Genomic DNA, 144,179 nt, shown 5'->3' with positions numbered 1-144,179 from the left:
ACCATGTCATCATCAGCTGTCACGATCCCTATACTCCAAGCTCATCCTTGCATGAGGTGAGCTTGTTTAGATACATCACCCTTTTCACACTTGATCTTTCGAAGTTTGTCCTTCAGTGCCATCTTCCTCTGATCATTGCGATTCTGATATAGATCTTTCAATGTTTTCCACATTGAAAACGATGTCTCCTTCCCATGGAGACTCGAGACTATATGATCTCGAACTCCCTCCAGAAGGATTCTCCTTGCTCTAGCCACACATCTATTCCATTCATCCAACTCAGCAGCACCAGTCGGCTTGAGGACTTCTTGATCAATGAAATCCTTTAGACCGTTATCCTCTAGTACTGCTTCCATGCAACCCTTCTAGGCTATATAATTCGAACTACCATCAAGGGCATATTCAACTCTCAAACCATTGAACGCCATAGGTGAAATAGAGATGTGATAAGAACTCGATTTCTATATTCAGGAATCACAAACTTCAACTTCTCTCTTCTTGTATATTGTTTTTCCTTGATCACATGTGCTCTGCTACCATGTAGAAATTCCCACTGTAGATCACTTGGTAATGCAATGTACTAAAGCAAAACACTTGATCTACTTCTACAAACAATTTACGGGAAGCTTAATCAAACATAAGCAACATCAGTAAGAACACATATAACTAATAAGAAGGAATCAATCACACATAACACAGAAGAATTTACACGGGGAAAGCCTCAGCCTAAAACCCCAACTTTGTATTATCATACAACAGGAAATATAGCCAGTATTACAAAAATAATCAGCTCAAAAGCTATCATGCTCTCTCTGCAATACCTCTGCTACTCATAGACAGTCAAAGGCCTCTATCTAACCTCTGGTCTGCCCTCCAAGCCTCATATTTATTTGCACAACTTTGATTTGGGTCCAGTGCAGCCACTTGTGTGAACTGGGCTCTTCACACACTCACTAACCTCTAATCCAACTACGCAGTCCTGAAGGAGATAAATCCTCATGATGGATGAGCTTCCTTTATAGGAAAATTATTCATCCAACTGATAGTACACCGCCCCTTCTCTAATCTCAACGGGGTCTCTATCTGAACTGACATGCATGAGTTATCCATGAGTGAATACTCAGTTATCTGAAATACAGTAGTTACATGCATGCAAGTATTAACTAACTAAACTCTCATTAATTTAAACAAATTGTTTAAATAAATCTAACTGGACTTGACTCTGTTAACTGAGCCAACTAATTACAACTCAAATTAGAACTCATCCTTATCTCTTTAACTGATGGACAAAATCTTCAATTAATAGATAAATTGTTGCATGTCCTCACATAGACTTCAAGTTTGTTTTTCCTTAACTAATTAACTCAGGATGAATTAATTAATTAACTTACAAACTGTTGTTAATATCAAATTCGAATTTTACTTCCTATTTTTAGTCCAGGGACTGGCTAAAATAGGAATCCATCCTAAACTGCTAAAAATATAATGTTATTTTTAGCACTTCCATTTTTCATTCCCTGTTGCCAAATCCAGCACTGCTACTCAAACTGATATTTTTAGCAATACTATTTTTAGCATTTCTTGTTGCCATTTTCAACAGATGGTGGTAGGACAGTTATGAGAAAGGTAACAGGAAAGATAAAGTAAATGGACTTGAGGTATCAAATGTCTTGGCTGTGTTGGTAACTGTTGTTCTCAATGTTTTGCTTGTGTTGTATAGATAAAGGGATTTCTCTTAACCTTGATCTTATGAACGTTGGAAATTGTGTTATGATTATGACTATGTTAATGATTATATGTGTGTGTGTTTGTGCTTCATTTTCTGACAGGGTCATTAGGGATCATGATTGTTTTATGATAATGGTTATATGTATATATGTATGTCATTGTCTGGCAAGGTCGTCAGGGATCATTCTTGTGGAGGAATGATTGATTATGCAGGTGAATGGCATGAAGAGGTTCCTGCTTTTATGAGGAATCAAGTGGGTAGAGTAGCCTTGACAAATATATGAGGTTAGTATTATGTGGATATGGTTTTATATTTTGTTTACAAATATGCTTATGTTTATGTTATAGACAGAATAACTTGAGGGATACATCAGTAAAATGAAAGCAGTGTGATCTACGGCATGTCGAGACAAGCATGGATAATGGAAAGAGCCACAGAACTGGGACTTGGGTTATGAATGCACGCAGTAAGGTGTGGGAAAGACACTAGAGGCAAGGTTTCTTGGTGGAGACAGTGTGGTCTTTGAATGTAAAGTGTTATTGTTGTGTACGTGTTGTACATGTGGTTCTGTGTTATGTGTATTGTGTAGTTGTCTTATTGTGACATATGTGTTTGTTGTATTGTACTGTGTGTATGTATATGAGTTGTGTCGTACACTGGGTGTGGGTGTATGTGTGGTGTTGTACACCGAATGTAGGTGTATGTGTTTTGTTGTACGTTGTGTATGTGTATGCATTGTACAATGTGATATGACAGGAATATATGAGACTCTCTGGGCCCTTGTTGCTAATATTAAGGGTAGAGGCAGTTTATTCTATGGATGTCCTTGTTGCTGATATTGAGGGAGGAGGTGGTATAGTCTTTGGGTTCCCTTGTTTCTTTGAAGAAAATGCCCTAGGTGCTTGTCAAGTTTGGAAATTGATCTAGTGTGTGTACGTGATTGCAGAGAAGAGAAGGCATTGGATGTTTCTTGTGTTTGGAAATTGATCCAGTGCATGTATGTGATTGAAGAGAAGAGAAGGAACTATATGCTTTCTGGGTTTGGAAACCAATTTAGTGTGTGTATAGAAAGGACAAAGAACAAAGCAGAAGTAAAGAACCATTTGAAAGATAAGTATGATGGTAGCATGTGATCTATGATTCTGATTTATGATGGTTGCATGTGATTGATAATTCTGATTTATGATGGTTGTGTTTTGAGCCAACTGGATTTGTTATGTTTATACAAGATTATTTGATCAAAGAGCTAGTTTGACTTGTTGTGACAAGAAGTAAATAGAATTGCAAATGTACCTTATTGATGGGCCACCAGTGAGATATGATTTGAATCTATTCCAATTCTTTTTTATTCTAATCGTAATTATGTGCTTGGTACAAGAAAGCGGGGAAATGCCCAGTTTGGTTGGTTGAAACTGACTGGAGGAATTAGCAGCAGCAGCAATATGAATTGGAATAAGCAACAATATGATGGTAAAGAACTTCAGGAGCAGGGCCTTTGTTGGACACTAGTACCCAATAGTGTCCATTGGTTTCCATGAGCATGATATGACCAGTATGATGGTTTTGAGGTAGGGATATGCCTTGGATTTTGGACCTTCCGATGCAAGGAAACCTTGCTAGGGGATGGATCGCATGAGGGATTGTGGAGTAGAGAAGGGGATGTCGACGAACTTGGAAGATGAGTGATTGCACAGAAGATGGTGGTCAGATTACTCGAGGGACTATATAGCAGAGAAGGCAAGGTCAGGGAATAAATGTGTATTGGTCATTAGCATTTCCAGATGGAATCAGAAACACATTGGGAGTGTGCCATGGAACAATGAGCCAGTACCTATTCACTAAGGGAACAGGTAGCGCAAGGATCATAGTGTTGGACATTGGATGCAGGTTTGACTTTGGTAGTGGATTTTGAACTTCCTGGGAATGAGGTGAAAACTGGTATTAGTTTGAGGGTGGAGGTGTGAGCCTCTAGATTCCCTTATTACTAATATAGGAATTGTGTCCTTTTATTTTTTGGTTAAAGCAACTATGCATATGTATATATGTGTATTTTATTGTGAATATTATATCGAGCTAGATTTATAAAGATCCCTAGATAGTATGATTATTTGTTGGTCGAAGCAAATTTCCATGAGTATATATGTATTTGTTATTGTAAATATCATAATGAGTTGTATTACAAAGATCTAATAGATGGTATGATTGTCATGTTTTCAGCAGTGGTCATTGTAAATATTGTAATAAGTTGGGTTATAAAGCTCCATAGGCAATATGTCTTGTTTTCAGCAGTTTGTTGGTCATAGATGTCATAGAACAATGAGGATGGTGTTCCCCCAAGGGGGAGGTGTTTGTAACAGGCCCAAGTTTATTTTTCATGTAAAAAATGTAATATAAAGGTCATGGGACATGTATTCCAAGATGAATGTTGGAAAAAGCACTATAGTGGGTATCCATTAGAGGAAATTTTATTCTAAAGTTCCCATGAAATTTTCACATAATTTCCATATCATAATATGTAAACCAATCAAAATCCTTTAAATTAAAAAAAAAAAAAAACAAAAACAAAAAACAAAAAAAAAAACAGACATTTAAATATTTTGAAGGGAAAAGAAGAAAAAATACTTTTTTTAAATGTATTTTTCGCTTATCTCCTTATAGGTTTACTCAAATTTCAAATGTAGACACTTGTTGCATGACAAATTAAATTTTACATCCAACGAGTACCCATCATGCATAATTTTGAGAAGACCCTCATTGATAAAAATTGAAGATACATTAAATAAATGTGTTCAACACGCTTTTTAAATGTATCTTCATTTTTTGTCAATGTGGGTCTTCTCAAAAGTATGCATGATGGGTGCTCGTTGGATGTGAAATTTAATTCTGCATCCAACGAGTGCCTACACTTGAAATTTGAATAAACCTATAAGGAGATAAACCAAAAAAAATAAACAAAAAACAACAACTTCTTTTACCTCCAAAATTCATAACTCTTATTTTATTATTTTAACTATTATTTTACTATTTTTCCCTAGGAGGCCACTTTTAAGCTGAAATTTCCTCTAATGAATTTTGCTTTAATTTTGCTTTATTGATGGCTAAGGAATTGGCAAAGGCAAAAAGGCATTAATTGACATTTATTTATGAGAAATAAAGGAGAATAGGAAAAAATGAAGGTGAAGAGACATAGATTTTCATACAAGAAAAATTAGAGGAAAAATGAAGGAAAATGAAGAAAATAGAGACATCAATGATAAAAATGCCCCTGAGAAACAGTGGATAGTTTATGTCCATCTTTGGAGCAGGTGTAGCAAATGAAAGAGAACAAGTAAGGGAAGGAAAAGCAAGGAAAGCAAGGAGAAGGTTGGATCAATAGCTTCAACAGGAAAATTTTGCAGGTAGCAGGTTGCATGTGTGATTACCCAGTTGAGGTGTGAATGCATGGTACATGGATTTTTTTATTTGGTTAATTTGTTATCATTGGCATGGGTTTTGTCAATTTTGACAATGGTTCAACCTTACCGTTCCATTTCCTAGATAGTCATGGTGTGATGGGGTTCCCATTTCCTAGATAGTCATGGTGTGATGGGATTCATTCTTGGTTGAGCTTTGGATTGCAAAAAGGTTTTGGAACTGGGTGAGGTGGTCTCAAGAAAATTCCCAATGGTTGGGGATCGAGATTTTTTTCTCAAGGAGTCCCTCAAAATTTGGGTGGAGACAAGAAAATTCCTCAAGGTATGGTGAAGAAATTCTGAAGCATCCAAGCTTAGTTTGGTTTTCTAATCTCGGGGCCAGTTTAGGTGAGATCACGGTAGGTTGAGGGTGGAAATTTTTTAACCTCTAGATTCCTGGGTTGATTATGTCTTGGTTTATCCCATGAGATCCCACATCCATGCTTAGAATATGGCACGAGGTTGATTGGCTGAAAGAAATATTTGGTTCAACTAAATCTATGATCAGTTGGTACGTGGAAGTCCCTGACTTGGTTGGCTTTTGCATATGTTGATAAGAGTTATTTTCCTATTGTGATTTATGAGAAATTGCACTTGTTATTATGTTGAATTGAAGGTTGTTCTTTCATGGTTAATATTATGGTTATATGTTGGTTATTGGAATGATTTAAGATATGGTCTAGTGATGGCCCTTTTTATGCTTTAACAAGTTAATGAATTTTGATGATTGCATTGGCTAAAAAGTGTTGTTGCAGCTACTTGAGAGGGAATTATACATTCTCAATGATTCTCAGCTAAAGTACAGACATTTACACTCAAATATGCATTCATGACCTGTAGCCGACATGTTTACCATGTGTTTGATGAAATTTCTAGTGTGTTCTACGCAGTGTACGTAAAGATTTTGATTCAATTTTGAATGTTTAGTGGTTTCATCATGTTAAATATTATTCTAGAAAGTTACAGGAAGTTTTGGGTAGTGGTCTGGAGGCTAGCTTAGAAAAGTGGCTCATATCTCAAGACCACGGGCTCTGAACTGAGGAATTTAGGTCATAACCACTGGAAGCTAGGATTATGAGTGTAGTTGGAGCTTCATAACCGCCTGCATGCCCTGTTGTGGGTGTGGTTGGGGTTTTAGTCAGTGAAAAATAAGTTCCAACTCAGGATCTGGTCATCAAGGGTTGTGGACCGAATTATTAGTGATCTAGTGCTCTTGAGGGGTATCAGTAAGTTATTGATTTGTAGGCCCCACTTCCATAACTAGAAATTGGAGTTCAGGTCATGTCATAGTGGCACTCTACTTCATATTTATCCAGGGGCTTGTGAAAGAGGGTAAATGTGGGAGGGGCATGTTACATTTAGTAATTAACTGAAAGTGGTTGTCTAGGCTTGGTGACCAAATAATGACGGTGACATTCACAAGAACTAACAAAAGAAAACAAGTTGGCTCATGATGAGGCCTCTTGTCTTTCAACCTTATGGCCAAAAGCCATTATTCTGACTTGATGGCCAGTAGGGATAATTTCACTTTTGTTAGGCCTATGATCATAGTAGTTTGGCTCATAATGAGACCTCCTATCTCTCAATTAATCTTTTGTTGCTAAAACGAACTTTGATTTAATATTAACCCTTAAAGGATTATTCAATAGATGGGTAGGCAAAGCTTCTCGTTAAGTGCAAGGATGTCATGAAAAGTTTATCTTTTCAACTTCATATTAACAACGTTGTTAAAAGTAATCTATTTTTCAAAACACAAATTCTTCTTCTATCATAGTGGGCTAAGATAATTTTTATAATTGAGACCAAATATGAAGATATCCTTGAAAAAAAGAACTATTTATTGATATCAAACTAAAAGAATCAATTCAACAGTTAACACATGTATTAATAAATCATTTGATAAAGTTTCTCTTTAAAAGTTGTTTATAGGCAAATTTTGTTGTGGAATAAAACTAAAAAAATAGTAAAAAAGGAATCCAAACCAAGGAAAAAGCATACTCCAATAAATAAAAAGAGCAAACTCAATCATACCAAATCTGATAAAGCATCACAAAAAATATGTACAAAAGTCTCCCAAAGGAGATAATGCAAAGTATCGTTTGAGAAGTTGCCCATTGATTGGGAGTGACACAAGTTGACCTTCCAAACTCTGCAGTCAAAATGTGTTATGTTTGATATTTTATGTAACATTGAAGGGCCCCAACCATAACTTTAGAAACTTGGTGTGTTCCCATTTGTCCTCATGGGCCTTATCACATTTTAGAATCAGATCACCAACTTCAAAATTTATGTTAGATGAAAACTTGTTACCAAACCATCGTTTTACCAAATGTTGATGTTGATTTAACTTGGTTTTAGCTTTTTGTCTCTCTTCTTCTAATTTTAACAAAGCACTAATTCTATTTTCCATAACTAATGACTTAATTTCTTAGACACTCTAAGACAGTTATAAAGAAGAGAAAAATATGTGATGGGGTAATATGGCTTCTCTGCCATAAACGAGGAAAAAGGGTGAGTTGCCAATAGCAACTTTCGATGCCCATAATGCATTAAATAACATAATATGCCAATTTATATGATTTTATGAAAATGTTCTTTTAAGTATTTTCAATAGATTCTTGTTTAAAGATTCAACAAGGCCATTTCCTTGCGAATAATAGTTTTTTTGAATATTTAACCTTGATTCTTTTTCCAAACCACTTTTACATTCTTTTGGAAAGTGTATAAATATTATTTTTGGAAGCAAAGACCTCACCCATTTTTTACATATGTTACCCAGCGGAAATCCCTAGTCATCCTTAGTTGAAGCACAATTCTCATACACCATCTTCTCAATATTTATATGATGCTATGTACCAAGGTCCCTTCTAACCATAACATCATATTGCAACCAACCCATTTTACCCAGTCAAAACAATCATCTACATCTCCCATGGACTTCCTCGTGACTCTAGGGGATTACCTTGTTAACAACCTTGTTTTGGTAGCTTCCACTTTCATACGTGCTCCACCCTTGGGAAGTTCGTAGTATCTATATCATAGTGTTGGCCTTGGCTATCATGTCCTTCTCAAAATCACATGATTCTTGTAACAACCCTGGTCAAAAATTCCATGTAATAAAAGTTAACAAAGGCAAAATAATAACCACGGTTCATGGGACACTTATTCCAAATTGAATGTTGGGCAAAACCATAGTGATGGGGATCATTTTTTATTGATTAATGGCCAAGGAAATTGGCAAAGGCAATGGAAAAAGCTTTGGAAAGGAAAAATGGAAATTTTTCACACATTTATTTATGAAAATAATGGAAATTAGGAGAAAGTAGAGGTGAAAGGTCATAGGTTGCATGTGAGGAGGAAAATGAAAGAAAATAATGGGAAATGAAGAAAATAGAGGGCTCATTAATAAAAAGGCTTTTGAGGATCAGTTCATAGACTTTTTTCAGTTCATTTTTGGAGTTCTCTCTCTATTATCTCTCTCTCATAATCTTGGAAGAGTGTGGCATACTTGGAGTTTTGGAGCAAGAAGGCAAAGGAAGAGAAGGAAAGCACAAGAGGACATCAGGATCAGCGGCTACAGCAGGTTTTGCTTGCAAGTACCGAGTTGTATGTATGTTTTCCTCACTAGTTTTGGCATGCATAGCATATGCATGTGGTTTATTGGTCATGATTTGTCATTGGCATGGAGGATTTCCAATATTGACAGTGGATTTTCCTAGTGTTAATTTTAGGTATGTTTTATGCTTAGAGAAAATTTACTTCAATTTTCCATATTAGCTCAATATCAATTCCAGATTAGCAATCACATTTAGCATGATAGTAAAATGCAGATAGAACATAAATATAAATTGCAGAAAACAAGCAAAGACAAGAGGACAGAAGATGTGGCGCCAACCAAGGACAAACCCCAATGTGGGGAAACCCTTGATCAATTCTTCTTATGTTCTTCAATAGTTCAGTAGAGACAGAGATAGTACATATACATCAGAGTCAAAATCATTTTGACTTGAAAAAATAAGAGCAGAGATCTTCACTAAGAAGATAACACATGAGGTAGTTGATCTGAACTCCGGTGAAGGCATATTGTTTCAACTGATTCTCCAAGGTGATTCCATCACCATGTTGCACCAATCATTGTGTTGCACCTCATCATCATGTTGCACCTGTCACTGTGCTACACCCAATCACTGAGCTACTCTCATCACTATGTTGCTCCCACTAAGCAATACCTCATCATCATGTTGTACCCATCATGTTTGTCTTCATCATCATTATGTTGCATCCTTAATGTTGCACTATGTTGTACCCTTCATTGCACTATGTTGCACTCATCATACACTCAATGCATACTGCAATATTGTTGGCATTATGAGACAGGTTTGGCACTATGACATAGGTGTTGTCCTTGATGGCAACTCACTCAGATGGCAGATCACAGTTCAAGCTCTTAGAATGAAAGAAAAAGATATATACGCAGGTTCCTCTTAACCAAGCCCCGTATACACATGGGATAATCGATCAAAAATCGCGTATGCGTATGCACGCACTTCCATGCACATAAAAGCGTGTATATGTGGGAAAACTTATTTTTAGTCCATGGTATTTGGTCCTTGGTATTTGGACCTATGCTTTTGGACCTTGGTATTGTGTCCGAAGTGTTGAACCCAGGTATTGGGTCCCTCGTATTGGTTCTAAATGGTTTTGGACCATGGTATTGAGTAAGGCCTAAGACTATAAAAGGGGAAGGAGATCATTAGGCAAAGGTATTAACTTAAGCATTGAATATCTTATGAAGAGAAAGATCTAGAATACTGGTTATTGGGTTATGGTGCATAGCTGGATCTGAATCAAGGAGGAACCTGAGCACAAAGAGAATGATAAGTTCTATTGATGGATCTTAAGGCTTGAAGAGAAGTATCTTTGTGTGATTTTGATCTGTTACATTTGACGCATGACTTGATCTAGAAATCTGATAATCTGGGTATAACTAATGTCTGAATAATTGAAAAGGGTAAATTATCTTTTATAGATCTGTACGCAGGTTCGGCATATCGAAGGCGTGTATGCACGCTGGTTAGGTAATACAAAACATCATAAACGCAGGCTGGACTTAATACAGAAGCGTATGCACGCAAGTTCTGCATATTGAAGTAGCATACATCTCATGAAATATGTTTTAGCTACTTCTGTTTATTACTGTAGTTTTCTGGGTTTAGGACAGGTGTATGGTTACCATTATTGTATTATGGTTACAGTATTCAGAGAAGTGATTGTTTGATTCAGTTTTGGTTTGTACAAAAAGGATTAGTTGATGCAGATATACTTGATGTTTGATTGATGTTATGGATCCAGTCTGAAAATTTATGAAACGTGGTCCCTGGAAGAAAAGAGAAGGTTGTAGCCTTCTGTAGGTCAACACCTACGTACTAGTACCTCAGCTAGTACAAGAGCTAAGGGGGTTGTAGCTCCTTTCCAGGAGAAACTGGAGAACGAGAGAAGGTTGTAGCCTTCCGCAGGTAGCGGTCTGCGTACTGGTATAAGACTGCACCAGTACAGAAACATTGTAAAAATAAGTTTCTAATTAAAAGAAAATAGAGACAAATTGTAGCAGGTGGTTTTCACCCACATTGGGTTTCCACCTTATATCTTGTGTTCTTATGTGTGACTACCTGTTCTATTTTACTAGTCCTGGTTACTCTTTATATGGTTTGATGCACAGATTAATGATCAACATCTGAAGAATAATTTGAATTTCAAGTCTGATGGTTATACGCTAGTTTCCTTGACTGTAGTTGTGTACATGCGCGGCTTTTACTAACTAAAGTAGCGTATACATATCTGATTGCAAAATGAAAAATAATTGACCTGATAATACTGATTCACCCCCCCCCCCCCCCTCTCAGTGTTACTTCCAACAATTGGTATCAGAGCAGGTCCTTCAGAAGAAGCTTTATCGCTTGAAGGAAGATCTTTCATCATGAGCAACTACGAAAAAGAGGCATCGATCAGGCCACCAATTTTTTATGGGAGCAACTTCATCTATTGGAATGTAAGAATCACGGCCTATCTTCAATCGCTTGGTACAGATGTTTGGGATATCGTGGGAACAAGATACAAATGTCCATCAGCAACTCCTACAGATATGGCTGGTAAGAAGCAGTATGAAACAAATACAAAGGTTGTCAATACTCTATTAGGGAGTTTATCTCAATCAGAATTCGTCAAGGTTATGCAGCTCACAACCGCAAAATAATTATGGGACAAGAATGTTCTGAGCTATGAAGGAGATGATCAGGTAAAACGGGCAAAACTTCAAACTCTCAGAATTCAATATGAAAATCTCAAAATGCACAATGATGAAAGTGTGGCTAACTATTTCTTACGTATAGATGATATTGTTAATTGTATGAAAAAGTTGGGTGAAGAAATAAAAAAAGTTACTTTGGTTGAAAGGGTTCTAAGATCTTTGTCTTCTAAGTTTGAATCAAAAGTTTTTGCCATATAAGAAAAGCAGAATCTACAGAGAATTACCATGTCACAGCTGCACGGAATCCTAACTGCTTTCGAAATGAGAAAAGGGGGACCATCAAACAAGAGAGAATCCGCATTCAAAGCCTCGGGAAAAGGAGATTACAATGAGTCAGGACATATGTCAGAAGGAGAGGAAGAATCAAACTTTGTCAAGAACCTTCAATGGGGTTCTGGAAGATTCAGAAGTAAGCTACCTTTCAAATGTTTTGCTTGTGGAAGAGTCGGTCACTATGCTACCAAGTGTCCTCATAAAGATAAGCTTGACAAAGGTAAGGAACCAGTTAGATGGAACAGAAAACAGAATGTAAATAAGAAGAGCTATTATACACATGAAGACAGTGATGGATTTTCAAATAGTGATGAAGATGAACAATGTAATGATTATATAATTTTGATGGCTTTTGAAGATGATGATTTCTTGGATGCTATAGATGAAGAAGGTATTTATGAAGAAATTTCTAAACTTAAAATTTGTTTAGAAGAAAAAATATGATTATAGATACTTTGACATTCCAACTTGCTAAAAGGGAAAAACACAATGAAAAGTTAGAATGTGAAATTGTGGGACTTCGAAAAGATATTGAGAAATCACAAGCTCTTAATCTTTGATTTGCTAGAGGATCTGAAACTTTAGATGAGATTATCAAAGTGCAACGTTCTCCTCTAATAAAGACAGGTCTTGGATATACTGAAGAAGCGTCTCAAGCACAGAGGCCATCCACCTCCAAAAGTTATCTTGATGTAGCAAGGAGAAGTGAACAGGTTGACAATCGACAACAAAAGCATAATGCAGATCACCAGGTAAATCAGGGACAATTTACTTCAAGAATGAACAAAGATCACCAAGTAAATCGAGGGCAATCTACTTCAAGGATGAACAGAAGTTACAACCAACCAATCATTCTCAATTTGCCTAAAGAATGGATTTCATTGGAAACTACAATCATTTGGTCGGTAGGTTTGATAATCGCAGGAATTTCTTCATGGACAATGTTTCTCTTGTCATAAATTTGGACACAAAGCTGCTCAATGTGTTGCCTACAAGACCATCATGACTAGAGAAGCTCAAAAACAAAGGAGTATGACTGGGATCATGAAAAGGACCTACAATAACTTTTCTGCTCTTGAGAATGAAATAGAATGTTCTATTTGTAACAACTTTGGTCATGAAGATTCTGAATGCAGGAGTAGGTTTAGGCAAACAACTCAGAAGGAGCAAGCTCCATTGAGTCCCAAAACATGGAGAAAGAAAGAACCGCAACCAGAAAGATGTGGGATAGCCTTATATGCAGAAGGACAAGAAAATTAGTGGTACATCGACAATGGATGCTTGAAACATATGACAAGTGATAAAGAAAAACTTCAGTCATATAGTGCCTTAGAAAAGGAAAGGAAGGTCTCATTTGGAAATGACACCCCTGCACTCATAAAAGGTAAAGGTTCTGTTCTTTTGAAAGAAAAGGTCAAAGCTGGAAATGTTATGTATGTTGATGGCTTAAAGCATAATCTACTGAGTGTTAGTCAAATGTGTGATCAAGGAAATGAGGTAATATTTCGATCAAATAGATGTATTGTTCGTGAGCTTGATACAGGAGAAACAGTGATCAAAGGCATAAGAACTCCAAATAATTTATACATACTCAAGGGAGGACAACAACAATGCTATCTAAGCAAGAATGATGAACACTGGTTATGGCACAGAAGATTGGGGCATCTAAGCTTTTCTCAGATAAGGAAAGCATGCAAATATCAGGCGGTTCATGATCTCCCTAACTTCAGAATTCCAGAAAATACAATATGAAAATCATGTCAGTTTGGTAAGAAAACCAGGACTAATTTCCCTGAGAAGGAAGGATCAGCAAAAAGGCCACTTGAACTTGTCCATACTGATGTATGTGGTCCATCTAGGAAAAGGTCACCTCGAGGAGAAGAATACTTTATATTGTTCATTGACGACTTTTCCAGGATGTGTTGGATAGGACTTCTGAAGCATAAAGATGAAGCTTTCGAAAAGTTCAAAGCATTCAAAGCCTTGGTTGAAAATGAATCAAATTGCAGAATCAAATGCCTCAGGTCTGATCGAGGAGGGAAATTTACCTCGGATGAATTTTTCAATTTTTGTGAAGAACATGGAATAAGAAGGTAATTCTCTACTGCAAGCACTCCTCAACAAAATGGAGTAGTGGAAAGGATGAACAGAACGGTTCAACAAATGGCTCGTGCTATGCTTGATGAGTCTAGAACTCCCACAACCTTCTAGGGTGAAGCTGTGTTTGTTGCAGTTACTATTCTCAACAAGACAAATGTCCGGGTAAACAGCACTCAAACTCCTCATGAACTTTGGTATGGTAAGACTCCCACGGTAAAATACTTCAAAATTTTTGGAAGCAAATGTTACATCAAAAGGACTGATGAAAACCTTGGCAAGTTTGAACCTAGAGCAGATGAAGGCATTCTCCTTGGTTACTCTCCCCACAGCAAAGGATATAAGTGTTACAATAAAAGACTTGGAAAAATTGTTGAAAGTATTGATGTAGTGGTTGATGAAGAAGGAAACATTCCTAGGCAAGTAAAATCCGAAGATTTCAAAGATGATGAGGATTATCCTTCAACATCAAATCAGACTGATGATGAAGAGGAAACCCATGAGGCACTAGAAGAACAGATAAGGATAGAAGAAAATACTCCATCCAGGTATGTTCATAAGAATCATCCAGAAGCTCAAATTTTGGGGCAGAAAGAGGCAGGTGTACAAACAAGAAGAACTATTTCAGAAGCTTCAAGCTATCTATCATTGCTCTCCTCCACTGAACCACAAAATGTAAGTGAAGCATGCAAAGATGAATGCTGGGTCAAGGCCATGAATGAAGAACTCGAGCAGATTGAAAATAATAACACTTGGGAGTTGGTTCCTAGACCAAACGATAAGAATGTCATAGGGACAAAATGGATATTCAAAAACAAGCTGAATGAAAATGAAGATGTTACTAGAAACAAGGCCAGACTTGCTTGTAAAGGGTATGCTCAACAAGAAGGTATAGACTTTGAAGAAAATTGCGCGCCAGTTGCTAGACTTGAGGCCATAAGAATGTTCCTTGCTCTTTCTAGCTTTCAGAAGTTCAAAGTATTTCAAATGGACGTGAAATCTGCCTTTCTGAATGGAGACTTGGATAAAGAAGTGTATATTGAGCAACCAGATGGGTTTATCCTTGGAAATGATCCAAAACTTGTATGCAGACTCAAAAAGGCTCTCTATGGCCTTAAACCGGCTCCAAGGGCTTGGTATTATCGTTTGGATAAGTACCTCCATCAGCAAGGTTTTACAAAAGGATCAACGGATAGCAATCTATATATAAAAATTGACAATGATAAGTTGCTAATACTTCTTGTGTATGTTGATGATATCATCTTTAGTAGCAATGAAGAAGACATGAGTCAACACTTTGCCTTGGTGATGCAAAAATAATTTGAAATTTCCCTGCTTGGTGAGCTCACATATTTTCTTCATTTACAAGTCCAACAAAACAAAGACAGTATTTTTCTATCACAAACCAAGTATCTCAAGCAGATCTTGAAGAAATATGGGATGGAGGATTCGATACCAGTATGTACCCCTATGGTAACAGGATGCAGCCTCAGCACAAATGATGAATCAGCAGCAGTACATCAACCAACCTATAGATCCATGATTGGTAGTCTGCTCTATCTAACAGGTACCCGAACAGACATTATGCATGCAGTGGGAATAGTTGGAAGGTTTCAGGAAAATCCAAAAGAAACTCGTCTTCAGGCAGTTAAGAGAATTTTCAAGTATCTTCAAGGAACTCAAAACTATGGCTTATGGTATCCTAGAGGTACAAATCTCACACTTCATACATATACAGATGCAAATTGGGCAGGAAGCGTGGATGACAGAAAAAGCACTAGTGGTGGTGCATTCTTTATGGGTTCTAGATTAGTATCTTGGTTCAACAAGAAAAAAGTTCAATTGCATTATCTACAGCTGAAGCAGAATATGTGGTTGTTGCATCTTGCTGCACTCAACTCCTTTGGATGATGCAAACATTGCAAGACATTCAAATCACTTGTACCCCACCTATCTCCTTTTTTTGTGATAATACAAGTGCAATCAGTATTTCAAAGAATCCAGTCATGCATTCGAAGACCAAGCACATACCTATCATTTTCTCGAGGAACAAGTGCTTGAACAAAAGGTCAAATTGGAGTATGTCCCCTCCAAAGAACAAGTTGCTAATATACTCACCAAACCACTGCCCAGGGAGACATTTGAATACCTCAGACAAAAGTTGGGAGTAGTTGATGCATCATCTTGCTATTGAAACTTGCCTGTTTCAGAGAATAGTGGTCATACGCGAGTTTCATGTGGAGAATCTACATACATACGGCGGTTTCTATGGAGTCAGTTGCATATATGTTGGTTTGAAGACAAACGGTGGGCCAGCTCAGGATGAAAAGAGTCTGTTATGGGTCTAACAAAGACCATCTGGCACTGATTCAGGGGGAGCATATATACTACATTGTTGGCATTACCTTAGAAGCTCTTGATTCAAGTACACAATTGTTTGTGGTTTCAGGTGGAACAGGTGCAGAGGGAGAACATGGTTGCTAGTCTGAATGATGATTGACAGATGCTGCTGATGATAGTTGTTGATATTTCGTCTCTATGTCATGTATTTCTTTTCTTATTAAGGTCATGTAATGGCCTATTTTGGTTTCTCCACTATGCCTGGGATGGATGATGTAATGTTCTTGTGTAAACTTTTGGTGTATCCACACTTGGTTGGGTGGATGAGTCAATATTGGTATATCCCCACTTGGTTGGGAGATGGATGTATGTATGAGTATTTGGTGATAGGAAAGTCATTCATGATGTATAGAGTCATGTTCTTTCATGTATAACATCATTTTGCAGACCTTGCCTACAATGAGGGGGAGCATGGACAGCACAGCAAAGCAGAGAATTCAGCATGTACTCAGGGGGAGCATAACCCTTTGCCCTTGATGACAAAGGGGGAGAATGACTTTGAGTGACTTGGGGTTTCCATCAAGTCCAAAGGGGGAGATTGTTGGCATTATGACACAGGTTTGGCACTATGACACAGGTGTTGTCCTTGATGGCAACTCACTCAGATGGCAGATCACAGTTTAGGCTCTCAGAATGAAAGAAAAAGATATATACACAAGTTCCTCTTAACCAAGCCGCATATACATGTGGGATCATCGATCAAAAAGCGCGTATGCGTATGCACGCACTTTCATGCATGTAGGTCCTTGGTATTTGGACCTTAGTATTGCGTCTGAAGTGTTGAACCCAGGTATTGGGTCCCTAGTATTGGTTCTAAAGGGTTTTGGATCCATGGTATTGAGTAAGGCCTAAGACTATAAAAGGGGAAGGAGATCATTAGGCAAAGGTATTAACTTAAGCATTGAATATCTTATGAAGAGCAAGATCTAGAATACTGGTCATTGGGTTATGGTGCATAGCTGAATCTGAATCAAGGAGGAATCTGAGCGCAAGGAGAAGGATAAGTTCTATTGATGGATCTTAAGGCTTGAAGAGAAGTACCTTTGTGTGATTTTGATCTGTTATATTTGGCGCATGACTTGATCTATAAATCTGATAATCTGGGTATAATTGATGTCTAAATAATTGAAAAGGGTAAATTATCTTTTATAGATCTGTACGCAGATTCGGCATATCAAAGGCACGTATGCACGTTGGTTAGGTAATACAAAATAGCGTATACGCAGGTTGGACTTAATACAGAAGTGTATGCATGCAGGTTCTGCATATTGAAGTAGCGTACATCTCATGAAATACGTTTTAGCTACTTTTGTTTATTACTGCAGTGTTTTGGGTTCAGGACAGGTGTCTGCTTACCGTTATTGTATTCTGGTTATAGTATTCAGAGAAGTGATTGTTTGATTCAGTTGTGGTTTGTACAAAACGGATTGGTTGATGCAGATATACTTGATGTTTGATTGATGTTATGGATCCAGTCTGAAAATTTATGAAATGTGGTCCCTGGAAGAAAAGAGAAGGTTGTAGTCTTCTGTAGGTCAGCACCTATGTACTAGTACCTCAGCTAGTACAAGAGCTATGGGGGTTGTAGCTCCCTTCCAGGAGAAGCTGGAGAATGAGAGAAGGTTGTAGGCTTCTGCAGGTAGCAGCCTGCGTACTGGTATAAGACTGCACCAGTACAGAAACATTGTAAAAAGAAGTTTCTAATTAAAAGAAGATAGAGATCAATTGCAGCAGGTGGTTTTCACCCACATTGGGTTTCCACCTTATATCTTGTGTTCTTATGTGTGACTGACTGTTCTATTTTACTGTTCTTGGTTACTCTTTATATGGTTTGATGCACAGATTAATGATCAACATCTAAAGAATAATTTGAATTTCAAGTCTGATGGTGATACACTAGTTTCCTCAATTGTAGTTGCGTACATACGCGGCTTTTACTAACTAAAGTAGCGTATACATATCTAATTGCGAAATGAAAAATAATTGACCTAATAATACTGATTCACCCCCCCCCTCAATGTTATTTCCAACAAATACATCATCATCATGTTGTTGCAATACATACTTGCTGCTGCACTACTCACATCATGTTGTTGCACCCATCATCATGTTGTTGCAATACATCATGTTGTTGTTAGACATCCATGTTGTTGTAATACTTATGCTACACTTTAACATACTTCATCCAATTTGCTGCAAATGCATACCAAACTTAGTTGCTTGTTATGGCTTGCAGCCTAGCAGAGCATCTAGGCTATAGTTACACACTTCTTCAACAGGACTTCATGACACAGTGATTAGGGTACTTAATGATAAGTTCAAACTTGGAGATAGAGGACCTTCTTCATGCTTAAGGTTGTCTCTTATGACAGCATTAGGCTTCTTCATATTTAGGCAGCGTAGAGCTTCTCTAGGACAGCAACCAACTGCTTATGAACATCCTCCTTAAAACAGCGTGTAAGTGCTACCTCTAACAATCCTCCACAAATGTGGATTGAGGTCTTTAATGACAGTGTATTAAAGACACCTTATTACATTGAATAAGGGCTAATGGTTGTGCTTTGATCTTGTAGAGAACAGCAAATAGGGCAACTCCCTTTACCCTTGCGTTTAGATGTTTGATGGCTTCCTTATCATAGCGTAATACATATCCATATTGCCTGTGGCCAAATCTCCTCATTGTTCTTCCAGCGAAGAGAATCCTTCTCCTATGGTATCCATTATGACAATGTATGATGACCCTTGAAGATTGCGGATTAGAAGTTGCTCCCTTCATGACATGTGGCTAGGGTATTAGGGACAGCATATTAGGACCTTCTACCTTCAGCTGTGTGAATGCCTCTTTTACTGCGGCTAGGGCTCCTTCTATGGCTCCTTAGATAGCGTTGAAGCTCCCTTAGACTAGAGACCCTTTTCTTGGCTGCGTTGAGGGCTTACACTTCACTGCCTTTCTTGACTACGGCTAGGGCATGTCCAAGACTCCTCCTTTAGGATTTCATAGAAGGCATATCCTTTAGACGGCATCTAGGGCTAGGGAAAACCTTCTAAGGCAGCGTATACTCTTAGGATCTCTCCTCCCACCAAAACCTAAAGACAAGTGGAGAGGAAGAGATCACAAGAGGTGTGTACCAAATGACTTGTAAGCCACCTCTTTTTATAGTAAAACGTTGAGGATATATGGGGGCAATTTGGTTGTTGGCCGACCTTGACGAATTGTCGCATAACACAAATAAATTAATACCTCCATGAATACATGTCCGAATCGGATATTTAGATCAATCCTACACCTCTCGACGAGAGTAATCCAAGAAAAATATCAGTTGCCATAAATAAGAAGACCCGCATGGAGTTTGGCCCTAGTTGTCAATTTTAACACCTAGCCTTGCCATTTCTTAGATAGTCATGGTGTTGTGGGTTCATTTCTTTGTTTTTCTGGTGGGTTCTCATGTTTTCTTTAGCTTGGGTTGAGTTACTAGTTCCTGGAGCCTTGGTTGGACAAACGATATGGAACCCTGTAACAGCTTGGGTTGAGTTACTAGTTATGGAGCCTTGGTTAGAGAAACACTCCGGAGCCCTTGGTGGAGCCCTTGGGTTGAGTAACTAGTGCTAGAGCCTTAGTTGGACAAACGCTATGGAGCCCTGTATAATTTGTGGGTTGAGTTACTAGTCCTGGAAGCCTTGGTTGGAACAAACGCTCTGGAGCCCTAGAAGGCTTGTATAGAGACCAATCTGGTGATGGTTTTGTGATGTCCAGCCGTGAGGTGGAATCACTGTTTGATGGGTTGAGGTGGCGTTGAAGCCTCAGATTTCTGTTGCTCCAACATGGGGGATAACCACCCGGTCTGAACCTTAAGACAGCTCCTTTTCTGTTTGAAGTGGTGGCTCCAACTGGGGATAATGGGACCAGTTTCCTAGTGTGGGTTTTAAAATGAGAGTGGGTGGTTTACGAGTGATGCAATAGAATAATGATAACTTGAATAACCTATTCTATCATGCAAATATCTAGCTAACTAGATCTAATATAAACCTAGGTATTTCTATATAACATGCGATCTACAAAGATATATGCTTGACATGTGATAATAAAGATCAATCACGTATAAAACAGAGATGATAACGTCTAAAGATAATTTCTTTGACTAAATAGTTAGTCAAATGTATAAACTATATTGCATATGTGATGATATATATATCTATATATATCTATATATATATATATATATATATATATATATATATATATATGAAAATAAATAATCTCAGCTAGGCATCATACAATGTGTAATTAATGCTTTAACAGAAAAAACATATCTCATATACAACTCATGAAAATAAAGTGTTGTCACTAATTAAACAGAAACAGGAATAATCACATAAGATAGAAGTACCATATATGTGAGGTTCTGCTCGTTTGACTAATGACATAGATCAACTCCTTCTTCAGATCAAATTATCTTCCAAGTATACAAAAGTGCATCAACAAAGGAAAGTAGTCTGATATTTAAAAGAAACGATCATGTTCCATAATTTCACCAAAGCATTCACAAACTTACAATAGTGCATTATTTGCAAATGTTTTTGATAAAATTATGGACCCTTCTCTAAATGCATGAGAAGGGTATAAATACTATTCTAACAAATGTTCAAAAATAGATTATACAAAAATTTGAGGAGATTTCAAACAGCCGTCCTCCTAACTAGTTAACTAACTCCAAAAATAAACAATGGCTTAATGACCAGAGGTGATGATGATGATTTGTTGTCTGCTAGCTTGTCCTTCAAATCGCATATATCGGCCATCGGTTTGACTTGAGGAGGTGCCTCGAAAAGTTCCCTGACCTCTCTTGCGAAAATCGCATCTGTGAGAGGTGGCAGCATCCGCTAATTCGAGTGGAGAGAGCAGTTAAGGGTCATGATTTGACTGTGTGGCTTGACGAGGTATTGCCAATACCAATCCCAATCGGTCTTTGCCAATTTTTTGATTGCTTTCCTTTGAGTTTCTGCCCTTTTCTTCCAACTGTTATGCAATTCATTCAAATCGGGCAGTTCTTTCGGGTTGCCTTCTTTTACCAAGTTGGTGGCAAACAAAGTATAGTTTACCTCCATTACTATATTCTTTGACGTCCCGACCGCTCTTGCTACTGATAATTCGACTTGTTTGATCCTTGCGTCCCAATCTATGAAAATAATGTCCTTTTTTGTCTTCTCAATCTCAAGCAGATTGGCTTTCCTCCCTTGTTTTGTTTCTGGCCATTCAATGAACTCTGAGATTCTGGTATTCAAAGCAGTAAACTCAGTTCTCTGGTCAATCATTTTACCCGTTAGTTGGTCACTGGTGATCAGATAAGGGGCAATATGTGACATCTTTTGGCAAAAATTTTCTTGCTGCTTCAGTAAGAGAGAGTTAAGCTCTAGTGCCTCTTTGATAAATTCCTCGACAGTAGTAACATCCTTATATTTTTCCATAGATTGCTACAAGTCTTGGAGTTGCATATTTTTCGCCGATATGTTTGCCTCATGGCTTATTTTCAGTACCTCCATGCTTTGTTGCAATTGGGCCAACTACTCAGTAGCCTGTCTGTTTACACTTGCCCTTTATGTTTCGCGTTGTTCTCGAGCTGTGCAATCTTTTCTTCTTTTTCTTTCAACAAAAGAGATATTTTGGTGGCCTTGTCCATGGTAGTAGTTGCGTATGCTCCTGTAAACTGTGACAATATTTTCAAGTTTTCAGCTGGGTTGGAAGGGACGTCCTTCCAAACTATATCCATTTTCTCATTCCCAGGCGGGAGTTCAGGTGTCTCAATCCTTCTTCTTTTCCTTTGTCTCCTTATTACAACCTTGTGTAGTGGGTTATAGAATATGTCAAGAGGAGGGATTTCAGTTACTTTCAAGACAATTTCCAATGTGGGCAGAGCGGGGATGATTTCAATTTGCTGAGACGTCATCGCTTGCTCGTCCATTGGTTCAAAGTCTGTATTCTTCTGAACATGTAGAGGAGTTTGACACTCTGTATTTTCTTGGGCATCTATCATCTTGGGAGTGTCTTGTAATTTCTTATTGAATTGATCCCACTCCTATTCCATACTGTTTTCTTTGATCTCCGAAACAATTTCTTTGGGTGGGGTACTCATACCCTGCTTTTCGGCTGATTTCCTGTTGGATTCTGCAGTAGTCTCGATGTCTTGGGCCTTCTCTGTGTTTAGTGCTTTCCATGTATCTGCATGAGACTCTAAGCGAGAATCAGGTGCCTCATTGTTGACAGTCACACTGGGAGTAGGCTTGTCCTCGATTTTCAACAAATGTAGTGGGATAACCTCGAGCCTTTTGTTCTTGAACTCCTGAAAGCTCTCAAAATCTCCAGGACTCAGATTTGTCCTTGCCCATTCAAATGATTGTTCGAAGGATTGAGCCGACTATAAAAGGTCTTCAAAATTATTAGCCTCATGGTTATAAGGCTTGATCTTAACCGAAGTGGTGATGTTGTATGCTATCTTGTCTGGATCAAACTGCCTTTTGGGAAAAGTATGGAGCCTGAGACCTTCCAAGCTTATTGATTCCTTTATAGCATGATTAAAATTTGCTAAGGAGAAAGAACCACACCTGATAGGAAAAGATGGCCATAGAAACTTCTTTCTTTCTTTCAGAACTTTGGTCAGACCTTTCCCCACGGTTTGGTGGGCTATTTCTCTTGCCAACAATTTATCATAAACATACAGAGGGAGAACATGTAGGTCTACTATGCTACCAAAAACCCTAATGTAGGTGAATCATTTTTCAACAAAATATTTTCTGACAGCCAGAATGTCTTTAGCGGCTTCTTGGGAAAACCTGGGGACTTTCTTATTGAAAATTAACTGATACAATGGCAAAATAACGACATGGCATATTTTATAGAAATGGGGCATATAATGGGATTCCCAAATTTTCTTATGGATGAGATGGATAGGGTAGGGGTCCGGCAAGGTCCATTTCCAACCCATGATTGGAAATTTAGTGCAGAAATAGATGGCGTCCATAATGTAGGCACTAAAATAGAATGGAGGAAGGTTCTCTGGAGAGGAGGACCTCTTCTGTCGATATTCGGTGATGATGGTGGCTAAGTTATTAGATAGGATGGTATCCCAATTCATGATATGGGAATTAACACCGTCATCAATCAGAGGAATCCATTCTATGGAGAACTTAGCATTATTAGGTAACCCATATAGCCTACATAACATAGCAACTGCATAGTTGTAAGGGTTGGCCAAAGAGGCTAAAGGATACAACCTGACTTATCGAATTTGAACTTATTCTCCAATACTCTCCCGCCCTGAATCATCTTGAGGGGTTCTTCGTTCTTCTTGGAAAATTTGGCCACGTATGTCTTATCATATATATCCTGAGGGTCCAGTATATGGTACATTTTCTTTAGGTCCTTGCTCTGAATGACCCCATGAGTTCCATTCTCAAATCCCTAAATTGCCTATCTTCAATGGTGAGGTTTTCCACCACCCACCTGATCATATCAGTGTATGGGAGGATTTTAGCTCTCGCTCCTATCCTATGAAGGAAAAACAGGCAGCGTCCTTGAATTGAAACCTCAATGGTCTTATTGAGTCATTTGTTGCTCTTGTGACAGTAATCTTGGGACGCTCGTCCTCAATCCTATTGTATATCACCTCCCAAATTGTTGCACTTCCATCAGCGCTGCAGACCGTATTAGATAATATAGGAGACATTTATGTAAGATCAGACTCTACAATGCTTAGTTTTTTTGTTTCTGCATCACCTTCCGCAATGACATATCTTTTGTAGCTTGCCTGAAATGGACAAGATATATCAATGCGGACAATATTGGGATATTAACGCAAAAAGCTTTGTGAAAAGACTTGAATCGTGGGAAGATTTCAAATAAGATATTCATCATTAACTAACCATAACCTACTAAATCATTACCTCTCCTTGGGCCACTAAATATTAATTACCCTATCAAATTGTTTATTATTATATTTAAAACACAATTACCTCCCATGTGTGTTCCCTGATTCGCGCATCGCAATTTTTAAAACAATGTTATATAACATTACTCATTCATAATGTGAAATGCGATTGCAAATATCGCAACATCGCATTTCGCAAATTGTTGGCAGATGACATTGTGGCAGGTCTTTTTACTTGCAACTTTCACGAAATGCGATTTGCAATTTCTTAAGGGGTTGACTGGGTATGTCGCAGCGAGAAGATCGATCGCATATCGCAATTTCTTTAAAGTGTTTATAATCATCACACAAAAAATGTGATTTGTGATCTGTGATGGGGATCCTAAACTTGGATGGTTCTAAGAGTTTTTTCAAGGCGATTTCTTAGAGTTAGGATTTATTTTCTAAAAACTAAAAAATAAAGAAAGGTCCCCATTTATATGTCTAACATTAGCCTTTATTATACATAAATGGGGGGGTTGTTTCATAGTACAACAATTGGTGATTCACTTGGGAGAACCAGTTATCTCTGATTGGTTTTCTGAAATTTCTAGAACTTTCAAAGTAAGAAGATTTATAGGAATAATAATTACATAAGTTATAAAGTAAACAACATTTCTCTAGAATCATAATCACTTACCTAGTCTATTTATTCAACTACTTTACCCTTTATAGTGATAAAAATACAAATGTCTTCTTCAGTGAATACTAAGAATTTAAATAGATATAGCAGGTGTCTTTCCACATATTAGTTTTTTGGTTTTTTACTCATTTATCACAGATAGAGCCTTCGCTGTTAGCAGGCGTTAATAGCCTTGACAGGGTTATCTTTTGACCAACAATGATCATTGTCACATCTGAAGCAATTTTCAAAATTCAAAATGATATTCACTGCTTCCAATCTCATTTGGATTTTGTCTTTTTTTTTTGTTTCTTAAAAGACATTCTCTAGGCTTGGTAACCTAATAATGACAATGCCACTAACTGGTTGTAACTAAATTGAGCAAGTTGGCTCTTAATGAGACCCCTTGCCCTTTGATTGATTAGATCATTGGTTATTACCCTGTTTTGGTATGCAGTTTTGGTAATATCAGTTTAATTATTTCCCTATGATCATGGTAAACAAGCTCATAATGAGACTTATTATCTTCTAAGTATTTTATATTTTAGAATTACCCTCTAAAAAAAAAGAACATTTTATCAGATGGGGTGAATCATTGGTTCATTTAAGAGTTTTGGATGAAAATGATAGAGTTTTAAGATACCAATCTGCAGAAAATCCTTACTAGGTTAAAGATTCTTTTCTTGACTGATAACATCACATCTATACTTTGTAAGGTAAGAGTTTGTTCATAGAATAAATATTTTAGCAAGATCAATTTTTTCCAAAGAAATCAAGATCACTCTAATACTAAAATGTCCTAATTATTGTCTGCATTCAAGTTGCTACCCTCCCTACTAAAAACTCTGAGAAAGAAGCTTACGTCCTAATTATTGCTTTAAGTTTTCCTACTGATAGAAGCGAAAAATCAAAAATATTATCAAAGATTTTATTTTGAAAAACCAAAAGTAAATACTACTTAACTTTTATTTTCCTAAGAATTCTAAAGGGAATATGATACAAAATCTAAAGAGGTTATCTTCTAGGAAAAGTATTTCTTGAGAATTTTCCCATTCACTAGCAAGGAATCTGTCCTTCCTGATAAGTCTTGTAAAAGAAATGTTGATTGACCAATTTTATTAATGACTTGGAAAGAGCCAAGCCATAGTCTTTGGAATTTGGTATGTTTACCTTTTTCCTCGTGTGTTTTGTCCCATTTCAAAACCAGATCACCTACTTCAAAAGTTTTGTGACTGGCAGAGGTTGTATCAAAAGAGGCTTTGACTAATTGCTGATGATGGAAGTGGGTTTCTTTAGCCTTTCCTCGTTCTTCCTCTAGTTTAAGAATCTGGAATTGCCTTTCTTGCAGGGAGGAGGAAGGGTTTTCATTGATGAATTGCACTAGGGCGAGAGATGGAATTGTTATGTTTGTGGGGAGAACAACTTCTTTTCCATAAACTAAAGTAAAAGGAGAAGAACCAATGGAGGCCTTCTGTGTAATTATGTCTGGCCAAAGAGTAAATGTCAATGCTTTGTGTCAATTCCTATGATTTTGGTCAATAGTCCTTTTGATGATTCTGATGAGGCTTTTGTTTGTCGATTTTGGTCAATAGTCATTTTGATGATTCTGATGAGGCTTTTGTTTGTGTATGGGAGGATTTTAGCTCTCGCTCCTATCCTATGAAGGAAAGAACAGGAAACATCTTTGAATTGGAGCCCCGATGGTCTTATTGAGTCAGTTGTTTCTCTTGTGATAGTAATCTTGGGACGCACGTCATCAAGCCTATTGTATATCACCTCCCGAATTGTTGCACCTTCATCAGCGCTGCAGACCGTATCAGAGAGTATAAGAGACATTTTTGTAAGCTCGGACTCTGCAATGCTTGGCTTTTTTTGTTTCTGCATCACCTTCCGCAATGACATATATTGTGTAGCTTGCCTAAAATGGACGAAATATATCAGCGCAAACAATATTGGGTGATTAAGGCTTAAAGCTTTGTGAAAAGACTTGAATCATGAGAGGATTTCAATAAGATATTCAACATTAACTAGCCATAACCTGCTAAATCATTACCTCTCCTCGGGCTGCTAGATATTAATTAGTAAATTACCTGTCAAATTGTTCATAATTATATTTAAAACACAGTTACTTCCCACGCGTGTTGCCTGATTCGCGCATCGCAATTTTTTAAACAATGTTATATAATGTTACATATTCATAATGTGAAATGCGATTTGCGATTTCTTAAGGGGTTTGATGGATATATCGTAGCGGGAGGATCGATCGCATATCACAATTTCTTTAAAGTGTTTATAATCATCACGAAAAAAAAAAAAAAAAAATTGCGATCTGCAATGGGATCCTAAACTTGAATGGTTCCAAGAGTTTTTTCAAGGCGATTTCTTAGAGTTAAGATTTATTTTCTAAAGACTAAAAAATAAAGAAGGGTCCCCATTTATATGTCTAGCATTAGCCTTTATTATACATAAATGGGAGGGTTGTTTCATAGTACAACAGCTGGTTTGGCCTCTGGAAGCCCTGAATGGTTTGTTTGATGTGTATTATGAGATCCCACATTCATGCTTCGAATATGGCACGGGGGTGACTGGATGAACATATATTTGACTCAACGATGTCTAAGGTCAGGTGGTTTGAGAAATTCTTGAACCTGGTTGGCCTTTGCATCATTAATATGAAGTTATTTCTCCTTGTTATTTTATTGTGTAAATGTATTGGCTTATATGTGGATTCCTGGTTGAGGTATCCTTGATACTTTTATTCTTATTATGTTGGTTATCAGCATGTATTATGACAGTGGTTATGTATGCCTCTCATCATGTTTTTACTTATAAATGAATGAACAATGTATCGATGGTCTAATAAATGAAATGGAAGCTAATGTGTTGAGGCATCAATGCTTCTTAGTGATTCTCAGATAAGTATGAGACCCCTATGCTCAGAACTATTGTTTAAGCTTGTAGAATACATATTTGTGACATGTTTGATGAAATGTATGTCATGTCTCGTAAGGGTCCAGTCTAGTCCTTGTTCAAGTAATTGCCTCTGTATCATTGTCTTGTTGTATAAATTCATTTCTGAACTTGTTATTGAGTTATGGTCAGTGACCTGGGCTCCGGGCCTGAAAACGTGGCATAAATCTTACAGTCACAAGCACGGGTCTGAGGAGAAAATTCCCTAGACGCATGCATACCCATGCTGTGGGAGCGTCTGGAGCCTCCTAGACGCATGTTTGTCCATATCAAGGGAGCATCTGAGGTTTTAATGGTCTAAAAACTCAGTTGGACCCAGGGATTGGTTACCTGAGTGGTTGGGATGGCTCCTGGTAGTTGTGTTATTGATGTGAAAGCTCTGCATGGTGTATTTCCCTCAGTTCCACTTCCTTAACTGACACATAGGGAGTCGAATCATATCATAGTAACTTCTCGTCACATGTTTACCCCGGTTGTTCGGTTACTTGAGTAGACGTGGGAGGAGGGTATTACAGATTGATATTAGAGCACGGTTCACCCCTCGAACTAGATGGGTTGTGTGTTGGTCATGCATTCATGTCGATTGCATATGTGTTTCTTGTGTTGTAAAACCATGTGCATGTTGCATTGTATGGTATGGGTTATGGCTGCAGTGAGGTCACCATGGGAAGTTGATGGTGTTGTTGTGGAGTGTGTCCTCATGAGTGTATGGTTGATTATGCATTGTTTTTACACGTTAGTATTCACATGTGGTCAAGTGCACAATGATGTGGTGGTTGTTGTCACGCATGAGGTCATGGTATGTGTCATTGATATGGTCATGCATCGATGATTGGACTCTAACTAGAATGATGGTTATATGCTTATATGTTTGTGTTATATTTCTCTATGTTGTCATGATTATGTTATACATGTATTACGTTGATTTTTTGATCTTGAAAACAAGGTATCATCCCCGATAAAAACACCTTAAATTTCAGAGTGGAGTCGCCAGAGCAAAATCTTGCAGCAAAAACTAATGTTCCAGATCCTTGTTTTCTCTCAAAGATCCGATTTAAGCAATTAAGTCATTGGGGAAATATATCCTTCATTCCCCGACAACAAAAGCAAAATTTTATCACAAAGAAAACCATGGTTGTGGGAAAAACTATAAGGTAACCTCTAACCACTTATGGATTGAAGCTAACCCTTCAATCTGGAGGGGAATCTCTCCTCAAACTCAACTACCATAGTCACAACAGTAGCAGGTCTATTAAAATATGTATCGATTAATGTGAAAAATTTTGATGTTGGTTGGAATCTAGAGAAAAAAACCACACCATTGGGCAATGGAATCTAATTTGGCTTAAATTGCAAGATCACACTAAAACATTCAGCAATGGCAAGGTAGCTAAGAAAATCTGAACCATTGATTTGTCGTGATGAAACGCAGAATGTAAGAAAAGCAGTGCAGTGAGAAGGAGCATCAAACAAATGAATTCCAACACCAGCATTAGAAAGATGAATGCAAACAATTAAATCTATGAACAGAGCATCACAATGAATGAATTTTGTTTATTATCTCTATTTTAATCATTAGAAGATGACACATGATAGCAAGAATAAGCACAATGGAGAAAACATATTCAGATCACTTAGCACATGAATCTTTGTTGTAGCTTTTAGTTCTCTTTATTAAAAATATCCCAAAATATACAGAGCACAATAATTTCTTCAACAAAAATAAAACCCTTCTTCATTCTAAAGAATATGTCTTTATAGAAAAATTACAAACTAAAAGCAGGTTTCTAGTATTTACTTAATTACAAATTTCTAAATATAAAGAGTGTATATTGAATACATGAACTATAATACGAAAACTCAAACATATTTGTATTAAAACTATAACAATCTGTTAAAATATTGGCTAGAAATTGGGTTCAAAATTGTTCACTAATATCTTGCCTATCCTCCTAGAATTTGTGCCTCGTCCTCATGCTAAAAATAGTATCTGTTATGCAACTCCTCCTTTCGAGATTACCTGATCTACCAACGCTGACCAATCCATTGATACTCTTTCAAAATTGAATAAGGGTCAGGGTCTCTGACGGGCTGGTTGTCAGCGCTTTTATAAAAATTGATACAAAATTGCGTTGACACTAAAACTGTCAGCGCTTATCATGATTTCATAGTGCAAATTGTTGACACTGAAACTATCAGCACTCGTCAAAATTTAACCTTGCAAATTGCTGACGTGCTAATTATCGACCTTCAGTCAAAATTCCATCTAAAAAGTTGGTAATCAAAATTGTGTTGTGAAAATAACTAGTTGAGTGTGCTCGTTGCCTCCAGTAAGATGTCTACATTAGTTTTTCTTTGTTTCTTAGTCCTCTAGGCCTCTGCATTAACCTTATTCATTGAACCTTCGGCCTTCTTGGGTTTCTTTGAGCTTGTGGACTCCTCCCTATTTAATCAAGTCTTTCTGGGGGCTTTGTTATGAAACCAGCTCACAAAAAGATAGAAAAGATAGATGAACGCCTTAGAAATAAGCCTTTTCGAGGGGGCAACCTCCTTTACATTACACAAATGAACAATTCTTCAATGATTCAAATGACAAAACCTCCTTTCTATATATAGGAGTCTAAGGGGTCATAATATAACCAAGCCGACCTAACAATAATAATATAAAGGCGCAAAAATAACAATAGAGGGATTCTATGGGGCATAGTAATAACAATATGGGGACAATAGGGGCACAACAATATTAATAAGGGATATAACTACAATATTAATGGGGGCATCACTAGTATTATAGGGACCTAACAGGTTTTGTATACATCAATGACCTCATTTGCTAACTCAGGGTTTTGTTTCAGTTTAATCTTCAATCTTAGTTTATTCCCCAGTCTTGTATGAGGCCTTTTTCCACCTTTGAACATTTCAACTAAGGTGGGTTCTTTATTAGTTTGTGATTGCTATATCTCGGGCTCAATCATCTTGCCCTTACCCTTCATTGTTTGTTTACTAACTTATGTTTCTGTAGGTATAGGTACACTAAGAGAAGGGGCATCTTTTGTTTTTCTCAAACTCTCACTCTTCCTTGTATAAACCTTTGGAAACTCGAGAACTAAAGGAGGAACCTGTTTTAATTTTTACCAAATCCTGGTTTGCATTGATGGGTCCCCTGTTCTAGGTCTTGGGGTTGTTTATTTTTCTTTTTTGCTTCCTTTCTTTCTATCCCTTTTTGGTTTTATAGTTTCTTCAAACCCTCCCTAAAACAGAAAATGTTCCCAAGTCCTACCTACTTTTCTCAAGTGGTTTTCAATCAATAGTTTTATCAAACTTTTATGATATATGAAATGAGAAGAGGCATTGGGTCTTTCCCTAACCCTAGCAGACATGTGCTTCAAACTCATCAACAAAAAATAGGAAGTGTTCATCTTGCCCTAACCTGACCTGCTATGTGGGAAAGAAACCAGAAGTGGTACAAATTCACTCGGTTGAAGCGTCCCTCGCATGTGAAGTAACACTGTGTGATACACAGGAGACAATGTCATTCGTCCTTCAACCAGGACCTCTAAATTTTTGAACGTTAGTTCCTCTCCTTAAATTCATCCTTCAGGAAAAATGGCACATCAATTCCGGCCAAAACATGACTCTTGAAGGCTCTTTCTCCATCTGCAAGTAGGCTTGTCACTTCTGCAATTACCTCCTCGTTGACAGGAAAGGAGATTCCCCCAACATTAGCTTGTTGACCATCAAAACCCTCCGCAAAAGCTCTGGCAACTCCATCATGATAACCTGTGCAGCGAAAGAAAAATTGATCTCACCCTGCCTCTCGAAAACATTGATGAATGACTTGGTATATTTCAAGCAAGTTCGGACCTTTAAGCTCTCCTCGGTGTAGTTTTTCGCTCTTTCCCATAGCTCTCATGTGAAAATTCTATCACTGCAGCAATTGATTTACTTTTCCTATGTATTTCATCATAAGTTATTCATGAAATTACTTCAACAAACATTAAAATAAATACTACTGCGGATATCACATTGTAATGCAAAAATAAAAATATGCACACATTGACACAGTTATTTTGGACTAATGTCTCCGGAAAAACCCAATGTGGGAAAGTGGGTGCAGCAAGGGAGGATTTTATTATTCAGCAATTTTCTTGTACAACAGGGTGCCAAACTGGCTTACCCACAGATAGACAAACTTCCAGCACTTTCCTAAACCCAGCATAGGCCCTACTGACCTCTGCTATAGCCTAAAACCCTCTACGTCAGCATGAAACCCTATGTGTCAGCGTGAAACCCTCTGTGTCAGCCCACTGAGGCTCTGCGCAGCCTCTCTGGGATTCTGTGTCACTCCTCTGTGTGGATGATGCAGGCCCTTCTGGCCCTCGCGGTCTCTGCTGCCTATGCGTGGCTTCCTCTGGTTCTGTGTCTGCCTCTTCTGTGCTGATCTCCCGTCTCTCTGTTCCGTACTTGCTGCCTCCTGACTGCTCTCCAAACCACTGGTTCAATTTCTCTGCAAACCCCACTCCAGAAATTGAACTGACTAGTCTCCTTCAGTGTTCTCCAAGTGCCCCTCAAGCCTCCTCTTATACTTTTTTTGTTGACATCTCAACGGCTAAGATTAAGTCCCTATTCAACGGCTAAGATTAGATCTAGCTTGATCCATGTCTTTTGGACCATTCTAACACATATTCATACTAATACACATTAATATTTTATTTTCCCTAAGTTTAGACTTAGGGACTCTATTAAAAATATTAATATCCCCTGATCTGTTTAGAATCTACCCAAACCCTTTCTGCGTATTGGAAATCTCATATGCCCCAACCTCTCCACCAAATTTCGTGGCTAGAGCACATCTGATGCTACTCCAAATCAACACTCCCTCTTAATGAGGACTGTGCTCTAGCAATACTCCTCACTGAATATTACTCTAATCATCCGGCATCAGTACCTGTGCTGATGCTAGGACTCCCTGCCCAACATCCTCTGCACTACGACATCCTATACTGTTGCCCATGGTTCTGCCACTGCCACTATTGCATCTGTACGACAGCTCCCTCTACATCCGTGTTGCTGCTAGTTCTTTCTCCCACCAATGCATCTGCACTGCACCTTCCTCTACATCTGTGTTGTTGTTGGTCCTTTCTCCCAACACTGCATCTGCACTACAACTCCCTCTGCATTTGTGTTGTTGTTGGTCTTTTCTCCCAACACTGCATCTACACTGCAACTCCCTCTTCATTTGTGCTGCTACCACACTACTTTTGAAAGGGTTTCTTTACCATCCCCATCTTTTCCCTGAAGTAGTCAAATTTTGACTTTCCAAGGGCCTTGGTGAGGATATCTGCGACTTGTTACCCTGTAGGAGTGTAGCTCAACTGTACAACTATACGTTGGTCACAATCTTTGACAAAGTGACATCGGATATCAATATGCTTTGACCTATCATGAAATATTGGATTCTCAGAGAGTTTGATGCAACTCTGATTATCACACATGATCCTAGTCGCTTCCATATTTCTTCTGAATAGGTTTACCAACAGTTTTCTAAGCCATATGGCCTCACATGAATTTGTGCTTGCTGCCATATATTTTGCCTCAAACAAGCTCAAAGCCACAGACTTCTGTTTCCTACTGCACTTGGAGGTTATTTCTGATCCAATGTTGAAACAGTACCCAAAGGTACTTTTCCGATCCACTGAACTTCCTGCCCAATCTGCATCAGTAAATCCACTCAATCTGATATCCTTCCCCTTCTTGTTCAAGAGCCCATAATCAATTGTTCCTTGTAAATACCTGAAAACGTGCTTCGCTGCTGCCCAGTGAGCCCTCTTTGGTTCCACCATGAACTGACTGAGGGTGTTGACAGCGTAGCAAATATCTAGCCTGGTATTGACTAATACATCAGGGACCCTATGAGTGGTCGATATAGGGTGGGATCGACGTCCTTGTCTTCGGATGCATCAATATTCTTCCAATGGTGATCATTGGCGTAGCCATAGGTCTACAGTCTCCCATCCCAAACCTTTTCAGAATTTTTGTAGCATACCTTCTTTGCCCAAGGAAGATTTCTCCTTTCTGCTACCAAACTTCCAACCCTAGAAAATAGTGCATTCGTCCCAGATCCTTCATATCGAACTCTGTAGCTAGATTCTTCTTGCAGTCTTTAATGAGTCTAGATGAACCTGTCAAGAAGAGATCATCCACATATAATACTAAGATAAGTGGCTCGCTCTCTACGACTAGATAGTAGAGATTCAGATCTGCGTCACTCTTGACAAACCCCATCTTCTGCAAGTAGCCATCTATTTGACCATACCACGCTCGTGGTGTCTGCTTCAGCCCATACAAGGCTTTCCTCAGTATGCATACATGAGACTTCTTCTCATGAGTTTCAAAGCCCTTTGGTTGTTCAATGTATACTTCTTTTCTATTAACCCGTTCGGAAATGTTGACTTGATATCCATCTGATGGATCTCCCATCCCATCTGGGCCGCAAGAGATATCACGGTCCTCATAGTATACCGGGCTACCAGGGCGAAGGTTTTCTCATAGTCAATCCCTTCCTTTGAGCATACCCCTTAGCCACAAACCTAGCCTTGTATTTTTCAATATTGTCGTCTGCAGCATATTTGATCTTGGAGATCCATCTTGAACCTACCACAAATCTGTCTTGAGGCCTTGACACCACCTCCCAGACATCGTTTACCATTATGGAGTTATACTCCTCCACCATCGCATCTAGCCAGACCTGATGCTGAGTTGCCTCCTTGACGCTGGCAGGCTCTCCATCCTGAGCTACTAACGCCTGATACATGTCTAGTTGTTTTCGCTCCCTTTTACTATTCCTTGGCTCTCCGATGAAGTTCTCTGCATCACGCAGAATCTGACAAAGCTCCCTGCTGGTTCTTCCTCTGCTAACAGGTGCTTCTGTTTGCTCCTCTTCCTCATCTTGAGAATCTTCCTGATCTGAGGAAGAATTCTTCACTTTCGTTGGTTGAAGAGGCATGACCAACGGATCCTCTTTCGACTTCTCCTTGGAAGGCATTTCGCGAGATCTTCTGAAAGCTTTGTCCTCCATGAACTTTACATCTCGTTATACTACTACCTTCCTGCTCCCTGGAAGATAAAACCTGTATGCCTTAGCGTTCTCGCTATATCCTGCTAGATACCCCTTTTTGCAGTCTGATCCAGCTTCTTCCCCTTTTTTTCGAGTATGCGACAATATGCCAAACTCCCAAATATCTTGAAATGACTGACTTCAAGTGTTTCCCAGTGAAGACTTTCTCTGGAGTAATCTTTCCCAATGCCCGATGACGAGTCCTGTTTTGAACATAGACAATTGTGTTGCATGTTTCTACCCACAAGAATTTTGGCATATCCTAATCATACAACATGGCCCTAGCTACTTCTACAATAGTCCTGTTTTTCCTTCCTGCGACCCCATTCTGCTCCGGATTGTAGGGAGTTGTCCATTCTCTTCTGATGCCCTCCTTAGCGCAATAATCAGTGAAGTCCTTATCGACATATTCTCCCCCATTATCTGAGCACAAGACTTTGATTTTTTTATCTGTCAAATTCTCCACTAGAGCCTTGAACTCCTTGAATCGACAGAAAACCTCATCCTTGGTTTTCAAAATATAGATCCAAGTTTTCCTCGAGTAGTCATCAATGAAGGTAAAGAAATACTCGGCACCATTGAGAGCTTTGCCGGACATAGGTCCGCAAATATCCGAGTGTATCAATCCTAGTACACTCTTGGCCCTATGGTTACTCCTAGGAAATGTCGCCTTGGCATACTTTCCTAGAGCGCATCCCCTGCATACATCATCTCATTCTGTACTCAAACCCGGAACTCCTGTTACAGTGCTCCTGAGAACTCTCAGAGCTCCATGGTGCAAGTGACCCATCCTTCTATGCCATATTTCGTTCAAGTCTATCCCCATGACTGCCTATTAGTGACATTGGAGATTCTAGTTGTAATATGTACAACCGATTACTTTTGATCTCGATCTGCACTTTCCTTTTCCAACTCGGGGGTTTGACATATACCTTTTCCTTGATGAAGTAGACGTCTAGCCCTTGCCTTATGGTTGTGACACGGAAAGTAATTTCATCCCCAATCCTGGCACATGCAGCACATTTGTGGCATGGAACCACTCTCCTGATTCTGTCTAAAAAACTATGGTACCCTTTCCTACTGGAGTACACTTTGCATTGTTCCCCATGGTGATCTGAAAGTTCATCTTCTCTTCTCGATATTCTGAGAAACACTCCCTGATTCTCGTCATATGCCACGAGGTTCCACCGTTTATATACCATACTTCTGATGATGCAGCACTAGTCATGCACGTCACTTCTTCTTCCAACCTGGAAGCCAACATAGAGAAATCGAAATCTCTCTCTCTTGTGCAATCTTCTGAAAATCTGCATGAGTCCCCTGAGGTGGATGCCTCTGCATCGTGGTCTCGACCCATAACTTATTTTCCCTTTTTGTCTCTGATTACTTGCTCTGATACCATGTGAAAATTATATCACTGCAACAACTGATTTACTTTTCCTACTTATTTCATCATAAGTTATTCATGAAATTACTTCGACAAACATTAAAATAACTACTACTATAGATATCACATCTTAATGCAAAAACAAAAATATGCACACATTGACACAGTTATTTTGGACTAATGTCCCCGAAAAAACCCAATGTGGGAAAATCGGTGCAGCAAGGGAAGATTTTATTATTCAACAATTTTCTTGTACAATAGAATGTCAAACTGGCTTACCCACAGATAGACAAACTTCCAACACTTTCCTAAACCCAGCGTAGGCCCTACTAACCTCTGCGTCAGCCTACTGAGGCTCTGCGCAACCTCTTTGGGCTTCTACGTCACTCCTGCAGCATCTGCGTGGATGATGCATGTCCTTCTAGCTCTGCGCAGTCTCTGTTGCCTCTGCGTGGCTTCCTCTGGTTCTGTGTCTCCCTCTTTTGTGCTGATCTCCCGTCTCTTTGTTCCGTACTCTCTGCCTCCTGACTGCTCTCCAGACCACTAGTTCAATTTCTCAGCAAACCCCACTCCAGAAATTGAACTGACTGGTCCCCCTCAATGTGTTCTCCAAGTGCCCCTCAAGCCTCCTTTTATACTTTTTATGTTGACATCTCAACGGCCGAGATTAAGTCCCTAATCAACGGCTAAGATTAGATCTAGCTTGATCCATGTCTTTTGAACCATTCTAACACAGATTCATATTAATACACATTAATAATTTATTTTCCCTAAGTTTAGACTTAGGGACTCCATTAAAAATATTAATTATTTTAATATCTCCTGCACTGTTAGAATCTGTCCAAACCCTTTTTGGGTATTGGAGATCTCATGGGCCTCAACCTCTCCACCAAATTTCATGGCTAGAGCACCTCTGATGCTACCCCAAATCAACATCTCACTTCGAACAGTAGCATGGGAAACGGGAGTGGGATTCGGTCTGAGGTTTTTGGGATAATTTAACAATTTGTCCTCCTTTAGGATAAAACATACAACTGGTTAATCATTCATATACAGGTTTTACCATTTGAAGCAAATTATTTCACGTGGCCACTGATAAATCATATAAAGAACCTGACGGGGAATTACAAAAAACCTTAATGTGCAATCATGATTTTTTAACCGAATATTACCTCTTAGCAAAGGACCCCAAAAACCCATCACGTCACATCATTTAACTTGTCAGCGCTCGCTCGATAGATGATTGTTCATTCACTAATGTGTGCCCCATCAACACATTATTTTGGACACAAAACAAAATTTGAAATTTTCATTTGTCGTTGACACTCCCTCTGTTCACGTTTAACTGACCATTTTTGTGAATATGTGTTGCTACTTTGAATGTCGACACATTTATATTTTCAGAATTTACAATAACGCTAAATTATATTTGTCAACGATTTAACTCTGTTTTTTACAACTCGACGCTGACACTGAAACTGTGAGCACTTCAAAATTATTTTTTTACAGATCAACGCTGACACTGAAACTGTCAGTGCTTTAAAACTATTGACTAAAATTGTGATAACAAATGGTAAGCTCAAGCTATCATAACAAAAAAATATGTAGATAAACTACTCGAAATCCAATGAGTGATGTGAAACCTATAAATATCTCTTTAGTTTTCCATTTTAAGTTTTCCTCAAGTTTATGTCCTAGTAGTGAGAAGAAAAAGATTAAATATCTAATTTACCATATGCTAGTGCAGTAGAAAGTTTGATGTATGCAATAGTATATACTAATCTAGATATTTCACATATGATTGGTGTTATCAATAGATATATGGAAAATCCAAATAGATAGCATTGAAAAGTTATGAAATGGGCATCTTGGTATCTTAAATGCACAAGTCATTATTGCATCACCTTCAATGGTGTAGTAATTATGTGTATGATTATGTTCATTCAAATTTTGCAAGTGACTTGGACAAGAAGAGATCTACTTCAAGTTATGGCTTTGTTATTGTAGGGGGTTCCATTAGTTGCATGTCCAATCTTCAAGAAATAGTTGTTTTATCTGCCACTGACAAAATAGATCAGTCTCACATGCATGCAAAGAGGCAATTAGGTTAAGAAATACTTTGGGTGAGTTTGGAATAATGTAAGACAATGTGAATATACACCATGATAGTCAAAGTGTTATCTATTTGGCTATTATTCCAACTTATCATAGTAAGACAAATCATATCGATATTAAATACCATTTTGAAAGACAAGTTATTGACAAAGGTGGAGTAACTTTTTAAAAGTCCATACTCAAGAAAATTGTGTACACATCTTTACAAACCATTTTTGGTTGAGGAATTTGATATGGTATTTTGCTTCTCTTGAATTGTAGAAAAGGTGATTGAATGGACTTCGACAAAGTATCAAATAAATTGTTGTCAAAGGACATTGTTGGAATCGTGACAACAATTAACAAAAAAATTCTACGTAGAAACCAATATTTATTAAGTAAATATTTGGTAGTTTGTATAACGATGTAGATGGCAATTCGTGTAACACATGTAACGGCGGCATGTTAGATATGTTACTATAGACCCTGGGTGTGATAGTAATCTAGACGCAAGCTTAATCTAAGAAAATTATAATCTTGTTCATGGAGCAATATAACATTGATACCTTGTCCATGGATGTTTCCTTGACACATTGTTAAGTTATTACCATGGTGTGTTATCTTATTTCAATTATATCTCTGCAATTAATATTTACTAGGCGCATATATACCAGCAAACATGTGGATAACTAAAACTAAAACTCATTCAAACAATTTTTTACATCTCAAAAGCGCAACTTTTCCATCAGGGCATTGATTCATTGATGAAGTTGTCGCCCTTCTGATCTGTGCTACCCAAATGAAATATTAAAATTTGAAAACTTAACAAAAGATACCCCTCAAATTTAGCACCTACCTAAGCCAAAGGATGTCTGTTATTCAGTACAAAACCCCAACCTTGAGACATGTTTCCAAGGGGGCAGCACAAAGGAATTAATCCTCAACTATTTCCAGCATTACTGTTATGGCATATGGGCAATTACATAAAATCGTCTAAGTCGTACAGAATTTGTTCATAGGGTCCAATATAATTTAAACTTCATCCACTCCCAATAATCATCAAAAAGCTTAACAACCCAATAATAATCATCAAAAGGCTTATCTACCAATATATATATTATCTTCTCCCAACCGCATGCACCAGCCAGATGTCAGGTCAATGTCTCCAATAGTAAATGGAATATCTTGCAATTAAAGACCATCTCAATAAACAATAATCATAAAATATTAACGTTTTTCAAAAATTCATGTAAATTTTATATTTTCCTATAAAAATAAGAGAATCCCATTCAAAAGTACTAAATTAGTAATCCTTGAAATCAATTCAGTAATTGTTCAATCCATGTCAGCACTTTTGACTTTTGGATTGGAAGATATACCTCCTTGCACTTCTAGGTTAGTTACATGATCTCTCGACTCTAGAGGCTTCGAAAAAGGACTGGTCTCTACCTTTTGAAGAACAGATCTGCAGAGCATCAGAATTTAGGGATCAATTCTGATTCAGGTCTCGAATGTTGACATCATTTTTACACTGAAACTGTAGTAGTTTTTGTCTAAAACTATAAATATCAAATGTATATCTGTGCCAAGCTATCATGAATTTGTTTTCTATTCAACTTTATTTCTATGCATACTATCACATTTACTAGGAACCTTCACAACTATTTTCTTCAAAATTCCTAATATTGCTATATTTTCAGGTCAGCAATCTAAGACAAACACAGGTTAATACATTTTGAGGTTCCTTTATTGACACTTTTAAAGCAAAAGCCACAAACTGTACAAACTTCAAAATATCTAACGTTTCTACAAGCACAATCTTTAATTTGTTAACACCACTTCACTTAAAGGAGTTACTTTAGACAATGAATCTCGCAGAATAGATCTGACATGTATCAATTCTGAATGGTATGGGGAAAATTCTTCTTAATCTCAGAAAGAAAAAATTTATCCACTCCTGCAGATGTTGGAGAAACAAATTATGGACAGTGTCATTTCTGTGAAGACAAATTTGATGGAATCTTCTCTGCAGCAAACTATACTCTTAATTCCATGACCCCTTTTTGCCTCCCCACCTCTGCACATAATTGTGCTTATTTATGTAAATTCCTGTAATAAGTCATAACTACAAAACCTAGAATAACCTACTCCCATCACAATCCAATTTCTTAAAATGAAAGCAAATGAAGGATGGATGATAAACACCTTACCCCCAGCCAGGCACCTCCCAAGCAATTTATAAAAGGACCAAAGGTGTTTATGGTCCTGGATAATACCCTGCAAGATTCCAAGATTTTAACTTTATCCCCCGTTAAGAACAGATGCCCATCTTTATTCCCTATATGACACTAAAGTGGTAGAAATTGTTTAAAACTAACAACAGAGTTCTACGCACTCTAGCAAGAATGCCAAGAACTACCTGGATAAGGCTGTGCCGGATATGTTCCTTGTGGTCCTGGCGGAGGATACCCAGCTGGAGGGTATGCTGATGGAGTAGTTCCATATGGAGAAGGCAGGTATGCAGGACCTGGCGGAGGGTAGTAAGCCGGAGGCGGAGGATATGCAGTAGTTTGTGGTGTTTGATAACTCGACATTGGTGGATATCCAGGATGGAAAGAAGATGGCTGCTGATATGGTGTATATCCTGTCGGTGCTGCATATGGAGCAATAGCTGGCAACTGGCATGTATGTGGAGGAGCTGAAAGCTGAGATTGCACTTTACTCTTCTGTTGAAAAGAAATGAGATCGCTTTATTAGAAGATATCAGACAAAAAAAGAAGAAAAATGAAACAAGCGAAAAGGCTGACAGTCTATATACCCCGGCATTTGCATAGTGAAGGATGAGCCTCACTTGCCCACCATATCTGTTATAAACATACCAAGTGCCCAAAAACAAGTTTAGCATATAGCAAAAGTTAGTGCTGCAGAACAAACGAAGCATATGCTAATATTTAATTCTCTGGATGGGATGCATAACAACTGTATGCATCTTTTAAATATAAAATCTGCAGCATCCAACTTACAATACACAGATCCTAGTGATACCACTTACTTTCCTCTTTTTGTCTGCAGTGGCCATGTTGAATCATCATACCCGCTTGAGATCACGTTCTCTAGAAGAACTCTGGCCAAATTTGATATATATTAGAAAAAATTTGTCCCGTATATGCCTTCCAACTCAGTATTGAATGTGAATTCAAAAGGAAGAACAAAACAAGATGATAAACTAGGTAGAATGTTAGCAATCATGTTGACATACGTGCCACTGCCAATGAGATCATCAGTTGTTACAGTGTTGCTATTCCAGACAGAGACATTTATTTCACGAAGGCCTTCAATCAAACGAAGAACAAATTTCTCATTGAAACTTGGATTCTTTCCACCATCTGCAAAAGAAAAGCCAAAATCATACCCAGGTTCAAACCAAAACATGAGAATTACGTATATTGCACCATTTAGACAAAGAAACTGGAAGAAAATTGACTTTGTTATTGAAAGTGTTTGGAAGCATTTCTAAAAGTTCTCAAAATATAAGGAAATTTCCAGTACAAAGTTCAAATTGATTTTGTCCTTGAAATTTTTAGTATGCACAAGAGCCCCCTCACATAATTGGCATCTAGATAACCCCAAGGGTCAGTTCAATCCATCTTCCCAATGCATGTTTCCAACAGCGAGGCTATAGATCACAAGTTCAAATCTGGTCAAATTCCATAGAAGAGGTGGGATCCCACAAGGTTTTCCTTGGAATAATTGGCATCTAGATGCTTTGGAATTCACAACAGTGCCCTACACCTTGACAATATAGTGTTCCACGGTGACACATCCCCCAAGGTGGGGTGCATGCACCTCATGTTTCCCACACACCAAGGGCGGGGGGTGCCTGGGGAAATGTTTCCCCACATCCCCCTTTTGGGGAAACTCAAGGAGACACAGGGGGGAATGTTTCCCCAAAAGGGGTGCTTATGGGCACCCCCCCCTCAAAAAGGGTTGGGCATCCCCCCTGAATTTTGATTGATAAAAATAATTTATAGGTGGTGAAGCCTAATATTCAACCAAGGATCTTACAAATGCTATATAATTAATGGTAATGTTAAAAATTTAAGTAAATGTTTGACAGTGGTTTTGAGTCTTGACCTCATTGGATTTCATATGGAGAAAGTAGAATTTTAGATCCCACTCAAAATCAAGCATACTTACAGTTTTCAGGATTTCAAGATTTGGGGGATTGCAACATTTCCATTGGATTCTATCATGTATGAAGATATGGAACTAGCATTTAATCTATGTTGCACGGGGACCCATCCTCCCTGCCCCAAAAAAATACTCATGCACCCTGCGTCCCTGCATTCCAGGTACTTTTGGACCCTTAGGAAACGTCCCCAAACAAACTTGACTTGCTGGTCAACTCAAACAAATTTCAGCAATGTGCCTAATAGATTTCAGGGATGTTTTGGGAAGGTTTTAGGGATAATCCAAGCACATAGCTTTAGTTTTGACAATTATGAATATTGATGATTGAACAATATGATCATTTTACTCATTCATTTTTTTTGGAATGCATTGATCTAAATATTTTGTACAAATTGCAACTCAAAACTGTTGACACCTAATCCTCTGCGATTGGGTGAATTTGTGTAAATAGTTAAATTAGGAATGTGAACAGTCATCAGGAGATGAACTGAGCAGTCACATCCTTTGCTACCTAATGAAATAAATCGTATCAGTTTTCTGCCAAACTGGAGTTACCCCTGGCCTGACATGGTATCAGAGCCAGCTCCTTGTTTTAGCTATTATGCTTCTGTAACTCCTTTGTCCTGGCCTCTGCCTCTGCCTCTGCCTTATTCCCCTCAGTGCTGAAATAACCTGCCTCTGCCAGCGCTGCACATCTGTCCATACTGTCCACACAGAAGCGTTGTACATTAAATTTTTTATAGCGCTGTCATTACTTTGATTCCTTAGCAACCGATGTTGAAAGCTGAGTGGTGTATATTGAATGAATCTGCGTTGAATGCGGTATTGAATCATATTAATGCTTGGTATCAACGTTGTGACAATTAATGTTGCGTTTCCATTTGAATGCGATAATAGTAACGCTGTCCCATCTCTGTTGAATCATAGTAACGCTGTCCCATAGCATGACTGTTCATCTCCCGATGCGAGTAACGCTGTCCCATATGTTGAACCATTTTAACGTTGCGTTAAAATTTTTTTGTGAACACCTCTGTCTTCGTGAATAGCCTGAACGCCTCTGTCCAGAGCGATTAATGTCCAGATCGATTGGTATGCGGTGTGATATGAACGCCCCATTGATACAATGTGAGATGATATGAACGGTGTAGAAAATGCGGTGTGATATGAACGCCTCTGTCCAGAGCGATTAATGTCCAGATCGATTGGTATGCGGTGTGATATGAACGCCCCATTGATACAATGTGAGATGATATGAACGGTATAGAACCAGTTGTGAATATTGTGGGTCTGCGGCTATTATTTGTGCGACCTGTTCCGGAGGTATTCTCAAACTGTTCAATGAAGCAGTAACAACCTGGTATCGACAGTTGAATGCGGTATATGGTATGCGGTATATGGGATATGGTTGAGTGCGGAAGGGTTTCTGAATTCCCATTTGCGTTGAATGCGGTATATGGTATATGGTTGAGTGCGGAAGGGTTTCTGCATTCCCATTTGCGTTGAATGCGGTATATTAAATGGTATATATTGATTGGCATATGGTTGGACAGCGCATTTTTTTAGTATGTCTTTAAAACGACTTTAACGTTGTCCCATATTTTAAACACTGTCCAACACTTTAACGCTGCCATATTTTTATTACTGGCTTCAAAGTCTAGAGAATCAAAGGGATTTATGGGGATTTGTTTTTTTAGTCTTTTCAATGAGCTTTGAAATTGTGATGTCGTTGCTGCTCCAACTTTGTAGAGCTCGCGGTTGATGTCGTTGCTGCTCCAACTTTGTAGAGCTCGCGGTGAATGATTGATTATTTTTAAACAACCAAAATTGTTTCCCACATAAATTTTTTGAGTACAATTTCACTGTATATCAGCAAAAGTTTTTTTTATCAGTAGAAGTTTTTTTTACATAATGCATTCAATCATCTGTATTGTAGGAATAGTTCTCACTGGCAAGGAGAACTATCCTGAATGGTCCCGGATGATAAAACACACCCTCATCTTCAATGAGTTGTGGAAAGGAGTGTGTGTTGGAGAAGGAGACAATGACCCAGTACAGCCTACATCAGACAAAGAGCTCGTCATTTGGGAAAACAAGAACAGCAAAGCCTATGCATTAATCGCAGCATCTGTAAATGAAGAGGTGAGTCGCCATATTTCATCATATTCAACTGCCTTTGAAGCTTTACAAAAGCTGAAAGAACTCTATGACTCACATTCTGCACTTGAAGTTGTTCAGCGCATGATTAAACTCTTCACTCTTGAACTGAAAAATAATGATCCTCTTGCTCTTGCATCTGAAGTAAAGTCTATAATGCATGATATCAAATCCACTAAGGTTGAGCTGGATATCCCTCTTATTGCTTTTCTCAAGGCACTCTATCCTACTTACTCCAATTATCTTGAGTCTTTACAAGCAAATGGAAATCTTAAAGATATAACCTTTGACTCTCTTGTGAAAAAGTTTGTTGAAAGAGAGAAAGCCTTTGGAAAGAAGACAGCCCCTGAATCTTCTGAAGAGACTGTGTGCCTTGCTCATAAAGAAAAGCATCCTGCTCAAGATTCTACAAGAGGAAGAGGTGGACGAAGAGGAAGAGGAAGATATTTCAGAGGCAAGGGGGGCAGACATTCTCAAGGAGAAAAGGCAGACTTACACTGCATTCGCTGCAAAAGAAATGGATCACATGATGCCTCTACATGCAAGCTACCATGGGACAAAATTGAGCAGAAAAGAAACCAACAGAAAGGTAAAACTGATGATACAGACAAAGGTAAAGCACCTGAATCCGCTCACTATATTGAGGCACAATGTAACATTGGAGTAAATGAAGATTTGTTTAATGCTTCACTTGCTTCTTCGAAAAATGATTGGTTGCTTGATTCAGGAGCAACCTGTCACATGACTCATAGAAAAGATTTTTTTGAAGATTTCACTGACAATGTTGATGGAGCAGTATACTTTGCAGATCAGTCAAAAATCAAGCCATCAGGGCTTGGCACAATCAGGCTTAAACTGCCTGGTCTTCCAGACTTTCTTCTGGATCATGTTCTATATCTCCCACAGCTCAAAAGAAACTTGTTGTCCTTGGTCCACATCCGCCAGCAAGGTCACTCCATTCATATGTTTGATGGCAAGCTTGAGGTAAGAAAAGCATCTGACCACTCACTTGTCATGAGGGGAATAGAAGAAGAAAGGCTTCTCAAACTGCAAGGAACCTCTGCTCATGCACAACATTTCTCATATATTTCTCATCATGAAGAAGGTACACTTCCATCAAGTTTATTATGGCATGCTAGATTTGGACATTTAAACTATAACAGTCTCCGCTTATTGAAGAAAAATGGTGTTGTTGGTTTGCCTACAATTCCTAGGAAACATAAGCAATGTGATGCTTGCATTCTAGGAAAGCATAGCAAACAGTCTTTTCATGATTCACATTCAAGAGCACATAGGAAGCTTGAACTCATTCATTCAGATTTATGTGGTCCAATGCCTGTTCCTTCTGCAAATGGAAATAAATATATCATGACATTTATTGATGATTACACCAGAATGTGTTGGGTTTATTTATTGAAGAACAAATCTGATGCTTTTCAAACATTCAAGAATTTTCATAAATGGATTGAAAATGATGCACAATCTCATATTGGGTCTATTCGCACTGATAATGGAAAAGAATATACATCAAATGAATTTGAAAACTATCTTCGCCAACATGGGATCAAACATCAAACAACTGTGCCTTATAATCCCCAACAGAATGGTGTCGCTGAAAGAATGAATAGAACAATCTTGAATATGGTACGATCCATGCTTTTCTTCAAAAATGTAAAGATAATGTTTTGGGCTGATGTTGTTCTATGTGCTGCATATATAAAGAATAGATGTCCATCTAATGCTATAAGAAACAAGACTCCTTATGAATTGTGGTATGGACATGTTCCTTCGGTAAAACATCTCAGGATCTTTGGTTCCACCTGTTATGCTTTGATACCAAAGGTACATAGAAACAAACTTGGTGCTAGAAGTCGTAAGTGTATCTTCCTGGGGTATTCAAACACCTCCAAAGCATACCGCCTCTATGATGAAGTAAATAAAAAGTTTGTTGTATCTAGAGATGTAATTTTTCTTGAATCATCCAAATCTGACAATGTTGTTGAGCGGCAACTTGATCGCTTGGATAGATTCGCTAAAACAAAATCATTTCAAGAATTTGATAATCAGATTCCACATCTTGAAGGGGGGATTCCTATTCTAGATCAACATGTGGAATCTTCTTCTGAAGAACACTCTCCCCCGGATGAAACTCCAACAACGGATGATGCTTTAAGTGATGTAATTGATAGAATTGGGAGACTCAATCTTGATTCAGTCCCAACTCAATCAACAGAGCAGCCTGGACCATCTCAGAAAGGTCCCCCAAAGTGGCTGACAAAGACACTTGAAAGTGTTCATCCTAATGAAATTGGAAAAACAGGAACCAGAAATTCAAACCGACAAAATGGAGGTGATGTAGATGACTCTAATTCACCTGTTGATATGGATGTTTCTTATGATTGTGAATTGAACTTGTCTACAGATTTTGAACCAACTTCCTTCAAAGAAGCTGCTTCTCATGATAAATGGAAAGAAGCGATGCAAAAGGAGTATGATGCCCTCATAAAGAACGGCACTTGGAAGCTGGTTGATCCTCCATTTGGAACCAAACCAATTGGCTGCAAGTGGGTCTACAAGAACAAGTACAAAGCTGACGGCTCACTTGACAAGCACAAAGCTAGGCTTGTGGCAAAAGGTTTTGCACAGAAGGAAGGGGTCGATTATGAGGAAACTTTTGCCCCTACAGCAAAATGGGCCACCATCTGGACACTCTTTGCACTAACAGCTCAGAACGGTTGGAAAGTCCATCAAATGGATGTAAAAACTGCCTTCTTGAATGGAGATCTAAAAGAGAATGTTTTTATGTCCCAGCCTGAAGGATTTGCTGTGAAAGGACATGAACATAAAGTATGCAAACTTGTGAAGTCCTTGTATGGCCTCAAACAAGCACCGCGAGCCTGGTATGAAAAACTAACTGAGCATCTTCTGAAACTCAACTTCAATCATTTTGATCTTGATGATGCAACTTTATTTGTCAAGAAAGTTGGCAAAACAGTTGTATATCTTGTGGTATATGTAGATGATCTTTTAATGACAGGGAACAATGAAAGCTACATTGCATCCATAAAGAAGGAATTGGGGAAAAGTTTTGAAATGACTGATTTGGGCTATGTTCATTACTATCTTGGCATTGAAGTAACCCAACATCCAAAATCCATATTTCTTTCTCAAAAGAAATACATTGGAGATTTGTTAAACAGATTTGGCATGACAGAGTGCAATCCTCTTTCTACTCCAATGGAACAAAACTTAAAGCTCACATCTATTGAAGGAAAGGAATTTGATGATGCAACAAAGTATAGACAGCTTGTAGGAAGTCTCATCTACCTCACTACTACTAGACCAGACATTTCATTTGCTGTTGGAATCCTCTCCAGGTTTATGCAAAAGCCTTGTGAGGGACATTGGTCTGCTGCAAAAAGGGTTCTAAGGTACTTAAAGGGAACTCAAGACCTTGGAATCAAGTATACACAGGTGGACGACTTCAGCTTGATTGGATACTCTGATTCAGACTTCGATGGAGACAAAGAAACTGGAATATCTACTTCAGGATATGTTATGAGTCTTGGATCAGGAGCTGTCTCCTGGAGATCACGCAAACAATCAGTTCCAGCAGATTCCACAACAGAAGCAGAATACGTGGCAGCAGCTGAAGCAACAAAAGAAATTGTGTGGCTTAGGAAAATTCTTGAAGATTTGCAGGTAAAACAAGTACAATCAACTCCACTCATGATAGACAACACCTCTGCAATAAAGTTGGCCAAGAACCCAAAGTTCCATGATCGTACAAAGCACATCAATACTAAATATCATCTGATCCGACATCATGTTGAGGCCAAAACAATCCATCTCCGTCATTGTTCCACAAATGAGCAAATTGCAGACATCTTCACCAAAGCGCTTGGAAGAGAAAAGCTTGAAAGATTCAGAACGATGCTTGGACTCACCAACATCCCTTCAGATTAAGGGGGGGAATGTTGACACCTAATCCTTTGCGATTGGGTGAATTTGTGTAAATAGTTAAATTAGGAATGTGAACAGTCATCAAGAGATGAACTGAGCAGTCACATCCTTTGTATATAACAATAGCTACCTAATGAAATAAATCGTATCAGTTTTCTGCCAAACTGGAGTTACTCCTGGCCTGACAAAAACAAGGGTTTTGGATGATGGGTTTTGTTGTCGCACAAATTGTCTAGGCACCGCGACAACGCTCAAAGTAAGGGTTGTCACTCTTAATCTTCACTCACTCCATTTAAACTCTCTCCTAGACGAGTCAAGGGGGGTAGTCCCTAAGGTGAATGGATGAGGGAAATTTGTGGAACACGGGCTCTAGGAGATTTTAATGATGAACAACTTGATGAATTTAAAATAAGTCTCGGTCAATTAAGATAGATAGATAAAAATAAGACACAATCACAAGATATAAATGACTACAGACCAATGCCTTTAATTATTTGCATTAACCATAGACTAAATAAAACAAGATATCCAGAACAAATTTCCAACATGTGACAAATAGTGACAATCATGAATGATCAATGTAAACGCCCAAAACTGTATCATGCAAGAGATTCCATATTTAAAATGATTTTCGTTAGGAATTCAGATTTAGAACATTTAACCTTCTCCTTGGTCTTCCTTCCCGTCTGGAAGTTCTCGGTTTGACTCCCTCTGAGCCTCGATTTCCCTTCTGAAAATCCCTTTGCCAATCCTTGACAGCAACTCTCTCCTCCTTGGTCTTGCCCTGTTAGGTATTTTTCAAACCACAGTACCCCACCAACTTCGCTCCGCAACTTACCCACAGCCTCCTATGCCCCAGCAGTATGAAGATTAGAGCCTCTAGGCTCTGCGCAATCTCGGCACCAGCACAATCTGCACCTCTTGGCCACAGCGTCGTTCCTTCGTGGCTGAGAAAGATGACAAGGCAATGCGTAGGTCAGGTTTGCTCCTCTCTGCCTCAGCGTTGATCCTCCTCCTGGCTCGAACTGATGACGCAGGCTCTCTGTGTCACCCCTTTCTTGCTGCTTCCTGCTAGAAACAGCGTCTGTCACTCGAGACCGTTGTTTCCGTTGTTGTTGCTCTGCTCGGCTGATGCCTTCAGTTATCTTGTGGTCTGCAACCACGCTGTAATACCATGTTGGAATTTCTATGTCTATCCATTACAAATTTTTCCTGTACTATCTGATTTATTTCTTCCTACTTGTTCATTTACTTAACAAGTTATTTACCATGTAAATACTTAAAATAAATAAATGTACAGTATCAACACATACAGATCATCAACTGAAAGAAACAAGCACACAAGTGACACAATTTTTTTTGGACTAATGTCCCAGAAAACCCAATGTGGAAAAAACCAATGCAGCTATTAGAGGGTTTTATAATTAAGCAGTTTCAAAATACAATTTGGGTGCCAGAAATAGCTCACCCAACAAAGAATGCCCTTGGCAGTGGTACCTCTCAGTCGAAGAGAGATATCAGCTCCAATCAGTCCCACGAAATCTCCAGTGTCAGCCTCTAAGGTCTACATCAACCTCTTGGTCCAGCATTAGCCTCTTGGAGATCTGCGTCTCCCACGTTGGCCCTCCTCTGGCTCTGCGCAACTCATGGCTGCCTTTGTGTGGCCTCTAGCTGGCTCTGCATCAACCCTCTCCTAGGATGCTCCCAGTACTATCTCTGCCTCTCTGCTATTGTATTCACTGCTCGTCAGTTGCAACTCTAATCACTCCTTTGATTTCCTCAGTAAGCCCTGCCCCAGAAAATCGCATTCTTGATCAACTCAATGTGTTCTCCAACTGACCCTCAAGCCTCTTATACTTTTCTCGTTGACAATTCAACGGCAGAGATTAAGTCCCTAATCAACGACTAAGATTAGATCCGGCTTGATCCATGACTTTTGGACCATTCTAACTCAGTTTTATATTAATTCACATTAATATTTTATTTTCCCTAAGTTTAGACTTAGGGACTCCTTTAAAAATATTAATTATTTTAATATCTCCCAAACTAGTTAGATTCTGCCCAAACCATTTCTGGCTCTTGGAGATCTCATGTGCTTTAGCCTCTCCACCAATTTTCAAGGCTAGAGCACATCCAATGTTACCCCAAATAAACATTTCCCAAGTTGGGTTTTTCCAAGGACTTTTGTCCAAAAATAATTGTGTTATTTTTATGTGTGTGTGCTAGCATTTATTCCAACGTTTATTCTTCCTCTGTTTTATTTGTGTAGATTGCAGTGTGATTTATTCAGTATTTTCCGTAGCAAACTACAAATAAATTGTTAAATAAAATTAACAATTAGGAGAATAATTTCCAGTTACTGCAATAAGATTCCGGTATAGGAATTTTCACATGGTATCAAAGCGCAATTGATCAGCGGGAGAGCTCAGAGGCGAAGAGAGAAGGGATTTCACTACTCATTGTGGGCAGCAAGCCGAAATTTCCAAGGGCAATCATTTTTTCAGGAGGTCGAGTTACTTGTGGAGGTTCGATTTTTCTGAGTGAGGGGCAGAAAAAATCGATCTTACTAGATCGAGTGATTCCAGAGGCAGAGGGAGCAACCCAAATTTTTCGTTGAGAAGATCTCTAACTGGACGCAATGGTTTTTGCACCAGTTCGCTAGAGCAAATTCAGCATCGAGGTGGAAGAAAGAAGAACACACACAGAGGGAAAATTTTCCTCAAGGAACTTCTAGTCTCAAGAAGTTTGATTTTTCCTCTCAGATCAACAGTTGTTGTGAGCAGATCTTCTCACTCCATAAGGGACTGTGAATAACAGAGCAGCAACTGAGCAAAAAGAAAGAGGAAATTTTAGATAGGTCGTTGAGATGGCCACTGCTAGGCTTTGTGATCAAGACAGATTGGATGGAGTTCCCAACTACGTCATCTGGAAGGTAAGGATGTCCTTCCTTCTAAATGAATTTGGCCTGAAAGCATATATTGATGCAGTGGAAGAAATTCGCACGGATGCAAATCAGCTGAAGGAGTACAAAAAGGAGATGGCATGGGCGAAACGATTGATCCTAGATGGAGTCTAGGATCATGTTGTTTCACATATAGCTGGCAAAGATACTGCCAAGCAAATGTGGGATGCTCTCACCATGTTGTATCAGGATACTTCCAAGCAACAAAAGATGTACCTCGAGGAGAAGTCGAGGCTCATCTGGAGGAAGGCATAAGCCCCTTCCTCACCAAGATTCAAGAGGTCCGGGACCAATTACCAGTTGTCAATTGTTGGGGCAGAGCCTAAACCCACAGAGCTTGTGAGATTGGCACTCAACAGTGTCTTCGAGGACTGGCAGGTCTTTGTCAAAAGCATATTGGGAAGAGACAAGTTACCATATTGGGACAGAATGTGGGCTGACTTGCATCAGGAGGAATTGAGGCGAGCTCTTCTAAAGAGCTCCATCAGTGGCAGCAACAACAGATCGAAACCGGTGAAGGAAGAGAAGAACGTGGCCCTCACATCAAAGGGTCCCAGTCAGGGACAGGGAGAGCAGAGGAAGAAGAAGGACCTGTTTCTGTTGTTAAGTGCTTCAGATGTGGTGAGCTTGGTCACTACAGTACCCAGTGTCCTCTCAGGAAGAAGGGCAAGGAGCAGAAGCAGGACTAGTAGGCAATTGCAACAGAGATCGATAAGCTTTCCTCCAAATTGGAGTAAGACTTCGTGATGTTCGCCAATATACCTCCAGGAATGAGGTGGGGTGACTTGGTGTTGTAGCCCCAGAGCACTACAGATGGGCAAGATCCTTGAGGAGTCCACCTCATGGATCATTACCTTGCTACATGGTCCCACAGTATACAGTAGCAAGATGGATCAGTGACAGTTGATGCAGTCAAATGAAGCAACAAAACTTATAGCTTGTTGGGTTAATGTTAAATTTCACAAGGTATTTGTAATAAAAATTTATTATATATAAAATTGTACAAGTGATATAGAATGTTACAATGAGGACCTGCATATATACTAGGCAAGTGTCCTTTCGTGATTAGGCATGTCTTTTAGACATGCCTTTTCATTTAACTAATGATTGCTTAACATAATCATTACTTGATTATTTAGTATTTACATTTATTTATATTTATTTATGTTTATTTTATTTTATACAATTTATGTTCTAACATTGCCCCTTCCTTCAAAAAAATTTGTAGGAATTTACAGGGTAAGTTCCTTAGATAGAACACCAAAGGACACTGCTCACAAACAGATCACAGATCAGTACACCCGTATTCTGGACGTGGTAAAAACCCTCAAAGAGAGAAACAGTGCAACTGAACAATATGCACTGCAGATTTTTGGGGCTCAATGTTCAATTTTGAGCAAACTGACGCTGGCATTATGTTTGATGAAGCCCCTGAATCTATTAAGCAGTTGTGCAAATTTCTATTGTAGATTTCATAGGTCAAGAGAAAATGAGGAGTATGAGAATTAGATCTATCTCCGATCAAAACAACATCAATAGCATCTACTCTATCTGATGGTGGCTTACCTGTTCCTTTAGCCGCCTTGGACAGTACAGCATTTGGAAGAGGAGAAGAAGGTATTGCATTTAACTCTTTGAGCAGCAATTTCTGTTGATGTTTGAGCTTGCTAAGCTCAAACAAAGAAATATTCGCTCTAGTCTTCTTCATGTCTTCTATAATGTTGTAATCCATAGAGTCAGAGACTACCAATGTCTTGGATGATGAGGGCGGATTGGAAGATGATGGCTGATTTTGAGTAGGAAATGTTGTAGATTTCTTCATGGGAGCCTTATCTTTGGCAGTAAGGCTTGCTTTTTTCTTCTTTTGAGTTGATTGAACAGGCTTTGCAGCGACTTTACTTCTAGTACTTATTGGGAGAGCTTCATGTTCGCTTTCAGTATCAGAATTGAGCAAAATGAAGTCCCACATACCGTGACATTCAACAACCTCATCTTCTTTTGTTTCCTCGGATGACAAGACTGTGTCTTCATCCTCATCATTATCTGGATTTGATTCTGCATTAGATATGGCATTAGGTGGTTTTGATTCAGCTCTTTTGAAGTTCCTAAATGGCTTTTTGGTGGAGGTTTCCGCTACCTGTTTCTTTATGTCTACCAATTCATTAGATATAGTCTTCAAAACTTTTTGCAAACCCTCCATATCATATGGGATCTTTAGCCACTTTCTTCTTCGAATCATCTTTTAAAGTAACTTTTTTGGGCTTTCTCTCCTTAAGAGCAGTTTTCTTTTTTAAAGCGATAATACGTTTCTCAACGGCGATCGCTTCTTTCATATTCTCTGCTAAGGTGGGCTTTGCAGCTCTATCAACGAAGATTGCTATATTCGAAGGTAAGGCAGAAATATACCATTCGCTTCGAACCTCTTCACTGGGTTTAGATGTAGCAGGAATTTTATTTAAGAGCTTATTAAATCGCAAGTTGAAACCTTTAATAGGTTCTTTCAATTCAGTTTTAAGATTGGAGAGATCATTGATTAATGTCGCTGTGGACCTATCATCTCCGAACTTAGTCAAAAACTGCTCTTGGAAAGCATTCCAACTATTAATGGATCCTGGTGGTAGCGAAAAATACCATGATCTAGCTGCTCCTTGTAAGGTATATGGGAAAAGCCTCACAACAGCATCTTCTTCAGTCACTCCATTTAGGTTTATTGACAACATAAAGTTATTTATGTGTTCTTCTGCTAGTATGCCGATATCTGGATTAAACTTTGGCAACCACTTTTCAGGGTGGGCCGGTAATTGACTCAAGGGTGCAGGCATTGCGACTGCCCCTGGATTTGTCCATGGCCTTGGTTGTGGTTGATTGTGTGCCATTGTTGCACTAACAGCAAAAGAAAGTGAGGATGTAGTTACAAGTGGTTGGGTAGAGGATGTTGGAGTACCTTTACCCTGTTGGACAATGATATGAAGTTGGGGAGTGGATGGTTGACTTTGCAATGGATTGGATGAAATGGATGATGATGAAAGAGTCTCACTGTCAGACTCTTCAGGTGTCTTCCGAGCTCTTTTCCTTTTAAGCAGAGGAAATTTTGTTGGTTTAATACCAAGCTTTTCGCTCTGTAATCTCGTAAGAAGCTGAGAAGGAATGTATTGTGAAGTTACACTGCCTTCGGATAACTCAAACTTTTCTTGAGATATTGAAAACCCTTGAAGTTTATGAATTAAACACTGAACTTCAGGGGGTTCAAGGGTGGATTTTCCGATATTTTCAAGTTTTCAACAGTGGTTGTTGATTTTTCAACTTCTTGCTTGAACATTGGAGATTTAGAATGCGAGGGAGAAGTTGGAGGAAATGGTGAGGGAGATTTACTCTCAGAATGGGCTATGGATTTGGATTTGCTCGCCATTCGCAGTTCAGGCCCTCCTTCTAGCGCCAAAAATGTTGATGCCTCTAAAATTGTTGCATCAAAATTGGGTAAAAACACCCGGTCCAGACCTTAGTGCAGCTCCTTTTCCGTTTGGTGTGATGGCTTCGACTGGATATAATGGGACCAATTTCCCAGTGATATATGAGTTAATGGGTGATTGGTTTGTAGTGTATAACGAAAGTGATATGTGTTTTATCCTACAATGAGAAAATATACAAATATCACTGATCTATCCCGGGTATTCTTTTAACAACACGATTTTTTATTGTTTCTATTAAACAAATAACCATAAAGATGACTTATTCATAAAATAGAAATATGTATTCATATGATGACTACTTTGTTTAAATAGTTAAACAAAATAATAATAAAAACGTTATCGCATTGATCATAATATATATCACTGCCATATATATCCAAATGATAACAATTCTAAAACATTCAAAAATGACAAGTTAAAGAATTGCTTGAAAAACATATATATATATATATATATATATATAATAGCAATGTTGAGAAATGTTCATTCACATGGAGAAATAAGACAAAAACAGTGATAATAGTACCGTCTGCATTTGAATTCTCCCGATGTAAACAACATTCAGATTCTACTTTTCTACTTGAGAACACCTTCGAAAGATGCAAAAGTGCAAATCTTATAAAAGCCTCTTCCACAAAAATGCAAAACTTTGGTCCAGTTTTTGATAAAAAAAATATTAGAAGTACAGTAATGCAACTCCCAAGTCAAGTTTTTAATACAAATTGAGGACCTTTTCTAAATACATGAAAGGGTCTTTAAATACTAAAAATAAAAACAAACTATCAGGCAAAATCGCTATGCGCTAGTCTAACTGTAGACATGAAAATTTGGAATTCATTATGAAAATAGCAGTGCAGTAACGATTGAATGAATTCATTGTATCCGCTTCTTTTCCTGTGATTGCAGCTGGCAGATTGTGAGCATATGCTAGATTTCTGGAGGTTGACTCATCTTGGAGTGTAGTTGGGTTGTATAGGCGGCATCGGAGAGTTCGGAGATCATGCAATTGATTGCATCCGAAAGACATTTCATGGCCATCTGTTGGCTATGTGGCTTGACTAGGAAACACCAAAATGTTTCCCATGTCAAGCTTTGGATTCCTCCAATCAGTTTTTCCCTATGCGCCATCTCCTGTTTCCAATGTTGTTCCAATGACTTTGCTTTTGGGAGTTTACCTATAGAGCAATCAATGATCAAATTAGACATATGCAAACTATTATTTATCAATTCGATCAAACCATTTGTTGCAGTTCTGCATCTAGAGGTTGCTCTTTCAGCTTTCATTAGCTGGGACTCCCATTCGGAAAACAGGATTTCCTTATGCGATTCTTGTATTCTTGGCAGGTTGGCAACCATTCCTTCTGTGGAATCTTGCCAGGACAGAAAATTGGTTAACATTTCATTTACCTTTTCTAATTCAAGTCTGGCGTCTACTGCCTTCTCAATCATTGATGCAGAGATATCGCATTGGTCCATGATATATTGTGGCAAAGAATATCCGATTGTCGGAACAAGGCTTTGGTTATTTCCAAGGCTTCTGTTCTAAATTCACCTACCTGTGGATGACACTTGTACCTTTCTATCTGTTCTTGCATTTGTGCGATTTGATCTTCCTTTGCCTTCTTCTCTTGCTCACTTATCATCTGAAGCCTGCTCAATTCCTAGGACAACACCTGTTTTTTATGGAGAGTCTGTATATCAATCCTCTGTTTTCCCAGTTTCAACTGCTCTTTTAATCGCTCATTTTGCTGCCTCTGCTCTATTACCTGCTATTCAAGCTGATTTATCTTTTGTTGTTGCTCTGCCAATTGCACCTCAAGTTGGGTAATTGTCTGATCCTTTTCCCTCATCAGATGGCTGACCTCTGAGGCTTTATCCATTGTCGTCGTTGTGTAAGCTCCTGCATACTGAGATAGCTTTGTTAAATCCTCGGAGGGATTGACTTCTGCTTTCCATACCACGTTCATCATTTCTGCCTGAGGAGTTAAAAGAGGACTTTGATCAATTTTCCTCTTCTTCCTCTGTCTTTTAACTACAACCCTGTGCTTTGGACTATAGAAGACATCGAGAGGTGGTATTTCTTCAGTTTGTAGTACAATCTCCTCAGTAGGATTCTCAGGAATAATCTCTATGTCCTGCTGAATTCTGGGTAGGCCGCTTGTTCCTTCAATCAGAACTGTAATAACTTCTGGCTTTTGCACTGTAGGCATTTTTGGTGTAGTGAGCTCTTGGAATTTATTCAAGTTATTGATGATTAAGTCGAACTGCTCCCATTCCTTGATTAACTTAGAATCAATATTAATATTCGTATCAAGGGGCTCACTAGTTCCTTCCTGTGTCTACTCCCTTTCTAGGATCTTCTCCTTTTCAGGAGTCTTTTCAATAATTTTCTCTTCACAATGGCCTTCTGGTTGCACCATAGAGGTAGTATTTAACAAGTCTAGAAGTAGCGTTTCCAATCTCTGTGTCATGAACTTGTAAAATTCCTCTAGTCCCCCCACTCCCAATTTTATTTTTGCCAGTTGTTTCACTTGAGAAAATACCTCGGCTGAAGCAAACAAATCATCATAACTATCCTTCTCATGTTCAAACTTGGCGATTTTGGCCTAAGAAGTGACATTGTACGCAACAGATTTAGGATCATACTGCCTTTTCGGGATGACTGCTAACTTTAACATTTTTATTTTCTCAGCTTCCTTCTCTACATGTTTGAAGTCATGCAGCGTGAAAGCTCCACATCGGAGGGGGAATGAAAGCCACATATGCTTTTTAAACTCCTTTAGGTTCCTTAACATCCCTTCTACTGTTCTCTGATATGCTAACTCTCTAGCAAGTAACTCATCAGGGATATATAAGGGAAGGACATGTGGGTCCATAGTGCTGCCGAAAAGTCTGATGTAGGTGAACTTTTCTTCACCAAACCAACTACCAATTGCAGTTTGGTCGACACAAGCTTCCTCAGACAACCTAGGAGTGGGTTTATTGAATATGGCATAATACACGAGGAGGATGAAACCATGACAGATTCTATAAAGATGATTTTTGTAATGGGCTTTCCACAACTCCTTATGATAGATACGAATGGGGTTCGGGTCATGTGGAGTCCATTTCCATCCTAGAATGGGATATTCAGAATTAAAACAGATAGTGTCCACAATATAAGCACTCATATAAAACGAGGGTATTACCCGGGTAGTCACGAACCTATTTTTCCTATAATCAAGTATTTGGTTGGCCATTTTATCAAACAAAATGGTCGCCCAATCGATGATATAAGAATTAACCGCAACCTCCATTAAAGGTACCATCTCTATAGAAAATTTGGCAGAATCATGGACTCCAAAGAGTCTGCACATCATTGCACCAGCATAACAATAAGGAGATGCCAATGAGTCTACGGAGTACATACCCGATGATTCATGCTTGTGTTTGGTCGGAAAATGCCTCCATTATTTGATAGGGTCCGACTCGATGGCATTTTCTTTGGCAAAAGCCTCCAAAAATGCTTTGTTATATCGCTTCTGCGGTTCAGGCAAATGGTACATTCTCTTAATATCTTCTGCTCTGAATGACCCAAACATTCTCCCATCGGCTGTAAAGAAAGTTCTGTCTGTGATATTGATGCTTTCAATAATCCATCTAACCAAGTCATTATAGGGTAAAACCTTGGCGCGCGCTGCTATTCTACGAAGAAAGGAGTTGGCCAAGTCCTTAAGAGTATTCTCTGACTTGTCAGTGGAATCGGCTATTGCCACTTCTTTAATCTCTTCCGAATCTTCAGCTTCCAGCAAATTGTATATACTCTCCCATGAAGCTTTGCCTAGACCGAGGCAGATAGTATCTGATATCAAGACCTTCTTCACTGGTTCCTCTTCGGCTATGACAAGGGCCTTTGGTTTCTTTGATTTCTTTGTCATTTTAGTTGGATTCATCAACTCAGACTTGCTCTTCAAAGGAAATAAAAGAACGTAACAGAGAAAAACCCGTTCAAAGCCAGTGCAGAATACAAAAAACTAATGGTAATTCAAACGTGAGAAGCAATATGATCTCAAATATTACCACGGATGAAATCCTCGAAGGATTCAACCTTAACTGCTCAATTCAATGTTGCACGAAGCGGGAGCGAAGCGGAAGCGCGAAGCGGAAGCGCGGAGCGCGGAAGCGTCATTTTCCAAAAATCTAGGAAGCGAAGCGTCCGCGGAAGCGTCTGCTATATATATATATATTTTTTTATATTTTTTTGCATTTATACTCAAAACAAACATCCCAAATACCAAATTAATTGTAGAAGACATGAAAACATGCATATTTTTGCATAAATCAAGATAGAAATGGCATCCATGATTCCATTGTAGTTACTAGTATGTACAACAATCATCTATATTCTAGCTATTACAAACATACATCATGAAAACCGACCAACGTAAATGCAGTAAGCATCAGAATCCCCTGGCCCTGTCTTTTGCTCTTTGGCACTTCTTGATTTCCTTGCTCTTTGGCACTTTTTAATGTTATGAAGATACTGTGGAATAAACCAACTATAGTTTATTCAAAGATTTCTGGCTAGGCTTCTAGAAGGAATTCATAGTCACACAAAGGTTCACACATCTATTAATTATTTTTCATTAAATAGTGTCATAGTCATTGAATTCTCAGTTTCTATTTTCTTTCATACTTTAAGGTAATATGTTGGGATGATTTTTTATTTTTAAATAATAATATGTAACTTGTAACTGTAATTCCATAATACAGACTTTATTATGTCATGTTACAGATTGCATTAGCTCATAATATGTATTTCGGAGTATGATACTGATGGATATATATTGATAATGATTATATAATAAGAATTTATTTGATTAATTTTAATTTAAATAATTTAAAATATTATCTAAAAATAATAATTTTTTATTTTTAATATTATAACAAATTTACAAATTTTTTCCCTTCAAAACCAGGCAAAATTAATAATATAAATTTGAACAAAACCTAAATTAATAATATAAATTTGACCAAAACCTAAATATCATATCACTTACTAACAGCACGTATTTACTTTTAATATCAAATGGAGCCCAAAGTACATTATATTTATTTTACGCCATTCCTCGCAAGTTGCAAGTATATATTCAATTGATTTAATAAACTGATATCTTATTCTATACGTAGGTAACGACGAAATTAGCACACTGCTGTATTTTTCAATTTAAAACAACCGGTAACCTGTTATGCCGCTCTTTCTTATGGCCTCCTCTCCTATCATCACTCGTCATTGTTACGAATGAAAGCAGAGTGACTTTCGACGCAAGTGTTGGGATTTTAATTATTTTTTTCTGTGAATGATCTCATCGCTGAGACGGGGCTCAACCTCTCTCGTTCGTTTCTGGATAACGTGTTAGGTAAGCATTTCAAATAATCATATTGTAACTTGCCTCGAGGGACTCTACGCGGCGTTCAACCGTTTATTTCTGACAATGAAATGCCTAGCAAATATTAGATGAAGCTGTAGGTAATGATTTTGCTTCTCAAAAACCAGGAATCGCTCAAAAAATGCGGAATCGCGCTTCGGGAAAAACGGAATCGCGCTTCCTTTGGCGCTTCCGGAACGCTTCCGTACGGGACGCGATTCCGGCCTAGGATCCGGGGGGGGGCGCTTCCTGCAACACTGGCTCAATTAATGACTTCTGTAACTGCCAATCGTGACACTTAAATGTCATAATGGTATGTCGCATCGCACATATTAATAATAGTCTTTTAAAGTGGATCTCGTGACTTTCCCGATCAGCAATTAGCGAGAATCGCATATCGCAGATCAGGGGGCACAAAGGTTAAGCTTTAGTTGTTTCCATACATAGCTCCGATTGCAATAAAAGTGAGTTATCATGGGAAGGCAGGATAATCAATAAATCCTTTGTTTTTTCGTTTATAATTGATTTAAGGTTTAAACCCATAAACATTCTCTTAACAACCTTTTATCGAAAAAGTGCGCTTTTAATGAAATCGCATCAGCGATTGCCAATAGATAGTTATGTGTCTCATGCCTTTAGCGATGGCCGATTGCAATCGGATTATCGCATCGAGAGATTTGAGTGGACTATTGGAATGCTTCTTTGATGACTTACGATTTGTGTTTTCCGATAGCATTATCACATCAGAGATTGCCAATGGGAGCCTTTTAAGTCTATCCTTTAAATAAAGGGTGTGACGTATTATTTTACATTTGTTTTACAAAAAGGTCTTGGTTGATATTTATATCGGACCAGACCTTTTCATAAGGACTTTCATGTGTTATGTGGTTAAATCAAAGTTTGCGATTATTATTGAATTATTGATTTTAACTAAGTCTTCAAGAAAGGGGACCCATTTCTTGTTAAAGTTTTGGATGAAAATTTTGAAATGGAAAGGGTTGTTGTATAGCACAACAAGACCATAAAGGGATTTCTTAAGCCAACATACAAGGCTAGAGTCTTTTTGTATAAACCCAAGAGGTTGTTCCATATAGATTTCTTCATGCAAGTCTTGATGCAAGAAGGTGGATTTAACATCCATCTGATGGACTTCCCATTTGAAAGAGGCAGCAAGGGAAAGAACAAGGCGGATAGAGTTCATTTGGGCAACAGGGGAGAAGGTTTCAATATAGTAAATGCCTTCAACTTGTGAAAAACCCTTAGCAACAAGACGACCTTTATGTTTACAACTTTTCCATCTGGTCCAAACTTGGTTCTGTAAACCCATTTGCATCTAACAAGTTTTCATCCTTTTGGAAGAGGAACAAGGTCCCATGTATCATTTGTCAATAATGAATGATATTCTTCCTTCATAGTTGCGTCCCAATCTGAATGGCCTGAAGCTTTTGCAAAGGTGTCAGGATCATAATTCGTTGAAGCTTGAGCCAGTAAAGAAGAGGCTCTATCGAACTAAGAACGTGTACGACGTTGATCTGTAGGATCACCTACAAGAGCGCCTGTTGCATCACAAGTAGCGCGGACCCATTTTGGACACTGAGGAGCTGAAGGCGGGTCCTCAGAAGGTGGGGGAGGATTGTCATCCTTGTTGTCATCATCTGAAGAAGGAATATTTTTAGAATTAAAAGGGATAGAGAGAGGTGGCACATCCGCTGAACTAGGCTCATAGGCCAATATATTTGCAGCAAACTTTACATCTCTTCTAATGATAACATTTTTGGATTTAGGTTGAAGAAGTCTATATCTTTTGACATCTTCAGAATATCCAACAAAAATACATTTTTCACTCTTAAGTTCTAAGGTTTTATGTTTTTCATCTGGAATATGGGCCAATGCTTCACTTCCAAAAACACAAAAGTGACTTACATCTGGTTTAATTGAGCTTCATGCTTCTTCTGGAGTGATATTCTTTAAAACCTAAGTCACAGGACACGTCCCCTAGGGTCCCGTGTCCCGTATTTTACGTATTGGACACGAAAACGGCCCTAATACGTGTCCAATACGATTTTTAACGTGTCATAAAAATCGAATACGTATTCGACGTTTTCGAGTCGTGTCATACATTTGGAATACGCGTATTTGGTACATAAAATACGTTGCCCTAACGTATTTCGATTTTTGAATACGTATTGAAAAAAAAGCGTGGTTTATAACGTAAGCGTCAGTCTATTCTGGCATATTTTCGGTTGTCGGGAGTGTTCTGTCGTGTGGAGCGAGCTGCGGGAGTGTTCTGTCGTGTGGAGCGAGCAGCGGTGAGGTGATGTTGAAACAGTCACAAGTTTTCAAATCCAAAAATTAAAAAGGTTATTAAATTGGCAAACCAAATGTTTGTATTATTGAGAGCAAAATTGTAATGTTTCATCCATGACACTGAAACTTTCTAAGGATAAGCGAGGTAGTCGCGAGGAATGTCACCATATGCTTGAAGGATTAAAGAAATGATAAAGACTTAAGTTCATCAAGTCCTCGTTTAAAGGATGATAAAGATTTAAAGTTCAAGAAGTACTAACTTGAAAGTTGTTATTTAAATATTTTAATGTTTTAGTTTTTTTCAAATTTTCTTCACAATTGAAATGGTATAGAATAAATATAATATCAATAAAGAATTTACAAAAGAATGAAACAAAACCAATGTTATAAAAGAATCAAAATAAACTAGATATATACAAAATGCTGAAAATTAAAGAAAAATTTAAAAAACTTTGCAGTAAAAAAGTCCCGATGAAAATGAAGTCCTGATGAAAATAAAGAAATCAATTTGCTTGTACAATAATGTAAAAGATAGCAGTGATTTGTTATTAACTATCCAATTCTCAGTTTCAGACAATATCTCCCCTTCAAGTTCCTGCAGAAACTTGGACCAAAGAAATCTTTGGAATTATTACATGTAAAGAGAGTCCTACAAACGAAATTAAGTGTTTAAAAAATATAAAAGATCTTAAAATATGACTTGGACCACTTTAAGCAATATGAAGCACATAAATATAATCTACATTAGTGATCACTGATGAGCATTAAAAAAATCAGAAATATTAAAGAGTGCAAACCAAATAAGAAAAAGAGCAGAATGCAAACCAAATGAGAAGAAAAGTAAATGTAAAGAAGCGTATCAAAATCATTGTGTGCTTTTTCTTTTTCTGGGCCAATTTTAAATAAATCCGCCATACTATCAACAAAGCTATATAGTCCATAGGAAATTGAAAGTGGAATGAGAAAATAATCAATTGTAAAACGATCTCGAAACTTGGGCTTACTTCCCTTTCTTCCATGTAATATTAACAACGTTGCCATCAATACCATATAGCATTAAATCCTGATTATTTCCTCAATTCTGTATTGAGAATAAATATGCTAATAATATCTGTATTCATGTATTTTTATAAGATTATGTAACATGGTATATTACAGCAAGTTATATATATGATCATATCTTCATGAAAAATATAATAAAATAAGGCTTCATCAATGTATTTAAACTTTGGTGCAAATATACTATATATATATAAATTATAGTCGTTTTCATCCAAAATTGAAGTCTTTCCTAATGGGACCCCTTCCTATGTTCTATTCTTGCAATTTAGGTAAGGTGAAAAACCAATCTTCTAAATTAAGACTTAGCAATTCTTTGCATACTTTTGAAATTAGTTGAGCCATATATTAGGTGAACATGTACGATTAGGGGAATATTTTTCATATTGAAAATTGATTAAAGGGATCCTGAAACCTTAGTAATACCACTGAAAACAAGATAGAAGAGGGTAATAGATATTGGTGCCCCTTCATAATGTCTTAAGAAAGGGTAAAATGTGTAAAAAAATTTGTGCTGCAAATATGGGTAATGGTAGAGGCTTATAATATATATATATATATATATATATATATATATATATTGAATATATATAAAACGTGTCCCCCGTGTCCTGTTTCCAGGTCGTTGCGTTTCGTATTGAATACCTCGTATTTACGTGTCCTCCGTGTCTCGTGTCCTCGTGTCATGTGACTTAGTTTAAAACCTTAGTAGGAGTGTGATTTACTATGTAATTTGCACAGTTAATTGCTTTTGCCCAATAAATTAAGACAGCCCTGTAGAAATTTCTCATTTCCCACCCCGGTTTTCAGTTTCTCCTTATTTCTCCCATATAGTTAAATGCCCTTTCCCATAACCATACATTTAACAAGCTGAAATAAAAAATAAAAAATAAAAAGAATAAAAATAAAAATAAAAATAAAATTTGCTGAAAACACAAATTCTGGAAATTTTACAGAATGCTGGAAATTGCAGAAATAAAAATCAGCAGTAATAAACAGCCATTAAAACACATTTAAACACTGAGATTTTTGGTCAATGTGACCCTGGAAAAACCCCCTACAACTCTTGGGGAAAACCAGTTTGAGAGCTCTTCTTTATTTCTGGAAAATGCATTTTTACAGTGAGAAAAATGTTCAGCAAAAAAATCAACAAACAGACTTTTACAACTTATCTCAGCCTTGCTGATACACCGCTGTTGTTGCTGTTACACCGCGGCTGTTGTTGTTACACCGCTGCTGTTGCTGTTACACCGCGGCTGTTGCTGTTACACCGCGGCTGTTGCTGATACACCGCTTTCGGCTGCTGAAACTCCGCTTTCAGCTGCTGAAACTCCGCTTTGCTGAAACTCCGCTTTCAGCTGCTGAAACTCCGCTTTCAGCTGTCCAGAAATCTCCCTTGCTCTCTTGCTCTCCTTCTCTCAATCTGCTCATGAAAGAATTGAATGATCTTTTTCCTCCTTTTCCTCCCTTAACCCAACCCTAAGTGACTTTTGGGTGATCCCTAAATCCAATGGCTGAAATAGATTTAGATCAATGGCTGAGATTAAATGCTCATTTAAATCTCACTTTCTATTTTTTAATTCACCCCACTTTAATAAAGACCCACTTAGTCATTTATTTCCAAAGTCACTTTTCTTTTCTAATTTTTCATTGACTTTATAAAAGTCACTTTAAAATTAGACTTAGTAACTTTATCACTTAAAGTCACTTTTAAATTAGATTTAACTTTATAAAAATTATAAGGTTACTTTAGGAGAAAAATTAAATTCTTTTGGACACTTTTCCCTAGGCCAAAGATCAAAGCCTAAGGGAACCACATGTCCTCCGATACCAAATTTCAACACTCCCTCTTACCGAGGAAAGTGTTCCTCACCACACCCATCTTGTCTCTGAAGTAGACATGCTTGCCCCGTGGTAAGGCTTTGGTAAGAATATCTGCAACCTGCTCATCAGTGGAAATATACTCAAGCTTCACAGCTCCCTTCTGAACATAGTCTCTGATGAAATGATATCTGATCCCGATATGCTTTGACCTGTCATGAAATACTGGATTCTCCGTGAGTTTAATGCAACTCTGATTATCACAGTAAATCACTGAAGGTCTCAACGGCTGACCAAATAAGCCAAACAACATCTTGCGAAGCCAGATGGCCTCACAACTAGCTAGACTCGCTGCCATATACTCTGCTTCCGCTGAACTCAGTGCTACTGACTGCTGCTTCCGGCTGAACCATGACACTACTGCTGAACCCAACCCATAACAGCACCCTGAAGTGCTCTTCCTATCAGAAGCACAACCTGCCCAATCAGAATCAGTGTATCCTGCCAATCTCACTCCATCTCCCTGCCTGTAGTCCAGACCATAATCCACTGTCCCCTGCAAGTACCGCAAAATGTGTTTTGCAGCCACCCAGTGAACCTTCCTAGGCTCACACATAAACTGACTCATCGTGTTGACTGCAATACAGATATCTGGTCTAGTGTTGACCAAATACATCAAGGAACCAATCAGCTGCCTGTACAATGTGGGATCCACCAACTCGGAATCCGAAGCATGAAGCTTCTTCCAGTTGGTGATCATCGGTGTCGACATGGGTCTACAATCCTCCATGTGGAATCTGCTAAGGATGTCCACAATATACTTCTGTAGGAATTTACAGGGTAAGTTCCTCAGAAAGAACACCAAAAGGACACCGCTCACAACCAAATCTCAAATCAATACACCAGTATTTTTGACGTGGTTAAAACCCTCAAAGAGGGAAACAGTCCACGGCCTGTGCCAACGTGGCTACTACAGGCAATTTATTAATCAAAGAATGAAAATTTACATAAGCTTCTCTCATGCACGGATTACCCGAACAATGACCCTCCATGCGCTTTAAATAGAACTCATGGACCAATCGGGTGTGTCAACAGATCAAGTGTCGGTAATACCGAGGAGAGAGTGAACCGTCGGATCACTACATATCGTGACCGTCGGATTGTAAGTTACAAAATGTACAACGGTAAAGAAACACACTTTACCTAACTCTATACTAGACCAAGTTGAACTTAACTATTTCCTATGTGTCGGAATATCCTAACATCCCCCCTTAAGAACAACTTGGGATAGGATTGAAGGATTTACAAATATGACACAATAGGAGAAGGAAGGAGGCACTAGAGCCTATCCCCCCTTAGTGACAACTTCCTGAACTCCAAGCATATATCGAAGTTTAGTGAACTTCGCCTCTGTGAGAGCCTTTGTGAAGATGTCTGCAACCTGATCATCTGTTGAACAATATTGCACTTCATGAACATGGTCATGAATGAGCTTTCTGATGAAGTGCATGTGTAGTTCAATGTGTTTGCTGCGCTGATGCTGGACTGGATCTTTGCATAGCTGAATGGCACTTTGATTATCACACCAAAGTGTGGTTGGATGCTGCTGCTCAAAGCCAAACTCTGATAGGATCTGACGAAGCCACAAGGCTTCCTTACTAGCTTCCACGGCACCACGATACTCTGCTTCTGCTGACGAAAGAGAAATGGCAGCCTGTTTCTTACAAGCCCATGTAATAGGTCCTGAACCAAGAGTGAAGACATAACCGGCAGTAGACTTCCGATCATCAGGGTCACCAGCCCAATCAGAATCAGTGAAACCAACTAATAGAGGAGCTGCTTTGGCACTGTAATGAATCCCAAACTGTACTGTACCTCGAACATAACGAAGTATTCTTTTAGCTGCTTTCCAATGACTTTCACGGGGGTTTTGCATAAAACGAGCAACAAGGCCAACAGCAAAGGAAAGGTCAGGACGAGTATGGGTTAAATACAAGAGTTTTCCTACAAGTTGACGGTATAAGGTAGCATCAACTTCAGGAGAAGTACAAGAGACTGAAAGTTTGACTCCAGACTGAAAGGGAGAAGGGGCTGGCTTACAGTCTTCCATGTGAAAATGACGAAGAATATCACAAGCATACTTGGACTGGGAAAGGGAAATACCCTCCTTGGATTGCAAGACTTGAAGACCGAGAAAATAGTGTAAGTGTCCTAAGTCTGTCATTTCAAATTTCTTTTTAAGGCTGGACTTCACATGGTTTATAAGGTTGGGATCACTACCAGTAAGAATAAGATCATCAACATAAAGAACAAGGATGATAAGAGAGTTGCCCACTTTCTTGGTGTAGACAGTATTGTCAGAATAACACCTAGAAAAGCCAGATTCTAAAAGAAAGCTATCCATTTTGGCATACCAAGCCCGAGGAGCTTGCTTGAGACCATAAAGGGATTTCTTAAGTCGACATACAAGGCTGGAGTCTGTTTGGATGAAGCCAATGGGTTGTTCCATATAGATTTCTTCATGCAAGTCCCCATGCAAGAAGGCAGATTTAACATCCATCGAAGGCAGATTTAACATCCATCTGATGGACTTCCCATTTTAAAGAGGCAGCAAGGGAAAGAACAAGGCGGATAGAGTTCATTTTGGCAACAGGGGAGAAGGTTTCAGTGTAGTCAATGCCTTCAACCTGTGAAAAGCCCTTAGCAACAAGACGAGCTTTATGTTTATCAACTTTCCCATCTGGTCCATACTTGGTTCTGTAAACCCATTTACATCTAACAAGTTTGCGTCCCTTTGGTAGAGGAACAAGATCCCATGTATCATTTGCCAACAATGAATGATATTCTTCATTCATAGCTGCTTCCCAATGTGGATGGCCTGAAGCTTCTGCAAAAGTGTCAGGATCATGATTTACTGGAGCTTGAGCCAGTAAAGAAGAGGCTCTTTCAAACTGAGAACGTGTACGTCGCTGATCTGTAGGATCACCGGCAAGATCACCTGCTGCATCCCGAGTAGCACGGACCCATCTTGGAAGTTGAGGATCCTGAGAAGGTGGGGGAGGATTGTCATCCTCACTTTCATCATCTGAAGAAGAAATGTTTTCAAAAGTAGAAGAGATAGGAAGAGGTGGCACATCCGCCGGACTAGGCTCGCAGGCCGATTTATTTTCATCAAATTTTACATCTCTTCTAATGATAACATTTTTGGACTTAAATGGAATAAGTCTATAACCTTTTACATCTTCAGAATATCCAACAAAAGTACATTTCTCACTCTTAGGTTCTAAAGCTTTATGCTTTTCATCTGGAATATGGGCCCATGCTTCACTTCCAAAAACACGAAAGTGACTTACATCTGGTTTAATGGAACTCCAAGCTTCTTCTGGAGTGATATTCTTTAGAACCTTAGTAGGAGTGCGATTGATTATATAATTTGCACAATTAATTGCTTCGGCCCAAAAACTAAGACTAAGTCCTTTAGATTGCAGCATACAATTAGCCATTTCCTTTAAGGTGCGATTTTTCCTTTCAGCTACACCATTTTGTTGTGGAGTGTATGGAACAGTATGTTGCATTTGAATTCCATTTTCGGTGCAAAAGTTGATGAATGTGTTTTTAACATATTCTCCACCATTATCAGTTCTTAGCTTAAGAATTTGATGTCCAGATTGTTTTTCAACAAAGGCTTTGAAGGCCAAAATGTGTTAAATACTTCACTCTTGAGTTTTAAGAAGTATACCCAAGTGCGTCTGGAGAAATCATCAATGAAAGTTAAGAAATACTTGCAGCCAGAGAATGAAGCAACAGGAAGTGGACCACATAAATCACTGTGCACAAGCTGTAAAGGGGCTGAGGCGTGCCAAGAGGCACGTTTTTCAAAACTGTCCCGATGATGTTTTCCGAGTACACATCCGGAACAAACACCATCTCTGCAAGATACCATAGGAAGACCTGTCACCATATTTTCTTTACATAGATGCTGAAGGGAGCGATAGTTTAAGTGACCAAATCGCTCATGCCAAAGTTTGCTCACTTCATCATTATGAGCAACAAATACTGAGGGAAGATTTGATGACCCAAAGTTGTGAAACTTATACAACCTTGTGGAATCATCAGCAATACCAGTAGCTAGAATCTGTTTAGGATCTCTTAGATCCTTGATTACAACATCATGAGGTGAAAATTCAACAATTTTACCTTCACCTGAATGAGTTATCTGATATACAGATAGAAGGTTGCAGGATAAGGTTGGAACACATAATACATCATTAAACTGACCATTGTCTAGATGAACAGTTCCAGTCCCTACAACATTAAGAGATCTATCATCACCAACATATATATTTTTGGTGTTACAATCATTTAAAGAAGAAAACATGGCTTTGTTTTTGGCCATGTGATAAGAGGCTCCAGAATCAATGAGCCACTCATGAGAATGAGAAGAAGAAGATACATTTAATGCATAACCAGACTGAGATGATTGACAACGACATGCAGAAAGTGCCATTCCTGAAGATGAAGTTGAAGAGGAAGTTGAAGAATGCTCCACATGGATGTTATGTTTCTTCATTGCGGCTTCCAAGGCTTCCATCTTCTTAAAGCATTTAGATTCTAAGTGGCCATCTCGATTACAAAAGTTACAATGTCTATCAGTCTTCTTCCATTTGTTTTTATTGGTCTTATCATTTTGCTGAAATGATCTTTCATTTTGAGGCTGAGTTTGCTTAGGACCCTTGTTTGGTTTAGGACCATTCTTTTTAGGATATGACTTCTTAGGATTCTTTGAATTTGGTTGCTGCTGGGCGGCTAACGCTTTCTTGGAAGAGTTTCCAAGATTAAGAAGACCAAGGTGTAAGAGTTTTTCTTGTTCTCTTATTAAAGAATCACAAAAAAAGTCAAAGGAAGGGGCCTTGTAGTCTTTTCCTTGACAAATGAAAGCTTCCCTTGTAGAATGGAAGGTGGAAACAAATACAGAGTAGGCTGGTCCCAACTTAGTAAGGATGGAATAAATAAGGTTACTATCTTCTTTCTTAACCTTAACACCTTCCAAGAGATATCTAAGGGTCTTGAATTTGGACAAGAAATCTTCAATGCAAGAAAAATTATTAGGATCCAATGTAAGCAACTCATTTTCAAGTTGATGGGCTCTAATTTCATTTTTAATCCCAAAAACTTTAGTGATTTGTTCCAATGCTTCATGAGGAGTCTCAAGTTCTGCAATATGGAATCTAAGATCAGGAGAAATAGACATCCCTATCAAACCACGTGCTTGATCTTGTCTATTTTCCCATTTTGCAGCCTTGTCTTCATCTTTTGGTTTCTTCTCTTGGCCTGTGGCTATTCTGTAGAGACCTTTACTTCTAAGTAAATCTTCCATGTAGGCTATCCATTGGAAGTAGTTAGTGCTGTCAAGAATGACTTGGCATGGACTTTCCATTTTTTTTTTTAAAAACTGAAGCTGAAGATGCTGAAAGTAAGTGTTCCAATGGATAGATCTCGAAAAATTAGGCTGTTTAAAAAAAAACGGCTCTGAAAAAGGCTTCCGGATGAAGAAGTTATGGCTTTTTGAAAAAAAAATTGTTGAAGTTGCCGGCAAAGTGCGCGAATGTGCGGAAATGAAAAAATCCGCCCCCACAAAATGGAGACTTGAACCCAAGACCTCTACTCTCTTAAAATAGCTTTGAACCAATTGATCTATACAAAAAATTTGAGAGAGAGAGAGAGGGAGAGAGAGAGGGAGGGGGGGGCCTTGGTTTGCGTGCTTGCCTTGAGAAAGCTCTTTTTCCCTACAAAACACAAAACACAAAACCCAACACGGACATGCAAAGAAAACGAACCTTATGGCTCGAAGTTAGCTTTAGCCAAAAAACTAGATATTTTAAAAAATGAACCTTGCGGCTCAAAGTTAGCTTTAGCCGAAAAACTAAATATTTTTCTCAATGTTTCTGATTTTCCGAGATCACACTAAGGTGCAGGGAAAAGAGCATACGCATGAGAAAAATCCTTCTTTTCTGTTTCTGATTTGGCCAGATCGCACAGAGTCGCAGGGCAAAGAGCATACGCAGAAATGAAAGGTATAGATCCGGTTAAAAAAAGGCTAAATAAACCGAAACCGAAATAAGCAAAGAGAAAATAACAGTAAACTGCAAATAAAGACTGTATACCTCCAGATCTTAAAAATGACGCAGCTAGGGCTACCAGAAACCTTTTCGCGTGAAACGAAAGGGGTTCATCACTGGAACAGATGCTCCAAACACAACAGAGCAGTCCTCTCGGCCCGAAAGCAGTCAGAAACAGCAGATCTAGGAAACGGCAGTCGGATGCAGTTCTACCGGCTTCAGATTTGGATCACCAACGGACGCGGCCCTCAAATAGCTCTGATACCATGTAGGAATTTACAGGGTAAGTTCCTCAAAAAGAACACCAAAAAGACACCGCTCACAACCAGATCTCAAATCAATACACCAGTATTTTTGACGTGGTTAAAACCCTCAAAGAGGGAAACAGTCCACGGCATGTGCCAACGTGGCTACTACAGGCAATTTATTAATCAAAGAATGAAAATTTACATAAGCTTCTCTCATGCACGGATTACCCGAACAATGACCCTCCATGCGCTTTAAATAGAACTCATGGACCAATCGGATGTCAAGCCACAGATCAAGTGTCGGTAATACCGAGGAGAGAGTGAACCGTCGGATCACTACATATCGTGACCGTCGGATTGTAAGTTACAAAATGTACAACGGTAAAGAAACACACTTTACCTAACTCTATACCTAACTCTATACTAGACCAAGTTGAACTTAACTATTTCCTATGTGTCGGAATATCCTAACAACTTCCCCTGCCCCAGGAAGAAATGCCCTCCTCCTGCCACACTTCCAAACCCAAAAAGTAATGCATCAAGCCGATGTCCTTCATCTCAAACTCCGCCGCAAGATCTCTCTTGCAGTGCTCTATGAGTCTCTCTGCACCTGTAATGACCAAGTCATCCACATACAGCACCAGAATGAGAGGCTCCTCACCAATCACAATAAAGTAAAAGTTCGGATCTGCCTCACTCTTTGTGAAACCCATCCCCTGCAAATATGTATCTATCCTGGAGTACCAAGCTCTGGGAGCTTGCTTCAAGCCATAAAGGGCCTTCTTCAGTCTGCACACATGGGACTCCTTCCCATGCACCTCAAAGCCCTGTGGCTACTCAATGTACACCTCCTCCTGTATGAAGCCATTGAGAAATGCGGTCTTCACATCCATCTGGTGGATCTTCCAACCCATCTCTGCTGCTATCGATATAATGGAGCGTATCGAAGTATATCGAGCCACGGGAGCGAAGGTCTCCTCATAATCAACTCCCTCTACCTGGGAGAACCCTCTAGCCACAAACCTTGCTTTGAATTTCTCAATGCTGCCATCTGCAGCATGCTTTACCTTGTAAAGCCATCTGAAAGTAACCACGGATTTGCCCTCAGGCCTCGGCACCACCTCCCAAACATCATTCTTCATGATAGAAGAATACTCCTCCTGCATGGCCTCTCTCCAGACATGCTGGCTAGCTGCCTCCTCATAGCTAGAAGGCTCAGAGTCAAGGATGCTGGTAACCATCACCATATAACTACAAAACCTCTCAGGTGGTCTACTCTCTCTGACCGGCCTCTTCGGCTCAGCAACAGATGTGGCATCTCTCAAGGTGTCCTGAAGCCACTTGGGCTTCCTCTTCCCTGAGCATGCTTCTCCCATAGGAGAATGAAACTCCTCCTCCTCATCACCATCAGTAGCCTGAACTCCTGACTGTCTGTCTGTTGTCCTCCTGCCTGCACCTGGACCTGTAGAAGCTGAGGTACCGTGTGAACTGTCCATCAGTGGACTCCCTAGTGAACTACTCTGTGAACTGCTCTGCATGCTGCCCGGAGCACCACCCCTCTGGCTCGACGAGCCACTGCTCACTGATGAACCTGACATCCTCATAGATGTACCTCCGGATCCTCCTGATCCCTGCCCACTGGATCCCTGCGACTGACTCAATTGCTGCTAAGGGTCTGGCTGATCCAGATACTCTAACTCTCGTGACCTCCTAAAGGCCCTGTCCTCCTCGAACTTCACATCCCGTCTGACAACAACTCTCCTCTGTGCAGGAATGTAAATCCGAAAGGCCTTTGAGGTCTCACTGTAGCCCACAAAGATACTCTTCTCTGCGGTGGGCTCTAGTTTTGTCCTCTTCTCCTTGGGTATATAGGAGTATGTAATGCATCCAAAGATATGAAGATGACCAATATCAGGCTTCTTCCCAGAGAAAGCCTCCTCGGGAGTCATGTGCCCAAGGCACGATGCGGACTCCTGTTCTGCAAGTAAACAGCTGTGTTGCAGGCCTCTGCCCACAAGAACAATGGCAACCCTTGATCATGTAACATGGCTTTGGCAGCCCCTATGATGGATCTGTTCTTCCTCTCCGCAACCCCGTTCTGCTGGGGGTTGTAAGGAACAGTGAACTCCCTCCTAATGCCTGCCTCCGCACAAGAGTCAACAAACTCTCCAAGGGTGTACTCTCCTCCATTGTCCGACCTCAGAGACTTGATCTTCCGACCTGTCCGTGTCTCTACAAGAGCTCTAAACTCCTGAAACCGCTTGAAGACCTCACTCTTGGTCTTCAAAAAATAAATCCAGGTCCTCCTAGAGTGATCATCAATGAATAAAACATAGTACTCATATCCACTCAAGGAAACATGAGACATCCGACCGCTCACATCGAATGAATCAAATCAAGTATCCCCGTCGCTCTGCTGTCACTGCTGGGAAAAGGGGATTTGGCAAACTTGCCCATAGCACAACCTCTGCAAGTATCAAAGTGATCAGTACTGAAATCTGGCACACCTGTAGTGATATCCCGCAATGTCCTCAAGGCTCCATGATACATATGTCTCATCCTGCGGTGTCAAATCTCACACAGCTCAAAACTGCTAGCTCTGCTGTCGGTACTACTGCTCAATGCCAAAAGGGGCTGAAATGCAAACTTGTACACCTTTGCATGGCGTACACCTATCACTCTAGCTGAATCAGCTGGAGTGCCCCTGGGATACATCAACACCTGTCCTCCCCTGAACAGTACCTCATATCCTGTCCTCCAAAGCTGAGACGGATATGAGGTTCTTCCTCATCCCTGGCACATAAAGAACCTCTGACACCTTCAAGGGAGGTTTGGACTCCCTCTGAAATGTCACTGTCCCCACCCCGACTGCTCTAACAACTCTGTCATCACCGAGTACTACCTCAATATCAGTGCCACTCTCTGAAAGCTCAGAGAAGTACTCACGGACTCCTGTCATATGACGTGAAGCCCCACTGTCCACATACCAGATACCTGAAGATGCTCCACTAATCGAGGGAAAAGCATGCTCCCTCTGAACCTGTGTGGCAAGTGATCCTGCACTAGAGGACTCACACGTAGTGAACGCAAACTCTCGGTCAAAACGACCAGCAAAGTCCTCAATCTTTGCTGAAGCTGCCACGTCCTGGTTCTTCCCCTTCTTCTTCTTCTTCTCCGGACACACAACTGCATAGTGTCCCATCTTCTGACAATTCCAACACTTCACCTTGGAATAGTCCTTCTGTGTGTTCCCCTGTTTACCTTTACCTTTGCCTTTGCCCCCACCACCGCTTGTGGAAGCCTGCCTCTTCCCTTTGCCTTTCTTGCCTCCTGCCACCAGTGCTACGTCCTCATCCTACTCAACTGGCTTGGCTGCCCCAAGCTGTCTTTCCTGATCTCTGTCTGAATGCAATCATCCCAAAACCTCTCCCATGTGGGAAGGGTCTCACGTGCACACACCCCATCAGCAAAGTTCAACCATGAACGGGGGAGGCCATTCACTGCAATCAGCACCAACTCAGTGGGTGGAATGGCCTCTCCAATCGCTGCCAACTCATCTCTCACATTGGTAATCTTTGTGAGATATCCAGCTGCACTATCATTACCCATCTTAATGTTCTTCAGCTTCTCCTTCAGGACCATCTTCCGGTTCTCATTGGTACTCTGGTAGAGATTGGACAATGTTGTCCACATCTCATGGGCATTGCTCTTTCCTCTCACATGAGGAATGCAATGGCCTTTGATTCCGTCTAGAATCAGCCTCTTACCCTTGTTGTTCTTTTTATTATAAGCAGCCAACTGAGTAGCATCAGTAGGCACAACAACAAGGTTCTGTGTGGTATGCACCATGATATTCCAGACTTCTGCCTCCTCAAAGATACTCTGCATTCTCTCCTTCCAAACGCTGTAATTTGTATGCCCATCTAGCCTATCCTCTACCCTCAATCCCAATGACATCTTGTTGTCCTAAAACTGAAAAATAGCACTGCTGTATTAAAGGTAAAACTGTTGTTTATGAAAAATCAGCTTGCTGGAATTTTCTAAGTGAAAAATCAGCAGCTGTAATTTTTCTTTTTGCTGTCCCAAACTGCCCTTCAGCACTCAAGCTCTGATACCATGTAGAAATTTCTCATTTCCCACCCCGGTTTTCAGTTTCTCCTTATTTCTCCCATATAGTTAAATGCCCTTTCCCATAACCATACATTTAACACGCTGAGAAAAAAAATAAATAAATAAATAAAAAATAAATAAATAAATAAAAATAAAAATAAAAATTGTTGAACACAGAAATTCTGGAAATTTTACAGAATGCTGGAAATTGCAGAAATAAAAATCAGCAGTAATAAACAGCCATTAAAACACATTTAAACACTGAGATTTTTGGTCAATGTGACCCTGGAAAAACCCCCTACAACTCTTGGGGAAAACCAGTTTGAGAGCTCTTTTTTATTTCTGGAAAATGCCTTTTTACAGTGAGAGAAATGTTCAGCAAAAAATCAACAAACAGACTTTTACAACTTATCTCAGCCTTGCTGAAACTCAGTCTTGCTGATACACCGCTATTGTTGCTGTTACACCGCGGCTGTTGCTGTTACACCGTTGCTGTTGCTGTTACACTGCTGCTGTTGCTGTTACACCGCAGTTGTTGCTGTTACACCGCGGCTGTTGCTGATACACCGCTTTCGACTGCTGAAACTCCGCTTTCAGCTGCTGAAACTCCGCTTTGCTGAAACTCCGCTTTCCGCTGCTGAAACTCCGCTTTCCGCTGCTGAAACTCCGCTTTGCTGTAACTCCGCTTTCAGCTGTCCAGAAATCTCCCTTGCTCTCTTGCTCTCCTTCTCTCAATCTGCTCATGAAAGAATTGAATGATATTTTTCCTCCTTTTCCTCCCTTAACCCAACCCTAAGTGACTTTTGGGTGATCCCTAAATCCAATGGCTGAAATAAATTTAGATCAATGGCTAAGATTAAATGCTCATTTAAATCTCACTTTCTATTTTTTAATTCACCCCACTTTAATAAAGACCCACTTAGTCATTTATTTCCAAAGTCACTTTTCCTTTCTAATTTTTCATTGACTTTATAAAAGTCACTTTAAAATTAGACTTAGTAACTTTATCACTTAAAGTCACTTTTAAATTAGATTTTTTATAAAAATTATAAAGTTACTTTAGGAGAAAAATTAAATTCTTTTGGACACTTTTCCCTAGGCCAAAGATCAAAGCCTAAGGGAACCACCTGTCCTCCGGTACCAAATTTCAACAAGCCCTTTAGATTGAAGCATACAATTAGCCATTTCTTTTAAGGTGCGATTCTTCCTTTCAGCTACACCATTTTGTTGTGGAGTATATGGAACAATATGTTGCAATTAAATTCCATGCTCGGTGTAAAAGTTGATGAATTTGTTGTTAACATATTCTTCGCCATTATCAGATCTTAGCTTAAGAATTTGATGTCCAGATTGTTTCTCAACAAAGGCCTTAAAGGCAAAGAACATGTTAAAGGCTTCACTCTTGAGTTTTAAGAAGTATACCCAAATGCTTTTGGAGAAATCATCAATGAAAGTTAAGAAATACTTGTAGCCAGAGAATGAAACAACTGGAAGTGAACCACATAAATCAATTTGCACAAGTTGTAAAGGGGCTGAGGCGTGCCAAGAGGCACGTTTTTTAAAACTATCCCGATGATGATTTCCGAGTACACATCCAGAACAAACACCATCTCTGCAAGATACCATAGGAAGACCTGTCACCATATTTTCTTTACATAGATTTTGAAGGAAGCAATAGTTTAAGTGACCAAATCGCTCATGCCAAAGTTTGCTCACTTCATCATTATGAGCAACAAATATCGAGGGAAGAGTTGATGACCCAAAGTTGTTAAACTTATACAACCTTGTAGAATCATCAGCAATGCTAGTAGCTAAAATCTGTCTAGGATCTCTTAGGTCCTTAATTACAACATCATAAGGTGAAAAATCAACGGTTTTACCGTCACCTGAATCAATTATCTAATATACAGATAGAAGGTTGCAGGATGAGGTAGGAACACATAATACATCATTAAATTGACCATTGTCTAGATGAATAGTTCCAATCCCTACAACACTGAGAGATCTATCATCACCAACATATATATTTTTGGTGTTACAATCATTTAAAGAAGCAAACATGGCTTTGTTTTTTGCAAGGTGATAAGAAGCTCCAGAATCAATGACCCACTCATGAGAATGAGAAGAAGATACATTTAGTGCATAACTAGACCGAGATGCTTGACAACCACATGCAGAAAGTGTCATTCATGAAGATGAAGTTGAAGTTGAAGAGTGCTCCAAATGGATGTTATGCTTCTTTATTGTTGCTTTCAATGCTTCCATCTTCTTAAAGCATTTGGATTCTAAGTGGCCATCACGATTACAAAAGTTGCAATGTCTATCAATTTTCTTCCCTTTGTTTTTAGTTGCCTTATCATTTTGTTGAGTTGATTTTTCATTTTGAGACTGAAATCGCTTAGGACCCTTGTTTGGTTTAGGACAATTCTTTTTAGGATGCTGCTTCTTAGGATTCTTTGAACTTGATTGTTGTTGGGCTACTAAGGCTTTCTTAGAAAAGTTTCCAGTATTAATAAGACCAAGATGTAAGAGTTTTTCTTATTCTCTTATTAAAGAATCACAAAAAGCATCAAAAGAGGGGGACTTGTAGTCTTGTCCTTGAGAAATAAAGGCTTCTCTAGTAGAATGGTAGTGTTGGAATTTCTAAGTCTAACTGTTAGAAACCCTTCATGTACTTTTCTGATTTATTTATGCCTACTTGTTTCGATTAATTAACAAGTTATTTACCATGTAAATACTAAAAATAAATACAAGTACATGCTCAACACATACATATCATCGACTGAAGGAAACAAAACAAGCACACAAGTGACACAGTACACCGTTGTTTTTGAACCAATGTCCCGGGAAAAACACAATGCGGGAAAACCGGTGCAGCTATCTGAGGGTTTTAATTATTAAGCAGTTTCAGAATACAATCTGGGTGCCAAAACCGGCTCACCCAACAGAGAATAATCTCAGCAATAGTACCTCTCAATCGGAGACAGATGTTCCAGCTAAAACCCCAGATAAACACTCCGACAGCTCCCAGCTCCAATCTGCCCCACGAAAACCCCAACGTCAACCTCTAGGGACTGTGTCAGCGCTTTCTGGCCCAGCATCTTCCTAGTGTCACCCTAGCTCGCCCTGCGTCAGCCTCTGGAGGCACTGCGTCAGCCCTTAGAGCCTCTACGTCACCCAAGTTGGCTCTCTGAGGCACTGCGCAGCTCCTAGCTACCTTTGCGTGAGCCCTGGAAAGCTCTGCGTCCCTCTCTCCTGGTTTCTTCATTGATCCTCCTGATACTATCTCTACCTCTCTGCTTCTGTATTCATTGCCCCTCAACTGTAACTTCGATCACTCTTTCGACTTCCTCAGCAAACCCTGCCCTAGAAAATCGAAATCTTGATCAACTCGGTGTGTTCTCCAAGTGACCCTCAAGCCTCCTCTTATACTTTTCTCATTGACAATTCAACGGCCGAGATTAAGTCCCTAATCAACGACTAAGAGTAGATCTGGTTTGATCCATGACTTTTGGACCATTCTAACTCAGTTTTATATTAATTCACATTAATATTTTATTTTCCCTAAGTTTAGACTTAGGGACTCCATTAAAAATATTAATTATTTTAATATCTCCCAAACTGGTTAGATTTTGCCCAAACCATTTCTGGGTATTGGAGATCTCATGTGCTTTAACCTCTCCACCAATTTTTGTGGCTAGAGGACATCCGATGCTACGCCAAATCAATAGGAAGGTGGAAACAAACACGGAGTAGGCTAGTCCTAACTTAGTAAGAATGGAATAGATAAGGTTACCATCTTCTTTCTTAACCTTAACACAATCTGAGAGAAGTCTAAAGGTCTTGAACTTGGACAAAAAATCTTCAATGAAAGAAAAATTATTGGGGTCCAACATAAGCAACTCATTTTCGAGTTGATGGGCTCTAATTTCATTTTTTATTTCAAAAACTTTATTGAGCTTTTTCATTGCTTCATTGGGGGTATCAATTTTTGAGATATGGAATCTAAGGTCTGGAGAAATAGACATCCCTATCAACCCACGTGCTTGATCTTGCTTATTTTCCCATTTGGCTTGCTTATCTTCATCTTGAGGTTTAAACTCTTGGCCTGAGGCTATTCTATAAAGACCTTTACTTCTAAGTAAATCCACCATGTAGGATAGCCATTGAAAGTAGTTGGTGCTGTCAAGAATAACTAAGCATGGACTTTCCATTTTTTTTAAACCAAAGCTGTATATGCTGAAACTAAGTGTTCCCATGGAAAGATCTCGAAAAATTAGGCCGATTCAAAAAAACGGCTCTGAAAACAACGTACAAATGAAAAAGTTATGGCTTTTTGAATAAAATTTGTTGAAGATGCCAACGAACCATGCGAATGTTGGGAAGTTGATGATAATGTTATATTTAAAAAAATCCCCCCTTTCCAAACTTAATCTGAATAGTTCACTTTAAAAAAAAAAAAAAAAAAAAAATCTTTATGGGACCCACTTTTATAAATAAGTGAAAGTCACTTTTACAATGGTACTTTATGAACTATTCACTAAATTTTAACTTAAAAGTTAAAGTCACTTTGGAAATATAAGTGACTCACTTTTTATAATGGATGAGCACACTTTTACATAAAGTAACTTTAAAACATAAGTTACATGTGCTTTTTGAAAAGGTAACTCAACAAAAAGAAAAACTTGAACCCAAAACCTCTATTCTCATAAAGTAACTTTAGACCAAGTGAGCTAGTTTAAAAGGTTAGTCAATTTTGGAAAGGAGGAAGGGGTTTTTTTTTATCACTAAATCTTTGGGGTGCGTGCTTACTTGAAAACCCCATTTTTTCCTACAAAACAAAAAAAAAACCACACAAACCAAACAAACAAGCAAAAGTATCCAAGTCTTACAGCTTAAAATTAGATTTGGCCGAAAATTATATATTTTCCTCAATGTTTCTGATTTTCTAAAATCACGCTAAGGCGCAGCGGAAAAGAGCATACGCATGAGAAAAATCATTTATTTATGTTTCTGGTTTGCCCAGATCACGCAGAGTCGCGGGGCAAAAAAACATACGCAGAAATCAAAGGTATAGATCCGATAATAAAAAAAATTGATATAGGACTATAAATCGAAATAACGAGAGAGATAAATAACTATAACTGCAAATAAAAACTGTATACCTCCAGATCTTAAAAATGACGTAGCTAGGGCTACAGGAAACCTTTTCGCGTGAAATGAAAGGGGTTCCTCACTGGAACAGATGCTCCTAAAACAATAAAGCAGTCCTCTCGGCCTGAAAGCAGTTAGAAACAGTAGATCTAGAAAACGACAGTGAGATGCAGTTGTACCAGCTTTAGATTTGGATCACCAACAAATGCGGCCCTCCAATAGCTTTGATACCATGTAGGAATTTACAAGGTAAGTTCCTTATAGATAGAACACCAAAGGACACTGCTCACAAAAAAATCACAAATCAATACACCAGTATCCTTGACGTGGTTAAAACCCTCAAAGAGGGAAACAGTCCACAGCCTAAACCAACGTGGCCACTTCAAGCAATTTATTAATGTAAAAGAAAGAAAATTTACATAAGCTTCTCTCATGAACAGTCACCTAACAAATGACCCTCCATGCTCTTTAAATAGAGATCATGGGCCAATTGGGTGTTAAGCCATGGATCAAGTGTCAGTAATACCGAAGAGGGAATGAACCCTCGGATCACTTCATGTCTAGAACATATTGTGACCGTCAGATTGTAAGTTACAAAAAATACATACTAAAGAAACACACTTTACCTAACTATAAACTAGACCAAGTTATACTTAATTATTTCCTATGTGTCGAAATATCCTAACAGTTTTGTCCTCAAAGCTTATTGTTGGCAGTTTCCTTCACTTTTAACCTGGAATATTTGTCTTCGCTTGGCTTACGTCATTTTTTATAACATCGAATAGTTCTCTGGTGATATTATTTTGGAACAAAGTTTTTTTTTTTTTTTAATTGACCTCCCATATTTTTTTTAAATAGCTTTTTTTTTCTTTTTTTCTTTTTTAAATGAATATATATATAAACTTCTTCTTTTTTTCTTTTTTTCTCTCTTTTTTTTAATTGAATCAATTTAGTTAATTAAATTATATTAACATAATTTGTAACATAGATGGCTATCGAACTGGCATATGAATCACCACACCCGTATGAATCTAACCATGAATCGAGATGCTCATTAGAGAGCTCAGAAACAATTGTGCATTGTGTCACATCCATCATTTCATCCAAATCAACTCGAGTGAGTGCCCTCATGCCCCTTCCTTCTGGATCATTAAAACGGTTCAAACAGTTCGACGATGACCCTCCAGTCATGTCCTTTGACCGTGGCTCGGCCAAAAAAAAACATCGATAGTTTACTATTTGCAGCGGCACATTTATTATTAGCTACGTTTGACGTCGACATCCCCCAACACTAACAGCCATTGTTCCACTGTCGCTCGACGAAGAGAAAGAAAGCAAGTCATTAGGGTTCAATTTTCCAAGCATGATGTTGTTGCCAAGTTCGTTTCCAGGTAATAGCAATTCACCTAGTCCACAGCGAGGCCCACTTCCTAGGAAACGTATATCATTTGCTATCTTCATTAGAGAAACTAAAACAGTGTTCACAACTCCACTGGTTTCAACAAAAGCATCATGTGCTGCCAAAGATTCAAACTTGTTCTCAGCTGTAATAAATGGTAGTTGTGTTTCTTCAGCAACAGCTGCAGCAATTTTAATGTCAAACCCATTTTTAGTATTGAGACCAGTTCCAACTGCAATCCCTCCTTGTGCAAGTTGATAGATACGAGGTAATGAGTTTTTAACACGTTCTATGTTGTATTTTACCTAGGTAGCATAACCGCTGCCCACTAAACTCTTGACCAAGAGTTAGCAGTGTTGCATCTTGGGTATGAGTACGCCCAATTTTCACTATATCCTTAAATTCATTGCTCTTAGCTTCCAATGTAGAAAGAAGTTGCCGCAAGCTTGGTATGAATTTTGAGTTCATTTCCACTACTGCAACAATGTGCATAACAGTGGGAAATGTATCATTAGAAGATTGAGACATATTGACATGGTCATTTGGATGTACACATTTTTCATCACGTTTCTTTCCAAGAATTTCAGCAGCACGATTTGCAATCACCTCGTTAGCGTTCATGTTACTTTGAGTCCCACTACCAGTTTGCCAAGTGACCAAAGGGAAATGATTGTTCAACTTTCCTTCAGCAACTTCTTGAGTAGCTTACATTATCGCTTTCCAAATGGTTGGGTCAAGACCATACTCCATATTAACCTTAGCAGTGCATTTTTTTAGAACACTAAATGATTGTATAATTTGTTCAAGCATTTGCTCACGCTCTCCACCAATTTCAGAGTTTTGCAGCGACCGTTGACTCTGTGCACCCCATAATTTGTCTGTCGGTATATTGATGGGACCAAATGTATCCCTCTCCTCTCTAAAAGTTGTCAAAGGTGATCTGTTGTATGTAAATGATATGCCATGCATCAAGGAAGATGCAGTAGATATAGATAGATGGCGTCGATATGCTGAAATGAAATTCATTATATCACACCACCTAGTGTCCCAAGCAATGTTTCTGAGCTCCCTACATGTGTCTTCCTCCGACACTTTCATTTTTTTTGTAGTATTAAAGCTGCCAGAACCCTCCTCTTCATCTGTTCGGTCATCTCTAATATACAACAGCATAACATTATTCGAATTTGATAAGCCTAATGAGTCTAGTAACAACTCAAGAGTGTTTCCCTTGTGCCCTTCAATTGATGGACAAATCTCTAAAACCTTTTTTCCATAATCCACCCACTTCTTTCTTGATACCCTATATGCCCAATGGAAAGACAAGGTCTCTAATCCTTCCATCAACTTTATTCTCTTAATTCTTTAAAAAACTATTTTACTGGAATTTATGATAGAAAATCAGAAAGGTAGAAAGATTTTCTTATACTTGATAATTACGTGTGATGTTCTTGATTTCTTATTAGGTTTCTTTATATCTTCTTTCTTTTAGTTTATCAAGCAATTACCAAATCAATAGCACATAAATCAAAGGACACCAAATATAGGCACACAACCAGGGCAAAACCCCTCTTTAGGGGAAAACCCAGTCAATAATTCTTCCTTCAATAGTTTTTCCTAAGATATTCCAAGACTTTACAAATGTGAATCCAAATAGGATTTTCCTTTCCCCATGCAAGACTGAGAGAAACAAATTTTTGGCCTTTTTACTCTTCTTCCAGACTTCGTCTCTTCCTTCGTTCAACTGTAGAAGATCAAAGAGGTTATGCAAAACTTCTTGTCTTCAAATGAGCTCAATTTGGTCTTTATTTATACTTGATCATAAGTGTTGATTGGGTGCCTCTTCCTTGGTAGGGCCAACTTGCCTCCTAGAGGTGGTTTTTGAGCCAAATTTTATTTTGAAAATCTTTTCCTTCAACAAACTTTGTTCTGACAAAGTCTTTACAAATGTGATCCAAGAAGGATTTTCCTTTCCTCATGCAAGACTAAGAGAGACAAATTTTTGGCCTTTTTACTCTTCTTCCAGACTTCGTCTCTTCCTTTGTTCAACAATATAAGTCAGAGATGTAATGTGGAACTTCTTGTCTTCAAATGAACTCGATTTGATCTTTATTTATACTTGATAGTAAGGGCTAATTGGGTGCCTCTTCCTGAGGTAGGACCGACTTGGCTCCTAGAGGTGGTTTTTGAGCCAAATTTTATTTTGAAATTTCTTTTTCCTCTTTCTTTACAAGAAGTCCATGAAAAACATGCTTGACCTAAATATCACATTGACTTGAGGATGAAACCCATGCTAGAAAATAAATTTTATTTTTCTTCTTTTTCTTTTACATAAAATGTACAATGACATAAGTGTTGTACATGTTTCCCATAGGTAGTCCTTGGCTACAAAAACTACGCCAGGAAACCAACTCAACCAGCCTTTAGGTTCAAGTTGGCCCTTGTACCAGAGGGGGTTCCCTCAGTGGTTACGAGGCTTTGTTTAACGTTGTTCACCTGTCACTGAACAACAGTGTTTGAAGCACAATGGCCAGATTTATGGTTTTAATTGGGGGTGGTTGGCAATCAATGACAATCCCTATCCATGATTTAAGGCCTCTCTTACAGGGTCCCTTCAGGACGTGTCAGCTTCCAGCCTGACAAAATGACTTAGCTTTTCAAGGATTGTGATAGAAGAATGTATGGAGATTCCTAATAATTAAGCAATCAGACAGAGTTCTTAACAACTAGGGAAATTTGGATGCGTGTAAAATATTTCTACATCCCAACAAAATATATTCAAAGGAAACTAAAGGCCAAACTGAAACCAATCTAAGAGGAGCTATTTCAGACGGATAGTCCAATAAGCTAATATCTTTTAATGGCTATCAGAAGGCATAACGCAAAAACCAATCAAAGAGGAGTTAAATGCTTTGAACATGTATAGAAATAAGATATAAAACACTAGAAAGACATACTAGAAAACACAAAATTCTGTCAAACTGGAGCCAGAAGACTTTCATCAAAAATACTATAATAGAAGTTATTACAAAGTGAAGAGCCTTGGCATCAAAAGCCAACACATATTACTTCAATTGATGAAGTATTTATACAATTTCCTCACAAAATATCTTGATAAAAATATCAAGAGTTATTACAAATATCTAAAAATTGTATTACAAAAATAGAACACAAATAAAGGTAACTAAAACTATTTGAAGAGTTCTGGTACTATCCTTGAGGATTTTTGTTGATAAAGAAGAGAAATTTGAATTTGATTGAAATTCATATTTGATGAGGTCGCCTCCAAGTCACTAACTGTCTTTGAGCTTTTTCCTCCTGAAATTCTGAAAAATAGGATCCTATAATACTTTTGTTTCTCCCAAACCATAATAGTTGTTAGAAAATGGAGAGAAGTTTTTGTAAATGATGATGTTGGCAACAAAAACCTCTTTCAGTTTTTGAAAATTCATTTCCACCTGCTCGGAAACTGCATTTGGAACACTGACTAAAAACAGGAAAATTTGGGAAAACATGCCTACAAAGATTCATTCGAATCTCCCAAACCATAACCTCTGTTACAAAACTGAGAGAGGTTTTTGTAGATTAGAATCTGAGGAACAAAAACCTCCTCCAGTTTACCACAATTCATTTCTAATTATCCACAATATGCTCTGCAAAAGATGACTGAAACAGGAAATTTCTAAAAAATATTCCTTTAAAGAATCATTAGCATCTCCCAAATCATAACAGTTGTTAGAAAACTGAGAGAGGTTTTTGTACATGAGGATGTTATCAACAAAAACCTCTTTCCGTTTTTTAAAATTAGTTCTCGGTTGTTTGTAAACCATGTTTGAATTTACTTTATTACATCATTTAATCATGTTTAAATGCATGATTAACTAAATCAACCAACTAATGCTACGTAAATTTACATTTTGAGGGCGCATTTACTCGTGTAAACCCATTTATTATTTCTAAACTACTAAAACCTATTATATCATCAAATTTAAATTATCAAAACTAATCAAGCTACAACAATAAGTACAAAGATAAATATGAAGACTGGACCTAGTTACATTTTCCAACACTCCCTCGTAACCAGGGAAGTATTCATAACTACATAATCGGTACAAGGATACTTCTCAAATTGAAATATTCTCATAAGAAGAGTCAAATTGATAAGCCATCTTTAAGCATCATAACCAGCATTGTCAAATTGCAATATAGCAAGGCCTTGACTTGACAAGCTCTAACTCTCCACAAGATTAGAGCACAATGTTGGGAGGCATACATATGGACACTATGACAACCTCTCAAGGCACATACTCCATTCGGATGTTCACCATGTATGTCCTTACATGACTATTCTTATCTTGCATTCCCAATCCTCAAAGAATATCAATCCTCTTCGACCACTCTTATCTTGGATACCTTGTCCAATCCTCAAAGAGTGTCGATCACGAGACTACTTCCTATCTTGGATTCCCAATCCTCAAGGAGCACCAGTCCCAAATGCTTATCCAACCCTCCATTCTACCTCCCAATGCCTTCACTAGACATATAGTGATTAGTCCTGGCCTAGTGCATGACACATGGAGAATATAGTGTCCATCATCACTCCCTTTCAACCAAGGAGGAGATCCTTACTCCTCAAACATGGAGGAGATTTCTCACTCGCTCTCAATTAGGGAGACATCATCACAATCCTTATTTGGTCTCACACATCATCAATACATCAACTACTTGTTCTTCCATGGAGATATAGTTGTAGCTACAGTGCTCCTTCTCGCATTCCATCATTCTTGGGCTTCAACCTTCCTGGTTATCAAACATCTTACAGAGCCAAATTCTTCCACCTTCTAACTTCTTCGCAGGGTTTCTCGACTCTTAACAGCATCCATCGGATCAAACTTCAACCTTTCTGGATCTCGTCAATTATCATCAAAAGGTTCATCTATCATCTTCAAGGAGTCGAACTTCCTCACAGTTGCTAGCACATGTCTTCTTCCTTCAAAACAAAGTTTTGCTTCATATTCTTCAAAGAGTTATATCATCTTTTCAATATCAATTCTGCTCTCATGTTTATCTAAGCCATCAATAGTGTTATCCACACAATCCATGTGATCCATGATTAAACCACGCAGTCGTAGGTTCAAAAAATTATTGTTATCTTTCCAACCTCTACATATACTATTGCAATATGTTTTTCAAGGGAGCCAAATCATATCTCAAACAAATCATTAGTATCAGAGTTGCCAAATCATAATGGCCTCAAATCAAGGTGTCAAATTCTACTACTTTCTCCCTCTGATGTCAACAATCCTTTGCACAATCTATCTAATATTGCAACAGAGTTCAACTTTATGCTTTTCAGCTTTCAATCATCAATCTAAACCAATCAGCAGGCTTCAATATCGTAATCATCAGATTCTTTACAGCTCCCTCTTTCCATCTGAGGTTAGTAATCTGCATACATCAAACTGCTCCTTCCTTCACAGTCTTCATGACGTTCCTTCAAGTCTTTCATCTACATAGCCAAGCTTTAGATAGAACTTGCCTTGACCTGTAACCTTGGTTAGAAGACTTATGAAAGAACAATGAGACAAAATGTAAAGACAAAAGCATTAGTAATAATCAAGAATACTTATCTCTTGAGAAAGGTTGACTTCCTCTTAAACTTGAACCCCTTTTTCTTCAAATCTTGTCTTCACATCAACATGATATAATACCTGCCATTCTGAACAGCCAAGTTCCTTTTCCTTTTATTGACCCTTAATCATTGGGATTGGGTGAATATATGTAAATAATGTAATTAGTAAATAATGGAGAATAGGAATATGAAGAGACACTGAGAGGTGAAGCCCAAGAGTCTCTCCCTCCTTACATATATACATGAGCAATCTCAATGCAAAGACACAATTCGTTTTGAGTTACCTCCTGGCCTGACTTGGTATTAGAGTCAGCCCCATTTTAGCTTTCCTTTTGCCCTTGTAACTCCTATTCCTACCATTATTTCCTGTCATATTCTGTCCTTTGTCCCTATTTTCTCTGCGTTTGGACAAAGTGTTCTCTGCCTTCTACATTGAACAATTTGATGTGTACACTGCTCTGGGTGTTGGAATAAAGTGGAAGTTGTTTGTGCATGAACTATGCTGCGAATTGTGCTCGGTGCATTTGAGTCTGGTCGTTCCTGCAATACGTTGGAGATTGTGTAATGCATGGTGCATAATCATGGTGTGGCTGCTCAGCGTGGTGCGGTTGTTGGTGTGTACAACTCTGCAAATTGAATGTTGTGTGTTGGTATGCGTTCAGTTGTTATTCAAATGTTGCATTCTCTGTGAAGGCGTTGTGATGGGCATGAATGTTGTGTATAACTCCCGATTTATAAGTGGTTAATACCAGTGTTGCACTACTCGCGGTTTTATCATAAAATCGCGGTTTTTTAAAACCGGCGATATTATTACCCGATAAAAACAACAACAACAAAAATTTCGGCGATTTTTCAATTCGATTGAAAAAAATCGTGGCCCTTTCCAATAGTGCATTTATATAACAAAAAATCACGACTTTTTTTAATTCATTTGCACAAACAGCGACATGCCAGCTGCGACAAGGTTTTGGAGTGACCTCTTGGTCGTTTGGGAGCTGAATCCGCTGATTGGAGGAGAAAAACGGAGTGAGAGCTAAGAAGGAGACAAATTTTCTCCATCAAGCCGGTATGGGCACCAACATTTTGTGTTTTGTAACTTTGTTTTGGTTTTTTTCTATGTTTTTGGTTGGGTTTGGAATCTGGATAACCCATTGTTTATCAAAAGAATTCAATGGGTTATCAAATATTTTTGAATTGATTTGAATCTTGATGGGGTTTTTGTCATTTGATTTTTCATTTTGTTTGTTAAAATTTCTTAAATTGTCAAAAATTCCATGTGTTTTGTTATGTTACTCATGTATGTAATTTTTTTTAGTTTTTGTACAATGTAAATTGTAAGTTTGTAACTTGTAAATTGTAATCCTTATTTTGCCATAGGTTCACCGAATCACCATTCAACTTCAAGTTCAAAGTTCAAAGTTCAAAGTCAAACATGCCAAGGAAATTGGACCCTCTGTGGGAATTTGGTGAACCTGATGGAGGGATTGATAGAATAAACTTGTCTTGCAAGTTGTGTGGGCAGCATATGTCAGGGGGGTGTACAGATTGAAGTATCACCTTGCACAAATCCCTGGATTTGATGTAGGGCCTTGCACAAATACAAATCCTGAAATCATCCGAAAAGCCATGAGATCATTGGAAAATTTAGAGCAAAATAGAGAGGCCAAAGCAAAAATGAAGAAGCAACTAACAAAGTCTGTGTTAGGCTCAGGTGAACAAGGAAGTGGCACTGGTTCTACTTCAGCATCAACCAACCCAATAGCTGCCTCATCATTTTTTGTTCCTAGAACCATGCCTGGTTCATAGCCATCTATCACTTCAATGCTTAAAAAAACTGAGAAAAAACAAGCTGACAAGTTGTTGGCCAAATTTCTCCTTTGGAGTGATATTCCTTTCAGCGTTGTAAGGAATAATCCATTTTTCCAATCTATTATTGATGCTATTGCAACTGTTGGCCCAGGGTACAAAATCCCTTCTTATCATGACTTTAGAGGTCGGATTTTTCAAAATGAAAAAGTTGACTACACCAAAAGATTGGAGGAGTTTGGGAAATCATGGGCACAAACAGGATGAACTGTGATGTCAGAGATGGTTGGACTGACCAAAAGGGGAGAACCCTTGTAAACTTCTTGGTTAATTGTCCCAAGGGGACTATGTTTATGAAATATGTTGATGCAACTGCACATATCAAAGATGCAAAAACTTTATGTGATTTGCTGGATGTGTTTATTTTGGAGTTGGGTGCAGAACATGTTGTCCAAGTCATAACGAACAATGCTACAAATTATGTTGTTGCTAGCAGAATGCTTATGGAGAGATATCCTACTTTATTTTGGACACCTTGTGTTACACATTGTATTGATTTGATGTTGGAGGACATAGGGAAAATTTCCTTTGTCAAAGATATTGTTGAGTCATCAAAAAGCATTATAAAATTTATATATAATCATACATTTGTGCTTAGCTTAATGAGAAAATTCACCAACAACAAAGAGTTGTTGCGCCCCGCCATTACACGGTTTGCCACCAGTTTCATATCCCTTCAATCCCTCTTGAATCCTATATGGGATGAGAAGAGAATGTTTCTTTCAGAGGAGTGGCATGCTTTGACAATGAGCCGCAAACCAGAGGGAAAGGCCATATGCAGACTAGTTTTATACCAAGAAGACTTCTGGGCGGAAGTGCAGAGGTGTGCACCGTTACTGAACCTTTGGTAAAAGTTCTTCGATTAGTTGATGGTGAGAAGCCTGCAATGGGCTATTTGTTTGAGGCCATGGACAAGGCCAAAGAATCCATTCGGGCCTACTATGATGATAAGGGAGATGACGGGTTTCAGAGACAACTCCTCCTATGGGAAGTGATTGATGAACGATGGAACAACACACTCCATCGTCCCATTCATGCTGTAGGGATCTACCTGAACCCCGCATTTTCTTACCCATGTGGGTTCGTATTTGATGCTAAGATCATGGATGGATTCTTAACCTGTGTTCAGAGGATGGTGCGATCTCCAGCAGAACGTACAGAAATCTCCAAAGAAATTGAGACATACAGGATGGCAGGTGGCACATTTGGTTTTGACATGGCTGTGACTGATAGGACGACTAAAATGCCAGGTATTTTTTAGTTTGTTTCAAATTTCATTATCTCTTCAAGTTCATAACTTCATACTTTGATTCAACTTTCAAATTTCATTTTTTTCTTATGTTTATTTAAAATTTTATTTGTAATTTGTAGATGCATGGTGGAGAATGTATGGTGCCAGGGTACCCCTTCTGCAAAAGCTTGCCATTCGAATCCTCAGCCAAACATGTAGCTCCTCAGCATGTGAGCGCAACTGGAGTTTATTTGAAAAAATACACAACAAGAAGCACAATAGGTTAACACTTTAAATATTGCAAATTTCCAAATAATTTTTTGAATTCATTAAACAATATTTTTTTTAATAATGATTATTGCATGATCTTTGTACAAGTTGGAGTCCAACGACTTAATGACATGGTCTACGTCTACTACAATCTTCGATTGTGGGTGAGGCAACTTGAGAGGACACTTGATATGGAGGCCATCTCATTGGATGGGATTGACACCACTGTTGCATGGAGGGTTGAGGCAGAGAGGCCTCTCATGGAGTCTGCTGATGATTGGTTAGTGCAGGAGGTAGTGGAGGGGGACGAGGACGAGGAAGAGGAGGCGGAGCAATAGGAGGAGGAGGTGACACCACCTACTCGGGCTACTCCTGCCACCAGTAGAGGACGTGGTCTACCTCCTATAGCTCCTAATTCATCAGCTTCTAGAGCACAACGGAGTCCACTGCCAACTCCACCGGCATCTACATCTAGAGGGAAAGGGAAAGCTATTGCATTTTCTCGCAAGAGGGGCAGAGGAAATCAATAGTATTAGACTTTAGTTATTTGGTTCATTTCATTGTATATGACATTATGACTCATGAGATACATTATTATATTTTTTGTTGATATTTTGAGGCTGAGTTGGGAGTCATGAGTCAGGACTTACTATTCAGGACATGATTCACTGTTATGTGTGATGTAGCACTAGAAATGATATTAAACATCTTATATATTAGTTCTTTTATCATATTTATGTGTCAATGTATTTATTTTATGTTGTAGATGCTTTAGATATTAAAAAAATTGAAAAAAAAAAAAATGAATATTTTTGTATGTTACAATTTTTTCCGATTTTTACCGATTTTTACCGATTTTTTCCTGATTTTTACGATTTTTCCCCGCGCTGATAATATCCCAACAACGTTTAATGCAACATTGGTTAATACCTCCCTTCACACTACTCCATACCTCAACTCCTCCGCACAGTTTACACCCTCCATTAACTGGTCACTCTTGCGACATCCTGGTATCTTGCAGCATCCATACACTACTTCATTGCATGTGACCTAAAACCATTACTCGTGGCTGCCTAGTGCGGTGTATTCCCTGTTGCAGTATCGCTCCTCGGCTATACCATCGCTCATCTCCCCCTGACTCTGGTCTTTCCACTTGGTGGCTCTGATTTACGTTACTCCCACACAGTGAAATGAACGTTGTCGTATCATACCGTTGCTCAGATTCCCGGTTATATAATACCATCACCTCTCATCGCTGCTCAGACTCTCGATTATAATACCATCGAACCGGTTGTTGCATCCCACATACCATAATATATAACGCCATAATGGTATCGTGATTGTGATACCCACTGCTCAGTGTGATACCACCCTCCCCATACCGGTTTTAATATATAGTTGCATCTTTATTGTGACCAGTTGTTCACATACCACTGGTTCTCATACCACTGGTTGCCATACCGTGCTCCCATACCACCCGCGCTCCCATTCCACAGTTAACCCCGCAGTATATTATAACTCCGACAAGTAATACCTTTCCCATATACTATCTCTTCCCCATATACACCTCCTCCCTTATATAACCCTCCCTCACTCATATACTCCCTCTCTTACATAATACCTTTGCTACATATTTATATCAAAATTATAATTTCTTTTTTACAAAACTACCACCGGAAGTGCAATTTCTTACAACATATTGGCAGCAGAAGTACATTTTTTTACAGTACACATTTAAAATGCATTCATTAATATCTATTGTTGGAGTAGTTCTCTCGGGAAAAGAGAACTATCCTAAATGGTCAAAGAAAATAAAACACTCTCAATTTCAATGAGTTGTCAAAAAGAGTTTGTGTCAGAGAAGGAGATAATGAACCTGCAAATCCCACCTCAGATAAGGAGATCACCATTTGGGTGCCAAAATCTGCCTTTCACTGTGTGCTGAATCAGCTGTACAAATCTGCTCAACTGCTGCCTTGGAATGTGTGCCAAGCTGTTGTCTCCTTCTCCTCCCTGCTCAGAAATCTCTCTTGCTCTCTTGCTCTCCTTCTCCCAATCTGCTCACGAAAGAATGAATGACCTTTTCCTCCTTTTCCTCCTTTAATCTAACCCCAAGTGACTTTTGGGTGATCCCTAAATCCAATGGCTGAAATAGATTGAGATCTAAGGCTGAGATTAAATGCTCATTTAAATCTCACTTTCTATTTTTTAATTCACCCCACTTTAATAAAGACCCACTTAGTCATTTATTTCCAAAGTCACTTTTCCTTTCTAATTTTTCATTGACTTGATAAAAGGCACTTTAAAATTAGACTTAGTAACTTTATCACTTAAAGTCACTTTTAAATTAGATTTAACTTTATAAAAATTATAAAGTTACTTTAGGAGAAAAATTAAATTCTTTTGGACACTTTTCCCTAGGCCAAAGATCAAAGCCTAAGGGAACCACCTGTCCTCCGGTACCAAATTTCAACATTCTAAAGTACTTGAAGGGAACTCAAGACTTTGGACTCAAGTATACACAGGTGCGTGACGTCAGCTTCACTAGATACTCTAATTCAGACTTCGATGGAGACAAAGAAACTGGGATATCTACTTCTGGTTATGCTATGAGTCTTGGATCAGGAGTTGTCTCCTGGAGATCACGCAAACAATCAGTTTCAGCAGATTCCACAACAGAGGCAGAATATGTGGTAGCAGCTGAAGCAACAAAGGAAATTGTGTGGCTCAGGAAAATTCTAGAAGATTTGCAGGTGAAACAAGTGCATTCAACTCCACTCATGATTGACAACACCTCTGTGATAAAGTTGGCCAAGAACCCAAAGTGCCATGATCAAACAAAGCACATCAATACAAAATACCATTCGATTCAACATCATTTTGAGGCCAAGACAATCCATCTACGCCATTGTTCCACTAATGAGCAGATTGCAGACATCTTCACCAAAGCACTTAGAAGAGAAAAGTTCGAAAGGTTTAGAACAGTGCTTGGACTCACCAACATCCCTTCAGATTAAGGGGGGGAATGTTGACACCTAATCATTGGGATTGGGTGAATATATATAAATAATGTAATTAGTAAATAATGGAGAATAGGAATATGAAGAGACACTAGGAGGTGAAGCCCAAGAGTCTCTCCCTCCTTGTATATATCCATGAGCAATCTCAATGCAAAGACACAATTCGTTTTGAGGAGTTACCTCCTGGCCTGACACCTTTCACAGCGGAAACAATCAATTAGGGTTTCAATTTCTAGGGTTTTTACTTTCATTCCAGACTTTGCTAGGGTTTATAAATCCTAGATGCCAAGACCTACAAGCTATAGGATTCCACAACCACATGAGAGTTAGTTGCAAAACCCTAAATTTTAAGATCTGTTACGATAAGAAGTGCAAATTCTATGCAAACCCTAGAAACTTCATAGCCGTCAAGGCTTCTCATCAAAATGCTCTATTTTATGCCGAACTCAAATCATCATAGGTCACAGAAAATTATACGTACCTCTTTTTAAATTTACCTATCCACCTTTGCAAAGACATGGTCATGTTCCTTGAGTTGCCATTTATCAACTTCATAAAAGAAGACAATTTCTTATTTTGTAGAGCAGAGATGAGCTTTATTGATCTTCAGATATACTACTTTCACAGCTTACACAGTCTCAGTCTTTTGATGATTTATACAGTTAATATTTCTCTTTCACAAGCTATATGTCATGAGAGGGTCACCTTTGTATGAATTCCAAACTTCACGTCGGCTTCTATTGATGTATAGAAAGGAGATTTGGATATCACGACTGCTTCAAGTATTGATATTACAAAGATAGGATTCAAATTGTCATTCATCCATATAGCTTTAACAATTTTGGTCTTCAAACTGAGATATGAACCAGGTCATTATTTTTGTCTACTTGTGGTAGCAACAGTCTCAAATATGCATCAAGTCAAGTCTCCAAGTTACTATGATTGTGGCACTGAGCCACTAAGAAATTATCAAGCTTGCCATAGGGTATACGAACCACAGATACATGAGAAAATACAAGCATTTACTAGGAATGTGAATCACAAAAATGCGAGCCACTGTACATGAGCGATAACATTGTTCAATGAGAGATGTCACAGAGATAAAATGTGTCATAATTATATTTGATCCACATGAAACTATTGCATAGAGCAATGCCATAACAAAGCGAGCCTTGAAGCATTGCGAGTCCCAGAACTTCATATAGAAACAAAGTGTGAGCCACAGTATGAGCGATGCCATTATGTTGTAGGTAAGTTTGAGCCACTATATACACGTTAACACAAAGAGAGCCACGAGATATTGTTCCACACGATCCCAGGCCACTATATAGGATATGCCAGTCAATGTAATGAGCGAGCCAATGTCTTAGAGAATGAATCATAAATAGTGTGATGCTACAGAGAAACAATATCACTGTAGAGTAAGGTAACAATGTTGCCGTATAGCCACCACTGAGATATTGAAGACATAATTCACAAAAAACATGTCACAACTGATGTCTACGAGACATTTTGAGAGTGTACAGATCACTATAGTGGGTCACTGCACTGTATGAAGCGAGCTCCAAGAAACGAATGTACAAGCCAAAGAGATGAGTCATCACAGATACAAAGAAATAGCACTGTTGATAGTGAGCCATTGATACATCAGATGCGAGACAATACGATCCTATGTAATAATATGCAAGCCATTAATAACAAGCCACAGAAATATTTGATCTGAGCCATCACAAAACCGAGCCTTAATAAATGTGGCCTATTTCATATTCGATCCATCACAAATGTGAGATACTTGTCTAAGCATTAGAGCAATTACCAAACCACAACATTGTAATGTTATTGTGAGTCACAGTGAATTCGATCCACTGTCAATGTGAGCCGCAAGCCATCGAGAATATGCAGTCTATTGTCATTAGGAATGCGATCCTATGTAATATAGCGAACCAAAGAAAAATAATATCAACGAATCAAATATGTCATTCGGGCCATAATTGGGTCATACGAGCTAAGGGTAAAATATGCATTCCACAAATATAACGAACCACAGTCACAGTAAATTCAAACTGCAGAGGAAATGTGTACTCTTGTCACAGTAGTTAAACGAAGTCACTATAATATAATCTGATGCCACAGTATTATAGATTGGGCCATAATAGAGAGCATAATCTACTTGTAATTTGTGCCTATAATGTGTGCCATAGATCACTGAAATACGAATCCAAGAACACAAGAAAACCATGCCACATAGAATAGACGAGTTCCCATAGAAATGTTTGATCCAAATGCCAACAGAGTGATCTTCAGACCTCCTTCTTCCAACCCCCTTAGCTTTGATACCATGTTGAGAAATCGGGAGGCTCATGAATTAGAGTATATTTCTCTTTCTTTAATAACTGCTTGTGAAAGTAGTTGACTTCTTATTAATCTTTATTATGTTTCTTCATCAAACAATTATCAAAATATAAACATGAAGATCACAAGAGAACAATGAACACATGATATAGGCTCCAAGCCAGGGCAAAACCCCTCCAAGCAGAAAACCCAAACAAATTATCTTCTTATAGAATCAGATCAAAGTGAGACATCGAAGACTCAAAAACCAAGACAAGATTCCAACCTCTAGAATGCCAAGTCAAGCCTTCCTTCACTATTTTCTTTCAGCATTAAGTTCACCAGCGAATCTAGTAGCAATGACAGCCTTCAACAAAACTTTGTTCTGACAGTCTTTACAAATGTGAATCCAGGAAGGATTTTCCTTTCCTCATGTGAGACTGAGAGACAAATTTTCGCCCTTTTTACTCTTCTTCCAGACTGTCTCTTCCTTCGTTCAACTGTAGAATATCAGAGATGTAATGCGAAACTTCTTGTCTTCAAATGAGCTTGATTTGGTCTTTATGTATACTTGATCATAGGGGCTGATTGGGTGCCTCTTCCTGGGCAGGGCTGACTTGGCTCCTAGAGGTGGTTTTGACCCAAATTTTATTTTGAAAATTATTTTTCCTCTTTCTTTACAAGAAGTCCAAATAGGACTTTGACTCTTTGACTCAACAAAACCTCAAAGCATGAAGATTATGCTTTGACTTAAATATCAAATTGACTTGAGCATGAAACCCATGCTAGAAAATAAATTGTATTCTTCTTCTTTTGCTTTTTCATAAAATATACAGTGACATAAGTACAAAGATAAATATGAAGACCGAACCTAGTTACATTTTCCAACAACATTCATGATACAACACTGAAGAACAGGTGATGATCATCAGCCATGTGAGTACAATCTTACCAGAGATAAGCCTTGAATCACTAGTAACACCCATGTAAAACACATCCTATTCATCTATTTAGAACAAACTCAATAACATGATCATGCAACAGCAATAGATTACAAAAAACACAGAAAATTGTCCAGGTGGTATAGAGAGTACAAACACATAAATTGGCTAGGTAGAAGTTTATTTGCCACAGGAAACAACATTCTGGCAAACTTATGGCAAAGAGTCTGGGGAGAGATTGGGACACGCATAAATCATGCTAAGAGGGAATGACAACAATAATCAATGCCAGACATCTAAAGACTGGGGATAACAAAATCAAAGATACCCTGAAGCTAGTTGTTTAGTTACAAAAAAATATATTAGATTTGATTGCTTCAATAGAAAATACAATAAATAAAACTGCCATCAATGAAGAGGAATGAAAGCAGGAAGTGAGACTGTAGGATGCTGACACTAGCCAAGAACCTATCAGATAGCATGCATTTGGTCAATAGTTCAACATCAGACTTCGTTGTATCTTTATATGGCAATCATTTACAAGCAGACCCAAGCATTAGCAAACTAAACTGAATCCCTGGACAAAATCTTGCAAATTGTATATAGATACATTCAACATCTGTTACTAGTTGATGCCCAAAAATTAGCAGTTTTCAATATAAAATGCAGAATATTACTCAAGATGATTTTCAGGCTAGAAGTGAAAAGGTGATTCAAGTTTGTACTTATAAACCTATATGAAATTTGAATCACAATCTTACAAATTGAATATATATACATTCAACATTTGTTACTATCTAATTCTCTAAAAATAACAGTTTTCAGTAGAAAATGCAGACATTGCCCAAAATGATTCAGGTTAGAAGAGAAAAGATAACTCAGGTTTGTTCTTTTAAACCTGAATTGATCTTGAATTACGTGCATCATGAACTAAAAACTTATTGAATTTCATTTGGAAACAAATTCAACTGAACCATAGAGATCACACTTTATATGGACAAAAATCTGTCATTTTGCTATGGACACCACAAGTCTAGAAACTAAGAAAATCAAATATCATATTTATCTGTCCAGAAGCAAACATGCAAAGCCTTCCAGAATTATGTCATCAAACCTGTGCAAGTTTTTGTTCGGAATTTACTGTTAGCATATTCCAGGCAAACATATGGGTCTTGCCTGGAGATCCACTCCGTGTCCCTCAGCTGGAGGCATCCCACAACTGACAGCATAATAACCAACCAGATATAAGAATATAAGATATAACATTTGCTTAAAAAATGCCTCAATGAAGCAGGAATCTTGGCATTAAAGCTTGAACACATATGAAGCATTTGTGGCAGCGAAATTTCTCTAAATGATTAAAATTGCAGAAGCTATATTTGCTGATTCTTGTACCAAAAGATTAATATTTGTTTTTTGGGCATCACTGACAAGAGTTTAAAAGGCATTTATGGACTCAGCAAGACAAGGAAATATTGAGAAATATAACATGGCCAACAAAGTCTCAAATGTCAAAAGAAATAAGAAATCATCTCGAGAACTATAAAAATAAAAAGTAAAAATTGTGAGTTTGTAACTGTGCAGGAAAAGACTAATGAGATATCATAGCCGTAACATTCATTACCATGAAAGCACCCAATAAATAGACTTCAACTGAGTGACATGTAAGAACTTTGATCATCTATTTGAACTCCTGACCAAAACTATCTGGACAGTTTGTTTTGTTGAGTTTGTAGTCACAGGACTCACAGAAACTGGGTGAATTTTAAGAAGCTGAGATTATATTTTTGGTCAAACTTTCTCAGTTTTGATCAAACTTGGGGCATTTGAGAAGAATCAGCAAGTTTGACAGAAATTCACCAAGTTTCTCTAAACGCTACTATGTCCACTCAGTTGCTCTGATAAGGCAAAATTCATGATTTCTCATCATACTATCTTGTTTAGTTTTCTGTTTGGGACCATGAGTGGGTTTTCAGCTGAGCTTATGAGTGCCGAAGAAACTGAAAATGTGCATCTATTCCCAGATTATTCCAGCAATTTGGAAACTAGAGATATGTTGTGGAGTACAGAGGCTGAATTTCCAGAAGAACTTTGTTTGGAGAGCATTTTTTGCAAGGGAGGCTGATTAAAAAATAGATTCTGTATTAATGGATCTACACAACAACATATTTAAGGTACTTTGAAAAGATCTTCATAGCCCAAAAGCACTTCATAATGGTGGAAGGAGAGGGACTTCTATTGGCCATAATGCAAGGGCCTTGCTGGGGGCAGATCCAATGCAGTTTTTAAAACAGACCAATAAGTGGGGAAGTGAACCATTGGAAATAGCACTTGGTTGAAATTAGTGGCCACAATGTAACCTCCTGTTTAAAAGTACCTATGTATGTAACATAGCAATGTCATGTCAAGGTCGATGCCACAGCTGAGAATAAGGCTCTAGAAGATAAATGAAATGCTCAAGCTCCTACTGTTAATTTTCCTAAATATTCTGAGCAAACTAGACTGGTTGCTCCTGAAGGACAATATTAAGAAAATACATTTCCTTCTGGAAATGAGAGTAACTGATGTTCCAATAAATTGAAGCTTCAGTGTCTCATCTAGATCATGCTCCTCCAATTTAATGTAAGGTTTATTGAACTCAACAATGTAATAGTAAGTTGTTTGTTCCATTGTTTACCTAAAGTAGGGGGGATGGACACTTGTTAAAGTTGGCAACTAGGGCCAAATTCCACTTTGGACAGCTCATTTGATGAAGATAATTATTGCATTGAATTATTTTCGAGAGGACCAAAATCGACCTAAAGATCACTAAATTTGGACAAGGAGAAATATGTTTTTAAAGTCAAGCCCACACGTGCAGTTTGTCAAGGTCAGCTTGGGGTCAAGTTCGATAAGTTGACCCTCCTCCATCACATATAAACAGAAGAGACCACCCTCATTTGGCACATTCATCACACAACATATTCTTCTCTCTCCTTCATTGATTGGGTCGTACAGATTGCAGGGCAGCCTTTCTTCTTCACTTGTGCGAGATTTTTGGAGGCATCTTTGACTGTTTGGGTTGACTTTCTGCAACAGAACAGTTTGACTTTGTATGACCAAGTTTCCCTCTTCGGTTTGACTTTATTTGACCATCAAAAGTTTGATCTTGGAAGGCCAAACTGTTGGGCACAGAAATCAAGGAAACCAGTGTTGACTTCAGGGTTGACTGCTGTTTTGACCACAAAATTACAGCAGACTTTCTCTCTCTTTTGACCGAATTTGATTGGACTTTGAAAGACTGTTTTGGGCTGACTTTGACCAGCAAGGAAGACCAAGTTTGACTGGTTTTAACCGAGCTCAAGAAAAGGTGCTTTGATCATTGACTTTCTGTTTAGGGCAGATTTTGACTGCTGTTGACTGAAAGGAATAATTGCAGATTGTGAAAACTCGAGAATCCCACCTGAATCCACTACTACAGCAACTGATTAAACTTCTCCTATTTGTTAATTACTGAAACAAATTATCTACTGCTTCCTACAGCAAATATTGAAGCTAATACAACTGCAGCCTTCACTTAATTAATTAATTTGCCCAAAACAAGAACAGAACAATAGAGAAAGATACACAAGTGACACAGTGTTTTTTGGACAAATGTCCCTAGAAAAACCCAATGCGGGAAAACTGGTGCAGCAGATCTAAGGGTTTTTATTATTATGCAGAAGTATTCTAAATACAACTTTGGATGCCCTCCCGACAATCCAGTTACAAAGAAAATCACTTGGCAAGAAAGACTAGTGAGATTACCTCACTCAACACTATTGATCCCAGCTGATCTAGCAGCTGAACTACGAGTTCCCCGACTACTTCTGCATTACCCTTACGTGGGCCCTGGGTCAGCCTTTGAGTCACTGCGTCAGCCCAATTGAGAATCGATTTACCTTCTGGAGCCTTTTCTAGCCCTCCCAGCTCAGAAATGTCAGCTCCTTCAACAAAATTCGGACCTTTGCGCTAAGAGTTGTTGCTCTGCTCTGGGTGGGGCCTGCGTGAGCCTTTCCTAGCTCTACATCACCCTCTCTGTTGTAATTTCTAAGTCTAACTGTTAGAAACCCTTCATGTACTTTCTGATTTATTTCTGCTTACTTGTTCTGATTAACTAACAAGTTATTTACCATGTAAATACTGAAAATAAATACACGTACATGCTCAACACATTACAGATTATCAACTGAAGGAGACAAAACAAGCACACAAGTGACACCATTGTTTTTGGACTAATGTCCCCGAAAAAACCCAATGCGGGAAAACCAATGCAGCTATCTGAGGGTTTTAATTATTAAGCAGTTTCAGCATACAATATGGGAGCCAAAACTGACTCACCCAGCAGAGAAAAATCTCGACAGTAGTACCTCTCCTTCAGAGACAGATGCTCTGGCTAAAACCCCAGATAAACACTCCGATAGCTACTCAACTCCAATCTGCCCCATGAAAACCCCAACATCAGCCTCTAGGGACTGCGCCAGCACTTTCTGGCCCATCGTCTACCTAGCGTCACTCTGGCTTGGCCTGCGTCAACCTCTGAAGGCACTGCATCAGCCCTTAGAGCCTTTGCGTCACCCATGTTGGATCTCTGAGGCACCACGCAGCTCCTCACTGCCTTTGCGTGAACCCTGGCTGGCTTTGCATGAACCTTTGGCTAACTCTGCGTCCCTATCTCCCGGCTATTGCGCTGATCCTCTCGGTACTATCGCTACCTCTTTGCTTTTGTATTCACTGCCCCTCAGCTACAACTTTGATCACTCTCTCAACTTCCTCAACAAACCCTGCCCCAGAAAGTCGAAATCTTGATCAACTTGGTGTGTTCTCCAAGTGACCATCAAGCCTCCTCTTATACTTTTCTCGTTGACAATTCAACAGCCAAAATTAAGTCCCTAATCAACGGCTAAGATTAGATATAGCTTGATCCATGACTTTTGGACTATTCTAACACAGTCTTATATTAATTCACATTAATATTTTATTTTCCCTAAGTTTAGACTTAGGGACTCCATTAAAAATATTAATTATTTTAATATCTCCCAAACTATTTAGAATCTACCCAAACCCTTTTTGAGTATTGGAGATCTCATGTGCCTTAGCCTCTCCACCAATTTTTGTGGCTAGAGCACATCCGATGCTACCCCAAATCAACACTACCTCTTAGAGAGCATTGTGCTCTAGTAATACTCTTCACTGAGCATCACCCTGATCATCCGGCATCAATCCCTATGCTGATGCTAGGCCTGCTGCCCAACATCCTCTGCACTGCGGCATCATGTACTGCTACCTATGGCCTTACCACTGCCACTACTGCATCTGTACAGCAGCCCCTCTCATCATGCTGCATCGTGCTGCCCATAGCACTGCCACTGCTAACTGCTGCACTGCAACTTAGTTACTAAGAAGTAAGTAACTGATCTCCCAAATCTAACATCTCTGTCAGGCTAGAGACACCCTCGATGCTGAAATTCCCTCTGTCGCTAACAAGTGCCCCTTCTCTGACCTCTGCGCTGCTGCAACAACTCCATGCATCCCGCACTGTTGCCTCACGCTTTCCTGCGAATCCTGCACTGTAGCTCCCTTTGTCGCTCCATCCGCATCCGTCTCTACTAACATCCGCCAGTACTGCTACTCTTCTTCGGGGCTCCTGTAGCAAGGTATAATCCAAGAGGTTGGGTACCTCGAGGATCCTGTCCCTCATCGATTGTAGTCCGTTTGACTACAGCTCAATGTCTCCCCACTTCCGCTCAAGTGGCGTGTGAGCACTCATGGCACAGTCATCATCTATCTCCACTTCCTTCTATGCCCTTGCTAGCGCAGCCTTGGTCTCCAAGGCCTCTTCCTTGCTCTTCTTCCTCGGACACTGGGTCGCATAATGACCCAACTCCCCACAGTGGGAGAATTTGACCTTGGAGAGGTCCTTCTTCTTCCGCTTTTCCTGCTTTCCCTCAAATGCTAGGGCAGCATCCACCTCCTCCTTTTTTATTCTGATCCCCTTGACGTTGCTTCCCGTCTTGGTCAGCCTCCTGATCTCTTCTTGGTGAAGAGCTGCCCATAGTTCCTCCCAATATGGAAGAGTCGCCCTACCCAGTATGCTCTGGACAAACACCTCCCAGTCTTCTGAGACTGCGTTCAGGGCTGTTCTCACCATCAATTCTAGATCCGGCATGGCCCTATGGAAGTTAGCTGATCCCGAATCTCCTCCAATCAACCGAGGAAGGTGTCAATCTATTCTCCCTTCTGTATCCGATATGACCGCAGCTGATTTTCTAAGAGCATCTTCCTCTACATGGAGGTATGTTAATACAACTTTGTTAGGGCCTCCCACATCTCCTGTGCCGTGTTCTTCTCGGCAATATGTGGTATTATATGGTCCTTGACCCCATCAAGGATGATACTCTTAGCCCTCACCATTGCATCCTCGTACCTATCATTCTCAGCCGAGTCAACTGGGACCGCTATCGTCTTCAAGGCGAAGTGCTTGACATGATTTTTGTCAAGCACAGATAAGATTCTTACCTTCCAGACTATGAAGTTTGAGGCTCTGTCCAGTCTGTCCTAGTCTCTTACTTCGTGCACTGCCATTTCGTTGCTCCTCTACTTCCCTCCTAGAAGTTCTCGATGTGACTCCCTCTGAGCCTTGATTTCCCTCCTGGAAACCCTTCTACCAATGTCGAGGTGCCCCCACTCCGATTGCCAGTGCAACTGCACCACTGTTCCGGATTTCTTGGCTAGAAATCCTCGGTAACAACTCCCTCCTCCTTGGTCTTGCCCTGTTAGGCACTGTTCTGACTACAATACCCCACCAGCTCCACTCTGCAACTTACCCACAGCCTCCTAAACCTTAGCAAACTGAAGGTTAGAGCTCCTAGGGTCTGCGCAATCCCGCCACTAGCAAATCAACTTCCTCAGCCAACTACATCAACCCTCTTGGCCTTTGTGTGGCTCTGTGTGAGCCTGTCTTTGCCTGTCTCATCCTCCACACTGCCTCTTCTTGGCTTGAACTTGATGATGCAAGCACTGTGTCACCCTTTCCTTGCTGCTACTCTGCTAGGAACAGCTTCTATCACTCGGGACCACTGTTTTCTGTTGTTGCTGCTCTGCTCGGCTGATGTCCTCAGTTCTCCTGTGATCTACAACCACACTCTGATACCATGTCGTAATTTCTGAGTCTAACCGTTAGAAACCCCTCATGTACTTTCTGATTTATTTCTGCCTACTTGTTCTGGTTAATTAACAAGTTATTTACCATGTAAATATTGAAAATAAACACAAGTACATGCTCAACACATTACAAATCATCAACTGAAGGAAACAAAACAAGCACACAAGTGACACCGTGTTTTTGGACTAATGTCCCCGGAAAAACCCAATGCAGGAAAATCGGTGCAGCTATCTGAGGGTTTTAATACAATCTGGGTGCCAAAACTGGCTCACCCAACAGAGAAAAATCTCGACAGTAGTACCTCTCCTTCAAAGATAGATGCTTTGGCTAAAACCCTAGATAAACACTCCAGTAGCTACTCAGCGCCAATCTGCCCCACGAAAACCCCAGCGTCAACCTCTAGGGACTGCGCCAACCTTTCTGGCCCAACATTTGCCTAGCGTCACTCTGGCTTGGCCTGCATCAGCTCTTAGAGCCTCTGCGTCACCCACGCAAGCTCTCTGAGGCACTGCGCAACTCCTCGCTGCCTCTGCGTGAACCCTGGCGGCTCTGTGTGAACCTCTGGCTAACTCTGCGTCCCTATCTCCCGGCTACTGCGCTGATCCTCCTGGTACTATCTCTGCCTCTCTACTTCTATATTCACTGCCCCTCAGCGACAACTCTGATCACTCTCCCAACTTCCTCAGCAAACTCTGCCCCAGAAAGTCAAAATCTTGATCAACTCAGTGTGTTCTCCAAGTGACCCTCAAGCCTCCTCTTATACTTTTCTCGTTGACAATTCAACGACCGAGATTAAGTCTGTAATCAACGGCTAAGATTAGATCTGGCTTGATCCATGACTTTTGGACTATTCTAACACAGTTTTATATTAATTCACATTAATATTTTATTTTCCTTAAGTTTAGACTTAGGGACTCCATTAAAATATTAATTATTTTAATATCTCCCAAACTGTTTAGAATCTGCCCAAACCCTTTCTGGGTATTGGAGATCTCATGTGCCTTAGCCTCTCCACCAATTTTCGTGGCTAAAGCACATCCGATGCTACCCCAAATTAACACTCTCTGCCCCCTGCGCTGCGTGTTATGTGTGTCTTCCTGCCTCTCTATTGAGGATTCTTGACTCCAAAGAAGATCCTCCAGCCAAAACCCTCTCTGCCCCTCTCTGCAACAGCTTACTATCGAAATTCACTCGGCAATTGCTCTGCGTCAAAAAATCAAACTTTTGAATTCTCTGTGTTTTTCCAAGTGACCCTCAAGCCACCTTAAATAATCTCCTCGTTGACATTCAACAGCCCAGATTAGAAGCTAATCAATGGCTAAGATCATTTATGCTTGATCCTCGTCTTCTTCTAGAAGTTACACCCACAGTTTATATTAATATCCTTTAATTATTTTATTTTCCTAAGTTTAGACTTAGGGTCCCATTAAAAATAATTAATTATTTTAATAAAACTGTTTTTGGATAGAATTTCCCAAAACGCTTTTTAGGTTCTTTGGAATACATGTGCCCAAGCCTCCTCGCAACATTTGAGACTTAGAGCACATTCGATGCTACCAGAAATCAACACTCCCTCTTAGCGAAGAATGTGCTCTAGCAATGCCTTCAATCTGAAGCATCACATTGACTTCATAACATCATCCTTTTCGCTGTTGATGTCTGACATGTTGTCCATCATCTACTGGGCAAATGTTGCATTTGTATTGTTACTGATTTCTGACATGTTGCCCATCATCTACTGCGCAAACATTGAATCTGTATTGTTGCTGACCCTGCCACTGTCAACACTGCATCTGTACTGCAACTCCCTCTAAAATTATGCATCCATGCTACTACTGGCACTGCCACTACACTACAAACTATTGTTGCTACTCCATCAACAACGGAAAAGCATCCCAAATTATTGAACTAACTTTGTTTAGTATGATACCATGTGAATGTTGGAGCCTCACTGCTGCTAGTCTCTACGCTGACCCTCTGAACCTACTACGTTGTTGCTAACCTCTGCTCTGTGCCATTTGCACTGTTGCCAACTCTGCTCTGCCTTGTTCAATCCCTGGCGCTCCTAGCCACTACAACTATCTCTCTTACACTCCTTGGCACCATCTGACACTAGTCCATCCAGCTACCACAAAATTGGGCTCATGAAGCAAGGTATTGATCCAAGAGGAGGGCTCCTCAAGGATCATGCCCATCTATAGCTCTTTCGAACTACAGCTCTAAATCAGCCCACCTCCCTACTGGAGGTATCTCGGCGGTCATGGCGAACTCCTCCTCTTCGATCTCCGTGGGCATAGCCTTAGGATCATGCTTCTCATCTTTGTCCTTCTTCCTGAGAGGACACTGAGTTGCATAGTGACCCATCTCACCACACCTGAAGCACTTTATCTTCGAGACGTCCTTCTTACGTCTCCGCTGCTCCTGCTGCCCCTTAGATACAAGGGCTGCATTATCCTCCTCCTCCTCCTTGGGCTTTGACCCACTGTTGTTGCTTTTGTCAAGTTTACACTTGACCAAGTCTCTCCTCAGCACCTCTTGCTTGAGAGTTGCCCACATCTCATCACAATTCGGCAAAGTTGCCCTGCCTAGGATAGTCTAGACAAATACTTGCCACTTATTTGAGACAGAATTTAGGGCCAATCTAACCAACTCGAAATCTTGAGGTGTAGACACCCCAGCAGATAACTCATCTCGGGTCTCCTAAAGCTTCATGAGGAATGGATCCACACGCTCCCCCTTCTACATCTGAGCAAATCTCAGCTTCTGCTCCAAGTACATCTTCCACTGCTCGGAAGATCCCTGATATAGCATAGACAATGCATCCCACATCTCCTTAGAAGTCCCTCTGCAAGCGATATGACAGACAACATGATCCTTCACTCCGTTGATGATCATTCTTCTTTGCCTTCGCCATTTCAACTCGGTACTTCTTCAATGGATCTGCTTTTGCAGGCACAGCCACCACGTTGTCGACATATGTCTTGAGGGCATGCTCATCTAGAAGGAATGACATCCTTGCCTTCCAGATGACATAGCTAGATGCTCCGTCCAACCTTTCCTGATCCCTCAATCCACTAGTTACCATCTCTGCCACAAATGTCGAAAATCTCCTCTCTAGTTCTTATTGTCGCTGCTCAATCAATAAGAAAATGCACTTCTTGGCAGGAAGTCTTACTAAGGAAAAATTCCCTCACTGTGCTTCTTCCTTCTCTTTTGATGTCTTTCTGCCCAACAAAACGGCCTGCAGAAAAAATGCGTCCCACTAGCTCCTCCTCACGCTGAGGCTTCAGCGCTGCTCCCTTTGCTCCTTCCTCTCTGTCGACTCACTCAAAGAGAGACTACCTCGAAAATCAACCCTCCGACTAGGACTACGCAAACCCTGTGGGGTTTCAAACTACTGCCTCCTGCAGCTTTTTCGATCTCACTCTTCTGCTCTGCGTTGGGTTCTCTGGCAATGTTCTTCTTGCTTCACCTACACTAGCTCTGATACCATGTGAAAATTCGAGAATCCCACCCAGGTCTACTACTGCAACAACTGATTAAACTTCTCCTATTTGTTAATTACTGAAACAAATTATCCACTGCTTCCTACAGCAAATATCGAAGCTAATACAACTGCAACCTTCACTTAATTAATTAATTTGCCCAAAACAAGAACAGAACAATAGAAAAAGATACATGAGTGACAGTGTTTTTTTGGACAAATGTTCCAGGAAAAACCCAATGCGAGAAAACCAGTGCAGTAGATCTGAAGGTTTTTATTATTATGCAGAAGCATTTTGAATACAACTTTGGATGCCCTCCCGGCAATCCAGTTACAAAGAAAATCACTTGGCAAAAAAGACTGGTGGGATTACCTCACTCAACAGTGTTGATCTCGGCTAATCCGACAGCGGAACTGCGAGTTCCCTAACTACTTCTGTGTTGCCCCTGCGTGGGCTGTGGGTCAGCCTCTAAGTCATTGCGTCAACTCACCTGAAAATCGATTTGCCTTCAGGAGCCTTTTCCAACCCTCCTAGCTCAGACGTCAGCTCCTTCAGCAAATTCGAACCTCTGCGCTGGAAGTTGTTGCACTGCTCTGTGTGAGCCCTTCCTGGCTTTGCATCACTATCTCTGCCCTCTGTGTTGCCTCCTATGTGTGTCTTTCTGCCTCTCTGCTAAGTATTCCTGGCTTCGGAGAAGATCCTCCAGCCAAAACTCTCTTTGCCCCTCTCTGCAACAGCTCACTATCGAAATTCACCCGGCAGTTATTCTGCGTCAGACAATCAAACTTCTAAACTCTTTGTGTGTTTTTCCAAGTGACCCTCAAGCCTCCTTAAATAATCTCCTCTTTGATATTCAACGGCCCTGATTAGAAGCTAATCAATGGCCAAGATCATTTATGCTTGATCCTCGTCTTCTTCTAGAAGTTACACCCACAGTTTATATTAATACCCTTTAATTATTTTATTTTCCTAAGTGTTAAATAATCTCCTCGTTCACATTCAACGGCCCAGATTAGAAGCTAATCAATGGCTAAGATCATTTCTGCTTGATCCTCGTCTTCTTCTAGAAGTTACACCCACAGTTTATATAATACCCTTTAATTATTTTATTTTCCTAAGTTTAGACTTGAGGTCCCATTAAAAAAAAAAAAATTATTTTAATAAAATTGTTTCTGGGTGGAATTTCCCAGAACGCTTTCTGGGTTCTTTGGCATACATGTGCCCAAGCCTCCCTGCAAAATTTGAGACTTAGAGCACATCCAATGCTACCAGAAATCAACACAAATTTGACTGGGTTGTTTTGGACATTGGTATTGGATCATCAAATCAGCAAGTCAATTTTTTTATTATTGTACTTTCTCTGTTGGAGAATCTAATTCCAACTACCTGCTAGGTGTCAAACCCGTCCATCCAAGTGTCCCAATCCAGTTTAGTTCAGTCTCACTACAGTCATTATTGTTGAAGTCTCCAATGTAATCTTATTTAACTGATTTGTGATACTGAGAAGAGCAATCCTCTGCTCCATGATTTCTCCTCATTCTTTGTCATGGTATCAGAGCACCAGGTCGCATAAGACTCCCGAGAGAGCAGCGCTTCAATTCTTTTGAGCTTGCAAAGAAGAAACAAGGGTCATGAGAGGCCAAGGAGAAAGTGCGAAAGCAACTTGAATTCCGTACCTGTGGAGCAAAGAAAGTGCAGCAATTGCACAAATGTCAAGATAGCCCAGTTTGTCAATTTCGCACCCCAGCAAAAAGAAAAGTGCGCAAGAGGACAGCCAACTTACGAAATTATAGAAAACTTAAAATCTCTGCACCTCGTGCGCTGAGTGTGCAAATTTGCGCATTCAATCCCATCGGAGCTATGCAAACTAGGATTCGGCATTTTTAAAATAAGGAACGATTTATTTAAAGGTATGAAAGGTCGTTTTGGTACTCCACTAAACGACAAACCTTTCAATTCAAAAATGACAAGTCATACATCAAACTTCATTTTACTTTTCAATTTTTTAAGTGGGCTTATGTCATTCGTTTAAGAGCTCCACTTTTATGAATTCGTTTAACAAGTTTTTTATGAGGGGTTATGTGATTTCAAAAAAGCTTATAGAGCTTATATTCCATTTTTTTAGGGACTTCCCTCATAATATTCATGTATGGGGTATTGTAATATTATTTTTAAGAGTGGTTCTCATTTTTAAATAGAAAAAGTTTCTTATTCAAAGTTTTTTTAAAACAAGAACATGAATTATAAAAAGAAGGGAGCGCTACATTTTTTTTGAAAAAAGGAGATTTATTTTTCAAGTCTTCGAAAAGGAGATTAAAAAAAAGGGCATTGTTCCAATCAACTTTGGCCATTGTGATTTTTTTTTTGTAAAAGCTTTTGTGAAAGCGTTGCCTTTGTGAAAATTTGTAAACCTATTTTTTTCTAAAGTTGAGCTGCAGAGGATTCATCGCAAAGATGATTTTGTTCCAGACAACCGCTATGTCTGCAAGTACATTTGCTTGTTAAGCTGCAGTCAGCCATTGCTCGACAAATGGGAAAATCCAAGAGGCTAAGAAAGTCGAAGCAGCAGCTAGAGATTTATGAAGCTTTTTTGAAAGAATTGGAAGTGAAGAGGCAAAAGAACGCATTTGCATTGAAATGCATAAAAGTATTTGTGGATGACAACATTCTTCCCTTGATTTCAGAAGCCAAGACAGCCAAGGAGGCCTGGGATACCTTTGAGAGGAGTTTTGGTGCAAGGAGCATTGAAGTTGAAGATGAAAATTTTGTTGAATCCCACTATGCTCAGCTGCAAGTGGACAATGATTGCGATAAATTTGCAAAAGAAAAAGAGAAGGAGCACATAGATGCTCGTGAATCCCACTGTGCACAGCCACAAGTGGACGAAAATTTGTGATTCCAGCAACAGAGCTTGTTGATGACAATTTGATGATTCCAACAACAAAACTTGTTGATGACAATTTGGTGAATCCAAAATTAATATTGTTGATGTAAACTTTGATGAAGACACTTATGCATCCTCCCCTTAACAGTCGAGCCCTGCCTTCCTTGATGCTTATTGGGTGGGGGCTTGTTGACTAATGATGAATGGTTGCAGATGATACAACAAAAACATCATATTGACATGATGCTATTTAGTGAGAGAAGCCCACTTGAATATGAAAACCAAGTGGAAGGCTACCTGTTAAAATAGGCAACTAGGGACAAAAATTCCACCTTAGGACAGCTCATATGATGGAGATGATTATTGCATTGGATTCCTCTTTCGAAGAGGTACAATTTTGATATAAAGATCATCTCATTCTGACAAGCAGAAATGAAATTATGATTTTATTTCTCCTATGAACAAATTGTCAAGGTCGGCTCCAGTGAAATGTAGGCTCATGAAGCCCAACATATGTGTCTTTTCATCCTCAATGAAGTGTATAATAGGGAAGACCTTTCCCTCCTTTGGACATCATCTCATCACAACATCTTCTCTCTCTTGATTGGGTCATACAATATTGGAGGCTTCTCTCTTCTTCTTCGCACATGTGGCTGGGCAGCTCTCTCTCTACTTCGCATGTGTGGCAGGAGCCCGAGTTTTTTTGGGCAAATCAAGCCAAAATTTTAGAGAGTTGACCAGCATTGAGTCCCAACTCAACCTCAAAATATCAACAAAAAATATAATAATGTATCTCATATCATGAGTCATAACGTCATATACAATGAAATGAACCAAATAACTAAAGTCTAATACTATTGATTTCCTTTGCCCCTCTAGACGTAGATGTCGATGGAGTTGGCAGTAGACTCTGCTATGCTCTAGAAGCTGAAGAACTAGGAGCTACAGGAGGTAGACCACGTCCTCTACTTGTGACAGGGGTAGCTTAGGTCACCTCCTCCTAAAAAAATAAAAAATAAAAATCCACGAATTTTTCCCAAAAAATCGGTTGAAAAACAAAAAAAACAATAAAAAAAATAATAATAATTCCGATTAAATCGCACGATTTTATCGTTTTTTTGAAAAAATCGCGATTAAACGATTTAATCACGATTTTTTCTCGATTAGTGCAACATTGGTTAAATGGGAAGGAAGAATGGTGGAGCGAAGCACTATCAAGGAAATACCTCAACTGTCATCGGTCAAAGATGCTCACCGAAATAATTCCAGACCGGCCTTGTACTCAAGTTTGGAAACTTATAAAAAAATTATTCCACAAATTAGAGACCAAATTTCCAAAAATCCGGGGAATGGGAAATCTATCTCTATCTGGGATGACAGAATCATGGGAGCAGCCCCTCTGAACCATCAGCAAAATTTAAGAGGATTGAAAGAATGGATGGAGGAGAAAGGTATAACTTCTTTATATTCCATATCTGAATGGGAACAAAATAGTTGGATAGCTTGGAGAGTGCAGTCACTCCCAGATAGGCTGAAAAATCAGTGGGAAGAATTGAAGCTCCTATTAGTAGGAGCAGCCCCCATAAATAAAGAGAGCCAAGATAATTATATATGGGATCCAAATGGAGGAAAATTTACAGTAAAATCAGGCTACAACTTCCTACAAAAATACAACAATTATGACAATTGGAACCTATGGACAACTGTATGGAAGAATGAATGCCTACCCAAAATAAAAAAATTGCATGGACTTTACTAAAAGGAAAGATTCTTACGGCGGAAAATTTAAGGAAAAAAGGCTTCCAAGGCCCCTCCATATGCGTCATGTGTCAAAGAGAAGAAGAAAGTATTCAGCATTTATTCTTGAATTGCATTATTGCAAGACAATGCTGGAAGCAAATTATCAGTCCATTAGAATTGAACATTGACACAATAGAGCAGCTGACAACTCTAAACAAAAATTGGGCTCAAAGCTACCCATATGCAAAGAAAAAAAACAGTCATAAATCGTATTTGGAAGTGTCTTCCCTCTACTCTTTGCTGGCACCTATGGCTAGCCAGGAATAAGTGTATCTTCAAAGACCAAAAGCCAAATATAGGGACCATTTTAACTAAGACATGGGGTCATGTCTCGGAAATGATAACTGCAAATGGAGCTTCAAGCATAGATCAAAACAAAGTGCAGCAAGAAGAAAAGGATTGGTACAACAAAGCCCTCATTGAAGGCTCAGCGAGGAGCCAAAATCTAAATAAGGTAGGAGGAAAAATCAGAGACTGGAAGCTTCATTGGAACGACTTGGAAATGGAGGAATGGATTAAAAATCAAAGAAAACACATTCTTTTCTTCGATGGAGCTTCAAAGAACAATCCAGGAAGAGCAGGGGCAGGCAGATTAATCCTGGATCCGAAAGGCGAAACAAAAGCAACATATGAATGACAAATAATAGGGCAGAGGCTTACAGTTTGTTAATAGGTACCAAGATCCTCAAAAAAATCAGATAAAAGACCCTATAATAATCGGCGACTCGGCGATTATTATAGCAGCAATGGAAGCAGGGAGAGATTTCAAAAATTAAGCCTTAAATAAAATCAGACAACGAATTTTGGGCAACACAAAGAATATGGGGAAAGTTGTTTTTAAACATGTCCTTAGAACTCAAAATAAGGAGGCTAACTCACTGACCAATAAGGCAGTGGACCGGTGAGCTGGAACGGTGAAAGAAAATCAAAGCATCTATGAAGAAGCTATCCCATAATTCGTCCCCTCTGGAGGGCTGGTATGAGGCTCAAAGAAGAGTTTATCACATCAAATCAACACAAGCAAGGAATCAAAATACGATTAACCAGCAGGAGATACACCTGCATACAACAGGCAGCAAAATCACAGTCAATCTTTCTCGTGCAATGAAGAAAATCTATAATTCGTCCTCACAGGAGGACCGGTCTGCAGCTCAAAGAAGAGCAATCCACAACAAATCAATAGGAAAAATGAAGCACGATAGTATCCAGGAGCAGGAGATACCCCTACACAAGACAATCAACAAAATGAAAAACAATCCACTCCGTTCAATGAAGAAAATCCCCATCATGAGAAAAAGGTTGCATCGCGAATGGTCTCAGGCCAGAAATCGTCCTCATGATCAGAACACAGCAGCCAAAGGTCACTTCAGGTGTGCCCAATGCAGGGAAAGCACTGATCCATATCCAAATAAGGGAGCGAGCAAGCAAGGCGGTATGGGGATGAATCTCGTGAAGGCTGATCAGAGTCATGAGTTTAAGAAGAACAGTTTCATCTATAAAAGGAGCCATAAGCAGAGTAGCCTTCATTGTCTGAGAAAGCACTGGGAGGTTTGCGCTAGTGAGCAAAGTTCAGTCAATCATAAAGAGCATTTCGAGCCAAAGCGAGGATATCAGGATCAGGTGGGAGGTGTGTCAAGAGAGGACAGCAAGCTGAGGAATAATTTCACTATTCAGGTTCAAAATAGAGGTAACCGAGCTGTTAATGTTATTAGAGGTTTTAATCATCGAGAAATATGCTTTGTTCTCCACGTTGACACTAACTGCAGGGAAGCTTTGATTTTTTGCAAAAGAATCTACAGGCAACTGCTTTCGGTTGTCCTGTTCCTGTATTCCATTACCAGCAAATTAGAAATCCATATCATCTCGTTTTTCTCCTTCTCCAGACCTCTTTCTGCCAAAATCCTTGACCTCTTCTTACTGAGCAGAATCAGTCCCTTTCGAACAGAGCTCCTGGCCTTTGTACCCACCCTCAGTTTGACCTCTCTAATAGATCTGACTTAATCCCAGCAATCTCCAACTCCCAAATTTGTGCTCTCGGACATTTGCAAAAATCTAGAGAAATCACCTCGCTGCATCTGCTGTTGGCACTTTTGGTTTATGCCAGTCACCTATGCATTACCTCCAACGGTTCAATTCAGCCTATATGCTCTGAGCCCTCAAGCTTTCCTGCTCCCATTACTCAAAGGCAGATCATCAAAGCTTTCTACACCAACAAGAAGAAACAGCAGCACAGGCATCCAAACAGGAATAACAAAGCAGTCAAGAAAATAAATCAAAGAACCAATTCAGGAGGCCATCAAAGCAAAAATCAAAGAAGCTCTCAGCTAAATCACAGATCAACAAAGATGTCTTGTAATCCATTGGAAAAAGTGGAAAAGAATGAGAGTTGTGCTTTGTGCCGAGCAAATAGATTCATGATTGGCCGATTTATTCAAACCCTCAAAGACTTGCGCTTAGAGATGAGGAGTATCAACAATTATAAACAAAATGAAATAGATAAGCAAAGAGAAGAAATAGAAGGACTGAAGGACAAATGCAAGCATTTGGAGGACGCAATGGACTACATCAATTCACTGAATCAAAGCCAGCAAGGAGAAACCTCCTCCAGGTATAGCAAGAAGAAAGGCCAGCAACCTGAAGAATCAGTGAACCAATTTTGGTAAACATCATGTAATCAACAATCAATGCTTTGTAAATATTGTATGTTGCTTGGGCAGTTTGTCAGACAGTATGTTTTCATAAATTTCCAGTACTTTAGAATCAAGGTCTCACAAGATGAAGTAGGGACTACATTCCCATTTTATACCTCTAGCAAAGACCAATTGCTCTCGGAATGCAATAGGACTTAGTCCTTCCTATTTTAGTAATACAAAAGTAACCGACCGTGTTAAAAAAAAATATTAACAATTTAAGTAAAAGGATGAAAATAAAAGATAAAGGAGAATGTCACTTTTACTTTAAGAATTTAACATTACCATGAATTGCATATCAATGCTAGGGGCATAAACTTGAATATTAGGCTTCCCTACTCAAAAACTCTTGTTTCTTTGAAAAAAATTGCGTTTGGAACATCTTTGTGACAAAAATTTTGCGAAAAAACTCAGAAGTGGTTTTTTTTTTAGAACCCACTCCCGCACGGAGCACACTCCAGGAGAAATTCGAGGGGGGGGGGGGGGGAAGTCGCTCCCCCGCAAGTCTGGGATATACAAGGTTCTTACGACCTCCAAGTGCTAAAACACTCTAAGAGGTAAATGTAATCAATCTAACAAGGCAAGGTTTGGAGTAAACATGAAAGATCTATTGTGAGTCATTAGTAATTACCTCACACATGAAGAAAGCCAAACACAATTGATCAAGATGGAAGGCAAAGAGGGACTTCCTAGAGACCTAAATGTTGTTGGATCACATGGTGCTAACCTCGATGTAAAATCAAATTTCATAGAAAATCAAGATAAGAGCCAAAAAAAAGCTTTGATACCAACCCATACAAACATAAAATCGAAATTTACGTATTTGGAGATGTGACACTTGAATTCATCGACTCAATAATACATATTTTATAATACAGTTAATGACAAATTTAAGGTTAAAGATCAAAATTGAACAACAGCGTTTTATAAATCTGGATTAAATAATCTTGAATCCATTGACTCAATAATAAATATTTATAATACAAGTTGAGACAGATTGGGGACCAAGGATCAAAATTGAGCTTCAACATTTTATAAATCTAGATTAGAATAAATTAATTTAACAAAGTTATCGTTTCTCACATAATCAGCGTTAAGAACATCCGAGTGCTAAAAAAAGCTACTTAAAAAGACTGCTTGGGACTGTTAACACCCAAGTTGTTCCCTATGACTCCCAAGGGAATACGGCCGGGGTAACCACTAACCAATCTTTGGATTACAGTGCCTAGCCACACTGTAATCAGAAAGGGCTCTCTCTTTATGATTTATCTTTGTTTGAGATGATTTTAGGCTAGATATAAGTTCAGGTCTGTTTGGAGTTTTTTGCTTGGATGATAATTTCAATCAAGGTGCTTGTGTGTTTTTCAAAGAGTTCTAGTCCATTGGGCTAAGGAGTCAGTGGTCCTTAAGATGCTTAATGTGCTGCTGTGATACCGTAGTGATGCTGCAGAGCCAAATTAGTGTCTGAGAAATAACGTTTGTAATAGTGATGGAATGGAGTGTATCCAGTTAGTGCAAGGCAATTAAGAATCTTACAGTTTAACTGTTTGAGTAAGACAATGAGAATATTGACCTAGGAGCATTTAAGAATTTCTAGGTGATATTCATACATATAGAATTAACAGACACATGAGCAATTAAGAATTCATGTACATATTTAATCCTGAGGACAAACATTTACAGCAGCAAAAATTGAGCACAAGGTGTAATAAAACAAATCTTGTACTATTCTTTCTTTCTTACTGCTAGCTTAGTGTGAGATAAGTATGATTTGATAAACATAAGAAAACAAGAACAGAGTTTTGAAGAAAACTTGTTATCTCGTCAGACAGCATAGGAATTCTGCATCAACACATGGGGCATCCTCCAGACATCAAATAATTTCCGGAAATCACTGAGCTCATCCAGCCCTTTGTATTAGATAATTGAAAGTGTACAATACAAGTGTTCTCATAGAGAAAATTACCAACCCTTTGTGAGTTACTCAGGGGAGTTTATATACAAAAATTTACATCAAAATATCAACGAAATGAGTTATTATCTCATTTATGATATGCTAATCTCCGAAGTGCAGTAGCTGAAGGAGTGAATGCAGCCGAAATTCCTTTATGCTTCAGCTGTCAAAAAGTCAGAAGATATTTGGTCTTTATGGCTGTTAGAGTCGGTTGGAGATGCGCTGTTCAAAATTTGGCTAGCTGTCATATTCTTATGTGATGAGTCATTACTCAGCTGCTTTTAAATGCTAACCTTTTCTGCTGTTTGTCTTCTAGTGACCTGGAGCTGGCAGTGAGTAAACAGCTGGACTTACCGTGGCAAAATCTGAAGCATAAACTGCCACCAATCCTCCTTAGGCATCTGATGCCTGCGTATTTTTATCAATGTTTCCTCTGCCTCTGTATGTTTGTACAGATTGGGAGGAGTCTCGAACAGGTGATTCACCTCATTCTCAATGTAGAACATGCCTTCAAGTTTTTCATATAAACTCTGTCCTGTAGGAGGCCCTGCTGGTTTAGATGTACTGCCAGATGCAATAATCTGATTTTCAATAGTGGTGGCCATTCTATTGGCCATTTGATCTAGGGAGATCAGCTTTCCTGCACTATTTAGCAAGCTGGGCAGGCCTTTTGTTTGTAGCACTCCCATTTTGGCCTTGTATTCCTCCACATCTGCTTGCATTTCAAAAAATTTCCTCTCTACTGTTTGTATGTAGTTTCTTAGAGTTAGCGCCTTTTTGGCAGAGAGGACAGCTTCTGTTCTGTTGGGAATGCCTATGGCTGCTAATTCTTCCCTTTCCTGTCTATTCAGGAAGTCTATCATCCTGTTAGCCTGTTCTGTTTTGTTACCTAGTACTGCTTAGCCTTCTGAATTTCCGCTTGTGCTTGGCCCATCAAATCCATCTGCTCATGTATTATTTTTATTGACCTCCACTGTTGTTTGATGGATTGGCCAATTTTAGCCCATAGGATTCTCTTTATGTCAGTCATAGCTGTGTCTAGATTCAGCTCCTTTTCTAAGGCCTTTATCTTGTCTCTTTGGGCCTTTATTTCTCTGCCCTGCTCTGCTACAGTCATTTTGGAGTTGGTATACTTGGAGTCCAGTTCTGCCAATTTTTCCTTGGCCTTCTTTATTTCGTCTGCTTGGAGCTCCATTGCGTTGACGGCCTTGGTCAGTTCTTCTACACTTGGACTAGCATCTGGGGCTGCTGCTGCTTCTGCTGTAGGGGGCACTGCTGCCCCTGAAGTTGCTGCTGTTGTTGATGTAGTTGGAGGAGCTTGGGAAGTGGAATCTGCTTGTTTTTCCTGTAATGTTCCTTCCAGCTCTTTCTCCAGTTCCCTAATCCTTTGGTCTTGCTGCATTAGGAGGTCTAGCTGGTCCTCAGCCCGTTTTTGCTTTTGGAGTTCTGCTGTTTGAGGGTGCTCTGTGGGCTGCAGCTTCAACCTCTTCTTCATTGCGTTCAAGTCATCATCCTTTTTCTTCAAGAGGGCCTTTACACCCGTTGGATCACTAGGATCATGTCCTAGATCGATGATGATCTCCTCCAGGGACTTTATCCTGTTATCTTTGGCTTGGGATGACAATCTCTCAAAATCCAACTGGGTGTTGGTGTTTTTGAGGGACTCCTTCAGCTCATGGGCCAAGGTGGCCTTCTCTATTAGGGTCGTATAGACCATCTCTCCAGTTTGCCTGTGGAGTTCAATCTGGTCCATGGGATGTATATCCCTGGCTAGGACCTCCACCCTTGTCTTTATGAAATCTGCAGGTGTCTTAGGCTCCGGCCCCATTGGCTTGAAGTGGCTCAGGAGCAATTTCTCCTGCTGAATGTCATATACTGACAATAGTCTCTCTTGCTGGGCTGGTGTTGCATCTACGAACTGTTTGTAGACCTCGGCCCTTAGCAGCTCATTCTGAGCTTTTATCTGTTTGAAAGAAGCCTTGGTGCTTTTGGGCTTCTTGGTCAGCTGGGAAGAGGAGGACACCTCTAAGCCATGTTGTAAAGTTTGCTCCTGCTGAAAGGAGCTTGAACCTGTGTGTTGACTGCCCTCCTTGTCTTTTCTTTCACTCTCCAAGACATCATCAGTAATGTCTTCTACCTCTGGGGAGTCTGCTTTTTGCCTTTTTGCTTCTGGCTGGTGGGAGGATCCACTGAGAGGAGTGGACTCTTCTCTATCTCTTTTAGTTCCCCTGTCCTCATGTGCTGGGGTCTGTAAGATTGGGGCAGTCACTGGCTCCTTTTGTGGGGGTGGAATTTGCCGTGTTGGAGCTGCTGGTAGCTGAGTCTGTGGAGGGACATTTTGCCTTTGCTGTTGTTCTTGTTGCTGCCCTGTTTGCTGCTCTGCTTCAGGGGCAGACTTTTCTTTTGTTACCTCCTCTTCTGTACCCATTATACCCTTGCCTTTATCTAACACTGGTGCTGATGTAGAAGGTGTCTGTGGTGCAGTCTTTGTAGCCGAGGTCCCTTCTCCTATTGAATAAGGCGGTCTGAAAGGTACCTGCTGCACATAGTCTAGGTCAATAGTCTTTTCAAGCTCCCTCCTACTTTTTAGCATTCTCTCTTCCTCAGTTAGATTTTCAACTAGAGTGTCCATCTGCCATTCTTGCAGGTTGGCATATTTTTCAATGTGAGGGTAATGGCAATGTTTAATGCCTATCAGCCTATACTTGTTTCTTCTGGCAGTGATGAAACCTTGAGGGTCATAATGGACCCACCGAAAGCTATAGGATAACTGGTATTTATCCTTGAGGATTAGGTCTGCCTCTTCCCACCCTTCTTTTTTGTTCATGATGAAGGGGCCTAACTCGTGTTTGAACTTGAGGTGGGCCTTCTTTTTGGCGCTGTGGAAATGGGTGAGGTCTGACTGAATCAACTGCCTGTAATATTCTAAGGCAAATAACCTCATTGGTACATATTTTGGGAGCCTGTATGGACAGAGCTCACAGCCATAAATCCTAATGACAGTATGGTTCTCATATAGGTACCAGTCACCTATTTTATATTTTCTAGAAAGCTGCAGAGCTTTCTTTATCTCATTTGATACCCTGGGAGGAGGGGACTTCATTAACAGGCAAGAGACTGGGTATACAAATTGGTCAACAAATTCACAGTAAGTATAGGGTGAGTTTGTGACCTTATGAAAGACAGAGGTCCAGAAGATAACAGATCTTCTTTCCCCTTTCTGATCCAGCCTTCTGATGTAGCATGGGAAGGCTTCAGAATGGTAGTACATGAATAGGTGGTAAATATAGGCTGAGTACCTGAAGACCCCCTGCCTGTCCACCTTGCTCAGCTGATCATGAATCTTATTGGCAATGAACTTAGCAAAGTTATATTTCCTGGCAGGGGGTTGTCGCGGGCTATATGCAGATAGCAATACCAGCATCGTTCTGTCCACATGCTCACTGTTTTTGTATCCCAGCACATAGGCAATCATGTCCAGTAAAAGCCTGCCTATGTCATTGAAATGGATACCCAGGTAGGGAGGTGGCTCTGTAGGCTGGCACTCAGGTCTCATGAAATCTCTGGTGACCTTTTGAATCTCCTCACTGGTCATCTTTTCACCAGTCTCTATCAAATAGCTCAAGGAAAACGGGATTAGCAATTCTGTCTGATCAAAGTGTAACATTTTGTTGATAGACTCAGCATTGATGTAGAAAAGGATTCTTCCAGATGGAGTGCTAACAGTTCTGTGCTGCCCATTATAGTTTTCAGCACATAGGTGAATGATCTCAGGGAAGACATTTACAGCTGGGAGACAATAATATGGTAGGTTTGACTCCCATATCCCATGTGTGCCATGACCATCCTTATAGTCTTCTCTCAACTGACTGAAAGTTTGTAAGAAATCCCTGTTGCCCTCAAAGTCTTCAATAAGACAGTCCTTGTCAACCAATGGCAAAGCCTCCAGCTCTCTATTTGTTGGATTCAATGGAGCTACACTGAGGGATGAGGATGCAGAAGCAGCCATTGTAAGGCTTGATTTGAAATAAGGTGATGGCAATTGTTAGACCAAGTCTGAAGCATTTTTTCTCAGTGAAAATGCAAGCTGGTCTGTGCAGTTTGCTGCAACCTCTCAAGGATGTGAACTGCCAGGGGTGAGTTGCAGAGGTAATGAGGTTTCTTTTGGTAAGAATGCAGGTGGCCTGTACTCGGCAAAAGGGAACAATGCCGAGCAGCTCGAGGACAATTTTACGGTTTCAACCCGTGGAATGGCCGCTCTAGTGTTGAATTATAGTTCAGGGGTGGTGCAGGTTGCTTGGGCTTACTTTAGGTAACCAGCAGAGTTGAATTTAGGATTTTTACCAGTCTTTTAATGGTGAATTCACAGAGAATTGGAATGCATGGGCAAAAGTGGGGAAAAACTGGTGAAATACCTGGAACACTAGCTTGGAAGCCTGCGGGCCGGGCTGTGGAGGTTAAATGCCGTCAAATTCTGGACTTGTAGCGGTTGAAATGTCAAATTTGATGGTTGAGGACAAATTTCGCGGCAGCTGCTTGTCAACGGCTCCTTCTTTTGCGCGTGAAAATGACCGAAAACGGCTCATTTGGTCGTTTATAACGTTAAATTTGGAAAAAGTATGCATTTGGCGCTTTTCCGCTGATGACGTCAGCATGACGTTATGGTGGGGCCCAGGTACGGAGGTGACGTGGCTGCTGAGGTGTGGGCCAGGGTGGCAGGACACGGTGGCGGGTGAAAAAGGTGGCAGGGGTACGTGGAGGATCACATGGCGCGGGGTGGGCGACAGGTACTGCGTCAGGATGACGCAATGGTGACATAGAGGACGGCGGTTTGGAATAGTGGTAAGCGGGTTCCCCGCACCGCTTTTGCTGGCGAGTGGTATTGGGGAGGGGGGCTCTGAACAACCCCGGCGATTGACACGCGTCTAGGGTACGGAGCGGGAAACCACTTTCCCCGGACGCTAAAGGTCGGCAGGTCGGGGGATGAAAGTGACCGCCCACCATTAGATCTGGGCGGCGGAGATCGGACGGCTGGCGGGTCCTCCGACGGATCGTGCAGGTTGAGGGGGGTCCCGCCGGCCCATTATAATATTGAATTTAATATTTCGGGCGGAGAACTATAGGAAAGTAGGTTTGTCATGGGTTTTGGGATTTTTTCGGGTTTTCAAGGGTTTTTGAGGGTTTTTATAAGAAAAAGTGGTTTATAGGGGTGATTCTAGCAAGGGAAAAAGGGGTTTTTTTTGTGTTTTTTAGCAAAGGGACGGTGAGGGCTGAGGGAAGAGGTTACTGCTCATAACCAGGGGTTAGAGCAGCTCCAAGATAGGGTTGACCACAGTCCCAGATGGACTAAAGTCTCCCTTGACCATTTATTTGGCTATAGTGCCAAGAGGAAGATATGTACATAGTGCTGGGATTTATACACCTTAGTGTTATTTATAGTAGGGAAAGGGGGACATAGGGGATTTAGATAGTAGAGTTAGTGGTTAAGATGTATGAGAGGGTAAATGAAGGGGAAACCACTAAGTTTATTTGAAATTTACTTAGTTTAGGGAGTAGATCAAAATGAAAAGAATTTTACACAGGAAATGTGGCTTTTAACTGAACAAGAACCATCATAAAACCTTAAAATTTCTCATCAATCTCCATGGATGAAGGGATGTTAGTAATAAGAGTGGAAGGGGAATTCGGGAATTAGACATGCTCCTTTGCCTTGCTTTTCTTATTTAACCAGCAAGATTCAATCTGGAATGAGTACCACTTCTGCAACCCCATCTACTTACCCAGCTACTGTGCCTAGCATTTTTTATTTCTTCTTGGAGGGTGCACTTGGACTTGCAGACCCTTACTTGCCTTTTCTTCTATTTGGCTTTTTCTTTTGTTTTTTCTATCTACTTCTGCCCTTATTTCTTCCAAGGTCCCAGATTAAGCTGTTGGGAGCCTTTTTTTCTCTACCTGAACTACTTGTCTGCCAAGATTAAACAGTTTGGACAGACTTCCTTCTCTAATCTACAACTGCAAATTTAAACCATGGAATGATCCAGATTAGACTGTTGGACCATCCATCAAAATTTTAAGTCCATACCAAGCTATAAGCACAGATTGGATTCTCTTGGAAATATGTGATCTTTGAATCATCAAAGCAGAGCATATTTGGACTTCTCATAGCCAATCATGAAATATGAAACCTATTGGTATAGGTAGCTAACAGTGGCTCCACATGGGGATGGTGTTTCATTTGAAATACCAAGAACAGCAGGTCAGATTGCCTTGCTCCTTGGTTGCTCTTGCCCATTTTGTAGTTTGCTGCTTTGAAGTGCCAAAATTGTGTGCTTATCTTCTTGGTAGACCTCTGATTCTATTTACCTTTTGCTGGCAGCCAATAAACTTGTAAAACTGCATTTTTACAATCTAAAACAGAAAACAATATATACACCTGCATATATACAAGGGAACCCAGACTGCACTCATGGGTAATATTCAAAATAGTGCTTGAGCATCCTGCCATTCACAGGACCTTCATCCAAGTCAGTTTCATTAAGGCTTTTCAGGAAATAAGTATTGTTACCTTGCACTGCTTGGACAGCAAACGGTCCTCTCCATAAGGAATCAAATTTTCCATGTTTTCCTTTGTCTTCTCTTCTTGCATCCCACTTGAGGACTTTGTCTCCCACACTGAAATCTTCTGCCTTAGTTCTTCTATCAAAGGCCTTCTTTAATTTCTCTTGTAGAACTTGAACTCTGCTGAAAACTTGGTCTCTAGTTTGCTGCAGACATATGATTTGATTGATTCTTCTTTGCATATCATTTGGTTCAGCTTGGCTTTCTTGAAGAAGCTTCATAACAGGCACTCCTAAGGATGAGGGGAACTTGGCCTCTAATCCATAAACCAACTCATATGGGCTGGTCCCAATTGATCTTTTGGTTGTTAGTCTATCTGCCCATAGGGCATTCACAAGCTTCTTATGCCAATTCTTTTTGTTCTCTTCCAGTACTTTCTTTATAATGTTTACAAGGCTTTTGTTTGATGATTCAGCAAGGCCATTTCCTTGGGGATAGTATGCAGTAGAATGGCCCAAAGTAATGTGAAATTTGTGGCAGAAGTTCACCATCTTTTTGGATCTGAAAGCAGCAGCATTGTCTGTTATTATTTTGTCAGGACAGCCAAATCTGGCCAATATGTTGTTCTCCAAGAACTGAATAATTATTGAATCATTTGCTTGTCTGCATGGGGCAGCTTCAATCCACTTAGTGAAGTAGTCTGTTGCTGTTAAAATCCATCTGTGTTGGCCTGAAGATGAGGGATGAATTTCCCCAATGAAGTCCAATCCCCATTGTTGAAAAGGTCTCTCTGTTGCAATAGGCCTTAAAGGAAGTGGCAGCAACTGTCTCTTTCCCTCAAACACTTGACATTTATGACATGAGGTGATGAATTTCTTGACATCAGAGAACATGGTGGGCCAGTAGTATCCAGCCCTTAGTATCTTGTCCACAGTGGACTTCCAGTACAAGTGTCCACCACAGTCACCTGCATGAAATTCTTTTATGATATTGTCAGCTTCATTTTCAATTAAACAGTGCAGCAATATACCTTCATGGTTTTTCCAAAGCAGATTGCCATCCATCACACAAAATCTTGAGGTTTTCATTTTTAAGAATCTACACTTAGTTCTGGACAGTCCTGGGGGAGCACACGGGTTTTGTAACACATAACAGATATCTGAATACCAGGGGGATTGTTCAAAGGCTACATTGATCTTTGGAGTCGCCAGCTCCGATTCACTGTCCAGCTGGTTAATGTCTAAGGCTTGAAAATTTGTTTTTGTCATTAATTTAGCCAAGCCTTGGCCTTTTATTAGTTTTGTAGGTTTTATCTCAATGTCAAATTCCAAGATGTTGGCAATCCATTTTCCTCTTCTGCCCTCTAAATTTTCTTGGGTGAGAATGTCTTTGACAATAGGACTTGGCACATATGCTATAACATGGGAATAAAGGATATAAATCCTAAAGTCTTTAATTGCTTTGACTAAAGCATAAGCTTGCTTTTCCATGATTTGATACTTTAAAGGTGCATCTCTAAGAGCTTTGCTAAAGAAAGCAATTGGCTTCTCATTGCCTTGGTCATCTTTTTGTAATAGGACAGCAGCAATAGTATGCTGAGAGGCAAAAGAGAAAATGATAAATTCTCTGTCAAACTGAGGATTGGTCAAGACTGGGGTTTGGGTAAGGGCCAGTTTTATACCTTCAAAGGCTTGATTGGCTTCAACAGTCCATTTTACTTTTGAATCTTTCTTTAGCATGTTATTTAATAATCTGATTAGCTCTGCTAAGTTTGGGATAAACCTTCTCAAGAAATTGATTTTTCCCAAGAATCCTTGCAACTCTTTGACATTTCTTGGGTGGGGCATTTGTAGGATAGCTTGTATCCTATCTGGGTCAATTCTAATGCCATCTTTAGAAATGATGTGGCCCAACAGCTTACCTTCCTCTAAACCAAACAGGGATTTCTTGGGATTTAAGGAAATTCCATATTTTCTGCATTTAAGGAAGATCTGTCTCAAATGTTTTATATGTTCTTGGTCTGATTTTGAGAAAGGTGTAAGGTCATCTAGGTAAATGACTAAAAAGTCATGAATCTCTTTGGAAAAAGCAATGTCCATTGCTCTTTGAAAAGTTGCCCCTGCATTTTTCAATCCAAAAGGCATCTTTACATATTTGAACGTTCCCCATGGGGTTGTAAATGTCGTTTTGTCCTGATCATCAGGGCGAACTAAGATCTGGTTGAAACCCGAGAATCCATCAAGTAGAGAAATTCTGGAAGCCCCCACTACTCTCTGCAAAATGTGATCCATCTTGGGTAAGGGGTAATTGTCTTTGAGGGATACTTGGTTCAGATTCCTCAAATCCACACACAGCCTAATTTCACCAGTCTTCTTTCTTGTAGGGACTAGGTTAGAGATCCATTCAGAGAATCTGATTGGTGCTATGATGCCTGCCTTGAACATTTTTTGTACCTCTTGTTCCATTGTTGGGAGAAGCATAGGATTGATTCTCCTCAGTTTTTGTTTAAAGGGCTTTTGATCAGGTTTGAGAGGGATAGTGTGCTGGATTACAGAGGTGTCATAGGACTTTAGGTCCTCATAGCTCCATGCAAAAACATCCTGGAACTCTTTGAAGAGGTCAATGTACTTGGGCTTTTGATCAGGAGGTAAGGAAGCAGATAATTTAATTATCTTGGGTTTCTCACTTGTACCTATGTTGCACTCTTCAATGGCTGCATTTAAGGGCTGCATTTTTGGTTTTCTCGGGATGTCATTTGAGTCAAAGATGTCTTCTAGTGGAGTTAGGCCCGTTGGAAGAAAATTGTCTTTCAGGTCTATGATTTCAGTTTCAGCATTGGCCACCTCTTCATAGTTGATTTGTTGAATTTGCTGAATGTTTTCCTTGTTGAAAATGGTTGGACTCAGCATTAGTTTTGCAGTTCTGGGTGATATTGGGTGAGCAATCTGTTGAAACTGTATTTGTGATGGACTTGCTCCATCAAGTATTTGTGATTGACTTGCTGTCTCAAGTATTTGTGATTGACTTGCTGTCTCAGTGTCAATATTTAGTCCTGCAAATTCTTGTTGCATAGTTAAAAAATGGTTTATTTGCTTGTCATCCTCAAATACTTGCCAATTATTCACATTGTTCGGAATGGAGGGTCTGTGTTTTACCTCAGCTGTAAAACAATGATAGGGCTCAAAGGGCAGCTTGCATGTACTTGCAAACGTGGCTAAACTATGAGCATGCAGATTGTGGTTTCTAGGAATTTTGGTGATTTGGAATTCAGAGAAAAAGTTTAGTACCTCAGCAACAGCAGACCTATAAGTCCTTAGTCTTTTGTCATTGGTGACAAAGTTTCCCTTCACTTGTTGAATAACCAAATCTGAATCGCCCATGATTGAAACCCTGGCAGCTTGTAAGAACTTTACTAACTTGAGGCCTAGTAAAAGAGCTTCATATTCTGCCATGTTATTAGTACATCTGAAGTTTAATCTATAGGCTCTGCCTTCTGCATGACTATTTTCTTTATTGTGTACCCAAACTCCAGCTCCTGCCCCTAACTTGTTGACTGAGCCATCAAATTCAAGGAACCATAGAATATTCTGTTGGGAAGGAGATTTGATGACCTGTTCATGGGCTGGCAATGTGAGTAGAAGTTGTGGTTTTCCATCTAGCTTGTCTTCTAGGACAGTTTCATCACTTGATTGGGCATGCTTGAGATTTAGGACAGCAGTAGTATCTAATGTTTGCTTGACTGTTGTTTCATGGGTGGTGAAACTTTCCCTTGAGTCTTTCTCTTGTATGAATATCTTGGTTTCATCCTCATCTTTTGAGGGCATTGTGGTGTCATTGAAGAGAATGTATGAGTCTATGTCTGAATGGATAGCATATATAGGAAAGTTTTGAGGCTTTTCTTCACTGCTGACCATGTATTTCATAAGTGTTTCTCTGTACAGTCTTTTTGGTTGCCCAAAAACAGAGATGGTGGCATATGACATGTCTAATTGTAGGGAACCTTGGAGTTTAGCTCCCCATGATCTTGATAACAGCATCCCATACTTAGGTGGGATATCAGCAACTACCACATCCATTAGGATGGTCTTGTTTGGGTATTGAACCAGAGACACACATAAATCCTTTATGAGACCTAAACACTTGACTTGGCTGGAGTCAAAAGAAAATAGGTCTTTGTATGGTCTTGTTATGTCCAAATTCAATCTTTCCATGACTGCTTTTGGCATAAGGTTGTGAGAAGCACCTGAATCAAACATTGCATTGTGTAGTATTTTGTCATGAATATGTAAGCTGACATAAAAAGGTAGTACCCCTGTGACTACTGTTTTTCCATCCACTTCTGGGCCAAACAGGAGTTCTGGGGTGTCATCCAACACATTGACATCATCTTTGCTGTTAGTGAGTTGAAGGGACTTCTTGATCTGTAGCTTATAGATATCATGCTTGGCTAGTTCTAAGAGAGGAACAGCTATCTTTAGTTTACCAATTTCAGTCTCTAGGTCAAAAGGTTTTTCAGATTGGGTTTTGGGATTATAGATAACAGTCCTTTCCTTGTTCATTAAATCTTCTTCTTGATTTTTATCTTGACTTTGGGACTTATCCTTTTTACTCATCTCTTGAGGAGAAATAGTTGAATAAGGATGAGAAGGGGGAGTGACCATAGGCTGCTGTTTTGAGGACAGTGGTTCAGTGATCTCCTCAACAATTACTTCTTCTGTATGTGAATTCATTTTATCATTAGGTTCTGTGACTGTAACTCTTTCAGGCTGCTGATTATCCTTTTTCTTTTCAGGCTGGTTAACATTCACAGTTCTGCTCCTCAGCTTGTATTGTTTATGGACTTCATAAACAGCAGTGTCATAGCCTTGTTTGAAGTCAAAGGATTCACCTGATTTAGTTTGGAACGGTTTGATTTCTTCATCCTCGTGATCTTCTCGTGTTAAGAAAACTTGACTTTCACCATCTAGACCCATTAAATTAATCTCAGGATCTTCATTGGGCTCCGCTGATGTGGAAGTTTCTGCATAATTTTCTTGGAAAGGGGGTCTTATGTCTTGATCAGCACTGGTTTTGCCAATGCCTGGGTTTTGAGTTCTCCTAAAATTTGGATTCCTAGGAGGGTTGTTTTGCGGTGCTTCCCATGATGATTTTCTCTCAACCGATTCCACTCTATCCCCTAATCTTTTCATTCCATTGAGTATTGCATCTAGCTTCTGATCAAAGGCAGAGGGTTCCTCTTTGAAAACAGTCCTCTTTTCCAACCTTGCCCTGTTTCTTTTGGCAATTAGGTTGGCTTCCACTGTGACAGCAACCCTTTGGGCCTCTTCAAGGGATTGATAGTCTCTTTCCTTCAACTGATAGGCCATATCAGGGTCAAAACCATCAGGGAATTTGTACAAGGCTAAATCAGGAGGAGGCCTTAAATTTTGTGGAATTGAGTTATATACATTGTTAAATCTTGCACAATACTCCAAAACAGTCTCTTGGGGACCTCTTTTGATAGTGTCATATTCCCCAAGTATGTGCAGAGGATCTTTCTTCTTTTCCCATCTACTAGTAAAGGCTTGATACAGTTCAGCAGGAGTTGTAATGGAGTTTGCATTCAGGGATCTAAACCAAGTTCTTACATCCCCAGTTAGGCTTTGAACAAACATCCTCATTCTGACACTGTCATCATCTATTTCATAGGTCTCAAAATGGTCTTGCATCCTCTTGGCATGCTGGGCAGCTGTCAGAGGGCCATTGGAGTCAAAATATGAAATTTTGGTTTGGTAATCTTGGGGTAGAGCTGCATCATTAGCTGGTATCTGCAAGGGTGCATATCTGTTAGCCATATTTACAGGATTTAGAGGATTAACAGGGGCAGCTGGGATAATAGGAACAGTAGGTATCACAGGGGTAACAAGTAGGGGTGAACCTAGAGTGTTGGTTAAGGGGATATGTGCAGTGGATGAAAATGTGAGAGGAGGACTTTGAGATGTGGATGGTGAACTAGGGGAACTAGGGGTAGACCGGAAAAGGACCTTGCATGGGGTAGAGATAAGGTTAGGATGATCTGAATCTGAGGTTAAGTCAGCAGGCTGCTCCTGCTTTTGCTGCCGCCTAATGTTTCTTGGGATGGTATTTGGATTATCAACAATGATGGGTGGATTAGGATCAGGATTTGCCCTAGTGTGCCGTGGATTTTTCTTGGGAGCCAGTTTCTAACTGTTTTTTAGGATTTTGTAGGAAATTTTTATATCTGAAAGGACTGAATGAAGATTTTGGAATGGCTATATATTCTCAGAGCTAAGATGAAGATTCCCTAAACAAGCTCCTCCTTAAAGCTGTTAATGTGATACAAAAACAGATTAAAGGCCTCTTGACTGATTTCAGGCTTGATAGTAGCTATGGAAAACATATAGTAATTAAAAAATCTCAAGCTTCCCCAGTGGAGTCGCCAATTATGTTAACACCCAGGTTGTTCCCTATGACTCCCAAGGGAATACGGCCGGGGTAACCACTAACCAATCTTTGGATTACAGTGCCTAGCCACACTGTAATCAGAGAGGGCTCTCTCTTTATGATTTATCTTTGTTTGAGATGATTTTAGGCTAGATATAAGTTCAGGTCTGTTTGGAGTTTTTTGCTTGGATGATAATTTCAATCAAGGTGCTTGTGTGTTTTTCAAAGAGTTCTAGTCCATTGGGCTAAGGAGTCAGTGGTCCTTAAGATGCTTAATGTGCTGCTGTGATACCGTAGTGATGCTGCAGAGCCAAATTAGTGTCTGAGAAATAACGTTTGTAATAGTGATGGAATGGAGTGTATCCAATTAGTGCAAGGCAATTAAGAATCTTACAGTTTAACTGTTTGAGTAAGACAATGAGAATATTGACCTAGGAGCATTTAAGAATTTCTAGGTGATATTCATACATATAGAATTAACAGACACATGAACAATTAAGAATTCATGTACATATTTAATCCTGAGGACAAACATTTACAGCAGCAAAAATTGAGCACAAGGTGTAATAAAACAAATCTTGTACTATTCTTTCTTTCTTACTGCTAGCTTAGTGTGAGATAAGTATGATTTGATAAACATAAGAAAACAAGAACAGAGTTTTGAAGAAAACTTGTTATCTCGTCAGACAGCATAGGAATTCTGCATCAACACATGGGGCATCCTCCAGACATCAAATAATTTCCGGAAATCACTGAGCTCATCCAGCCCTTTGTATTAGATAATTGAAAGTGTACAATACAAGTGTTCTCATAGAGAAAATTACCAACCCTTTGTGAGTTACTCAGGGGAGTTTATATACAAAAATTTACATCAAAATATCAACGAAATGAGTTATTGTCTCATTTATGATATGCTAATCTCCGAAGTGCAGTAGCTGAAGGAGTGAATGCAGCCGAAATTCCTTTATGCTTCAGCTGTCAAAAAGTCAGAAGATATTTGGTCTTTATCGCTGTTAGAGTCGGTTGGAGATGCGCTGTTCAAAATTTGGCTAGCTGTCATATTCTTATGTGATGAGTCATTACTCAGCTGCTTTTAAATAACCTTTTCTGCTGTTTGTCTTCTAGTGACCTGGAGCTGGCAGTGAGTAAACAGCTGGACTTACCGTGGCAAAATCTGAAGCATAAACTGCCACCAATCCTCCTTAGGCATCTGATGCCTGCGTATTTTTATCAATGTTTCCTCTGCCTCTGTATGTTTGTACAGATTGGGAGGAGTCTCGAACAGGTGATTCACCTCATTCTCAATGTAGAACATGCCTTCAAGTTTTTCATATAAACTCTGTCCTGTAGGAGGCCCTGCTGGTTCAGATGTACTGCCAGATGCAATAATCTGATTTTCAATAGTGGTTGCCATTCTATTGGCCATTTGATCTAGGGAGATCAGCTTTCCTGCACTATTTAGCAAGCTGGGCAGGCCTTTTGTTTGTAGCACTCCCATTTTGGCCTTGTATTCCTCCACATCTGCTTGCATTTCAAAAAATTTCCTCTCTACTGTTTGTATGTAGTTTCTTAGAGTTAGCACCTTTTTGGCAGAGAGGACAGCTTCTGTTCTGTTGGGAATGCCTATGGCTGCTAATTCTTCCCTTTCCTGTCTATTCAGGAAGTCTATCATCCTGTTGGCCTGTTCTGTTTTGTTACCTAGTACTGTCTTAGCCTTCTGAATTTCCGCTTGTGCTTGGCCCATCAAATCCATCTGCTCATGTATTATTTTTATTGACCTCCACTGTTGTTTGATGGATTGGCCAATTTTAGCCCATAGGATTCTCTTTATGTCAGTCATAGCTGTGTCTAGATTCAGCTCCTTTTCTAAGGCCTTTATCTTGTCTCTTTGGGCCTTTATTTCTCTGCCCTGCTCTGCTACAGTCATTTTGGAGTTGGTATACTTGGAGTCCAGTTCTGCCAATTTTTCCTTGGCCTTCTTTATTTCGTCTGCTTGGAGCTCCATTGCTTTGACGGCCTTGGTCAGTTCTTCTACACTTGGACTAGCATCTGGGGCTGCTGCTGCTTCTGCTGTAGGGGGCACTGCTGCCCCTGAAGTTGCTGCTGTTGTTGATGTAGTTGGAGGAGCTTGGGAAGTGGAATCTGCTTGTTTTTCCTGTAATGTTCCTTCCAGCTCTTTCTCCAGTTCCCTAATCCTTTGGTCTTGCTGCATTAGGAGGTCTAGCTGGTCCTCAGCCCGTTTTTGCTTTTGGATTTCTGCTGTTTGAGGGTGCTCTGTGGGCTGCAGCTTCAACCTCTTCTTCATTGCGTTCAAGTCATCATCCTTTTTCTTCAGGAGGGCCTTTACACCCGTTGGATCACTAGGATCATGTCCTAGATCGATGATGATCTCCTCCAGGGACTTTATCCTGTTGTCTTTGGCTTGGGATGACAATCTCTCAAAATCCAACTGGGTGTTGGTGTTTTTGAGGGACTCCTTCAGCTCATGGGCCAAGGTGGCCTTCTCTATTAGGGTCGTATAGACCATCTCTCCAGTTTGCCTGTGGAGTTCAATCTGGTCCATGGGATGTATATCCCTGGCTAGGACCTCCACCCTTGTCTTTATGAAATCTGCAGGTGTCTTAGGCTCCGGCCCCATTGGCTTGAAGTGGCTCAGGAGCAATTTCTCCTGCTGAATGTCATATACTGACAATAGTCTCTCTTGCTGGGCTGGTGTTGCATCTACGAACTGTTTGTAGACCTCGGCCCTTAGCAGCTCATTCTGAGCTTTTATCTGTTTGAAAGAAGCCTTGGTGCTTTTGGGCTTCTTGGTCAGCTGGGAAGAGGAGGACACCTCTAAGCCATGTTGTAAAGTTTGCTCCTGCTGAAAGGAGCTTGTACCTATGTGTTGACTGCCCTCCTTGTCTTTTCTTTCACTCTCCAAGACATCATCAGTAATGTCTTCTACCTCTGGGGAGTCTGCTTTTTGCCTTTTCGCTTCTGGCTGGTGGGAGGATCCACTGAGAGGAGTGGACTCTTCTCTATCTCTTTTAGTTCCCCTGTCCTCATGTGTTGGGGTCTGTAAGATTGGGGCAGTCACTGGCTCCTTTTGTGGGGGTGGAATTTGCCGTGTTGGAGCTGCTGGTAGCTGAGTCTGTGGAGGGACATTTTGCCCTTGCTGCTGTTCTTGTTGCTGCCCTGTTTGCTGCTCTGCTTCAGGGGCAGACTTTTCTTTTGTTACCTCCTCTTCTGTACCCATTATACCCTTGCCTTTATCTAACACTGGTACTGATGTAGAAGGTGTCTGTGGTGCAGTCTTTGTAGCCGAGGTCCCTTCTCCTATTGAATAAGGCGGTCTGAAAGGTACCTGCTGCACATAGTCTAGGTCAATAGTCTTTTCAAGCTCCCTCCTACTTTTTAGCATTCTCTCTTCCTCAGTTAGATTTTCAACTAGAGTGTCCATCTGCCATTCTTGCAGGTTGGCATATTTTTCAATGTGAGGGTAATGGCAATGTTTAATGCCTATCAGCCTATACTTGTTTCTTCTGGCAGTGATGAAACCTTGAGGGTCATAATGGACCCACCGAAAGCTATAGGATAACTGGTATTTATCCTTGAGGATTAGGTCTGCCTCTTCCCACCCTTCTTTTTTGTTCATGATGAAGGGGCCTAACTCGTGTTTGAACTTGAGGTGGGCCTTCTTTTTGGCGCTGTGGAAATGGGTGAGGTCTGACTGAATCAACTGCCTGTAATATTCTAAGGCAAATAACCTCATTGGTACATATTTTGGGAGCCTGTATGGACAGAGCTCACAGCCATAAATCCTAATGACAGTATGGTTCTCATATAGGTACCAGTCACCTATTTTATATTTTCTAGAAAGCTGCAGAGCTTTCTTTATCTCATTTGATACCCTGGGAGGAGGGGACTTCATTAACAGGCAGGAGACTGGGTATACAAATTGGTCAACAAATTCACAGTAAGTATAGGGTGAGTTTGTGACCTTATGAAAGACAGAGGTCCAGAAGATAACAGATCTTCTTTCCCCTTTCTGATCCAGCCTTCTGATGTAGCATGGGAAGGCTTCAGAATGGTAGTACATGAATAGGTGGTAAATATAGGCTGAGTACCTGAAGACCCCCTGCCTGTCCACCTTGCTCAGCTGATCATGAATCTTATTGGCAATGAACTTAGCAAAGTTATATTTCCTGGCAGGGGGTTGCCGCGGGCTATATGCAGATAGCAATACCAGCATCGTTCTGTCCACATGCTCACTGTTTTTGTATCCCAGCACATAGGCAATCATGTCCAGTAAAAGCCTGCCTATGTCATTGAAATGGATACCCAGGTAGGGAGGTGGCTCTGTAGGCTGGCACTCAGGTCTCATGAAATCTCTGGTGACCTTTTGAATCTCCTCACTGGTCATCTTTTCACCAGTCTCTATCAAATAGCTCAAGGAAAACGGGATTAGCAATTTTGTCTGATCAAAGTGTAACATTTTGTTGATAGACTCAGCATTGATGTAGAAAAGGATTCTTCCAGATGGAGTGCTAACAGTTCTGTGCTGCCCATTATAGTTTTCAGCACATAGGTGAATGATCTCAGGGAAGACATTTACAGCTGGGAGACAATAATATGGTAGGTTTGACTCCCATATCCCATGTGTGCCATGACCATCCTTATAGTCTTCTCTCAACTAACTGAAAGTTTGTAAGAAATCCCTGTTGCCCTCAAAGTCTTCAATAAGACAGTCCTTGTCAACCAATGGCAAGGCCTCCAGCTCTCTATTTGTTGGATTCAATGGAGCTACACTGAGGGATGAGGATGCAGAAGCAGCCATTGTAAGGCTTGATTTGAAATAAGGTGATGGCAATTGTTAGACCAAGTCTGAAGCGTTTTTTCTCAGTGAAAATGCAAGCTGGTCTGTGTAGTTTGCTGCAACCTCTCAGGGATGTGAACTGCCAGGGGTGAGTTGCAGAGGTAATGAGGTTTCTTTTGGTAAGAATGCAGGTGGCCTGTACTCGGCAAAAGGGAACAATGCCAAGCAGTTCGAGGACAATTTTACGGTTTCAACCCGTGGAATAGCCGCTCTAGTGTTGAATTATAGTTCAGGGGTGGTGCAGGTTGCTTGGGCTTATTTTAGGTAACCAGCAGAGTTGAATTTAGGATTTTTACCAGTCTTTTAATGGTGAATTCACAGAGAATTGGAATGCATGGGCAAAAGTGGGGAAAAACTGGTGAAATACCTGGAACACTAGCTTGGAAGCCTGCGGGCCGGGCTGTGGAGGTTAAATGCCGTCGAATTCTGGACTTGTAGCGGTTGAAATGTCAAATTTGATGGCTGGGGACAAATTTCGCGGCAGCTGCTTGTCAACGGCTCCTTCTTTTGCGCGTGAAAATGACCGAAAACGGCTCATTTGGTCGTTTATAACGTTAAATTTGGAAAAAGTATGCATTTGGCGCTTTTCCGCCGATGACGTCAGCATGACGTTATGGCGGGGCCCGGGTACGGAGGTGACGTGGCTGCTGAGGTGTGGGCCAGGGTGGCAGGACACGGTGGCGGGTGAAAAAGGTGGCAGGGGTACGTGGAGGATCACATGGCGCGGGGTGGGCGACAGGTACTGCGTCAGGATGACGCAATGATGACATAGAGGACGGCGGTTTGGAATAGTGGTAAGCGGGTTCCCCGCACCGCTTTTGCTGGCGAGTGGTATTGGGGAGGGGGGCTCCGAACAACCCCGGCGGTTGACACGCGTCCAGGGTACGGAGCGGGAAACCACTTTCCCCGGACGCTAAAGGTCGGCAAGTCGGGGGATGAAAGTGACCGCCCACCATTAGATCTGGGCGGCGGAGATCGGACGGCTGGCGGGTCCTCCGACGGATCGTGCAAGTTGGGGGGGGCCCGCCAGCCCATTATAATATTGAATTTAATATTTCGGGCGGAGAACTATAGGAAAGTGGGTTTGTCATGGGTTTTGGGATTTTTTCGGGTTTTCAAGGGTTCTTTGAGGGTTTTTATAAGAAAAAGTGGTTTATAGGGGCGATTCTAGCAAGGGAAAAAGGGGTTTTTTTGTGTTTTTTAGCAAAGGGACGGTGAGGGCTGAGGGAAGAGGTTACTGCTCATAACCAGGGGTTAGAGCAGCTCCAAGATAGGGTTGACCACAGTCCCAGATGGACTAAAGTCTCCCTTGACCATTTATTTGGCTATAGTGCCAATGAGGAAGATATGTACATAGTGCTGGGATTTATACACCTTAGTGTTATTTATAGTAGGGAAAGGGGGACATAGGGGATTTAGATAGTAGAGTTAGTGGTTAAGATGTATGAGAGGGTAAATGAAGGGGAAACCACTAAGTTTATTTGAAATTTACTTAGTTTAGGGAGTAGATCAAAATGAAAAGAATTTTACACAGGAAATGTGGCTTTTAACTGAACAAGAACCATCATAAAACCTTAAAATTTCTCATCAATCTCCATGGATGAAGGGATGTTAATAATAAGAGTGGAAGGGGAATTCGGGGAATTAGACATGCTCCTTTGCCTTGCTTTTCTTATTTAACCAGCAAGATTCAATCTGGAATGAGTACCACTTCTGCAACCCCATCTACTTACCCAGCTACTGTGCCTAGCATTTTTTATTTCTTCTTGGAGGGTGCACTTGGACTTGCAGACCCTTACTTGCCTTTTCTTCTATTTGGCTTTTTCTTTTGTTTTTTCTATCTACTTCTGCCCTTATTTCTTCCAAGGTCCCAAATTAAGCTGTTGGGAGCCTTTTCTTCTCTACCTGAACTACTTGTCTGCCAAGATTAAACAGTTTGGACAGACTTCCTTCTCTAATCTACAACTGCAAATTTAAACCATGGAATGATCCAGATTAGACTGTTGGACCATCCATCAAAATTTTTAAGTCCATACCAAGCTATAAGCACAGATTGGATTCTCTTGGAAATATGTGATCTTTGAATCATCAAAGCAGAGCATATTTGGACTTCTCATAGCCAATCATGAAATATGAAACCTATTGGTATAGGTAGCTAACAGGGACTATCCAAAAGGATCTTTAAATATATATATACAAGCTCCAATACTCGACCTGTTAATGGATATACAAGCATCCTACAATTTTTTCACTAATGGCTAGAATGCATAATCCTTAGATAAATTAATAACAAATAATCCATTCTGCTTCATTCAGGTGAATAAGTTCCTATGCTATTACAATTACCATGGACTTGCAGCTCACCCCCATCAAATACAACAATTACCCATGATTTGCACCTCACCCCTCAGCATCAAGACCTACACCTTACCCCATTTGCGTCAACACTTGCACCTTACCTTATCTACTTCAGAACTTGTACCTATACCATTAACACTGGAACATGCACCCTGATTTTTCAACCAGGTCATCATCACCGTAACTTCGGGACCACTCTAACTTATCACTAGGTCACAGTCCATCGGACATGCTTATCCCTAGGCAAAGCCATTTAAGTTTACAGATACTAAATACCTTATGTAATCATCTTTCCTGGTTCCAAACTCAAAGATTACTAGGTACAAGTAACATGCAATTGTAAATTTTAAGCCGTTATTCGTTTTACCTGTTTATAAAGAAAAGAAATACATAAATAATAATAAATTATGGAAAACATCCATGAGACAAATATGTCCCAAAATTACAGACATTTTTCAGGAAGTTACAGTAACATCCTGTCCTACAGAAAAATTGCTAGTTTATGAGCTCATTAAATAGATCAAGATATACCCAATCTACGAAAAGTAGTCCATAAAATCTGGTAGCACAAGCTATTCTATTACAATATTTCACACAAGCCCGTGTATGCACATATATGAAAATATATACAGACATGTTACACAAATTTAAAGAAGACTCGCAAAAATTAAAATAAGATCTTACTTGTTATATCCAGGAGCTGACCCTGAATTCCACCTGTGGCCATGAAACTGGAGTGACGAATTCTAAAAGCTTCAGACCCTTTGAATCCTCCTAAATAGGCAACGGCAGTCACAACTAGGTACAGAATATTGAGATTGATTCACTGGAACCCCAACCAAATCAAACCCGACTTAGTTTTCCCACTTAAAAGAGCTTTCCTACTTCAAAAAAATCAAACCCAATTCAAATTGTTCTCGGAAAACACAAATACATTGAATGGAAATGTCCAAAAGCTGTCGTGAGTAGGTGCGATTGATCTGTAAAATTGTATATACGAAGAAATTGTCTCCTAATATAACGCGGAGAAAGTACCTACCGATATTGATGTAGTCAAAACTGCAACACGCGCTTGAGTACGGTCTCAGCGGTCCTGTCTGTCTGATATGATATATTTCGGATGGCTATTGAAATAGCTAAATAGGCATTATATAGGCGTATTATTTGGTTTAGTTTAATAGTTATATAAGTAGTTGGATTATTGAGGTAGTTTGACTTCAAATTTGATTTCAACAAGTTAACGTTTGGTTGGAAATTTCTTAATTTAATTTATATTAAGTAAATAAGATATAATTTGGATAACTGAGACATCATATTTATAATGAATGATATATTCTTTGTAATAATAAATTTTATTATTTAAAGAGTTATTATATGGTTAATACGCTTTATTTTTGCCGTGGGAGGAATGATTGGGATTTTTTCACTTTAATTTAAGTACTATAATGAACCAGAACATGGATATTTTTACTATTTTGAATTTTATTATGTTTATAAAAAATAAAAATAAGAGAAAGCTTTTTGATAATTATAAAATTTTAACTTAGTGAAAAAATATAGAATTATTTATATTTTGAATTTTATTATATTTATAAACATTTAAATTTTATTTTATAGTTACAAGATCTTAAATTTATATTAATTAATTTCAAATGTATTTTCTCTATATTAATTTTGTGTTCTTTTAACGTATTAATTTATGTATTTAATTTTGTATTCTTTTAATGTATTAATTTATGTATTTGGGAGTATGTTTTTTTAAATTGATTTATATTTTTTTAAGAATTTTGATGTTATTTAATAAGAAGTTATGTAGTTTAAAGGGGTTGGATTTAATGGTTGAAAAAAGAAGAGGTTTTTATTATTAATAAGGTTTAATTTTTATGAGGATTTAATTTGGACTTTTGGGCATCTTAAGGTAGTGGTCAAATCTGTGGTTGTACCTGTTAGGGATGGAAGAACATGAAGAATTGGCTAGCATTGAGGTGTAGCTCTGCAACAAACCAAATCCTATACCTCCAGTCAATCTAGTCATTCCAAGCACCACTGATATTTTCACGTCCTCTTGATGGTTTCGGTTAACATGTGGTTTTTCTACTTATATGAAGAATTGGCTAGCATTGAGGAGCAACTCTACAATAAACCAAACCATATACCTCCATCAAATCTAGTCATTCCAAACACTATTGTTATTTCCATGTCTTCTTTATGGTTTTAGTTAGCTTATGGTTTTTCTACTTCACTTAGAATTTACAAGTTAATGAAGTCTTGGTCAGTAAATCTTTGTATATATCCATCTAGTATATGAACATTTGGGATACAAGACATAAACTTTTGTCATTGGTTTGGTTTGCAATTTAGGAGACCACGACAAAAGGATTTTAAATTTAATGTATGTCATATGGTATCAGTTTAATTGAAAGGGTTTATTTTACTAAAAAAATAAACAACAAAGAAGTTATGTAATTTGTATTATTAAAAATATAGAGAGAATGAGTAGTATATTAAATATAATTATAATGATACATTTTATTATTACAATAATATATGTCAATTGGTGTATTTTGGGTGATTAGAAAGATTGATCGTTATCCCCCAAGTGATATGTTAAGCTCATATTAAGTGTGTTATTGTAATGGCTTTGAGTCTTGTTATTGTAGGGCCTTGAGCCCCAAATATTATCTCACCCTTCTTATGGTACTTGACTACATGGGAAAAAAGGGATATATTTATGTTGGTATTTCACTCCATAACAATAATTAAATCCAAATGGTTTATAGAGTATTAACCATACAAATATGACAATACCCTCCCTCACTTAAGTACTAACATTATGGATAGTTTTGTTGTTGCATAGCTTTGAGCCCTAGAAAATATCTTACCCTTGCCTATAAGTTGAAAGATGAGATATTTGGTTACATAGGAAAAAATAAACATAGTTATGTTGGAGTTTAACTATATAACAATAGTCAAATCCAATAATTTATATGAAATTAACCACAAATATGACAACACTTTTGAATACAAACATTATTGATGATTTCAATGTCAAATCCTAGAAATAATATTTGTTTTAAAATCATCTATGTGACATTATAAGCAAGCTTCATAATTAAATAACCACATATTAGGATTAGAGGTGAATAAAGATCGGGCTAGATCTAACTCTAGATCTATCATGCGCCGAGAAGGATCAAATCCATCGAGGTGGAAACATTTCCTTAATTTCTACATTCCAAAAAAGAAAAATACAAGTAAATACTAGTCAAATTTAACCACTAACTATTGTGGAAAGTTTTTTGGCTCTGGATAGGCGTCTAGATACGATTCTAGCAGAGACTCTCAAGCATTTGTGGCTATGAGTCTAGTAACGACGAGGTTTCCCATTTTTCTTTGGCCAATTGCAATAATAGTAGAAACTATGAGTCTAGATCGAGTTATCTGGTGCTTATATTTCAGTAGTATTTATTATATTTTTACTTATTCCACCATTATATTATTGCAATTTTAAGATATGGACTTAAGTATGGATAACCACTTAATTTTTAAAATCTTCTTTTATGTGTGGGGTAAATTGTATTGCCTTCAAAACTGGAGATTACAAGATAAAATTGAAAATTATAAGTCAGTCTCTCATTGGCAAGACCAAACCCAAGCCAAAAATTGACTCTCCATAGAGGAGTAAGAGGTAAGCCAAGCCAAAAATTGACTCTCCATAGAGGAGTAAGAGGTAACTAAGTGTTAGGAGAATCAAAGTTTACCATACAAAAACTAAGATATTGGCCTAATTGGTTGTGTAAATAAGCAGTATGAACAAAACACCAATATAGCATAGACATTACATAAACTAGGTAGAAGGATCAAAGTCAGTGGCAACGACCTGGATGGGCTCTTTGTTGTATCTCGTGGTGTCTCTTGACAAGGGAGGGATGTCGAGATTTTCACTAAATTTTTAAAATCTTTTAATTAATTAATGACTAAGTTTGAAAATTTTAGTTACACTTTTGAAAAAAAATGTCTATAATATGTTTGTTTCCTTATTAACTATTTTTATTTTTTTATTTTTTTTAAAGGACATGTGTCACTTCACATTGAGCATGGAATAAATCACGCATCTCCCTCATACTAGGTTCTAGAATGCACATCTTAAAGCAATAAATCTATTGGAAATGAATAAAGATAGTTCATATTACCTAGAGTGTATGTTTCAATGAATGATGCTAACATAGTGATACCACATTAGAAGTCATAATAATGCTATCAAAATCAATAAAATAAAATGATATGAATAACACTTATGAATTATGAGGTGTTATTAGTTCTCGACAAGGTAGGACTTTAGCAATTGATTTGCCTTTTGACTACAATTAATTTTCTTTTGACTAACATAATTCCTAATGTTGAACTTTACAAATATATATATATATATATATATATATATATATATATATATATATATATATATATATATATATATATATATATTCTTTTTCTTTTTTAAATTTGTTTGGATAATAACTTCATAAGTCTTATTGATGTTTTCCAATAACAAAATGACATGCGTATACCTACCTCCCTGATATGTTATAGGTGTTGGCGCCAAAGTTGGAGGTGGCAGGTTGGTTGAGTGGTCCCACCTGATTAAGAAACTAAGCAGGTTACTCAGTACAATGTTTGATTAAAGAATTAATGGGTAGTAAACTAACCGCTCGCCATCCTCGGATGCCTATTATGCCACTATGCAACATCATGAGTCACAACTATCATCTTCAGGTTCTTCATAACGAGTTTTAGTTCTTGGTTGAGTGGTTTTGACCTGATTCAAAAACAAAGGGATTACTTAGTGCAATGTTTGATTAAAGAATTAATGGGCAGTAACCTAACCGCCTGCCATCCTCGAACACCTGTTATTCCATTATGCCACATCATGAGTCATAACTATCATCTGTAGATTCTTCATAATGCGTTTTGGTTCTTGGTTGAGTGGTTCCGGCCTGATTAAAAAACTAAGGGGTGACTCAGTACAATGCTTGATTATAGAATTAATGGGAAGAAAACTAACCACTCACTATCCTCAAACACTTGTTATGTCACTATTTCATATCATGAGTCACAACCATCATCTTCAGGTTTCTTCGTAACAACTTCTAGCTCTTAGCAGTGGTTTTTGCCTAATTAAAAGATTAGTGGGTCACTCAATACAATGCTTGATTAAAGAATTAATGGGCAACAAACTAAAAGCCCAGCATCCTCTAACACCTATTATGCCATGTCACGAGTCACGCCTATCATTTTTTGGTTCTTCGAAATGGCTTTAGTACAACATCTACAACGGAGGCCACAAATTTATCTTTGATGGAAGGATAGATGACTTGTGCAACCATTCATGTGTTATGGTCAAGAAACACATTTCATAAGCATTATAAATTATGCAATCAGTAAATCCATCAAAACATTCAACCACCAAAATGTGGGGAATGAGATTTAATAATTTGTGTTGACAAAAGGAAAGTGTGGCATGAGAGCAAAATAGTTGTCTGAAACTCCACTAGCAAATAGGTAAATGCACAATAGCAGAGAACGCACACAAAGCTTAGTTTTACATGCTTAGTTTCATCACCAAATGAGTTGCACGGTATTAAAATAGCTCAACATGTTGATGTGATGTCAGACATAGCTTAAATCAATGATGTCAATGATTTACTTCACATCTCTTGCAAGTTGCGCTCGTCGACTCAAAAGCCATGCATGTAGTTTCAAATTCGTCTTACTCGTCCAATGAAAATTTAATGTTAAAAACAACAACAACAACACAAAACAAAACAAAATAAAAATGAAAACAAAAACAAAAACAAACAAACAACCAAACTTTTTTTAGTTCATATGATCATTGTTACTATGGT

General features: G+C 39.2%; 1 protein-coding gene and 1 pseudogene across 9 annotated transcripts; both read right to left on the bottom strand.

The window, feature by feature from the left end:
* Positions 1-39,266: 39,266 nt before the first annotated feature.
* On the bottom strand, positions 39,267-139,449 carry LOC149244742 (Calcium-dependent lipid-binding (CaLB domain) family protein). 9 transcript variants are annotated; one of them, XR_016246765.1, is made up of 10 exons: positions 139,316-139,449; positions 138,961-139,102; positions 99,177-99,281; positions 41,669-41,795; positions 41,462-41,533; positions 41,228-41,273; positions 40,829-41,135; positions 40,615-40,686; positions 39,789-39,874; positions 39,267-39,593 (listed from the first exon to the last, which is right to left on the bottom strand). XR_016246765.1 is itself a non-coding variant. In XM_089374982.1 (9 exons), exons 2-8 carry the CDS (start codon positions 139,001-139,003, stop codon positions 40,667-40,669), a joined length of 720 nt encoding a protein of 239 aa, XP_089231108.1. In that variant the 5' UTR covers positions 139,004-139,102; positions 139,316-139,449; the 3' UTR covers positions 39,613-39,874; positions 40,620-40,666. The 9 variants fall into 9 exon arrangements, 5 of the variants coding, with proteins under 5 accessions (XP_089231108.1, XP_089231111.1, XP_089231107.1 ...); XR_016246763.1 differs by having other exon boundaries at positions 40,620-40,686; XR_016246764.1 differs by lacking the exon at positions 39,267-39,593 and having other exon boundaries at positions 39,613-39,874.
* On the bottom strand, positions 81,542-83,847 carry LOC149244743 (fumarate hydratase 1, mitochondrial pseudogene; annotated as a pseudogene).
* Positions 139,450-144,179: the final 4,730 nt, after the last annotated feature.

This window comes from Pinus tabuliformis, chromosome 8, assembly GCF_031772625.1.
Source record: "Pinus tabuliformis cultivar Carrire ecotype Pingquan chromosome 8, CPIR1, whole genome shotgun sequence".
In the NCBI taxonomy this organism is placed as follows: Eukaryota; Viridiplantae; Streptophyta; class Pinopsida; order Pinales; family Pinaceae; genus Pinus; species Pinus tabuliformis.
The sequence above is the reverse complement of the archived record's forward strand: the minus strand, read 5'-3'. Positions and strand labels throughout refer to the sequence as shown.

What these genes read in the sequence shown, in the direction of transcription:
- LOC149244742 (XM_089374982.1), bottom strand. Translation starts at nt 139,003, where the DNA reads ATGGCCACAGGTGGAATTCAGGGTCAGCTCCTGGATATAACAA. An exon ending in CTGCAGACAAAAAGAGGAAA is followed by an intron (nt 41,274 to 41,461) that starts GTAAGTGGTATC and finishes TGTTTATAACAG; the next exon opens with ATATGGTGGGCAAGTGAGGC. An exon ending in TCCGGCACAGCCTTATCCAG is followed by an intron (nt 40,687 to 40,828) that starts GTAGTTCTTGGC and finishes GGAATCTTGCAG; the next exon opens with GGTATTATCCAGGACCATAA.